General features: G+C 35.0%; 3 protein-coding genes and 1 long non-coding RNA gene across 14 annotated transcripts; 2 read left to right on the top strand and 2 right to left on the bottom strand.

Annotated features, from left to right (window-relative positions):
• Positions 1-7,264: 7,264 nt before the first annotated feature.
• On the bottom strand, positions 7,265-14,795 carry LOC143222242 (general transcription factor II-I repeat domain-containing protein 2-like). Its single transcript, XM_076448473.1, has 4 exons — positions 14,625-14,795; positions 13,984-14,120; positions 13,650-13,790; positions 7,265-9,211 (listed from the first exon to the last, which is right to left on the bottom strand). The coding sequence occupies exon 4, from the start codon at positions 8,859-8,861 to the stop codon at positions 8,241-8,243; it is 621 nt and encodes a 206-aa protein (XP_076304588.1). The 5' UTR covers positions 8,862-9,211; positions 13,650-13,790; positions 13,984-14,120; positions 14,625-14,795; the 3' UTR covers positions 7,265-8,240.
• LOC143222243 (uncharacterized) lies at positions 12,863-57,344 on the top strand. Of its 6 annotated transcripts, XM_076448478.1 has the most exons (3): positions 31,001-31,495; positions 33,019-33,642; positions 55,018-57,344. In XM_076448478.1, exon 2 carries the CDS (start codon positions 33,025-33,027, stop codon positions 33,637-33,639), a length of 615 nt encoding a protein of 204 aa, XP_076304593.1. In that variant the 5' UTR covers positions 31,001-31,495; positions 33,019-33,024; the 3' UTR covers positions 33,640-33,642; positions 55,018-57,344. The 6 variants fall into 6 exon arrangements, 5 of the variants coding, with proteins under 5 accessions (XP_076304591.1, XP_076304593.1, XP_076304590.1 ...); XR_013012121.1 differs by lacking the exons at positions 31,001-31,495; positions 33,019-33,642; positions 55,018-57,344 and adding exons at positions 12,863-13,377; positions 14,608-15,643; XM_076448476.1 differs by lacking the exons at positions 31,001-31,495; positions 55,018-57,344 and adding an exon at positions 12,863-13,377 and having other exon boundaries at positions 33,019-37,274.
• LOC143222245 (uncharacterized) lies at positions 55,546-57,809 on the bottom strand. Its single transcript, XR_013012122.1, has 2 exons — positions 57,443-57,809; positions 55,546-56,089 (listed from the first exon to the last, which is right to left on the bottom strand). It is a non-coding gene; the product is annotated as an uncharacterized LOC143222245 (long non-coding RNA).
• A 4,736-nt stretch (positions 57,810-62,545) lies between these two features.
• Gmppa (GDP-mannose pyrophosphorylase A) lies at positions 62,546-112,127 on the top strand. 6 transcript variants are annotated; one of them, XM_076448467.1, is made up of 11 exons: positions 62,546-62,795; positions 84,342-84,543; positions 85,460-85,652; positions 86,547-86,606; positions 93,511-93,644; positions 104,619-104,774; positions 106,225-106,369; positions 110,110-110,202; positions 110,580-110,751; positions 111,335-111,445; positions 111,800-111,938. In XM_076448467.1, the coding sequence occupies exons 1-10, from the start codon at positions 62,756-62,758 to the stop codon at positions 111,433-111,435; spliced, it is 1,296 nt and encodes a 431-aa protein (XP_076304582.1). In that variant the 5' UTR covers positions 62,546-62,755; the 3' UTR covers positions 111,436-111,445; positions 111,800-111,938. The 6 variants fall into 6 exon arrangements, with proteins under 6 accessions (XP_076304582.1, XP_076304579.1, XP_076304577.1 ...); XM_076448464.1 differs by lacking the exon at positions 111,335-111,445 and having other exon boundaries at positions 104,640-104,774; positions 111,800-112,127; XM_076448462.1 differs by lacking the exon at positions 111,335-111,445 and having other exon boundaries at positions 111,800-112,127.
• The last annotated feature ends 9,769 nt before the right edge of the window (positions 112,128-121,896 follow it).

Here is a 121,896-nt window from a genome sequence, read left to right as displayed (position 1 = left end):
CTATAAACATATTTTTCCCATTAACGATAAATTAACATTACCATTATCAACTGCCTCTTTAACATTTTTATTGTTTATTTTCAATATCTGTTAACTTTAAAATCATTTTCAAATGGAACTATAATAGTTCGCACACTTTCAAAACTTTTAGATAAACATCCATTAAACCTTTTCTTTTATCAACTAACAAAAAACAAAATATACGTTGTTTTATTAGAGTCTTTCCGAGTTGCCAGGAGAACTTAGTCGCAAATTCGCTACATTACTGTCATAAACATGTAATTGTTATAACTTACTAAATATCCAGTTTCCGTATTGATATCCTTTAACCACACTGCTAACAAATCTGTGTAATATCTCGAGTAATTTAATTCTCAATATTTTAACGAAACACTAATTCTCAGCGGGATCCTTTTTATCATTTACAATTCTAACTTACGTTCTTAATATATCAAGATCATCGAAAATCATACTGTTTTCGTTTTGATTATTTTGCTTATCTGGAAACTGGGGAAAAACGTAAATGTTTGTAATTTCATCATACATGGTATTTGCGATAAACGTACAGCTTTATCCATTTTAAGCATTAATTTTAATAACTGTTTCACCACTCCAACTGATTTCAACATCATCTTGGAGGTTTACTGTAAAACTACTCTATTCAGCTTGTGGTTCGGGGTATAATTTAATGAGAGGTAACCACAAGAAAATATCCCTCATGACAACTTTATAATTTACGTTAGTTTGTTTATGTTTTACTCATAGTAAAGCCACATCGGGATATCTGCTGTATCCACCGAAGGAAATCGAGCCCCTATCGGTACTCTTATCGCTGTACCAGCCGGGGATATTTGCATTAGCTACATCAATATAAAGCGTGTTATTTTATTTCTCTTGATAGCAAATATCACATCAATGTTTGAAGCAATTTTTCTGAAATAATTAAAGAATCCTAAGTATCGTTAAGTTGGTATCCATATTTTATTACTATGTTTAGTTAGAATCTGCCTTTTGATAAAGCCTTTGTTGTAAGAAGTATTATGTTTAAATGTTGATACTGATTTATTAGCTTTACCCTTACCATTCACACCTCTCAGTACCATTAATCTATCACCAGCAGATGTTAAAATATTTATACATAGATTTTCTGAAGTACCGCTCCAGCAGAAAATATTAGATGCTTCATTCGTGCTATAATCGTTTGTGAAATTTATTAGTTCTTGTCCACGATGATATAATCAAATTAGATTTTTTACAATTCTTAACAGGGATCTTTCACATGATTCTGTACACTGTCATTATTTTTTATTTATTGTACAGTTTTGCTAAAAATGATGGTATATCAAAGTTGATGTCTTAAATACTCAGTACGTAATTACACCATTTACATAGTGCATAATCCTTGTTTTTATTTTGTTAATATTGGTAGACATGTGTGCTTATTCCTTTGAACTTAATAAATAGCGTATTTTAAAGATTTTAAATCATATAATCAAACATGTTTACGTATGTTTATAGCTAAAACGTATTTTGAATACATTTTAATTTCTATTTAAAAAACAGTGGGCCAAATTATTGAGTTTATTCTGTCATCAATACTTAAAAAATAGCATCACATAAATTTAAATATGTAGTTTATATAATGTTATATTCATAAACATACACGACAAAGGCAACAACCAAATGAATACAATTCTCAATCTCTCAAAAGTATTTAGATGTGTTACAAACCATAATATACTTTTACTTTAAATAAGCTACAAAGAAATATAATGCTAGAAAATACATGTGCAGGTTATTATCTTGCTGATAAAAAAACTAAAATTATGAATATATATATATATATATATATTGCAACTAAATCCCGAAATAAATATCAAATTGTGGGACCACTTCTTATTTTTTAAATGCTAGTCAATAAATGTATGCAGATTTATATTATATACTTAAATGATCAACCATAATAAGTTATATTTAAATATTTACAGTTACAAACATTCACAGCCACTATGAAAAGGAAGTGAAATTAAATACAATTATAGAGATTTTGGCAAGAATTCTTCCTCTCAAACTTCATCTTCTGTGAATGCACAGGGGGTATTAACTCTGTTTTGAAGCGCCATCTGCAAGAATGAAGAAAAATTGTGTTTCTCTGATTTCAGTTATGATCAGTTTTACATTATGTGTATGCCAATAACGTAAATAATTTAATTTTGTGTTGATAATGATAATACCTATTCGTATTCTACAGTTTGGGCTTCTCCAGATGAGAGCAAAGAATAGGGCCATGCTGAGCAACAAGCTTCATCAGCGCCAAGAGGTCAGCAGGGTTGTCCTTTGCTGGGAGCTACTCGTTGTTTCTAAGTGCTATTTATATATACACTGTCGACCACCACGATAAAATATGACGACTTGTCTTTACATTGACTGATCTCTTATTGTTTAGCATCACAGCAATATCATGCCTTGGATTTTATATTAAACGAAGACAATCTTCTCCAAGATATTATATTCCTTGATGTCATGTTAGTCACAATTATCTGTTATTTTTGCTACTCAGTGAAAAGCCTGTTAATGAAGATTCCATACGTTTTTCATTCTTTGGTACTTAAAAAAGAGAACATAGAAAATGCAGAACACACATCGACTTTGGAGTTGTAAACTATCCAGTGTAAAGATGTTAACATTCACATCTAAAAACCCCTAGCATCTCCTCAGAGTTATTGCTGATTCTAAGAATACTTCATAATGGTGTTTCAGTAAAAAGTATTTCTTCCCATCGCGCATGACCAATACAGCATTCGATATTTCCTCAGGTTCTGATATGAAATAAAGAAAATGCTAATTACACTGTGGCATAACAGAGTGCGTGTAGTGGGAACTATTTATAACATTAAAGTGTACCCTTATATAATTGTACATATCAGTGAAAGTGCCACTCTAGCTTTTTGAAACCTGTATCTACCAGGGGCGTAGCCAGAAATGGCCACTTTTTTTTTTGGGGGGTAGTTTGAGTGTTTGATGCAAGCGCCGCAAGCGCAAAGTCATGTTAGGGAGTCCGGGGGCATTTTTTGATAAAAAGCCTGAATTATGCATTCTGAGACCATCTTTTTGGCAAATTTCAGAATTGCACACTGAGGTGTTTGTCTTATTTTTTAATCATAAATAAATATATAGGCCTATATATATAATATATAACTTAAAGTTATCAGGCCCAGCAAAGTAGACCGGCAGTCCTGTCATCAAAATATAAAATATAGAGTTACTCAGGAGAGTGCAAAATATATGTATAGTATCTATAATATGTATTCAAATATCATGGACAGTGTATGTTCAGATTCCCTGGATTTCAAGAATTAACTTCACAAATAAACGGTGGGTGGGCACCGTGGCAGGCCGGCAGTACCATAGCACTAACCTAGTACCGTTGGCGCCATCTATAATGAATTATTCACTATAGATGGCGCCAACGATACTGTGAATGTGACGTTGACAAACAGAAGTTGCGATAAACAATTATTCACTATGTAAAGCCTGAAAAAGCAAAAGACACTGCATGGGTTCTTTAAACCTATTCATGAGGCTGAACCTGATCAATCTGCTGCAGCCAATCAGGTTGAATCAGAATTGTCAACTGAATTGTCAGAGTCATCACCGTGGCCTTCTACCAGTGCTGCCACTACCACCTCAGGTCCAGTCTGGGACATTGAAAATTACATTTCTGATTATGTCAGCATTGGTAAACAGGTAAGTCGACTCCTCATTATATTAATTTTGTATTAAAAATCACAGAGTTTTAGACTGAATATTCATTGCTGCTAGTGATTGCAGGCCTACAGCCACAGGATATTAGGCCTGCTCTTTGATGTTATTGTACTCTCATAACAAACTTGTGCAAAATATGTGCAAAATAACTTAATTAGAACTATGTCTTTCTGTCTCTTTTAGATAAACGCTGAAACCAAAAAATGCCTCCTTGAGAATGCCTGGAAGCCAGGGAGTGATTATGTTTTCCCCCAGTGTGGACCAAAAAGCTGCATTTTCAGCATCGTTGGCTTTCACAATGGAGATGGCAAAACCTATAGTTAACATGCAAAGGGTGCTTTCTGCAAATACTGTTGTCTTTTTGCTCCTGATGGTGCTGGTCTTGGAAGCCAAAAATTGGGACAACTAGCGAAACTTCCATACACAAACTGGAAGAAGGCTGTTGAAGACTTCAAGGCACATGAATTGAAACAGTACCACCAAGACAGCAAAGAAAAAGCTAACAATTTTCTACAGGTCGTAAAAACAAGTTCATCTGTGCACTTGCAGCTTGATGTAACTTACAAGCAAGAAATTGAACAGAACCGGCAATATTTAATGCCTATTATTGACACTGTATTGCTGTGTGGGAGACAGGGTTTAACTTTGAGGGGAAAATATGATTCTAGTCCAATGTTTGTTGGTGAAACTGATAAAAACCCTATCAATAATGATGGGAATTTTCGGGCAATTTTGTGCTACAGGGCAAAGGGTGATGTCAAGCTTTCAGCAAGCCTTAAGAGTACCAAGAGGAATGCTACGTATCTGAGTCCTCAAATTCAAAATGAAATCATCAATGCCTGTAATACTCATGTTCATGATGCTTTGGTCACCAGTGTTAATGCTGTAAAGTGTTTCTCAATATTAGCTGAGGAAACAACAGATATTTCAGGCATTGAACAGTTTTCGCTGTGTGTTAAATATTTGCGACAACTCTGTTGCAATGAGAGAAGAATTTTTTGCAATTTATACCTGTTTATGATGAGGCAGGCCGAAACTTGGCTGATGTTATTATAACCAATCTGACAAAATATGGTATTGATATGGCTTACCTGCGAGGACAAGGGTACGACGGTGCTGCCTCTATGAATGGGAAATTCAATGGTGTCCAGAGACACATAACTGATAAATTCCCACTTGCACCCTATGTACACTGCAGTGCCCATTCCCTAAAATTGGCAATTTATGATGCTTGTAAAGAAGTTCCTATGCGAAATTGCATGGGGGTAATTTCTAGCATTGAAAGCTTTCTCAATGCACTCAAACGAAAGCACGTTTTGGCTCTTTCGATGGAGAATAAAGCACCTGAATCGAAAAGAAAAAAAGTTTGAAAGGTCTCTGCCCCACCCGGTGGGTTGAGAGGCATGACCCAGTCATTGTCTTTCTAGAATTAATCCATGCAGTTGCAGATGCCCTTGAGACCATATCAGGTTGGCAAGACAGTGATTCTGCTACGCAAGCCAATCAATTGTTGTGTTCTATAACATAGCCAGAATTCATAATCACTCTACTTACCATTGCTAAATTGTTTTCCTTACTGCAGCAACAGAACATTGATTTAGGTGCTGCGATGCATCACGCAGAAATAGCGGAAGATTTAATCCGTTCACTCAGAAATAATAGTGAATGAATTTAACATTTTCTGTGAGACTCAAACTCTGTGTAGTGAGCTTCAAATTGACATCATAATGCCAAGGCAGGCTAAAAGACAGATGTACCGTGCTAACTCACAAACCATTAGCCCTGAGGAGTACTTTCGTATTGTTGTATTTGTACCATTTGTTGATCACTTTCTTTCACTTTCTGTCCAGTCACAAAACTCTCCTTACAAACTTCATGTGTCTACAACCATCAGGATCTACCACAGAACTGTCAGAACCTACAGCACAACAATGTGACCAAATTAAAGAGTTGGTCAATACATACAAGGCTGACATTGACAGAACTTCACTAGCTGCAGTAGGTGAACTTAAGGTTTGGTACAAATCACTTGCGAACAACAAACCAAAAAATATCATAGATACATATGCAATGCAGAAATGTTCCCAGTAATTTCTAGACTGTTGAAAGTATTTGCCACGCTGCCTGTGTCAACGAGTTCAGTGGAGTGTTCGTTTTCAATTCTCAGAAGACTCAAAACGTATTTGAGAAATACCACCTGGCCTCATTACACATTCACCGTGATATTAGTTGAACCAAACTGTGTTGTAGATATCCTGGCAAGAACGAACAGGCGTCTGAGCCTTTCATAGATATTCAATTGTATTTCTCTAGTTCTGACAAAACTTGCTGTATTAAAATACTGCTCAATCAGAAATTTGCCTTTGACCATTTGTTGTGTGTGAAATTATCTGCCGTGTAATCACGGATCTTTATGAAACTTCACAGGTGGCAACTGAACTTGTCTAAAAGGTTTGGGTCCATGGTAACCCCCCCTTGGCTACGCCCCTGGTATCTACTATCTATAATTTATACATTTAATAACGTTTAAAATATTTGGCAATTGCCCATTTAATTCTATGTTTGAATATTACACTTAAGAATACAGGTTTCACAAACTTTTGTTAGTTTTCGGGCATGCTAGCCAAGAAATAAGTGACACATGACCAACATTAGGCAATAGTATCAACATGCAAAATATAACTGCTGTACTTCCTCACAGTAAATAGCAAACGTTGTCACATTGATATTTTAATGAAAATGAAAGTACGAGGTTTAATACAAAAATTCCAGGAAGACCTGACACCTTGTCACAGACATAAATTATATTAATCTTCACAGTCACTATTGACCACCTGTTGTAAAAAAAAAGGTAGATATACTAAAACAAAAGGTACTAATCAGAATACATTTAAGACTGCTGATTATCTGACTTATTCCATGCAGAATGTTAATACTTATTGTAATGTAGGATTAATTATTATTATCATTATTGTTTAATGCACCAGTATCACGTGCACAGATGCATTAATATGCAAAAGAGAAGCCTGACTTCCTCTCATTCAAAGGCCAAGGTTAACATTAAAAGGGTTTGATTTGGCTTTTTAAAGTTTACACCATATAGTATATAGCACAGGATGATTATTTTCTTCTCAGCCTATTAGTATTTACAGTTAGTGTAACAGTGAGTAAAACCTCACAAAGTGATAAAAACGTAACCTTTACGCCGAAGTCTATTATTCATTATAAAATAATGGTCGCCAAGTATGACCTAGTAGAAGCACTTATTTTGATACTGACTTGATTAATATATCCTATAGCAGGGGTCACTAAACTTTTTTCACAGGGAGCCAGATTACTTGGGGAATGAGAAGCGCGGGCCGCATGATCATTATGTTCAATACTCATAAGCTAGAATGAAAGCTCTCTGTAAAAGACTTAACACTAAGTTCATGATGCCACACTAGCCATGTGGGAGTAGCATGCAATACACACGTATAATAAAAAACAAACAGAAATACAACCAACATTTTTATTTACCAAAAGGTTATCAAAGAAGGTGACATTAGCAAAAACAATTGTCACATCGCACATAGTGAGTACATATCAGAATTTCACTAAGCCGCAAAAAGTTTGTGAGATTTATGAAATTGGCGTTTGGTTTTCAAAATATCTTCAATATTCGGTTTTGAATTGCTGCATCCAATCATTAGAATTGCTTTTAAGTGTTCATCAGTCAACCTTGATCGATGTACCGACTTCACATACTTCAATTTTGAAAATGCTTGTTCACAGACATAAGTTGCTCCGAACACTGATGCCATACCAGATGCGAACTGCTTCAGCTTTGGAAAATCTTCTTCAGGTATGCAGCTGTAAAATTCAATAAGTTGCCCCTCTCTGTGTTTTGCTTTCAACAAGTCATTTCCTTGCAAATCGATGACCTCCAGCTGATGTTCCATTGGCATGTCATCAATGATACAATCAAAAGGATTCTGAAAAAGGAGAATGTCACTTTCGATTCTGTCGAGATCCGAAAATCTCTCTAAAAATGCTTATTTAAATCACCAATAATCTTTTTCTGAAACTCCAGGTTGACATCTTCTGTGATTCTAGCATGAAACTCATTGAAACACTGAAAATGAGAGAGGTTTCCTCCTTCCAAATGTACTTCAAACAATGACAGCTTTCTCCGAAATCCTTTAATGATTCTGTAGAGATCACAGACAAGATTATTCTTCCCCTGAAGTTTCAAGTTCAATTCATTCATGTGGGATGTGATGTCAACCAAAAATGACAACTTTGACAACCAGGTTGGATCCGACAGAAGTGAATCGGCTCTATATTTCTCGATAAGAAATATATCTATTTCTCTTCTCAGCTTATAAAAACGAGACAAGACGTTACCGTAGCTGAGTCACCTTACCGCCGTGTGATAAAGCAAGTCACAGAAATCCGAACCAATTTCTTCAAGAAACGCCTTGAACTGGCGATGATTAAGTGCATGACCCCGAATGAAGTTCACAGCAGAAATGACTGGTTTCAGTACGCAAGAAATATCTAAGTCTTTTCCACAGAGTGCTTGCTGATGTATGATGTAGAGTATGAACAGAGCGCTTGGGAGTTGCAGATCTTCCAACTATTTCCTGATCAGCCCCACCAGACCCTTCTTTACTCCAGCCATATTTTTTTCCTCCATCAACTGTTACACCTCTAAGCTGATTCCACTGATGGTTATAGTCTCGCAAAGTTTTATGCACTTCCATGAAAATGTCTTCTCCAGTTGTTCTTCCGTGCATGCTGCAAACTGATGCCAACTCTTCCGTGATCTGAAAGTCCAAATTAACTCCACGAATGAACACGAGAAGTTGTGACGTACTCGAGAGATCAGTAGACTCATCCAGTACCAGAGAATACCATATGAAGTTCCTAGCTTTTTGGCGTATCTGTAATGCGATGTTCTCTCCAAGTTCTTCTGCTCTCTGTACAAATGAAGTTGCTGAAAAGCTGATACTTTCAAAGAAATTGGCTTTTTCAGGACACAGCTCATTTGCTGCTTCCATCATACACTCTTTGATGAAGTTGCCGTCAGTAAAAGGTTTTCCTCGCTCTGCCATCCTATGCACTATTTTTAACTATATATGAGTGACATTCATTTTCAGAACACTTTCTCGTGAAGAGAGTCTTTTGAGATTCGAAAACACGTTTCATGGATTCAAATTTCTCAGAACGGAACTTTCCTGAAAATTTCAAATATGTTGACAGATGTTTTGTTTCATAGTGAGGCCGAAGATTGTACTCTTTCGAAACGGCAACACTTTCGGTGCATATCACACAAGTAGCTTTCTGGTTTTTTGTTTCCACAAAGAAGTACTTTTCTCCCCATTCTTCATTGAAAACATGACACTCAGAGTCCACTTTTCTTCTTTTAAAAGCAGCCTTAACGATGGGTGATAAAATACAGGATCTGGAAATGAAAAACACAGAACGCCGTAAGAAATGTATTGTACTGGTCCAAGAACGCACAAACAAAATATATTGAAACGCACGTTTGCCACGAAACTTACCTAAGAACGAGTTTTGAAAAGCGCATAACCCGACTACTAAGAGAAATTACCTTGCTGAAGCGGTAACCCTAGGCCGCTGAATTTACAAGACGAGTCAATAGGACGAGGGTTAAGTCTGTACTTGTTTTCGAAATCCTAATGCTTTCATACGTCCCTTGATGTGAATAAACGGGCAGCAAGAACGAAAAAATTTTCCTATTGGTTAAAAATGCGCGTGACAGCCTTGTGTCTTTTTATCATAACGTCTTGTGTTTGCTAGCTGAAAGCGACCATCGGTGTGATTTGTTTTGTTATGACAGTCGGACATTTGATGAAATGTCACTTTTTATTTCCAAGCGAATAGCTGCTGGCGGGGCGGACAAAATGACCTCGAGGGCCGTAGTTTGGTGACCCCTGTCCTACAGCGAAGCACTTTTCATCAGCAAAGTCACTACCCTGCTGATAATTTTTTTCACTAATAGGCTTACTGACAGTATCGTTAAGCCTAAACATACAAGTATTCACACCAACTGCAGGAGTTGCCTATTTAGATTTCTTGAAACAATCTTTAATGTTCTAACTCATTGCTGCCGCGTGACATTTTGTTCTTACCTTTCTCCCGAACATTTCCAAGCATTTTTCGTAATTACGAGTGACATATTTATCACACAAAGGTCACATTTTATTAATATGCACGTAGATATGTAGGCCTAGACTAGATGACGTGTTCATCGTGTCTGTCATACACGTGCATTCAAGAGCACCTGAATGTCATGACACAATTATTGGGCTCTACTTAAACTGTTCTTATTCACGCAAATATGAAACTACCTTGAATTATTCATATATGTTTTGTATTGTCAATTTTATTTTACTGATGGTCATATGCACAGCATAGCTGAAACCAATAGCTGATCATTGATATCCAGTTTAGGCTTACGTCCTTACATTCGCCTTGTTTCTTTCTTTTTTTCACCTGGGACATTTTTCAGTGATAAGCGCGTGGGGTGGTTCTTCCAAGCCTCCTATCCCCTGCCAGGCTATGAGCCTGCAAACCAGCAGGTGTTGAAAATACGTATCTTATTTGGTTATAAAAAAATCTATAACCTGAAATTAACGTTCATAGATTCATTTAAGTTCACTAGTTTGGATAAACTTTCAAGTAATCTTTAAAATAGAGGAGTTCAAAAGCAGAATGCAATAATTTCCCTAAGATAAACTCAGTCTTGTAATAATAAAAGGAAAATATATCTCTATGAGTATATAGACTCGTGTGATAAAGAAGTGAAACACAATTACTATTTAAAGAAATATTCTACCGTCCATTGAATGAATGTGATGTATTGGATAATGACTACAAAGATGCTTAAAACGTTTGGAAACAGTTTAAGATTCAAAACATGAAAGAATACTCTGATATTTATGTAAAGACTAACGTTCTCATATCAGCTGATATTTTCGATACCTTTAGAGATGGTTATGTGAAAACATACAAATTAGACTCTGTTTAGTATTGCACAGTACCTGGCCCATCAAGGATACAATGTTAAAAACGATTGATGTCGAATTATAATTAATTATTAAATATGATATGATCATAATGTTTGGGAAAGGAATTCGTAGAAGTATATTTTAGTGTTGTAATAGATATAAAAAACAAATAATAAATACATAAAATATTATAAAGAACATTTTTGTTATTTATATGGATACTAACAACATACATGGATGGACAGTGAGCCAATATTTGCCTTACGAAAGATTTAAATGGGGTGATAAAAATACTGATATAGTGATATCATCTGATGATTTTGAAAATAGATTAAATTTTGAAAGTATATTTGGTTTCTTTATTTAGAATGAAACTCAAAGCTATACAAGGTCTTATCTGTGCTCTTCCCACCACGGGTATCGAAGCCCGGTTTCTAGTGACGGAAATCTGCAGACATACTACTGTGTCACAAGGAAGTAGTGATAGATTTGGAGAGAGTAGAGTTTACAGAAACGTTATCCGCTGTTTATATAAACAGATTGCTGTTTATTAGCTAAGCATAAAGCTACATAATGGGATATCTGTGCTCTTCTCACCACGGGTATCGAAACCCAGTTTCTAACACTGCAAGTCCAGCAGACATGCCGCCGTCCCACTCAGGGGCTATATGAATATAATAAAAAATCATGCACAATAAGTCAAAGTACTTTGGTATGAGCATTTTTAGATGTTTTGAAAACATTAATGTGTGACTTTTATTATGGATTCATAAAACCAAATATATTGTATACTGACCTAAATATACAAATGAGAACTAAAGCCACTAATTATTTTGAAAAAGGATTTTACAAACTGTTAAATAATTCTATATTTGGAAAATATGAAAAATTCTGGAAACGAGTTGATATAAAATTGTTTTTTTTATGCAAACAAAGTTGAAAATTTAATAGCTTAACCAGACTTCTGAGAGAAAGCAATGTTTACAGAAACATTATTCGCTGTTCATTTGAATAAAATATAAAATAACATTCAATAAACTAACTTATGTTGATATAAGCATTGTAGATTTTTTTTAAAGCTCCGAGGTATGATTTGTACTATGGATTTATAAAACCAAATTATGGTCATGATATAAAATTATTATATCAAGATACTAATTATTATATTAACTAGACGAAAACGGGCAACCTGCTATAAGGATATTAAAAAACAAAAAGACAATTCTTATGGTGTTCTATTAGTAAACAAAAAAAAAAAGGTTTGGGGTAAAATGAAGGACAATGGAAAAAATAGTAACTGGATTTTTGTGGCCTAGGTCTAAGATGTAAACTTTAAAATTACAAAATGGTAACATTTGAAAGTCTAAAAGTGTAAGTATGTTAATGAAAATAGATTTACATTCTATGAACGTAAATGGTATTTATTTGATGAGAAAGAAATATAAAGTATATATGAAATATATATTAGATTCAAGTTAAAAATAAAATTATAAACTCAAATGATGACAAATGATATATATCACCAGATCATTTGATATTTTAACGTGGAATTACTCTTCTCTTATCATAAATTACCGTAGTCGTTCATAATAGAAGTCACCCATTTGTCTCCCGCTGGGACATCGGTAAGTCTCAGGATTTACAACGCTAAAATCAGGAGTTCAATTACCCTCGGTGGACACTGCGGATAGCCAGATATGGCTTTGCTATAAGAAAAACACACACACACTCGCCCATTTGCTGTTTTTTATTATTATTATTTAATACTGTTTCGCCAACCTACAACAAAAATGACTGTGAGTGTTATATTCAAACATGGGCAGTATTACCACACGCATCAATGCGCATTGTGTAAAGGAGTTAAACTTTATTTGACAGGTAGTCAAATAATAGTTGCTGTGTAACCATTAACACCCAATCATTGTGATGGAGTCTGTAACTTACATGGAGCCTCATAATCTAATACATGCATATGTATATAGCTACTTGCAAGCCGTAAATGTAATTTAATATAAGCATAACACATGTACCATAACAATTAGTAATTTAGTGTTGCAACCATATTGATGTCGAGCGTCATATCTTTAGCTATAGTGGCGTTGCATGTGACGTCATTGATCACGTGATTTCAATGCTGACGCCATATTGGTAAGCAACATCACCAGGCAGCGCAGTCTACCGTACGTATGAATGTATACATTGTGAGCTGTGACCGCGTGGTGTAAATGTTGTCATTAGTCATATCAGATCGATCTTTAATATGAATGGACCTATATGTTTATCTGATTATGCAAAAGGCTTGAGTCATAATCATCGGGATCGTTATATTGATAAAATCAGTGCCATCAAAGTCAACCCATATCTGATATCGCCTGAAAATTTCACCAGTTTTATTGATGTCCATCCAAAACCAGACATTCAGTACAATGACATTTATCATTACCTCATTGACACCACATCATCATACACTGGAGAGAAACTAAAGTCCTACAAGAGCCTGGAAGCCTACAAGTTTTTTACAGCTGAGTGGGTGCATGAAGTGTTGCAAGCACGGATAGTCACAGATGCATAACCTATCTTTGTTATCAAAGCCAAGGTAAATATTTTTTACTTACCTGAGCACCAACTTACCCACAAGAGTTTGTTGGAGCTTTTACATGAGATAACTGTCAATAAAACAGAGTTAACATGTATTAAATATTTATATATTCAGTTTAAATACAATTTAATGCCTCCTCACAAATATCCCCACTACTACTCATACACAATAATTTTTATTATTTAATAAATTTAATTATTTACGGAGAGCAATATTTTTAGTTCTCAATTGCTGACACTATGTCTGTAAAGCTTCAATATCAGTCATACTAAGATCAGTCTGTATGGAAATCTCTCTGGCTATGTCTGGAATTTGAGGTCCACCTTCCTGTTCATCAGCAGCTTCCACACAGTACTCAGCAGAAGCAGACATGGACAGCAGAGACTGGTCAGTTTCACTCTGGGACACCACTGAAACAAAAGTAAAACTACTTGTGATTGATTTATATATATTCATGTTTATTAAATGATTATCAGAAACCTAAGCATAAAGTTACAAAGGACATACTTATATGAAAGAATACTCAAAAATCAAACACATCCTAGGTTACTGAAATAAACATTTTCTATGGTTTTAACGGAAGTTTAACAATTAAAAACCCACCAAATCTTCTTCACTTTTGGAGGCTGATATTCTGTTGAATGTTTCCAGAGCAACTTTTGACTTTTTCTTCTGTGAAGAAGACATATATTGGAACTATGAAGGAACGTAGTCTGGGGAAAGGGGGTCATCACTCTTACCTGTAATACAAAAAAACATATTACATAATTTTGTGACAATTAGCTGTTTTCATATATATAAGTTGACAAATACACAAGTACCAGTATATAATAATATATGTAAATAACTTGCAGTCTGAATTTTTTTTATTTCAATAGAAGTGAATCATTAACTGTTATTGATTAAACAAGACTATAATCCAAGAGGCAAGAGTAACCGAGTTGTTTATGAATCGTTCTTTTAAATGAAAAGTAAATTTTATACAACACACAGTCGTAATGCATGTTAAGCTAAAAAATAATACAGGGATAGAATTTTATAATCTTTTTTTGTGACCTGTCATGAATTATTTTGTTTATGCAGCCCCCCTTTTTTTCCCTCTTTATAAAAGGAAATATAATATATTTGTACAGCCTCAACACAACTATAGAACGATTGTATTTCGTTTCTGGTTTCAGAGCCCTCCTATATTTGTAATCTAAACTATATATTTATTATCTCCTGCAGAAATAGTGGTTACTTACTCAGAATGAAATGATCGCCACAGACACGACTCGCGCTGGTGGGCTGCCAACCTTCTCGCTTTACTGCAGCGATCCATCGAGATGTACGCTCAGGATCCGTCAGAAAACGGTGAAAGCTCTTTCCTGGATCTCGGTCTTGTCTGTTTTGACAATCAACAGCTACACATGTAGTCACCATGGTCAAAATAATTCAGAACTGTTATGAGAAACGAACTGCTGACCAGCTAACTGAGGCACACTGATACGGCGTCCAGCCTACCATCATGGCGGCATAAGTATATATCACGTGATTGCGTGGCGTGCTGCAACTCGTCTATAGGGTCCCTGCTCTTTCAAGACATGACGCTGCTGAGAGATCACAGGATTTATCTGTTTGTTTTACCACTGCGTGATTGATTTCGGCATTGTTGCACAAATGTCTAGGCTGTCTCCCATAACAGAAAACGTGATAAATTGTGGCAACGGCATCAGGAGCAATAGTCATTCAATTTTCATGAAGAAAATTCGGAGGTTTTAACTGTTTCGAGAGAGAGCGCTATATACCATCTACATGTTACACTAAACTAAAAGGCTTCAAATAGAACAAATTTACGTCTGCGATGGACATAAAACAACTGAAGAAATAAAGTAATTAAAATTGTTAATTTAAAAAATAGGAGCGGGTATCTTCAAAAATAAATACAGAAACAAGGTATGTAAATTAAAATGAAAATGCAATAACAAAACAGCAAACAAACTTAAGGTTTGAGAAATAGTGTTGACATTTTCATCATGTAGTTATAATGCTTCAGTGGAGGGATAATTTTGTTTCTTTAGTCGATAATTATTACATTTTTACTAATTTTTCAATATTTTTGAAGATTTTGAGTGGGGTTAATTTTTAAAGAGATAAATCTGATTGAGCCGTTTACATATTTTTAAAAATATTTTTCATTTGTGTACTCTTGTGCATCCAGCGGGAGTACAATCCCTATGTTATTTCAATAAAGTTTCTTGAAATTTAACTTTGTTTTTCAAAAGGTGTTAAAGTTTGCAGGTTTTTGTTGTTGTTGTTTTTGTTTTTTCGTTAACAATTGCATGAATTTAATTTATAGGATTAACCTTTACGTTCTCATACATATCTTCTTTTAAAACTTCTTCAACATGGCCAAGCGCGTAAGGCGTGCGACTCGTAATCCGAGGGTCGCGGGTTCGCGCCCGCGTCGCGCTAAACATGCTCGCCCTCCCAGCCGTGGGTGTGTATAATGTTACGGTCAATCCCACTATTCGTTGGTAAAGAGTAGCCCAAGAGTTGGCGGTGGGTGGTGATGACTAGCTGCCTTCCCTCTAGTCTTACACTGCTAAATTAGGGACGGCTAGCACAGATAGCCCTCGAGTAGCTTTGTGCGAAATTCCAAAACAAACAAACAAACAAAAAACTTCTTCAAAATTAGAATCGTAATATTTTTATTAATAATAACAGGTTGTGCCATTTTATTAGTCTTGCAAACAACTATATCTTGTTCTTTTATAATCTACAAAACTTCAAAATCCTTTTTGTTATTGCTTATGGTTTTAAAATTATTTAATGTGTGTGTGTTTTTCTTTTAGCAAAGCCACAAAGGCTATCTGCTCAGCCCACCGAAATTATTTAATAGAGTACAGCGTTAAATTTTGAAAAATGTGCTTTTTCAACATTTAACTTTTTAAAGTAAGTTTCTATTTCAGTTATGATATCTTTATACCTATTTTTTGGGTCACATAGGAAATTTAAACCTATGATTAAAATATCTGTTTGTCATTTAGTATATTTTTTTCTCAATAAAATTGAGATGCAGAGGAAAGTTTAGCATAAGAAATTAATATTAAAGTAGGTATAAGAATAGGCTTAATTTTCACTATATTAATAGATGATTTTAGGGCACTGGTAGAAATAGAAGATTTTGATTTGATGGGTATAACTGAAACATAGTTAAATGTAGATGATTTTGGCGACAGAAATTATTTTAAAATACATGGCTATAGATTATTTAAGAGGGATAGAGTAGTAAATAAAGGAGAGAAGAAGCTTTATATGTAAAGTGTTGAAGTTGAGAATATTAAGAATAATATCAAGGAATTGCTTCCATTTGGGCTTCTGTTAGTGGATTTCAAGGTAAAAGGCTCTTAGAAGGAATTTGTTACAGACTACCAGATGAAACTGATGAAGTTAATGAGAAACTTTAAGGTGATTAAGATATTAAATGTTAACTAAGTCATAATGCTGGGTGATTTTAATTTTAGACATACTGGACGGGAAATGCCAGAGTCAAATCATGAAAGAAAAATGTTTCTGGAAACTGTTCAAGATGGATTTATTCACTAATTATTCTAGGAACCTACCAGAAATAATGCTATTTTAGATAAATTTTTAACTTTTAATGTATTAATAATTGAGAGGGTGGAAATTGGGGAACACCTAGGTACGAGTGATCATTGCTGTATTAGATTTGATGTTTTGCTGCATATGCAATGTTAATTTAGGTGTACATCTCACAGTTCATGTTGAAACTGAGTGTTTGAGACTAAGTCTTAGATTTAGTTGTGGAATTAAGTACTGAAATGTTGTTTGTGCACTTAGGCCTACTACTTGTGTCAGAGTGAATGTGATATGTAAAAATATTGTAAAACAAATAAGCCAATTTGTTATTGTTGTGTAACATATTTACTGTTTTACATTTATTTTAGTCCCTACGTTTGTTTCGGTGTAGTTTTCTTTTTTTGCATGTGTCGTATATTCTTGATTGTGTGTTGTGTAAGTCCCGCCTTGGAAGATTCTTGAGTGTAAGAATCAACAATGTAACAAGTATATATGTAATGTGTGATTGACAGTATTGTTGCCAAGCAAATTTTGATGAACGAACAAGAGTCTCGCGTAATTCGTATAAAACGCAGTTAGCGAGAGAGAAGAAGAATATTATTCGTCAGCTACAGTTATAGTGTCATAGGCCTCGGAAGTTATAATTGTGATTAACGCCTATTAAACGAAAAACTACAAAATTTGACCAGTAACGTTTACTGATTTCGAATATTACAAACCGTTCAACTTCATTAAATTACTTCTGGCGTTGTTAAAAAAAAAAAAACGCAAACTGACGTGGCAGAGGTTTAGTTTAGAGCAGGGGTTCCCAACCTGACCCCCAGGGGTCGCGAAGCCCTGGCAGGGGAGTCGCGTAGTCTTGTTAGAAGTAGCTTGGGATAACATTAATTTTATTTCATCAATACATTTTCATGCTCTTACATTTTTTTGTTTCGGTGCAAAGCAAAACGTGTGCTACGTTAGTTCAATGTCATTAGGTGATATTATGGGTGTATGCATGCGTGCCTGTGAGTGAATGTGCCTGTGTGAATGTGTATGTGTCTGCAACTGTATGTATGTGTGTACTAGTGAGTAGCAAGTATGTGAGTGCACGCGCATGTACGTATGCTTGTGTGTCTGTTTAGCTGTGATTAAGTGTGTGTATGCTCGCTGTCAACACGTGAGTCACATGTCCGTTGCTCATTACTCTACCTGCACCCCCCAAAAGTAGTCAGTGTAAGATCTACAGTTGCCAAAGCGTTCATTATTCAACATTTTTATTTTATTTTAACAAGGAGATAAGTTAGCAGTAGAGGTGAGTTGTGTCCATGGCTAAACGGCGCAGATACTCAGAATGCTACCTCAACATTGGCTTCACCACTGTGCTCGCCAACGACGGCATCGAGAAACCACAGTGTGTTTTGTGCCATGCTGTCCTGAGTGCAGAGTCAATGAAACCATCAAAACTCAAGCGTCATCTCGAGACGAAACATCCAGAACACGCAAAGAAGGGTTTGGATTTCTTCAAACGGCATGAACAATGTCTTAAAAGCCAAAGAATCGATAGAAGTGGGTCGTTTCAGCAGCAGAGTCTAGCCGTAGTGGAAGCTTCATATGAGATTGCATTCGAAATTGCTAAACAAAAAAAGCCTCAAACGATTGGAGAAACACTTCTTAAACCCTGCATGATGAAAGCAGTAAACCATATTCTTGGAGAAGCCAGTGCAAATAAGATGCAACAAGAATCCCTGTCAAATAATACTATACAGAGGCGCATTTCTAAAATGTCTATGGATGTGAAGGAACAGGTTTTGACTGAAACCAAGGGTTTCCCTTTGTTCTCCTTTCAGCTCGACGAGTCAACAGATGTAAGTCCATGTTCTCAGTTGCTTGTCTTCGTGAGATACATTAATTCAGGTGACATCAAAGACGAATTCTTATTCTGCAGTGCTCTTGAAACCACAACAAAAGCTGATGATGTCATGGAAAAAGTTTCAACTTTTTCTCAAGACGAAGATCTTCAATGGGAAAACGTGTGTGGGGTTTGTACGGATGGAACACCGGCTATGCTGGGATCAAAATCAGGATTCCAGTCGAGAGTGAAGAAGCTAGCACCTCAAGCAAAGGGCATCCACTGCATGATTCACCGATATGCTCTCGCCAGTAAGACTCTCCCTGCCTCTCTGCAGGAAGTGCTTGAATCTGTAATCAAAATTGTAAATTATGTGAAGACTCAAGCACTCAACACTCGCCTATTCAAAGAACTATGCAAAGACATGAATGCTGACCACGAAGTCCTTCTCTTCTACACAGCAGTACGTTGGTTGTCGAAAGGAAACGTTATTAATCGTGTCTTTGAAATGAAAGATGGAATAAAGCTATTCCTGGAGACTCAAGAAAGAAAAGATCTTGTAGCTCACTTCGAAGATGAAGCATGGAATAAAAGGGTTGCGTACCTAGCCGACATTTTTGACCAGCTGAACAAGCTCAATTTGAAGCTTCAAGGAAGGGAAACACATGTTCTCCTTTTTCAAGATAGTCTTCGGGCCTTTGTTTCCAAACTGCAGAACTGGCGTCGGAAAACCAATCTTGGAAACATCGCTATGTTTGAAAAACTTTGTGGAGTGACGGATGAGTCTCTTATCCAACTGGATCAGTTCCTCAAGGATGAGATTACCGAATATCTTCAGTCTCTAGAAAAGGAAGTCGAGCGTTACTTCCCCTGAGCTGTCACAGGAACAGGAGGCCCTGGTAAGGAACCCATTTTGTACTGAACTTGATGTATCCAGCATCCCAGATGATATCCAAGATGAATTTCTGGATCTAAGGAACGACTCTTCAGCTCGTGATCTCTTCAAGGTGAAATCCGTGACTCAGTTCTGGTGCGCTATGTATCAGTCATACTCCAAAGTCAGCATGATAGCTTTACGTGTCCTTTATATGCAAAAACGGCTCGTTTGGGTTGAGAGAATATTTTACATAGAAGAGCGAACAACGTTTCGACCTTCTTCGGTCATCGTCAGGTTCACAAAGAAAGAGGTAACTGACCGGAAGCTGACCACATGTTTGAAAGGGGTTGTGTAACTGTGTGTCGAAATGTAGAGAGCGGTATTAGATGTTTGAATATATAATTTTATTTATTTATTATATTAATATAGGTATAAAGGCGTTCCTTTATATTGGTTTATCTTGGGTTTAAGTTGTTGTATAAGTAAGGCTTCATTGATTTTGCGTTTGTTTATGTTTGTTTCTTTATTTAGTATTTGAGTGTTTTCTATGGTTATGTTGTGTTTATTTGACTTGCAGTGTTCGAAAACGTGTGAAGGTGACTTTTTATGTTCTTTGAATCTGGTTTCCATTTTTCTACTTGTTTCTCCAATATAGAAGTCGTGGCAGTTATCACATTGTATTTTATAAATAATGTTGGTGTGGTGTTTGTCAGTGTAGTTTTTACATAGTATAGATCTCAGTTTTGTGCCGGGTTTTTGAATAAATTTGGTATTAACTGGAATGTCATATTTTGTTACTAATTTTTTGCCAAATGTTGGTTATTTGTTTGCTGATGTCAGGAATATATGGTATACAGCAGTATATGGTTTCGTGGTTTTTTTATTCGTGAGCTGTATTTACTTTAGTTGGTTGATTTTGCTTTCTGTCTAGGTGTGTGCGTATAATGTTTTCTACGGTTTGTGGAGGAAACTTATTGATGTTGATGAAGTATTGTTTTATTTTGTCTAGTTCATCGTTAATTTTATCTGGTGAGCATACTTTTATGGCTGTGTTTATTTGGTTTCTTAGTATGTTGAGTTTTTGTTTTGTTTCATGTGCTGAGTCCCAAGGAATGTATAGTCCAGTATGGGTGATTTTTCGGTGGATTTCTGTTTTGAATTGTGTGTCAGTTCTTGTAATTTTGAGGTTAAGAAATGATATTTGATTGCTTTCTTCCTGTTCACATGTGAAGTTAATGTTGGGATGTATAGAGTTAATGTGATTGAAAAAATTAAGTATGTGTTCTGTAGATTTGAATCCCGCAACCGTGTCATCTACATATCTGTACCAGTATAGTGGTGGATGTAATGCTGTGTTAATTGCTTGTGTTTCAACTTGTGTCATAAAAATATTGACTAGAACTGGTGATACTGGGTTGCCCATGCTTAGGCCATTTGTTTGTATATAGTTTTGGTTGTTGAACATGAAGTTTGTCTTTATCGTGGTGAATTCTATGAGGGTTGCTAACTGGTTACTGGGAATTTCTATAGTTGGGTTAGGGTCTCGGATATAGAGTTCTAAGGCTATCTTGCAGGCTTCAGTGGTTGGAACTTCTGTAAAGAGGGATATAACATCGAAACTGGCCATTAAGGCTTTATGATTAAGTTGATTTAGATTAGACTTGAAATTAAAAGAGTCTTTGATGAATGAGCTGGCTGATGTTACATATTTGGAGAATGCCCATGCTATGTATTTACCAAGATTGTAATTAAACGATTCATATGTGGACATTATTGGTCGTAATGGACAATCTGGTTTATGAGGTTTGGGGATGCCGTATATTTGCGGTGTGCGTGAGTCGGTTTTACGTAGGTAGGAATAAAGTGTTTGTGAAATTGTGTTGGCTTATTTCATTTGTAGTAGTAATTTGTTCAGTTGTGTCTCGTGTGTCTTTGTTGGATTTGTGTTTATTTGTTTAAATTTGTTCGTGTCTGATAGGATGTTATTCATTTTTTGGATGTATTCATTCGTGTTCATTATGACTATAGCGTTACCTTTATCTGCTTTTAGAATTTTATGTTTTTGTCTTCTTTTAGGTTTTAATGGAATTAATGTCTCTTTTGTAAGGTTGTTTTTAGTTTTCTGTTTTGTGAAATTATGTTGATGGTTTTGTGAGAAAATTCTTTGAAAAAATCGTTTAAGATGTTGTTTTTAGGTGTTTCTGGAAAATATAAATTCTTAATTTTTCCTGGGAAGTTTGGCTATTGGATGTCAATAAAATTATCTAAGTTGTTCAACAACCAAAACTATATACAAACAAATGGCCTAAGCATGGGCAACCCAGTATCACCAGTTCTAGTCAATATTTTTATGACACAAGTTGAAACACAAGCAATTAACACAGCATTACATCCACCACTATACTGGTACAGATATGTAGATGACACGGTTGCGGGATTCAAATCTACAGAACACATACTTAATTTTTTCAATCACATTAACTCTATACATCCCAACATTAACTTCACATGTGAACAGGAAGAAAGCAATCAAATATCATTTCTTAACCTCAAAATTACAAGAACTGACACACAATTCAAAACAGAAATCCACCGAAAAATCACCCATACTGGACTATACATTCCTTGGGACTCAGCACATGAAACAAAACAAAAACTCAACATACTAAGAAACCAAATAAACACAGCCATAAAAGTATGCTCACCAGATAAAATTAACGATGAACTAGACAAAATAAAACAATACTTCATCAACATCAATAAGTTTCCTCCACAAACCGTAGAAAACATTATACGCACACACCTAGACAGAAAGCAAAATCAACCAACTAAAGTAAATACAGCTCACGAATAAAAAAACCACGAAACCATATACTGCTGTATACCATATATTCCTGACATCAGCAAACAAATAACCAACATTTGGCAAAAATTAGTAACAAAATATGACATTCCAGTTAATACCAAATTTATTCAAAAACCCGGCACAAAACTGAGATCTATACTATGTAAAAACTACACTGACAAACACCACACCAACATTATTTATAAAATACAATGTGATAACTGCCACGACTTCTATATTGGAGAAACAAGTAGAAAAATGGAAACCAGATTCAAAGAACATAAAAAGTCACCTTCACACGTTTTCGAACACTGCAAGTCAAATAAACACAACATAACCATAGAAAACACTCAAATACTAAATAAAGAAACAAACATAAACAAACGCAAAATCAATGAAGCCTTACTTATACAACAACTTAAACCCAAGATAAACCAATATAAAGGAACGCCTTTATACCTATATTAATATAATAAATAAATAAAATTATATATTCAAACATCTAATACCGCCCTCTACATTTCGACACACAGTTACACAACCCCTTTCAAACATGTGGTCAGCTTCCGGTCAGTTACCTCTTTCTTTGTGAACCTGACGATGACCGAAGAAGGTCGAAACGTTGTTCGCTCTTCTATGTAAAATATTTTCTCAACCCAAACGAGCCGTTTTGCATATAAATTTCTCAACAAGTGGGTTTCTCGGCATCACTGATCTACGTGTCCTTGTTTCATTTGCTTCTACCTACTTGTGTGAGGCAGGATTTTTCACTCTTGTCAATATAAAAACAAAGAATAGGAACAGATTGGATGTTGCAGATGACATGAGACTGGCTCTAACAAACGCTCGGCCACGAATTTCAAAGCTTGCTGCTGAAATGCAACATCAGGCATTTCACTAGCTGGGTTGGATAGCTGTTCAAACCTATGTTAATATTATTTTAAGAAATATATGTTCCTTTTGTGAATTCAGGTTGGACCAATGTGATTTAATTTGCTAATAAATAATTACAGAATTTTTAAATATTTTTTCTAGATGTTTCTTTCCCTTTCCTTCACAGAAAATAAAAGAAAAATTAAGCTGCTGATAGTAAGCCCTAAGTAGGGGGTCACATGGGTTTCAAACTTTTAGGTAATGGGTCGCGAGTGCCAAAAGGTTGGGAACCCCTGGTTTAGAGAGAGTCAACTCGTAAGAATTCTCTCTCCAACTGGGGTGTTCAGGAACGTTGTGGTTCCTCTTCGTCCCCTTTCGTGGAAGGTTATTGATTTTAACTTTATATATATATATATATATATATATAGTTTTTGAACTCTTTTTTTGGGTGAAGGTGGTCATACTTAATATTATCCATGACCGAGGCAAAGGCAGCACCGGAGAAAACAGTCAGGTCCCGTCCCGAAAGGCAGATGTCAAAGTAAATATCAACACAAACGACCCGATTCAGGGCTTGGAAATGAGTTGCCTGGGCTGGGATCTAAAGATCCAATGCCTAAGTTTTTGCTGTGGGGGGAACTGGAGCGCCCCGAGAAAAACCCACTTTCACAGGACAGGCGCCGAAAGTTTTACCTGTCCTGTGCGCGAGACCTAAAAAAGAAAATACATAGTATTAACATGAGTTTTGTCCTTTAAGTGCTTTGTTGTGTGATTCTTGAAATATGTTATAAGGTGAAATATATTTGGTTGGTGCACTAGTTAATTTGTAGAGTGATGCCGTTAGTTTGTTTCTTTTTTCTGCTTTTAAATAGTATTTGTGTGATATTTCCGTTAGTCTATTTCTTAGTGTTGGTAAGTTGCTGATTTGACGTATATAATTTACTGGGGTGAATGATGGTAGACTGAATGCAGATCTTAGTATTTTATTTTGTTGAACCTGGATTTTCTGGAGTGTGTTATTTGACATATTATATGTCATCCATACTCTATTAGTGGACGGATGTAAGCCTTGTATATTTGGATAATGGTGTTTGGTGAGCATTTCGAGTGTTTACTGGTTAGAGTCATTAAGTGTGAAGTCCGTTTTCTAATTGATGAGTGTATATTGTTAACATGTTTCGGAAAAAAGTTAGCATGTAAAGGTCCAAGGCCAAACAAGGACCAAGCTAGCTAGTTTAAGCGAGACCTGTGACAATATCAACAATTAATTTGGTCGTCGTGAACCAGGATCGTCCATAAACTATTCAGTTTTAGACCAGATATAAGTTTATATCCCTAATTTAGCAGTGTAAGACTAGAGGGAAGGCAGCTAGTCATCACCACCCACCGCCAACTCTTGGGCTACTCTTTTACCAACGAATAGTGGGATTGACCGTTACATTATACACCCCCACGGCTGGGAGGGCGAGCATGTTTAGCGCGACGCGGGCGCGAACCCGCGACCCTCTGATTACGAGTCACACGCCTTACGCGCTAGGCCATGCCGGGCCGCAGATATAAGACTCAGTATTGTTTGTAAGTTTATAAAACTATTGTATATAAGACATAATTTGTAATAGCTATTAGTAATAAGATTGTATTTTTTGTTGGTATGTTAAAATACATGGACTCAGCAGATAGCCTGATGTGACTTTGCTATAAAAAAAGACACACGCATATTAAAATATATTTGCGTTGAAAAAGCAAATTGTGTCTATCAATCTTGCTACCAAATATTATACAGTTAACGCTTTTTAACATTTAATTAACTTCTAAATTCAAATGTCCCGGATATTTGAAACTGTAATACGTAAAGTAGTAACATAATAAATCGGAAACTCGTCCGAAATGAATTATAATACGTAACAGTTGGATGGACTAGACTATGCAATATTTTCACAAATAACTTAAAAGACTTTGTCCAGTGAAACATTAGTGTCAGAGAAGGGATTAGTTTGGTGAAAATCTAATAGAAATTTTACTAAACTTTAATTTGAAAATGAGACAACCCAATCACAAAGCGAGATTCAAACACAATTAGAAATGATAAAGCAGCCAACGAATGCTATGGAGACTATAAGCCAAGGGACCTCAGGCCATATGAAAGGCAGTAAAAAAATCTTTTTTTTACCTTACACTTATACAATCACTGATTGGTCAAACGTCTACAAAGATTAAGTATCAACTAATCAGCATCGATAGAACTGGAGTTTTTCGCTTAGGGACTAAACCAACATCACATACTTTAAAACTCCCATTGGAATTTGTGTTACGTCTGACAAGTTTGTCATACTTCATTCCTTTATGATATATACACATTTTGAATCTATCTTTACATTTTAAAATCAAATTAGAGCACAAAGAAAACAATACAGCTGGTTCATGTTGTTGAACAAAGTATTTAATTTTAAAAATATGATTATAGCAATTAATATCAGATATATACATGTATCTCTGCAATGGTTGCTATGGTCTGTTTGTTTCGCTATGAGATACCATGTTCATTATAGCAACTGTGAAAAATTGCGTGTACAAATTATGTACACTGGGATAAACGATACAAATTATACATAATGGCAATGCATAATGTCAGTTAAGTGACAATTTACAACTACCTTTTATTTTATATTAAAAAGCCATAGTCTGACAAAAACTGCAGAAACAGATAAATGCTACTTAACTTATCATTATTTAGTTCAAACACTCACTCTGTATTTAAAACTAACAACCATGCACAAATATGAGTATTTTCTATTATTCTTAGACTTATGACAATGATACTTATCATTAATATGGTTAAGCTTTTAATAAATGTGAATTATATATTGAGATATATATTGTATCAAAATAATGCTTAATCCGTGTTGACGAGAAAACCCACATATAGACAAAAATATATATTAAAAAAATGGCTGGTATGAATAGAGAAAGCTCTATGTGAAGGAGCGAACAACGTTTCGACCTTTCTCGACCACCGTCAGGTTTACAAAAAAGAGCTAACTGACCGCATGTTTGAAGGCGGTTGCGTAATTGAGCGTAAGAATGTAGAGGGCGTGCTTAGATTTTAGATTATATTTATTAATATAGGAATAAAGGTGTTTCTTTGTACTGGTTTATTTTGGACATGAGTTGTTGTATAAGTAAGGCTTCTTTAATTTTGCGTTTGTTTATGTTTCTTTCTTTGTTTAGTATTTGGGTGTTTTCTATGGTTATGTTGTGTTTATTTAATTTGTAGTGTTCGAAAACGTATGAAGGTGAAATTTTGTGATCTTTGAAGCTGGTTACCATTTTTTTACTCGTTTCTCCAATATAGAAGTTGTGGCAGTTATCACATTGTGTTTTATAAATAATGTTGGTGTGGTGTTTGTCAGTGTAGTTTTTACATAGCATAGACCTTAGTTTTGTGCCTGGTTTTTGAATAAATTTGGTATTAACTGGAATGTCATATTTTGTTACTAGTTTTTGCCAAATGTTGGTTGTTTTTCTGCTGATGTTGGGAACATATGGTATGCAGCAGTATATGATTTCGTGATTTTTTATTTCATGAGATATGTTTACTTTTGTTAGTTGATTTTGCTGAAAGTCAAAGTATGTGTATAAATTAACTGGAATATATTCATTAAAATGGTGGAAACCATTAAAAATCTCTAACATGCTTGTTATGCAAAATAAAAGCTGTATTGAGAAAATGTTTTTTAAAAAGTACAAAATACAGCTAATAGTGGGAGTGAAATCAGTATTTTCATAGTTTTTTTGATATTATATCATCTTAGACCATCTTTTATTAAAACAGAAAAGAAGGATCATAATTTGATCTTCCACTTCTAATGGCAGAGAATTCAGTAAATAACGTTGAAGTATCTCCTACATCTGGGTGTGTACGTATAATGTTTTCTACGGTTTGTGGAGGAAACTTATTGATGTTGATGAAGTATTGTTTAAATTGTTTAATTCGTCATTTATTTTATCTGGTGAGCATAGTTTCATGGCTGTGTTTATTTGGTTTCTCAGTATGTTGGGTTTTTGTTTTGTTTCATGTGCTGAGTCTCAAGGATGGTATACTCCAGTATGGGTGATTTTTCGGTGGATTTATGTTTTAAATTGTGTATCGGTTCTTGTAATTTTGAGGCTAAGAAATGATATTTAATTGCTTTCTTCCTGTTCACATGTGAAGTTAATGTTGGAATGTATAGAGTTAATGTGATTGAAAAAAAAGTAAGTGTGTGTTCTGTAGATATGAATCCCGTAATCGTGTCGTCCACCTTTCTGTACCAGTATAGTGGTGAATGTAATGCTGTGTTAATTGCTTGTGTTTCAACTTGTGTCATAAAAATATTGGCTAGAACTGGTGATACTGTATTGTCCATGCTTAGGCCATTTGTTTGTATGTAGTTGTGGTTGGCGACCCTCAGATTACGAGTCTAGCGTCTTAACCACCTGGCCATACTGGGCCATACTCATGGTAGCAATGAACCAAATAATTTTTATTCAATTAAATAATGCACCAAAGACTATGAAAAAAGTAGGCAATTTCCCTAACTCTCAAATTTTTTTGTCTTTCTAACTGTGTGACAAGAACCATTAAAATTCATCGAAGTTAATCATTAACTTTCTTATGGGAACGAAGGTTGTATTCCAGCTGAACATAAAACTATAAATTGCGTTATTTGATAGATGAAAACTTCGACTTTCTATTGGTTATACATAATATATAGTTAAACTTATAACAAACCTTAAAAAAAGAGGATGTGACAAATGAATATGGTAGAAAGAATTGGAGGGGTGACATTGTTGGTTGACCAGCACCTGCCGACCCTGTCTTTGCAGCTTAATACACCCTTGGAGGACGTTGCCTTCCATATTCCTTGGGTTCTACCGTCGTTATTTGTTCTCTTTACTTATCTACTGGAAAGGCTTATGACCAATCAGACCTTGATGCTCTCATTAAATAGTTGTCACCTCTATTTTTAATCCTGGAAGACTTCGATGGACACAATCCCCTCTGGGTTAAGTACTGATATTGATGGGAAGGGTTATATCATTGAGTATATGCTTTTAAATCATAACTGTTCTTTCTTCAACACTGGTTTTTATCATTTATATGTACCTAGTTCCTTTTTTACTACCATTCATCTATCTGTCTCCTCCCCTTCACTTTTCTTTAATTTTTCTTGAAGGATTGGCAGTGACCAAATATTGCAACTACAGTTGTTCAACCCAGTTTGTTAATGAAAGTCGGAAAATTTTCTGCAGAGAAGAAGAAAGAAGAGGAATTGACGAAAACAACAAATGGACTTAATGTTTTGAGTAAAAGGAAGGGTGGAAGTTATCGTTATTATAGGAAACTTCTCTAATGCCTCATGATATGTAGGTAATCGACATTGAAAAAGAGTATGTAATAAGAATTTTTTCATGTGAAGACATGAGTATGAAGCTAAGCTAGGTTCAAATAGCTTCACAGAAAATCTCCATATACTACATGACAACTACTACACCAGAGTTTATACTACCGATAACAACAAGGATGGTGGTCATTGTAACACCAAGAACAGAAATACTCAAACTAGTAGCTCTCAGCAAGAAATCTACATCTGATAACTGGGTTATAGCAAAACACACTACTCCAGCATAACCTGAGGGTTTGACAGTTAGAAAATGTTTCATGAGCTTGAATAATAAAGACGTCATACATGACTTTACCTCATAAAGACTTAAATCACCTGGTGATAAAACGAAGAGTTGATATCGTGCCAATGTTGACAAGACTGTATTTCATAAAAGTAACAGTTCTCATTCCAAGGAAGCACAAACCTCAAAGTTAAGATGATATTGGGAAGAAACATACGTTGCACTAAAAAGAACCAATTATGTGATCTACAGAATCCAGATAGACAGATGATCCAAGCCAAGAGTCATTCAGTGAGGCTGTCTTTGGAATTATATTGGTGATAGAACAGCCAATCGGATAACTACTAAGAAGAAGGTGTCAGCAGAGAGTCAAACCATCAATGAATAGAGCCACCAGTAGATTCACTCGATCATTTAGTTGAGGAAATTTCCCTCAGTGATGGAACAGAAAGTGACAACAAGGGACAGTATGCCCTTCTGTTTGTATAACACAAGCTATGGAAAGGAAAAACCCTGAAACAAAACTCTGTGAATGGAAAGTTTAGTGTAGTGTGTTATTTATGTATTAGGAATGCTCAAGATACTCCATAATCTAAGGGCAGGGATACATGTGGTTAAGATCTAGCAAATTCAACCAAGATCTAGAAGGATATTTTAGTTATAAATATGAGTCAATTTACGTTTATTCAGTGCCAGTCAAAGTAAAGAATTTTTGAGAAGTTATTAGATGTATATTGAAAATTATTCAGTGATGTCGAGAAAACCCACTTGTAGAGAAATATATATGCAAAAACGGCTCGCTTGGGTTGAGAAAATATTTTACATAGAAGAGCGGACAACGTTTCGACCTTCTTCGGTCATCGTCGAAACGTTGTTCGCTCTTCCATGTAAAATATTACATCGCTACATCACTTCTGATTTTCAGTTAATTGATGAGTTACATTTTTTTAGGTAACATAAACAGTTGATTTGAGTGCACGTTCGCAGTTTTTCTTCAAACATTGTATTTGAGGCCAGGGTTACATTTAGTCGTGTAGTTAACTATTGAAACAGTGGTTATACACTTAAGCCTACTGTTTGTGTCAAAGTGAAAGTAGCCTGTTTAAACTTTATTAATTTTTTTAAAAATTTCGCGCATAGCTACACGAAGGCTATCTGCGCTAGCTTGTTTGTTTGGTTTGGTTTTTTGAATTTCACACAAAACTACTCGAGGGCTATCTATGCTAGCCGTCCCTAATTTAGCAGTGTAAGACTAGAGGGAAGGAAGCTAGTCATCACCACCCACTGCCAACTCTTGGGCTACTCTTTTACCAACGAATAATGGAATTGACTGTTACATTATAACGCCCTCACGGCTGAAAGAGCGAGCATGTTTGGTGTGACGGAAATTCGAACCCGCGATCCTCGGATTACGAGTCAAACACCTTAACCCATCTGGCCATGCCGAGCTAAAAAAAAATATTATTAAATGGACTGGAAATTGCAATATTTTCACTAAGTAATCCACCCAAAAAACAACAACAAAAAACTAAGCCAATAATAGAACTCGAAAAAAAAAATCTTCCTACATAACCATATAACGTGAAGTCATTAGTTATGAGAGGTAAAGGTTCATTCCTGCATCTTCTACGACCATTAGTTCTAAATCTGAAGAGACCTGAATCAACAGCTTAAGATTTTATTATTCAGAACATGAGCTTAATATTCTTTAACATTTTCATCATTTCTCAACAATTAACAACTTTTTTAACAGAATGGAAATAAAATTACAAAAAACCTTTTAATGTCTGTGTGTATTTTCTTATAGCAAAACCACATCGGACTATCTGCTGTGTTTATCAAAGGAAATTGAACCTCAATCATAAGATCAAAATCAATTAGTTTCAAGATATCGAAACTTCGTTCTTATTATAAAGATTTTAAAAGCAAAATTTTATAGCATACATTATATAAATCTTGCACACTTTTTCATTGTGATTAAGTTTGTTTGTTTTGAATTTCGTGCAAAGCTATTCAAGTGATACCTGCGCTAGCCGTCCCTAATTTAGCAGTGTAAGACTAGTAATCACCACCCATCGCCAACTCTTTTACCAACGAATAATGGGATTGACCGTCACATTATAATGCACCCACGACTGAAAGGGCGAGCAATTAAGACATTTTATGGATCTTCTCGAGCTTCACAAAATTTTTACTATTTTTTGTTTATTTTTATGCATTTAAGCATTTATTCCACTAATTGTATTCTTGAAGATGTTATTATCCTAATGTAGTTCTAAAATCCAAATGTGTATATTTTAAATTTTATTTCATTTCGTTAAATATGTTAGGGGATCTCATTACTTAGCACATTTTAACAGTAGTTATTATTATTCTCGAAGCCAACAAAAAACGAGTTAGGGAATGGAAGTTTAAATTTTAAAAGGGTTTGGGCCTAAACGTAAGTGATGTAAATACATTTCAAGTAGTACTAATATACTGAATTACAAGAAAACGATTATGGCTTTTGGTAATGGTGTGGTGCTCTTGTGGATCTCGTTAATGAATTAGGATGACCAGTGCTAGTAGTGGTAGTGGAAATAGTACTATAGTATAGTAATAGTTTCAGTATCATGTACTATAATGTAAAATTGTAATTGTGCTTTGTAGGGATGACTGGAATTATTCATCAGAATTGAATTTCTTATTTTTCTTTTTCGTTGTATGATAACTCAAAACCCAAACAATAGTATCAACCAGTTTCAGAAAGGTGACAATTTTGAAACAAAGCGTCCACATTTATAATTGTTGTTAAAAAAAACAAAAAATCAAACATAATCTTAGTGTAAATGATGTTATCATTCCACTTTGAAGTTAGCTTTCTTCCAGGAATTTGGTATTCCTAAAGTATAGGGTAAAGCAGGAATTACCAGTAAATATTAAATATTACTCTTAGAACCTCATTTTATTTAGAACTTTGTTATAAGTACAACCTTCCTATGTCTGTTGAAATGCTGGATTGATAAAACCAAGCAAACAAGTAAAGACAAACTTTTAAAAGAGGAAGTAAATGAAAGTATGGCTAATAACAATCCTTCACAAATAATGCATAGAGAGATTTGGATCCATACTGTCTTGTTTGCATTATTTTTGAAGGACTGATATTAGCCATTCTTGCATTTAGTGATTTACTTCCTTTTATGAAAAGTTTTTTCTTTACTTGTTACTATTAGTATTATGACTGTTGCAAATTTAGTTCCTACCTAGGGCATATAATTACAATTAGTAAAGCACCAACTAAAATTTTTTTGTTCTCAAGTTCAAGATGTGTAATAATAGAAGTATTTCACTTGTTCATTTCATCACATCTAAAAGTGACACTTGAAAAGCTTTAAAAATATGAAATTGAACTTAAGTCTCACTCCCTTTTCAAAAACAATGCTCTTTTAAAACAGGAAATAAACTTTTTAAATATTCCATTACCAGAAATACTTGATTGTACATTTCTTAAAATAAAACTCATTTGTATGTTCTGACTTATTCTATAAGATTATGGATCAATTTCAATAAAAGAAGGATTCTTAAAATAGCTAACTTTTCCCAGCATTTTAGAATTGTCATTATATTTATTTAAAAAAACGTTTAAAAAGCTATTCAACTGGTTAACGAAAATAATGAATCACCAGAAATATTCCCAGTATCATGTTTCAACTGGTAAACAAAAATAATGAATTACTAGGAATATTCCCAGTATTATTATGTTTTGTACATGTGTAAAGTTAGACTGATAAGATTTCTCTTTCAGGTGTTGATTATTTAGCTTGTAGAAGTAGATTTTTAATTTTTTTCTTTAGAATTCTCTGTGTTTGTATTTCGTGTAATTATTTATATAAAGCTTTATTCAGCTGCTGAAATAATAATTTTTTTATTGATATATTTTTAGACACACTAAATAAATCTAATTAAATGTCTTGTGTTCTTCAGGATACAATGCACTCTAACCAACAGAGGCCTTATATCTCTCGAGGATTTGGGTTTTATAGGACTGGCATTAAACTTGGTCGCTTTAGAATTTCAGGATCTTCTTTGTATGTTATTGTTTTCTTGGGAATGCTCATCTTTTTGATAGGAATTGTGATGACTGCTATTGCTTATTCTTCTCCTTACCACAGAGGAATAAGTCACTACTTGGGACCAATACTTTTAGTAGGTGGTGGGCTACTTTTAGGGTTTGGTGTTTTACTGTGTACTTTAACAACTCGTGCTGCTCAAGACATATCAGTTGGTAGTGAACATGCAAGTGCTTCCCATCCCATGATGCGGTCACCTGAACACATTCAAGTTGGTGGTGTAACCATCTTACCACAGTCTTGTTATCCAGCAAGAGATACTTATTCCAATATGGAAAGCCCCTACCAACCAACAACAGAACCTTTCCCTCCATCTGTAGTTTATCAAGTGGAAGGACATGACTGGCAGACCAAAGGACTTCCTTCTAAAGATGAAAGTACATATCCACTTACAGCTCAAAATTCCACTTTATTTACAGATAATAACACTCAGTATACTAGAGATCCTCTGCCACCATACACTAAAAAATCCTGAAAGGTAACTTGTAAATGTACATAATTTTATATCTTTGAAGTGGAGAACTAATGTTTGGGTAAGATTGTGAAGCTGTGTCTAATAAAACCTTAATGTTATAGGTACTTATGTTGAATGTTATTTGCGAAAAGAATGCATACACCATCACTGGTATTTTAGTGTTTGTTTTAGCTTAAAAGTAGTGTTCTGAAGATGGACTGTGATTGTGATTTTTTTTTTTTTATTGATTACTCTGTACTAGTTATGAGTACTTTGTTTTTTCAGATGGTTTACATCGAATGATGTTTGGAAATGTGGGATGTTTTTGTGTATGTGATGTCAGAAAAATTGATTTTCATTTATTTGGGCATTGGCATTTATTTACTGCTGAATGTTACATTTATTCAAATATATTTGAAAGCATTATGGTGATTTTAAAGTATATGTCTTATTCTGCATTTGGTTTTTACGTTTTAGTTCCAGTTGTTATTATACCTTTAAGTGTTTTTTTGTTTGCTTTAAACTAATGGTTAAAATGAAGTGATAAAAGTAATTACCTGTTAAAGGAAGCAAAAAGAAATGCTTTCAAATGATCTTGTGACGTACTTGAGAGATCAGTAGACTTATCCAGTACCAGAAACTGGTTCAGATCATAATATAAAATAGTATACACGTAGGTACTTCCGTAAACAGCAGGGATGTTGTAAGTAGCATCAGCAAATGAAGATGGCTGCCATTTAAGGGTTAATGTAGGTGTGTGTAAGTTTTAAAATCTGGATAAATAATATTAAGTTACAAATTAATAGTATGAATATAAAATAAAAGAATGTGTTTCTGATCACTTATTCTGAAAAAAAATTCCTTTATGTGATAACTTTAGGAATGTAACTAAATTTTAAAGAAAATAATGCTAATATTCTTATTCTGAATGATGCCTGAAGTTTCTTTTATCTTAATGATATTAATGATATTCATGTAAGTTTGCAGTTGATAAAGAAATTGATATTCTAAAGGGATTTGTACTGCTAAAGTGAAGTAGAGTTTTCTGACACCTTATTACTAGTATGAATTAGTAGTTGTCTTTGTAAAGCATTTATTTTTTTATTATGTTCTTACATTGCTCAATATTTGAACTTGCACGTTTATTTTCCATTCATATTCATCTTCTTTGTGTTAAATTCTCTTCAGATTACGAAACACTGAGGTTCTTGCTCGTAATATACATCACTCTGTGAAGTATTTTGGATTTACATGTTAGTAATGCTTTTTACAATTATGTATTGCTAATTTGTGCATCAAAATAACCATTTTTCTAGTAATCACAATTAGAACTTTTAATCTTCCTCTGATTTTGAGTTTCAGTATCTAAATCTAGTGTGTACAGTATGTTAAAGTTGTGCTATTTAATGCTTCACTCTGCTTATAGTTTTCACAATTGGATAGTTCCTAACTCCTTTGAACATAAACCAAGTAAAACATTAAGTAATTTATAAAATAAAATTGCTGTTTTACCAGAGAATCTACTTATAAATAAATTCTCCAGAATAGATTCATTTAATGTTAGTTTTTCTCTTAATTTACAAATTAAAGGTTTTATATGCACAAAAACATTTTTAGTGAAATATGTATCAGTGAATATTTTGTAGAAATACCTTAAGTTTCCAAACACAATATTTTATTAATTTAAAAAAAAATCAGTGGAAAAATTTTGTCTGTTTATGATTTTTCTGATATAACTTTTATTTAAGAATGGAAATCTTATCTGTGATGTTTTAACTTACAAAGTTATATTTTGTTATATTAGTTTCATATCTAACGTTACAAAAAAAAATTTATGCCAGGAAAATGCTCAATGTGGAAAAAATATAATCAGTAACATTCTTGATGGATTTTTTTTTGTGATAAATCTTCTGTGTTCAATTTACCATGTTCATTATTAATTTATATATAACAATGAAGATGTGTAATAGAACTATTTACAGAGGGATTACCTATTTTTCGTATTTGACCATTGTCCTCTGATATTGTTAGAAGATGGATGAAGTTTTTCTGAAACATTCTAATACGTATATGCTACGCTTTGTAAAAGTAGACTACATTTTGAGGTATTCTTGGTTTGAATTCTGCTGTGAGCTAAAATGAAGAAGGTTTTATACAAAGTTTTGACACATTGAGATATTTGTGTTAAACTTGGGTGGAAAAATAATGCAAGTGTAGTAATTTTTTGTTTTTCTTAGTCAGGAACAGAATTTTTTTAGTTTGTGATACTATTTGTATTTCATTTTATGCAAGTTACAGTTTATAATACATTGTAGTGTTTGTTAATAGGTAGTACAAATTGTGGTATTTAAATATTGGAATGTGTTAACATTTATTGAATTTCTTTAATTGTGACATCAGAGAGTGTAACTTACAATTCTTTGTGAAAATACTATACTATTCTCTGCTCTTGAGATTAATTATTACATATAAATTTTCAGAAAATATATTTTAATTGTGGAAATGATTATGACACTGAGTTTTTGTAAGGTTAACTTGGAATTTCTGTGATTAGCTCTTAACAAGTAATTTCACATCACTCTGTTATGTAAGCTATAAGTTTATAAATTGTTAGCAAGCCTATTAAAAATAATCACCTTTTTAAAAAGTTTTAGTTTATTTTTTTGTTTAAAAATTAAGATGTTTGAAATGCAAAAATGTGCATTGTATAATTTTTGGGATCTACTTCTAGGGTTGGTCAGGTGTTGGTACTTTCCCCCCAATAAATGTGTTGCCTGTGATTTAGGGGGAAAAATTCGTTTTAAAATTGATAAAATGTTATGAGTCTTTTTTATCTCCTTTAAGAATCTGCAAGAATTGTGATGGTGATTATACTGTTGTTAGTATAAGAAGGCAGCTGTAAGTTATCCAGAATTGGACACAATTTTTTTTGGTACAAGTTTAGATGTAAATATTGTGCCTTTATTCGAAACATAATGCTCGTTGATACTGGCCCAAAAGGCTTTACATATTTTTATTAAGTTCATATTATTTTTAATTGAAAACTTCTTTTTTGTAACAGGCTTAATGTGAAGGTAGTTTAACAGTAGATGCATTCAATGTTTAAATAATATACTTTTTGTATATTAATGAACTAATTGTTTGCATATGAATTGGCTTTTTATTTTTTTGCTTAATGCAGTGTTACATGAACCATATTTTATGTTACAGAAATAGGGAACTTGGTAGTTTGAGCTGGTAAGTTCTAAGACTAAAATAAGTTATGCAGAATATAGTATTAGTATTTAAATTATTGACTATATATATATATATTACCTGTATTAATCATTCCACAAATCTTAGCACTAGCATCAGTGTTATGGACATGTCAGCATTATGATTAATATTTTATTTCGAGTTACAATTTTTTTTATATTAAAAACATTTTTAAATTCAGTATAACTATAATTTTTAAAAATGTCACTTTTATATACAAGAAATAATTAAATCTAGAATGACAGTTGTATAAAATAATGAAAAAGTATATCTGTAATATTGAACGTTAAATATTGATGAACTTTCCAAATGCTATGTTTAAGTAACAAGTGTATGTATTGTATGTATGTATGTATTGCAGACCTGCCAGTAAATGTTTGTAATATGTTCTGTACACAACATACTCATGAGTGTTCTTGAAAGTATATTACAGGCTAAAACATAGTGACATACATGTACTTTCAATGTTTCTGACTCACAATTGTTGTTCTATAGAGGTAACAGATATACAGGATCCAGGACAATGTCTCACCAGAGCAAAAAAATTACAGAAATACATTAGATGTTTCCTTGGGGGTTGACCATGACTCTCCTGCACAATTAGGGTTGATATCACTGTCTCATCCTTTCTCAAACTCTCTACAGCCTACCAATATTATGAATGCTTGTAGCCTACCAATGCTCTGAAACCATATTTCCAAGCTTTTCAGTTGTTTGTTTGGTCCACCCAGTGTGACTGCATGAACATTCCATAGGAGGCAATTGATGTATTATGGCAGGTACTTTGTTGCAAAAAATTGGCATTGCTTTGATAAAGCATAAGGTGCACACTTTGTGAAAACTTGTAATTATAAGATTTGAATGTAGTAATCAAGTGAAGTTGACCACGAAAAGTTTGCTAATTTTAATATATATTCAAAAAGTTTTTTGAGCAGTGTTTCAACTGTGGGCAATTATCCTAAATTTTTCTTTGCATGAACTGAATTATTTTTTGTGTGTGTTCAGGCGAAATTATTTTTCTAAGTATAAGTATGTCTTTTGTATTTTCCATTCTTTTTTTGAAAAATTTTAGTCTCTTGTATTCAACTGAAAAATGTGTCTGACAATTATTTTATTGAAATAGAACCATTTCTTTCTAATGAGATGCCAGTTTTATGCAACAAAAAAGTGCTGATTTTTTTTTCTTTCAACAATGTGTAATTCCTCATCTTGAAAAATACAAGCTACAATTACCAAATTACCTGCCTGAGTTCCCACTTGGAAACATATAAACTGGGCCCAGTATGGTCCAGTGGTTAAGGTACTTGACTCATAATCCAAGGGTCATGGGTTTGAATCCCTGTCACACCAAATGTGCTCATCCTTTCAGCTGTGGGGGCATTATAATGTGACATCTAGCTGCCTTCCCTCTAGTCTTACACTGTTAAATTAGGGATGGCTAGCACAGATAGCCATCATGTAGCTTTGTGCAAAATTCAAACCAAACCAAAAATTGAAAACAAACTTTAAAAATGTATTTAAAAAATAATAACAAATAAAAAAAATGCACTGTATGAAAAATATTTGGGTGAAACATTGTCCTTTTATTCCAAAACCTTATAGTTTGTGTCCCAGATACTCTTACATATGTATACATATATATGTATGTATAAAGGAAGAGTTTTGTTTCAAGCATAATAATATATAAAAAAAAGTTTAAAAGGACCACCAGGTTTGAAATACTGTATTTTTTAGTATGTTTACTTGGTTGGAAGTCTTTCTCAGCTTACACTACTCTTCAGAAAACTTTTTCTAAAACAATAAATAATACGTTTTAATAAAACCAAGATGCTTACAGAATAATTATATCCTAGTAGAAATATTCTAACAAAAATATAAATTAATTTTATCTTATTTAAAATACATAAACTGATGTGTTTTTCAGAACTGCTTATACAAACTATCTGGATAATTTGGGAAATTTATAAACAACTTGCATAAAATTTAAGTTACTTTAAAATTTATTATGAAATACTTTTGGTATGATACTTTTTCTGTTTATCACAAGACATGGAAAAGAGAAGAAAGTTTTTGTAATATACCATGGGTACTTAATGTGCAACTGTAAAAATGTTCAGAGTATCTTAATGGACTCTCACTTGTGTTTTTAACTTCAAATACATTTTGATTCATTCTGTGTCTTAAATTTTCAGTTTGGTTAATGTAACGTTTATATTGTGTTATAGATTTTAATATATAGATACAGTTATTTAACTTGCAAGAAAAAGATATTTTGATTTTAAACATAATGGTTTTATGTTTCTAATAATACTGGTATTAATAACATAACCTAGATTACATAGTTAACATCTTAGGTTCTTACACTGACTAATACCAGATAGCCATCACATAGCTTTGCACAAAATTCAAAACAAATCAAACCAATACCTTTTGTCTGTTAACAAATGGTTTAAAGTTTTTGGCTGTCTATAAGCTACAATAACATTGGCATTACTTATAGCTATGCATGTACACGAACTGATAAAACATTTATACTTCTTGATATTAACTTTTAATCCTGGGAAATATCTAGTAACAAATGGTAAGATTTCTGTCTTGTAGCCTTTGGTCCAGAAAATTTGGTGTTAAGTGTACAGTTGTCAGTTAAGCCCTCTGGATAATTTCTATTTGACAAAAATATTTTTAGTTCATTCAGTCTAATATTTCTGTCTACTTTGTTATTAACAACTTCCTATTTACTAACATAACAGATAATTCTTTATATCTGTCTAGGGTAAATATTTCTTTAATCTAAATAAACATAGCAATTTGTCTGTTTATTAAAAATATCAGTTTTTAAGAAGCTGTTGTTAGATATATTAATGACTACATCCCATGTGGATTTATAAAATTTTCATTGGATAATTTAATGTTTGGATTCATAGTATTTAAAACTTGGCAAAAATTAAAATTAAATAATGAAACACAAAAGAGCTAACAGTTGACTTCATTCTTTAATCAATAATAGTATTCATCTTCTAAGAAATCCTGAGGGATTTTCTGGAGGCATCCTGTCCTTTGTTACTTTCACAGTGACTTGTTGTTTTCAGCTCTGGCTATACAAATGTGGTTTATTTATTGATGGGATATTTTAGGTTATCTTGAACCCATTCACTTGCTTCTTATCCCCAAGATTTGTGTGTAGTTCCATTTTTAAGATGTTTTGTCTTTAATATGGTCTTGGAGTCTCAGGTGGTATCTGTCCAGCAACATTTTACTCTTTTTACATATGATAGCCCATTTATCTTAGTAGGAGCCAAGTGTGGCACCAACTCCAGTTTTCTGTTCATCCTCTTCCCAGCCCTTACCTGCCTCTCCTTCTCATAGTGCCATGTTTTATTGTTATTCTTGACAACAATCACGATACACTTCCAAAAGTTCTGGTGACTACCTGGCAGATTCGAGTCCAGTGGGAATTTGACTTCTGGCCTTTGTTCGTTGATGGAGTCCTTTTACCACCTATGTTTGGGTTCTTAAGGTTTTGTCAGAGGGACTTAATTCTGTTTCTCACCCCACCTACCTTGTCCCAGGTATCCATTTCTTTACTTTATTTCTTTGTCTTCTTGTTTTCAGGTGGTTTTGCAATTTATGGGGTTTTACTCACACCAATGCATTTGATACCATCCTCAATCATCAGTTATTCCTCCTTTGGTTCCTTGTACCACATCTTCAGGCTTCAGCTAGGATTGATCATACAAATTCCTATATGTTTATCTTCCTACCCATTTGCTTCATCAGTAGTCTTCCTTATCCAAACCACTCCATTCTAGACCCTTCTGACTGCTTTCTACTGGCTGGCTCAACCATGGTTTCCTTGTTTACTCCAAAGTTATTCCCATTTGTACCACATCCTTTATTATCCAACCTCTTTCATCAACCACAGTTACTGGTTCAACATCCTGCTCTTCATGTCCTTTGTCTTCACACCTGGCTGTTGTCCAGTTCTTGATAAGGAGATCTGGTTTCTCCCATTGTGTAGCTTTTCAGTTGGCTCAATCCATCCATCATCCATCAGCAAAAATAAAAGGTCTTTCACATGTGGGCCCAGACTTTGGAATTTCCTGCTGCTCATCCAAACTGTTGCTGGTGTCTCAAAGTTTCTCACATGGCTTTTCTACTGGGGGTCTTCAGTCTTCTCAATTTCAGGTAAGCAGACAGCTTTATCCCATATCTTTTATTTTTCCTGCTACTATAGAGTTTTTCTTTCACCAACATTTACCATGTTAATCTGTTCCTTCTGGATTTGTCAACCTCTTTGATGACTTGCTTTTCCAAATTAGTATATTAATATGGTCCTCCATTCCCTTACCTTACCTCCATTGGAACATATTTCCTCATATTCTTTGTTTCACCTGTCCTTTAAGGCATATTTTCTCCTTTTTTTGGCCAATTGGTGTCAAGGGTCTGACCTGTTTGGCAATGATGTTACACACACTTTACCACCATATCTATCTTCTCCATTATCTGAATTGTCTTTTCTTTCCCAGAACCTTAGTTGTGTTGGAAGGTAACTTCTTTTTGTTTCCTTCCATTCCCTCAGTTTCTCATCTCTACCTTGTCCCAATCTGGATAGACTGTCATGTCCTGTACATGCTCTTCATTGTTATATTGTCTGCACACCTTCCTTCCATGGTTCCTGTTTCCATCATTTTGTTCTGTGGCATCCCTCTTCATCTATAAATCTCCCCCTGAAGCAGAAGGGGATAGCTTCTCATACCTGCCATGCTTTGATTGAATAAATTGGTATGTTCTGCTCTTCAAAATAGGGTTTCATGATTGCCCATTGCACTGTCTTTGGTGTCCAATGCATTTTCAGCCTCCCTTTTTTCTAGTGTAGTACAGAAGTCCTTACCAGTTCTGATCAATTTGGATGGTTGACCACAGAAACACCCTGCTGGATAAGTTCCACATAAGATAGCTATAAGCATTCAGGTTGGTGCTTGTGTAGGTGATTTAATATCCTCTGATCTGCAATTAAACCATACAACAGAGTGAGACATCAAAATACATTTCAACCCTTTGATTGGTCATCTTACTTTTATATGGATGTCAGTACCCCAAAGGCTGGTGTAGGATTTAGAATAAACTAATCAACATAAGTCCTGACACAGGTTTCAAGTTGTATGCTTTCTTCAATTTCTGCTTCTATGTTATGGATCAAAGTAGGGATTGTTCTGGTTCTACTTTTGGCTCTTACTTGTTTTCTTATTGTGTAATGTTATTGCCCTTTGGATGGTTCTGATGCATTTCATGGTTGCAGGCATATCACAAATGTCAACATCCTGAATCAATAGCTATTCCTGTGTCATACCCAGGAATTGGAATGGTTCTCATTTCCCTGGTTCTTGGGTTTGAGGTAAAGTTTTCCTGAGTACAGTCTGTATTGCCCTAGTCACTACACCATAGGTTTCATCTTTGTTTACCGAATGTTTCTTATGAGGTTGAGTTGTAATAATTTTCTCTGGTAAAGATCACTTTCCTACTGCATTTTCTCTTACTTGGTTTTCCTCACTCATTTTCCATCCTAATTTCTTACACCTTACACAAAAAGGTGAAGAGTATACCTGGATTAGAAGTGGTAATTTCACTCTTTGGGTCTGATTCTGTCATTTGTGGATACTTTTGGGAGTTATGTCTGTTCATCCCAGTCTTTTCTGCTAATGAATGTGGGATTCTAGATAATCTTTTGAGAAGAGGTATAAAAAGTTATTTTCCAATACTGAAAATACATTTCTAATAGGTTCTTCCCTCCACTCACACTTTCAATTCATTTCTGCTGTTTCCATCATCTGTCAGATTTCCTTGGTTGTGGTTTTGTTAGTTAGTAGATAGGGACAGTGGAAATCTCATTAATCCATTCATGAGCATCACTAATTAGATGACAAGGCATTTGGCTACTATAAGAGTCATAGTTCAGTAGAGGCACATTAAAAAAGTCATGTATCATGTGAATGTTCTACGCTCCTGTGGGTAGAGAAGTTATACACGAGAGAGATGTTCAACAGCAGGAGGCTTGTAGTATACATAATAAAAAGTTTGCAATTCTTGGACAGCAGCTAATTTTGTAAGTGGAAGGAAAGTACCTATTGGAAATACCTTTTTAGCAGAAGAAAATTATAACTTTCAACAATTCATCCATAAAAGAACTAAAATTATGTGAAACTTCATCAGTAGGTCTAATAAGGCAACAAAGAGGTTCAGCAAAGTTGTACATAATCATTATTCAAAACAGAAGAAGCTTTAATAATTTCTCAGTATTTATATAGTTTTGGTAAAACAAAATACTTGTCATTGGGGTAAAATTAATTAACCTATTTTTACTCTATTGACCCTTATATTTTAGAGTAAAAATTAATATTGTCATAATATTTTCCTTCAAGCTCATGTTTGTTGTATTATCTCTTAAATGTACCATAGCCATTGCATCATAAAAATTTATTTGGCATGAACACTATAGTATTTCACTTGTCAGTTTTTTGTGTGTTTTTTTTAAAGTATTATATGTTTTGAATACATAAAGTACTATTGTTGTTATTATTCCAGTGTTTATTTATAAGATTAAATTGTTTATGGATTTCAAATAACATAAAATTCATTTATGTTCTTGTTCAAATATTTTACTGGGATTTATTTATTTTATAAGCATTTTGATTTTGTTAAAACTTGTTATGCATTGTATTTAATTAGGCTGGTGGAAAAGCACTGTGAGCTGCTAAAGCATTTTCCAACCAATTGAAGACACTAAAAAATACAGTATTTCAAACAGTGGTCCTTTTAATATGTGTGTGTGTGTGCACATTCTGAGTAGTTCTTCCTTATATATATATATACATAAAACCTTGTGAACACATGCATTTGTATTAAATTTATTTCTTAGCTTTCAAATATTGATAGTGATATAACTTTTAAAATATATGAAAGAAATTTTAGTTCAATATATTCAAGGCAAATATATTACGAATTTATCAGGTTGCATAATAGAATTGCAAGCTCTGTAGTGTAACAAATAAATAATTTTATTTGATAGAAATTGCTGTTATTCAACATGGATTTTTTTTATTACTGTGTGCAGTGTGTTATATAAATACAATGCTCCTAGAAGTTGTTTATATGAGAAACTATTAACACTGTACTCTTCAGAGGTGTTTGCAAACAAAGTTAGTTTTTATTTTTAACTGTGATGTAATAACTCACAGAATAGCTTTTTTGTTTTCTCAAGTACAAATTTTTAGCTCATAGCTCCATCATCTCTCTATTGATTTGAGATTTAATTGCAGTTTTAGACTCAGAAAGTCGAACCCTTTTTGATTAATGTATCTGACCATGCCCAAGATCTCCTACATTAATTTACACTAATTGTACCTAAAATAATTTCAGTTTGAGTGTAGGCAGGAAGAGATCCTGAGGTGTAATAAATTGAAATTGGGTATGCATGAGCCCCATGCTCAGTACTGCTGGTGCACAAAAATATATTTAATAAAAATACAAAGATTTCATGGGTTAATTTACTATAGTTCTCCCTAAAAGAATTTCAGGTGTCATGGTATTGAGCATATTCCCTCTTCTTTAATAGACACTGGTTAGGACCAGACAGATATTTTTGTCCATTTACATTTAGGGGATAGTTGTATTCCTTCTCTTCTTGTTACTTGGGGTGCAGATAACCTAGTTGCTCTGTGCTATGAAACTCCAAACCAACCAACCAACCTGTTATTGGTTTATGTTTATTAGAACACTACCTTTGAAACTGGTATAATTTGCATAGCATATAGTGCTGATGTTTGTTAAGCAAGAAAAGAAATTAAATAGTTACCTGATTTTACAGACTCATTTAAAAGTTTTTAATTCTTGATCTTTATTATAATTATAGCATGGCATATAGCCAAGAAATGATATACTACCATTGGTAATTCTTAATGAACAGTGTTGATATTTGGAAGTTGTGGTTAGTTCACTAAAGTGAAATTAAATAGGCAGTACATAGTGGTCTTATCTTAACTTTTAACATTGCTTACTTGGTATCATAGTTTTGTACTAAGGAAAGGTTTTGTTAATTGTTAAGTGTGAATTAGGTGGCAAGATGACTTATTTTTTGCTCATTTTTACATTTAATTATCTGAGAATCATTAAAATCAACTTGTATGTTCATAATAACAGTAGTTTGGACTAAAACACTGAAAACGAGGTAATTCCCCTCTTTTTGCACAGTATACTTCTAGTGAGTGACAAATCATTTCAGTTCACTCATAAAAGAGCTCAGTGAAATTATATGATGAAGATAGAAATGTTTTCATATAGATTGGTTTTTCTCAGTTTTGAATGTTATTCTGATGCAACCATCTTATAATTAAAATAAAAATTGATTGCTCCTTCACTTGATAATTTTATCTTAAACATAAGATTTTTAATGCATGTAACTTTATGTAGACTTCCTCGGTGTGGATTCCTGTACGTGGTGAGGGGACCTCCCAGGGAAGGTTCTGTTCTATCTGGTTACCTTCTCTGGGATCTAAACATCCATCCACGTGTTTGCCGTGCGTGGCGACCCGTGAAGGGGAGGAGAGGATCCTGCTGGTTGAGGGGTCCAACCCTAACACACCACTTTGGCCTCGAATTCCTGTAGACGGGCGGCCCTCTGGGTGGCCCTCCTTGGGTCAATCGGCTGGTCCACTTGGGCTAGAGTCAACCAAGTACCAGTGTTGGAAGTTCTCAACGGGTGTTGTGGACATTGTGCCTGATGCTGGTGTTTGGGTACAGTGCTCACGAAACCCTGGCGTTGCTGCATTGTCCTTGCATGACTTTGTAGTGCGTCCCCTTGTAGGGCTCCATGGTGGGTGGGGTCAGTGGGTACCGAAATCTTTTCTTTTTCCTATGGATCCTCCAAAAAATTTAAATAAAATTGTAAAAAAACAGTCAATGGGTAAGCGACCACGTCTTGAATACTCAGAACAGCAATCTTCAACATCAGTAACACACGCACCTCATTTTCTTATATTACATTCTCTTTTGGAAAAACCTTTAGGCCAAATGCCCCCTTTTTTTATTCAAAAGGGACTAGAGGGACTTGCTGGCTCTCCAAAGTCAGTAAAAAAACTTTGATCTGGTGACATATTGGTTGAAACATCCACATCCCAACACAGTGAACTCCTCTTGAATTCAAAGGCAATTGGGGATATACCTATTGAGGTTACACCCCATGCTACCTTGAATTCTTCACGAGGAGTTATTGTTGAAAGGGATTTGAAGAACGTTCTCGAGTCAGAGATTCTCGCTGGTCTCTCCACTCAAGGAGTTTCTGCAGTGAGGTGCATCTCCACTCGCAAAGATGGAGTTACACTGCCAACAAATACTCTCGTTTTAACATTTACTTCACCACATGCACCTGCCACCATCAAGGCAGGTTATCTCATTTTCAGGGTTCGGCCATACATACCAAACCCTCTTCGATGTTACCAATGTCAGAGATTCGGCCACTCAAAGACATCTTGTCGTGGTTCCCTGACATGTGCTCGTTGAGGAGGCAAGGACCACGATGCCTATGACTGTGACATGAACCCACATTGCATAAACTGCAATGGTTCTCACCCCTCTTACATTCATTTTTGCCCAAAATGGTTGGAGATAAAAGAGGTGCAGCGTTTGAAAACGACACATAACATTAGTTATCCTGAGGCTCGGTAATTGCTGTCCACAACTCCATCTTGGACATATGCTGCTGCACTTCATTCCACAACTACAGTGGGAGTGCAGACAGGTCTCTCTGTGCCTCCAAGAGAATCGTTTTCAAAACAAATGAAAAGCCTTTTGACCTCCATAGTTAAAAAGGTTGAATCGACTTCCACACCCATCTCTGTTCCTCCCATACCTTCCAACAAACCTCAAGATCCACGTCCTTCAGTTTCAAATACAGGCATTTCTTCTGATACATCTTTTTCTCCCACCACAAGAGACAAAACAATTATTCGTTCGCGTCCTCAGTCACTGGATTCCCCTTCCAATAACAAAAACCTGCCCATCCGACCCAGAGCAGGATCCATGGAGGTTGATAGACCTCCTCTGACTAAAGACAGTAAAGAAAAAAGACGTGGTCGTAAACCGAAGGGTTCCCAAGCCACTTCACCTACCCGTTCTTAAAAATAGCCACCTTGATACAATGGAACTGTCGAGGTTTATGTTCTAATCTGGATGATATCAAAACGCTGATTGCTTCCTACCATCCTGTTTGTCTTTCTTTACAAGAAACATTTCTCAAAACAGCTGATACTGTCTCCATTCGGCAGTTTTCTCTGTACAGAAATGACAGGTTGTGTGATGGTCGAGTACATGGAGGGGGTGGCACTGTTGGTTGATCAACACGTGCCCACCCTGTCTTTGTCACTCAACACACCCTTGGAGGCTGTAGCCATCCGTGTTTCCTTGGGTCATACCATCACTGTTTGTTCTCTGTACCTGTCCCCTGGAGAGACATATGATCAATCAGATCTTGATGCTCTCGTTGAACAGTTGCCATCTCCATTTCTAATCCTAGGGGATTTTAATGGACATCATCCCCTCTGGGGAAGTGCTATTATTGATGGGAGGGGCCGATCTGTAGAGCAGATGCTCTTTGATCACAATCTTTCTCTTTTCAATACTGGTTCTTCCACTTACTTTCATGCACCTAGTCAGTCCTTTACCGCTATTGATCTCTCAGTTTGCTCCCCTTCATTATTCTCCCATTTTTCATGGAGGGTTGACAGTAATCCACTAGGCAGTGATCATTTTCCGATCCTTTTGAGAGAGACTGGCCATGGTCGATGCCACCCTACCCGCGTGCCCCGGGTGGAAGCTGGATCAGGCAGACTAGTCCACTTTCACTGCTCTCGCAGAACTTGATCCTGCCATCGTAAATCAGCCATCAATAGACAACTGTGTAGCAGCGGTAACTGACTGTATTACACATGCAGCTGCTCAGTGTATTCCTAAAACCTCAACACGTTTTCCACGATATCCTCGTCCGTGGTGGAATCCTGCTTGCCACTTAGCACGGAAGGCTCAAAAGCGGGCCTGGGATACTTTTCGTAGATATCCCACACTTTCAAACCGGGTTGCTTTCCAATGGGCCCGTGCACATGCTAGGTGGGTAAGACATCAAAGCCAGAAGGAATCTTGGATTAAGTTCACAACCAGTATATCTTCTACCACCAGTTCCAAGATCATATGGGACAGGATTCGAAAGGTTAATGGGCACTACAATTCTGTCCCCCTCTCGATCTTACTCTCTGATGGTCAGAACATTGCTAACACTCTAGGGGAAAGCTTTTCCCGGGTATCTAGCACTTCTCCTTGTTCCTCCACCTTCCTGGCCATCAAGACTCGGGCAGAGCGATCACCTCTTTCCTTTCAAACTGACTGTTTCTTTGACTATAATTGTCCTTTTACCCTGGTGGAACTAAAAATGGCCCTTCATCGGTCTGCTAGTACGTCTGTTGGACCTGATGATATTCATTATGACATGCTGCACCATCTATCTCCTGCTTCTTTTGATGTCCTTCTGATTGTTTTCAACCGGATCTGGCAGGAGAATGTTTTTCCTGATGCCTGGCACCAGGCTATTATTTTACCTTTCTCTAAGCCAGGGAAAGATCCCAAGATTCCTTCAAACTACCGTCCAATTGCTTTGACGAGCTGTCTATGTAAGACATTAGAAAGGATGGTTAATGCTCGTCTTGTTTGGTTCCTTGAATCAAACAACCTTCTCTCGCCCACCCAGTGTGTGTTCCGTCGACAGCACTCCACCACAGACCACCTAATTCGTCTTGAAACATCTATCAGAGAAGCCTTTCTCAACCGCCAACATCTTGTATCAATATTCTTTGACATAGAGAAGGCTTATGACACAACATGGAGGTATGGCGTTTTGCGAGACCTCCACACATATGGGTTATGTGGCCATCTACCCATGTTTATTAAAAATTTTTTAATGGACAAGTGATTCGAAGTTCGTGTGGGTTCGACACTTTCCCGTTCTTTTGTACAGGAACTTGGAGTCCCTCAAGGCTATGTATTGAGTGTTACATTCTTCAGTATAAAGATAAATGCCATCACTGAACAACTCCTTCTCACTGTTGCGAATGGGCTGTATGTCGACGACTTTGACATCTCATGTCAGTCGTCAAACATGAGATATATTGAGCGGTAACTACAAACTGCCCTCAATTGTGTACGGAAGTGGACTCTGGAGAACGGCTTTAATTTCTTTCTCTCCAAAACTGTATGCATGCACTTTTGCCGTCGACGGGGTATTCACCCTGATCCTGAACTTCATATTGGTGAAGTTTTGCTGCCAGTGGTCACGGAGACCAAGTTCTTGGGGCTTATCTTTGATCGTAAACTGACCTTTATACCACACTTAAAGCAGCTTCGGGTCAAATGCACAAGAGCACTGAACATCCTTCGTGTTCTCTCTTCTACCAGTTGAGGGGCAGATCGCTGTTCAATGTTAAAGGTATATCGTGCTCTTATTAGATCGAAACTCGATTATGGATCAATGGTCTATGGCTCTGCCAGACCCTCGGCCTTAAAGATGCTGGACCCCATTCATCACCAAGGACTTCGACTCTGCACTGGGGCTTTCCGTACCTGTCCAGTTCAAAGTATATACATTGAATCTCGTGAACCTTCTCTACATTTTCGCCGTTTGCAACTATCTTTACAATATACTTTGAAACTTCATTCCTTACCAAAGCATCCCACCTGGAAATGTGTTTTCCTTCCTCGGTGGGCAGTACTTTTTCAGAACAGACGATCTGTCATTGCTCCGTTTGGCCTTCATCATCCGGGCGCAATTGGATGAATTGGGTCTGTCCTTGGATAACATTGCAGATTCCACAGGTCGGCCCATCCCACCATGGCTTATTACAGCCCCCAAATGTGACCTTTCTTTCAGTCACCTAAAAAAGGCAGACACTCCCAATTGGAAGTACCATCTTTTATTCAATGAATATCTTTCAAACAATCATTCAGTTCCCATTTATACAGATGGTTCCAAATCAGGTAACTCAGTGGGCTCTGCTGTGGTTTGCTATGGGTCAGTAGTTGCACACAGAATCCCTTCTACAGCTTCTGTGTTCACTGCTGAACTGTATGCCATATCTCTTGCCCTGGATCATATTGCAGCTGAGCAGTACTCCAACTGCACTATTTATACTGATTCGCTTAGTTCTATACTTGCCTTGGAATCGCTACACGTTAGCTCACATCATATTCTCGCTGATATTCGAAACCGTCTGGCCCATTTCTCATTAGCAGCTACTTCAATCCAGTTTTTCTGGATACCAGGCCATGTTGGTATTCGTGGGAACGAGCTTGCAGTCATGGCAGCTAAATATGTCTGCTTCAGCCTTATCACTCCTGTGCCTATTCCGTACATGGACTATTGTGTTATCTTCAAGGCTCGGCTCCGTGCCAGCTGACAGTCCACTTGGAGTGAGCAATGTGACAACAAACTTTTTCAAATCAAACCCAAAATTGGACTTTGGCTGTCTAGCTTCCGTAAAGTTCGGAAGGAGGAAGTTGTTCTTGCTAGGCTACGCATTGGTCACAGTTTTTTAACTCATCATTTTCTTTTATCTGGAACTGATGCACCAATGTGTAGTTTGTGTAACACTCAAATCACTATCAGCCACGTTTTACTTTCTTGCCATCGTTACAATTCTTAACGACGGCAATATTTTAAACATATTTTTTTCCAGGGTCAGTCTGTAACATTGGACAGAGTTATTGGTGATGGTGACTCTGTCCACCTTTATGTTTTTAATTTTTTAATGGCCATTAATCTTTTTAATCTCATTTAAGTGTTGCATATTTATTCATTACACCTTTTTAATTGTGGTTCCTATTTTACAGTTTTAATCTCTTTCATTCAATTTGACATTGGACAATGGCCAGAACATTAAATAACTTGACACCAGGACTGGAAAGGCCAACTTCAGGTGACTAACGCTACTGTTTGAACTATCCGTTTGAACTACTCGTTAGTCATCCTGGTGAGTTGTTATTATACTTTTGCTGCATATCATTTCACACTTTTACAACTTTACATTTTAGTACTGGCCATATTGACTCATAACCCGGAACCAGGACTGGAAAGACCAACTTCAGGTGACTGACGGTGGTTTTTATACTTACCTGTTAGTCTTCTTGGCGGGTTATGATCATTACCATTCTGCTACAGGTAGTCCTTTACAACTTTGTTGACTGGATGTCACCATTGGTTTTTACACCATTTTCTGGTTTAATTGCTGTTTTGTTTTTACCTTCATTTACTTTTACAAATTTTACTCCATTTACTTGACTTTATCTTTTTACTGGACATTTGGCTACTCATTGTTACAATTTTGCTATGTATCTTTTAAAACTTCTATTCTTTTACATTTTGATACTGGTTGCTATGACACATAACCCGGAACCAGGAATGGAAAGACCAACTTCAGGTGACTGACGGTGGTTCTTGAACTTACCTGTTAGTCTTCCTGGCGGGTTATGATCATCACCTTTTTGCTAGAGTAAATACCTTTCAACTTCTTATACTCTGTCTTCTATCTTAACATTGTAGACTAGGTGTCAACATTGGTTTTATACTTTTTTGTTTTACCTTCATTTCCATTTATGTCTATTACTACATTTATTTATTTATTTTACATTTTTACTGAATGTCTGGCACAGATAGCTTTGCTGCTTTGTGCCATAAAACACTAAATCAATCAATCAATCAATTATGTAGACATTTTAAAAGAAAAACTTGTGATAATCACATAGTAATAATGTATTCTACTTGTAGTAATTACATAGATAAATGGTATACCATTTTAGTTTTCATTAGATCAGAGAAGTGAAGTTACACATCACATTAATGTTTTGTCCATTTTAAAAAGTTGCCATAAAAAGTTAAGGTGAATATAAAAAGCAAAACATAAGCAGATTAGTGATTGAGAGTAATTATACAAATAATAAGGTAATAAAAATTAAATGTCAAAAATAAACTTGGAATAAAACAGAAAAGTCATAATAAATAATAGAAAAGTAATTTATCACTGAACTTGCAATCTAAAAAAGAATTAGTGAAGAAACTCAATTTCATATTGTTATGATTATACAAGCTGGTTCAAAATTATCTTTTCTATATTAAAATTTAATAATGAACTAAGGAAATAAAATTATGTAGTTTTCAACATCTAGCTCAACTCAAGTTGTCATTTTCATTTTTTTCACTCTTGTAGTCTTACTCCATAAAATGACAACTGTGCAAGAAAAGACTATGCATTATGTGGCTTGCAGAGACCAACTCGGTGACTTTGGTGTCGTGTAATTATAGCTAAAGACTAGGATAATGGATGCCATTATCACTAACTGTAATGCAGTGAACATTAATTGAAATCAAATATACATGCTGAGAGCCAATAATGGTGCAAAAGTAGCAGTCTACTGACATCTTAGTAAAAACTGAGATGGGCTACAAGTTGTTTAAAAATGTTTAGTTATATTTCTGTACTTAGTTAATTATTAAATTTTAAAATTGGAAAGATAGTCCTTTATTTCAATAAATACAAGGAGAGCTTTAAATTGCTCTCCATAGAAGAAGAGAAAATATCGTAGTAGTTGTTGGTGACATCATCAAAGTCAAACCACACAAAAAATACAACTTTTTATCCACTACTGCCAAAAGTTATTGCTTTGCACAAAAGCAATTGAACTAGAAAATTACATATATGTATGATAATGGTTGATTTCATGTAGGGGATACAGTTCATGACAAAATATGTTGTATGTTACATCTGCTCTTGCAGGGTGCATGTTTATGTAAGATTGATACTAATTAGCTAATTTAGTTGAATGCATTCTGTTGACCATTGAGAGCAGTCTACAAATCTCTGATGGAAATTTGCCTTAAAGTGCATTGATTCACTCGTTCCTTGTTGAATCACATCAGTTTGAAACTAATTTTTGCTACAAGATCCAAAGGAATAAAATCTTCATATATGCTGTGTTAATTAAAGTATTTACAATATGTAAATATATTTTTATATAAAGTAGTAAACACAGTACCATGCCACTGCAGTCTAAATCGTGTACCTCACTGAGCAACCTCTAAACATGGTCCAAAACTGAGGAAAATTAACATTAAATGTGTTTTGTTTTGTGTGTATGTGTATGTGTTTATTGGAATAAAATTAGCAAGTGACAGCTTTAGAATTTTAAACTAGAATTTTTTCAGTCAAATAAGAATCATCTTAAAGCTTATGTAGTGGTAAAGTAACAAGTATGGTACAAACACGATACAACTGTTATGTGTTATAGTTGGTTATTTATCAATACAGTATTACAGTATATTACTAGGAATACCATATATTAACAGAAGTGGGCAATTAAAACACCTGTGTTAATTAGGTTAAGTTACACTATAGTCACATTTAATGTAAAATTGTAAGATCATTACTTGATAAGTGTGCATTTGAAAGTTTGTAAAGCAATATTCTTTATACTTCAGTTATTTTAAGAACATCTGTATACTTCATTCAATTTGAAACTACTGATATTTAAATAAAATTAACTTAGTCTTTTTGCAAATCGTTATTTAGCAAGGTGATATATTCCTATGTTTACACAAAAACACTTCATCAAATAATAAAAATGGTTATCTACTGGTGTAGAATCAACATCTAAACCAAAGAAAACTTCACTGAAAGCTACTACTTCCAAAACAACAATCTGTATTCCAATGTTAATTGTGCTTGCTTGAAAATGTTGTACCATTTTTATACATCAGGTCTCTCAAAATAACCTTCTGTTGCCTAATATATTTGTTCATGCCTTTACCAAATCATTTCTGTTAACTCTGTCATAAAATTAACAAGTTTCTGGAATTTTTATCAGTCAAGGCCTCTAAACAATGTATAAAATGCATTGTTTTTGTGTGATTTTTTACTACTAAATTAGCCATGATCCTACAGTTGCATTTTCATAATCTTGGTCATCTTCTATAGGCTCACATACTTCATAATCATACTTTCAGATCATGCACGTCTGCAGAATCATTAGAAAATGTTGTGATATTTTGCAACATGTAAACCTGATGTTTCATCATGGAAAGTGCAGCTTCCTGCTTCCTGCAAAAATTTTCATATGCAACTATGAACGGCATTACCACAAGATAACTTGAAAGTAGGAAGAGGGAGATATAAGTGATCCTGTTTAATTTATGTGTCAAAAGATATTTCAAGGAAGGTGAAGTTGGTGACAAAAGAGTTTCATATAATTGTTACATAGATAGAAATCCTAAACAGTAATATCTGTCAACTGAAAAATTTTTTTGTTTCTATCATAACCGGTTTCCAGAATGATTCATAAAAAATCCACATTGAATTCTGGATACCATTGACAACAAATGCCACAGTTGTATTATTAACATCTTACAGATGTTGTAGGCATATTGTGACCCAAGTTTGTTTCTTTTTTGTGTTTCATACCATTTGCAAACAATATAAACACTAATAATCACTGGCAAGAGGAGTTGTATCACCTTCTGCATCTGCATCATCTCTAACTGTTTAGCTAATAAACTTCTTTTCATCTTAATGTTTTCTCATACCTCTTTCATTTAGCATTAAAGCATAATTAATTTGATGGTTTATTTTATTTTTTGCAATTTGTTGAAATGTATTAAATGGTTTTTATGGAAAGTCAAGTGCCTCAATAATGCCCTAATACCACTTTCAAATAAAAGATGAATGTGGTAGAACAAAAGTGTAAAATATGCTTGTCAAGTCAGTTCTTTCTTCTGTTAGTAAATAATGCTATCTTTAAAATTTTTAAAGGTGTGTAAGAAAAGGTGCTGTTTAATATATGAAAAAAATTTGGTTGATGTTAAATCTTTTTCAGAGCTTACACAATCACCATTAATAAAATGAGTTTGTTTTAATTGCCTATTCTTTTATTGTTAAAACTTCAATTTTTTCCTATCTTCATTGACATAACTTTATTGTCCATTTTATTTTTATGATTGCAGTACTATCGACACATAGCTATGATCTAGAAGTGCATAATCTTCAGCATTTCTCTATACAGATGCTGTATTTAAGGTAACTGAATCTGGAGCAACATTGTGAGGTGTGCTTCAACTGATGTTCTTTCTTACTGATGTCCTCCTTTTGTCAAACCGCAAATATATCACAACATACAACTGAATCAATAATTTATGCTTGAATATTTTAATTATTATATTTTTTATTACCAAGTAACTTCTACAGAAATATTTTTATGCCACTCAAGAAGAATGTTATAATCTGTGTAAATACAGATATATCAATGAGCACTGTTGCTTTGTATTATGCACTACCTAGTAAATGTCACATATATTTAACCTGATTTCTCAGATATGTTAAATGTTCTTACTTAGATATAGAACATATTACTATGATTACTTAATTTCAAATTGTTGTGCATTACAATTTATCCCAGATGAGTTTCTAATTTAGTATGTTGTGTACATTATGTTTTATGATTTCAAATAACTGTTAATTTGAATTTAGAAGTTAATTAAATGTTGATATGTATTAAATTTATGACACTTGCCAACAAGATTGATATACACAGTTTTCTTTCTCAACACAAATATATTTTAATATACAAACAACAATACAATTTCTACTATTGGCTAATACAAATAATAATTTATATATAAGAGATTTACAAACAATACTGAGTCTTCTATCTGGTAGGGAACTGAATCTTTTGTTGACATTTGTGGAGAGCACTTTAATTCTATACTGATGTACAGATACACTTCTCTTAGCGTCTTGAAGCACACTTAGGTTTTCAACTACGACAATATATGCCCTTGTAAAAATATAATGTCTGAAGTCAGTTCTGTTAACAGTTCTTAATGTTCAAAATCTATAAAGTTCTTGGTCAAATATCTGTAGTTTTACAATTAATAAGCATTTATCACAATATAGCTTCCGAGGCTTATTGGATACTAAATGTAGTGACTAGATTTTCTGTTACTGTCTCTTTGTACGTTTTGGATAGCAAGCTTTTATATTCTTCTGGTGAGATTCTCTTAACGTTCAACAATATTTGAAGATATGCTAGTATTTTTGTAAAACATATATTGGTGATTCTTACTCTTGAGAATCCTCTACAAATTTAGAGAAAAAGCAGGACTTACACAATGCACATTTAACAATATACATTACATTCATCAAACTGAAACAAACATAAATATTAAAATAAGTGTATAACAGTAAATCTGTTACAAAATATAATTTTCTATTGACTAGTTTTTTGACAATACTGTAGGCCTATGTGTGATATAATTTTATTTCATTTACTTGTTTAGTTTTATTAACTTTATATAGCAAAATATTTTAATAATTAAAACTGTAACAACAAATTCAAACAAAACTAGACAGCTGAACTTTGATAGAAGTTTTTTAGAGTAAACAGTAAGAAATCTCAGAAGAATAAGTATATAATATACTTTAATTCCTACTAAGCATGGTAGTTCTTGGTATGTAGGATGGGCTGAAAACAAAACAGTTACTGCATTCAATTTGTTATTTACTGGTGCTTACAAGTAACTGCTAAGGTTGAGTTATAGTCTTAACTGAGCACCTAATTACCATTATCAGGCATTTTACAGCTTATAAGACTCCCAGTATCTTTCAACAGTATTGCTAAAGTGGTGAACTAGAAATTAGGTAAAGAGTCAAAGTATTAAACTTTTGTTTTTTTTCTTCCATGCTAGCCAATCTGTATAAAGTTTTTTAAATGTTTTTAATATGATAGAAAATTCTCTTTCAGAGCACTTAGAAACAGCCTAAAAAGCACAGTAGTACTTAGTGTAAGGTAAAAAAAAATATTATTCTAGTGTAAACAATGTCATGATTACTTCTTGAAATTATCTTTCTTATAGAAATAAGGTGTTTCTTAAAAATGCATAAGTACAAGGTGAAACAGGAATTAGTAGTCTATAAAAGATGAAAATTAGATGACTGTAACATATAGAATACTCAATTGCACATCATATAATTACTGTGCTTATTATGTATGAAGTTAAGGAGTAAAAATCAATACACATTATCAAAGTTTATTACACACATTCAAAGAAAAGACTAACTTTCAGTCAGGTGAAAAAATCTTAGGAAACAAATAAAAACCATTTTGTAAATGTAAAATGATGTAGGGATAGCAGTGCCAAAAAAAATGCAAACATGATTATAGGGATGATACAGCTATACATTTTTAAGTTCTTCAAAGTTAAATCCCAAGAACTTGAGATGATGACCAGTGATGATTAATTGTAGTCAGTTATGTGAAATAATTATATAAACTGAAATTATGTTAATAATATATATTACTACTGAATTATAAAAAATAAAACAAATGTTCACTTATCAAACAACATCAGTGAAATTATTTGTTGTTGGTTTCTTTTTTTAAATAGGGTAAACAAGCAATAAAAACTTTTGCAAAAGTTAAAGATAACCACCTCCAATAGTATTGGTGATCATTTAACTTTCAAATTAAATATGCTTTACATATCAGGACCAGCATCTCCAATACACTAGTTAATGTCGTAAGACCTCCATTGTGATTGCAAGAAATACATGAAAATAAATTCAAAGTGAGCACTGCCTACTGGAATATTTTATATACACATTTAATTATATAGAAAAATTGGATTTGTTAAGTAAATCTAAGCACAGTGTTTTAACAAAATCTTATGCACACTTTTCAAAAGACAAGACATAATTATTTAATGTTCTGATAAAGTTGGTGCGCTAGCAGTATGGGACAAAAATCTGTACTTTTCTAAAGGTGAAAAACAACTTACTTACATTAACTGGCAATCTAAAAACCTCATTTAACTTATCGAATTAAATTTGTCTTTCCTTGTTTACGTTTTTAAGTCCATGGTCTTGTCTCTTCATAAATACATAAAAGACACTCCAAACTTTCAAGTCTCTAGTATTGAACAGTATATAATTACAAAGGGCATACAAGCATCACACATTAATATTCCATAATGATAGTATGAAAGCCCTCATCATTAACTGGACCCATCCCACACGTACATTCTTACGTGTTGCTGAACTTGGATTAACACTGAGTGGATTCTCTTTTAAGAACAGATTTTACCAACAAACAAAAGGTGTTTCTATAGTTAGTTGGTGACATGGAGAACCAACTTTCTCCACTTATCAAGGAATACTTCCTACATTTAGAGACGTAATATTGATGACATTGTTGATGCAACCAACACATCCTTGTGTTACTTAAATAATTATTTATATTTTATTTCATCCAGTGCTTGCCTTCACAGGAACAAGTTCATCCAAGAGGTTACACTTTTTAGACATTCAATTTCCATTGAAAACCGCAATTTATCAACATTTGCTTATTTGTTTTTGAATTACGTGCAAAGCTACTCGAGGGTTATCTGCGCTAGCCGTCCCTAATTTAGCAGTGTAAGAATAGAGAGAAGGCAGCTAGTCATCACCACCTACTGCCAACTCTTAGGCTACTCTTTTACCGACGAATAGTGGGATTGCCCATAATAGTATAACGACCCCACGGTTGAAAAGGCGAGCATGTTTGGTGCGACGGGGCTGCGAACCCGTAACCCTCAGATTGCGAGTCGCGAGCCTTAACCCACCTGGCCATGCCGGGCCATTTATCAACATTAGTACATTACAAACTCGCCGATTTCCATTCTTACCTCAGCAACGATTCTTCAAATCCACGTCATGTCTCAGTCTTTTCCATATTCCCGGTTCCTGAGATTGCACAGACTTTGTAGTGAACGGATCGATTACAAGTCGAAATTTAACGATATAAATTATTTCTTTATCACTCACTCCTACCCCAAGACTTGAACTGAAAAAGCCGCCCAATGAACTTATTCTCTAACCCAAGAATACATCCTAAAACTTAAACCTAAGTCTTCAAACTCTCGATTACTGCTTATTTTTACTTATCATCCTAATACCTCTAAGGTTTCGCAGGTCATCAAACAGAACCTTATTTTCCTCAATGACGACCCCATAACTTTCAGTTATAGACACGATTAATATATATACAAACATGTTAGTCCAGAAATTTAGAAAATCATTAAATCATTTAGAAATCTACCCCTATTGTGAATCCAAATAAAGCCTGTTTTCACAGAAAGAAATGCATCAGCTGCCAATATGTTAATATCAGAACGCTCATATCTAGCCCCAGTGGAAAATTCCAAATACAATAGTCGTTCACTTTCATTTCAACAAGCTTGATATACTGTGTGTGCTGTAAAAGGTGTAACACGCTATTGGTCAAAGGGATTGCTGCTTAGGGAATCTTCACGTGAACATTTATTTCATATAAGAAATAACGATGCTACAAAACTCCCAGGTAGACGTTTTAGTAACCCACATTTTCTTTATCCACTGTAACTCAAAGTGAACATTTGGAAAAACATTTGATTTGGACACTGTCGAGCCCTTTGAAATGAATGAAGAGTTATCTTTTCTTTAACTCTTATTCCTTCCACTTCCCAGCCCTACATTTTCTTACACCAACAGTTTGCGCAATTTTTTGTTCAATGCATGCACTTTTTCTGCTTTCCATCCCGTTCGGTTTAGTCACCCACTTTTATTACCTTTTCATTCATTTCTTTTTTATTTCAGTTGTTGTTAACCCTTTTTAACTTCAAATACTATTTATTGTTGTATCTCTTTGAACAATATCGCCCTATGCACGTGTTCACTTTCTCATTAAATTCATTTCCTTACATTGTTGCCTGTATCAATGTCCTACTTTAACTGTTCATTCTCAATGGAAACCTGATGACGGGCTGTTGCCCGAAATGTTGGTTTGGTGCTTTATCTGTCAAATTATTTTAATCTTGTTACTCTTTCAGTTTTTTACCAACGAATAGTGGGATTGACTGTCCCATTACAACGCCTCCACGACTTGAAAAGCGAGCATGTTTGGTGAGTATAAGTATTGGGATCATCTTGTATAACACATCATGAGCAGTTACTTTTTGTTTGAATTCTGGTTAGCTGAGTTGCATTAAGATTTACTTTATAATATATCCTGCCGATCCTCCCATTATAAAGTAGATCTTTGTAACATGATTGAGAAATTCAGTTCAACCTGATAATTCCACACACTACGTCCGGCATGGTCAGGTGGTTAAGGCACTTGACTCCTAATCTGGGTGTCTTGGGTTCGAATTCCCGTCACACCAAACATAACATACTCGCCCTTTCAGCCGTGAGGGCGTTATAATGTTACGGTCAATCCCATTATTCGTTAGTAAAAGAGTAACCCAAGAGTTGGTGATGGGTGGTGATGACTAGCTGCCTTCTATCTAGTCTTACACTGCTAAATTAGGGATGACTAGCGCAGATAGCCTTCGTGTAGCTTTGCGAGATGCTCAAAACAAACCAAACCACAAATATTGGTGAACTTGGGAAAGATGTTCAACTGCTAGTAGTGGTCAAATGGTTCTGTTCACTTTTAAAACAAACAATAAAGCACAACATTTGTGGTATTCAGATCCAATGATATCTCGCGGAATAGCCAAAACTTTTTATAAAAATGTGGGTTTTGATTGTTAAATGAAGGATAAATCGAACATAGACAGTAAATGAAAACAAATTAGTGATCAACTGAACATAAAATATTTACAGACATGTACCTGAAATATTATCAAATTCCTGGCAAGATTTTAATGTGTGACGTTATGTTAGGGTTGGTGATAAGAAAGTTAAAAACTAAAGAATTAAGAGCCAAACCTGTAGAAATATCTCACCCAGGCCAAAATTTTAAGAGATATTACATTTTACTTTTATCAATAGTTGCAACTATTTATCAATATGCAACTACGAGACGCCATAAGTCAATTTTCCGGTATGTGTATGACCTGTTTAGATAAGGTACCTTTATGCAAGATTATACGTAAATACTTACTTGCTTGCTTGAGGCTTAAGAATGTAGGCAGTAGTAAGCAGTCATTACATGCGAACTGTTTTTCCTCTCAAGTATCAGATTGGCCCATTTATTAATGGGAGGATTGAACAGAAAATCTATAAAATAATCTGAATTTGAAAACTTGACTGAGTTTTAAGCTGTGTGGAAAGTAAATAGACTTGACACGTTGATGGAATGTGAAAACAATCTTCATTTTATACACAACATTGGCAAGTTGGAGAGAACATCCTTATAGACTGAAGACGCTTGTGTGGAAATGACTGGATCTTTCAGCAGGACAACGCTGCAATCCACAATGCCCGTAGGACAAAGAACTTTTTTCATGGCAAATAACGTGATTCTTTTGGACCATCCAGCATGTTCGCCCGAACTGAACTCCATTGAAAATGTTTAGGGGTGTATGACAAGGGATTGTTTGTTTGTTTGTTTTTTGGAATTTCGCACAAAGCTACTCGAGGGATATCTGTGCTAGCCGTCCCTAATTTAGCAGTGTAAGACTAGAGGGAAGGCAGCTAGTCATCACCACCCACCGCCAACTCTTGGGCTACTCTTTTACCAACGAAGAGTGGGACTGACCGTCACATTATACGCCCCCACGGCTGGAAGGGCGAGCATGTTTAGCGCGACGCGGGCTCGAACCCGCGACCCTCGGATTACGAGTCGCACGCCTTACGCGCTTGGCCATGCCAGGCCTATGGCAAGGGAAGTCTATAGAAATGGACATCAATTCCAAACAGTGCATGATCTTTGTAAAGCCATTTTCACCACTTGGAATAACATTCCATCCAGCCTTCTTCAAACGCATATATTGACCATGTTAATGCGAATGTTTGCAGTTATTCGCAATGACTACTGAGACATCTTGTTGGGCATTTCCTACCCTGTTTAGGACTTCTTTTTGTTATGGTCTTAAACTTTTGACCAGCTAGTATTTAGGCTAATTTCATAGCATTCACATTTTTCCTATTAAATGCTAAAAAAGTTTTTTTATTTTTATTTTCCCTTTTCTTATTTTCATCCTTCGAAGCTCTTCTCAAATAAGTGATTGAGTCTAACAACGCAAAATGCATATTTTTTCTTTCTGTTCATTGGCCTTAATATTTTGGCTAATAGTGTACTTGACTAAAGTCTGTATACTGACTTGGAAAGCTTGATATTTGTTTCAGCCATACCACATTTAAGTGCTGTCTGTCAAAATATCCACCTCCACGTGTACGTTTTGTCGCACCAAACATGCTCACCCTTTCAGCCATGGGGCTTTATAATGTTACGATCAATCCCACTATTCGTTGGTAAAAAAGTAGCCCAAGAGTTGGCGGTGGATGGTGATGACTAGATGCCTACCCTCTAGTCTTATACTGCTAAATTAGGGACGGCTAGCTCATATAGCACTTGAGTAGCTTTGCGCGAAATTCAAACAAACAAAAGTGATAAAGAAAATTCTGTGTTGAAGTATAACGTTTAACTACATGTATTGAAATGAGTTACATGCATCGTTTACTGTTTAATGTGGAAGATATTTATATTTTGATTATTTGGATTTTGTTTTGTGAAAAACGCAATACAAATTAGCGTTAATTTATTATTATTCAAATAATCAGAAGTTACGATAACATGTGAGGGCGTTTACGACATCTGACATTAGTACACGTAGAAGTTTTGAGAATGGGATGAAAGTTAATGGTGTTATTATGGCTGTTGTCTGTATCTTTACATATGCTTAAACGAAATCAGTTTTTTATTTGTTAGAAGGCTTTCGTTTATTTACTTCTAATTTTTGAAAGTCACGATAACTAAAACTTTTATATTAATATTAAGCAGGATGCTCAAAGCTGTGATTTTGATTGGAGGTCCACAAAAGGGTAACTGTTTAAAGTTAATTTATTTGTCCACGCCACTAACAACACTGAACATCAATTACTTGGAATATTAATTAGTTTCTTATTTTTTAATCAGGTATGAAATATAAAAAAGTCCTAGTTATAGTAACAATAATGATACTGAGAACGATATTCCGTAACAATCGTAATAAAGGCTTAGTAAATCAACTTGTGCTTAGAATGCATAAGTTTAAGGTCTGCATCTTTGTGTTTTCTTCAGACCTAGCTACTCTTGGAGTGATATGCCTTCATGATGTACCTTGATTATGGTCAAAATATGACTCGTAAGAAAATTTTTAGTTTTGTAATGATTTTGATGTGAATAGAAAGACATTAAATATCTGGAGTATTCTAGCTTGTATGTAAAGACTCCCCATAATTAAAAATTGTAATTCTGCATGTGTATTATGAATTTCTTTATACTTTCATAGCATAATCAGTGTAAATTTTTCAGTGTGTGTTCTTCCAAAAATAACTATTAGTTTGAAATTGGGAAAAAATAGTTAGCAACTGGATGTAGTGTGCATTTTAAGCTGTGTTGGTGACACTATATATTAGAACAGAGCAGTTAGTGGTATGTGTTAATCAGTTAACTAACAGCCCTATTAATGATTACATTTGATTAATCAGTTGGTACAGTATTGATCAAAACATATGTACAAACAAACAACAAGAAAAAATTTGTGGCAGCTATATACTTGCTTTACATCATTAGTAGTTGAGAAGTAGTTACAGCGGCAGGTGATCCAAGAAATTGTCATAACAAAACAACGGTGAGTGATTTTGGTGGTGTTGGTTAATCCAACCCAAGATCCTCAAATTATGAGTTCCATCCCAAAAGCACCAAAACTTTACACGAACTTCAGGGAAACAAAAACTTGTAACACTGAAACTGAACAAAGCACAGATAACTCATTATGTAGTTTTTATTTACTAATAAACACAAAATTTTAACTATGTGGATCATTGGAATAATTAACTGTAGTAAAAATTAGAAACCATGATTTTGATTAGTTGATTATTTTTGTGGCAGTGAGTGTACTCAGAATTTTGATTTTTTTTTTTATTGTGGAAAGAATAGGAAATAGTCATAACCAGAAACACTTTTGTGAATTAATGAGTTTAATCTTAATTTTAATTAATTAATTATTAAATGTGACATAACATAACTTATTAGCCCTACTATTCATAATATGTTCTATGACAGTCAGAATTCAGCCAAACATGATTTTAATGATTAAACAATAAAAAAAAATTATTGAAGTTACTTTAACTGTTGGACAGAATCTTTCATAAAGCTCATTTTTTGGTGGCTTTCAGTCAATTTTGCACTAAAATTATGACTATATGTATTTTTTAGAATGACTGATTCAAAATGGCATTACAAATATATTTTAGTCATTAGTTTACACTTTGGTCTTATTCACATTACAGTGTAACATAAATATATTTATAACTTGAGTGATAGGTGTCTTCTGAATGTTCCAAAACAGGACTTGTTTGGAGATGAAGAGAGGTACAAGTTTTGGATTTTTTCGGGTGTTCAAAATTATTAGGAGCTAGGATGGTCATACTGTGAGTGCTTTATGTAAGCAAAGAAGTAAAAAAGTTGAAACATGAACCTGAATTTCAGGAAGTAGTCTGTGAAACTTCCTGACATTCAGGTTTTATTATAGCCAGAGAAATTGTAAATAGTACCCAAAATTCCAAATTTCTCTCATAGCCAGACATTACAAATATTTCTGTACTGAACAGAAATATTAAATTTCTTCTTAAGCAGCATACATGTGCATCATATTATTTTTACTGACAGTCTCAGGTTATCACAGTATGTCAGTGCATGTAAATTAAAGATGGTAATAAATACCACCTATCATACAATAACTATGCCAGAATAATGATAACTTAAGATTCAGTAGATAATATTTTTACTTCTGTGAAAAACTGTACCATAGAATTATGTTGTGTTGGAAGAATTTTGGCCAGGGGTTTTAAACAAACAAGACTAACATGTTGGTCAAGTGCTCTAGAACTATTTTATGGCATGGTAGTAGGTAAATAATAATCACAAGCTTTGTTTTAGATGTGTAATCTGTTTAGGTTACTCATGATTCTGCACTGTTGCATAAGTAGTACCTCACTGGTTGTTTTCCAAGTCTTCAAATTTTGGTTGAGAAGTATATGTATATCTCTCAGTGGGCCTAGTGCTCCACTGCCAGTGTACTACATTATCCACACAATTGTGCAGAATACTTTTGGTTTGCAATAGACAGTGTACAAATTCATGCAGCAGCAAACTCGAATAAATGGGTGACATAGCTGTACATTAATAGAGATGCTATGACAAAACAGTAATGTAAGGAAAGTTCAAGCCTGGTGACTGAGTGTTCATGCAATGTACCTGAAATTTGCAAATAACTTGGTTACAGTTGTGAGATGTGTAGGGCAAGAGTTTTTAATGTTTTGTAACATGTTAAATATATGACAATAATGTTTTATGTTATAGTTAAATATAGGGCAGATATAAAGTTTTGTGTTAAGGTTAAGTACAGAGCAAGAATTTAATTAGTGCCAATCCTAAACATAGTTAAACTCTGGTAGATCTTCCTTACATATAGGATAACTTTTAAAAGCAATAGGAATCTGCCCTGTAGAAACAAAAGCTCCTATTCTCACATTTGGTATGGCTTTTCTTACTAAAATTGAAAGTAAAAATAAAATGACATATGATAATTTTTTTATATTATTGCTGTTTAAAGTTATAAAACTAAGCCATGTCTTTGCACATGGTAATGTAACACAGTAGTCTCTGGTGGAAATAACCCCTCTCAATAATGACTTTAATTTGATATTTTTTCTGTGCATTGGAAAATTTTACTGTTATGTCTGTTATGACTTTTCTTTATATCAATAATGTAATTTACAGATACATTAACCCTTTTGCAATGGGTTGTGGGTTAAAGGCTATGTCATCGCATTTGTTGACTTGCATTCAAATGTTTATTGAACTATTATTTTATGAATTTATGCCAGTGAGTTTGGAGACCAATTGTAGATTATAATTCACACTTTAATGTTATATGAGTTAATTTCGTACCTAAGAAATAACTAAAATATAGATTTTAGTGAGTCACATGATGTATTGAATGTAGCATTGTTTAAAATTAGATATTTTTGATGTTAAAGTACTAAGTCTACAATTTTGTATGAATTAGAAACTCAAATTACTAATATTGATAAACCAGAATATAAAATAAAAACCTCGTATCTTTTTCTTTTGCTACATTATGGCTTATATATTAAATCAATGAGATATATAAAAGATCTATGTTTATAAACATAAGGTTTGTAATTTTTTCATAGAACTGAGTAAGGTAAAATACATTCAGTAGTGGTTAACACATTCCTTCACAGTTATCCTGCAGGTTTAGTCGAAATGTATGGATAATTTCTTTTCTAAAGTGATTCTTTTACATATAAAATATGAACAAAAAATAACGACCAAGTATTCTACTTCCTGTGGTTATATTTATAATATTATTCAGAACATTTAATAATGTAGTTTAAGTAATAATTTGAAAAATAGTAGGATTTACTTTTTTAATATATGTAGTTCAAAATGTATCTTTGTCTTGCTATGTGCATATTGAGCACAATACCAAGTTGTGTAATATTTGATACCTATTATGAAATGATAAACTGTTATTTAAATGAAATGAAAGTTTACTTGTATACAAAAAATATACAGGGAAGGAAATTAAAAAATCTGGATATGAATTTGATATTTCAGGGCCTGAATTTATCTTGAATTTTGTGGGAGCTAGCTAGGTTAGAACAGTTAGAAATCTGTTAATCTTATGGGACTTCTACCAGCCTGTCACAAAAAGTTAATGTTTCTGCGACTGGTTTCTTGAAGAAGGTTAGCTAATTGCTAAACCATTCTGCTGTTGATTGATGCAACTAGTAAAACAAAATATACAACATTTACCACTTTCATTTTTCAATATATTCTTTTTTTTTTTTTTTTATAAAATTGAAGATATGAATTTAACCACTTACACTTCAGTGACAACCCACTGAAGAAATGGCTACATTTTCAAATGTTATCTAAATGTTCTTTTTCACTGTCTTAAAATATGTAGTCCATATGAAGCTATATATAGCATTCAAAATGCATTTCATAAATCCCAGTCTAATAATACAACAGAATTACTGTCTTACACTTTACTTAAAAATTGAGAAGAGATTGGGTTTATCCACTAAACCAGAATTGATGTTGTCAAGTTGGTTGGTCCACTTGGGCTAGGGTCAAGCAAGTGATTGCTTGAGATGTTGTGAGATGTTGGGTGTTCTCAACAGGTGGTTGGTCATTGTATCTGATGCTGGTGTTTGGGTATAGTGCTCACAAAACCCCGGCATTGCTACAGTGTCCTTGTTTGACATTGCAGTGCATCCCCTTGTGGGGTTAGTGGGCACTGAAACATTCTTTTTTTTAATATGGATCCCCCAAATAAAAACTTACATAAAATTGTGAAAAATAGTCCATAGGTAGACGACCACATCTTGAAGATTCTGAGCAGCAATCTTTAACATCTGTAACACCTGTTACACCTCATTTTCTTATCCTATATTCTCTTTCAGACAAAGCTTTAGGGAAAATGTTTCCCTTTTTCATTCAGAAGGGACTAGAGGAACTTGCTAGCTCTCCAAAGTCAGTGAAGAAACTTTGATCAGGTGATATATTGGTGGTAGCATCCATATCTCAACACAGTGAACTCCTCTTGCATTCAAAGGCGATTGGGGATATACATATTGAGGTTACACCTCATGCTGCTTTGAATTCATCACAAGGAATTATTGTTGAGAGGGATTTGAAGAACATCCCAGAGTCAGAGATTCTTGCTGGTTTCTCCACCCAAGGATTTTCTGCAGTGAGGCGTATCTTCACTTGCAAAGATGGAATTATGATGCTGATAAATGTCCTCATTCTGACATTTACATCACTGGGTCCAACTGCCACCATCAAGGCAGGTTATCTTAATTGCAAGGTATGGCCAAACATTCCAAACCCTCTTGGATGTTTCCAGTGTCAGTGGTTCAATCACTCAATGACAAGGTGTTTTGGTTCCTTGATGTGTGCTCATTATGGTGGCAAGGACCACAATGTCTGTGAGTGTGAAATGGATCCTCATTGTATCAATTGCAATGGATCTCATCCATACTACTTTTGTTCTTGCCCTAAATGGTTGGAAGAAAAAGAGGTGCAGCATTTGAAAATGATTCACAACATTATTTACTCTAAGGCTTTATAGTTGTTGTCCACCACTTTATCTTGGACATATGCTGCATCATTTCTTTTCACTACTACAGTGGGAGTGCAAACGGATCTCTCTGTGCCTCCAAAAGAATCATTCTCAAATCCGATGAAAAGTCTTTGGACCCCCTTGGTTAAAAAAGTTGATGAATCAACTTCAAAACCCATTACTGACCCAAACATACATTTTAGCAAGTCCCTAGATCCACTTTCTTTAGTTCTGGGTTCGAGCATTTTCTCAGGTACATCTTCTTTTCCCAACCCAAGATGCAAAATGATCATTTGTTGCATTTCAGTGGGTCCTTGCACGTCCTCAGCAAGTCAAACATCAAAGCCAGAAGGAATCTTGGATTAAGTTCACATTCAGCATATCTTCTACCACCAGTTCCAAAGCTGTATAGGACAAGATTGGAAAGGTCAGCAGGCAATATAATTCTGTTCCCCTCTCAATCTTGTTCTCTGATGGCCAGGAAGTAGCTGATACCCAGTGCATCACTGATACTCTAGGTGAAAGCTTTTGCCAGGTGTCTAGCACTTCTGCTTCTTTCACCACTGTCTTAGCCATCAAGACTTTGGCAGAGAGATCACCTCTTTCCTTTTGAGCTGATTGTCTCTATGACTATAATCTTACCTTTACACTGGTGGAACTCAAACTGGCCCTTCATTGGTCTGGCAGTACATCAGTTGGACCAGATGATGTACACTATGACATGTTGTGCCATCTATCTCCTGCTTCTCTTGCTAATATTCTGATTGTTTTTAACTGGATCTGGCAGGAGAATGTTTTTTTCTGATGCCTGGCATCAGGCTATTGCCCTACCTTTCTCTATGCCTGGGAAGGATCCCAGGATTCCTTCAAACTACCATCCAGTTGCTTAGATGAGCTGTCTCTAAGACCTTAGAGTGGATGATTAATGCTCTTCTTGTTTGGTTCCTCGAATTAAACAACCTTCTCTTGCTCACCAATTGTGGGTTCTTACAATAGCTTACCACCATGGACCACCTAATTCAACTTGAAACATCAATCAGAGAAGCCTTTCTCAAACGACAACATCTTTTATCAATATTCTTTGATGTTGAAAAGGCTTTTGATACAACATTGGAGGTATGGCATTTTGCGAGACCTCCATATCTATAGGTTATGTGGCCAATTGCCAATTTTTATTAAAAAATTTTTAGTGGACAGGAGATTTCAAGTTCATGTGGGTCAACACCTTCCCATTCTTTTCTCCAGCAGCTTGGAGTCCCTCAGGGCTATCTTTTGAACAACTCCCTCTCATTGCAAATGGGCTCCATGTTGACAACTTCCACATCTCGTGATGATCTTTGAATGTGAGGTATATTGAGTGGCAGCTACAGACTGCCCTCAGTCGTTTACTGAAGTGGACTACGGCGAATGGCTTTAACTTCTCTCTCTCTCTAAAACCATTTGCATGCATTTTGCTGCTAATGGGGTATTCATCCTGATGCTGAACTTTGTATGGTCCCTGAAACAAAGTTGTTGGGGTGTATCTTTCACCATAAGCTGACCTTTATACCACACATCAAGCACTTTCTGCACTTTCCCAGTTCAGAGCTTATACATAGTCTCATGAACCTTCTTAGTACCTCTGCCATTTGCAGTTGTCTTTACTATGTGCTTTGCAACTTCATTCCATACTAAAGCATCCCACCTGGGATTGCATTTTCCTTCTTTGATGGGCCAGACTTTTTCAGAACAAACTGTCTGCCATTGTTCCTTTTGGCCTTCGTATCCAGGTGCAGTTGGATGAATTGGGTCTGTCCTTGGATAACATTGCTGTATCCACTGGTCAGCCCATCCCACCATGGCTTCTTACAGTCCCCAAATGTGACCTTTCTTTAAGTCATCTGAGAAAAGCAGATTATCCCACTTGGAAGTACCGTCTTTTATTTGCTGAACATCTTTCCAACCATCTTTCCATTCCTATTTATACAGATGATTCAAAATCAGGTGACTCTGTGGGCTCTGCCATGGTTTGTTGTGGTTCAATGGTTGCATGCAGAATCCCCTCTGCAGCTTCTGTGTTCACTGGTGAACTGTATGCCATTTCTGTTGCCCTGGATCACATTGAAGCTAAGCAATACTGAAACTGCACTATTTATATAGACTCGCTTAGTTCTCTCCTGGCCCTGGAATTGCTTCACGTTAGTTCACACCCTGTTCTCGCTGATATTCAAAACTGACTGGCTCATTTCTCTTTGATATCTACTTCTATCCAGTTTTTTCGGATACCAGGCCATCACATTTGTTGGAATGAGCTCGCCGACACCACAGCTAAATCTATCTTCTCTGTGGCACTATCACCACTGTGCCTGTTCCATACATGGCCTGTGGTCCTGTTTTCAAGGCTCAGCTCCATGCCAGATGTCAGTCAACTTGAAGTGAGCAACAGGAAATCAAGCTTTTCCAAAAAAAACCCTCTAGTGGACTTTGGCCATCTTGCTTCCGTAAGGATCGGAAAGAGTAAGTTGTTCTTGCTGTTGTTATGACTCTCAACGATGGTACCATTTTAAACATGTTCTGTCGCAAGGTTTGTTCATAACTTTAGATAGTGTTATTGGTGATGATAACACCGTCCACCTTGGTAATGTTTTTAGTTTTTTAAAGGCCATTAATCTTTTTAATGCCATTTTAGGTTTTTAATTGATACATTAGACCTTTTTTAATGTGATTCCCTTTTAAGAATCAAAGTCCATCTGGTTTGATTTGACCCCTCGGTGTGGATTCCTGTACGTGGTGAGGGGACCTCCCAGGGAAGGTTCTGTTCTGTCTGGATCTAAACATCCACCCACGTGTTTGCCGTGCGTGGCGACCCATGAAGGGGAGGAGAGGATCCTGGTGGTTGAGGGGTCCAACCCTAACACACCACTTTGGCCTTGAATTCCTGTAGACGGGTGGCCTTTGGGTAGCCCCCCTTGGGTCAATCAGCTGGTCCACTTGGGCTAGAGTCAACCAAGTACCAGTGTTGGAAGTTCTCAATGGGTGTTGTGGACATTGTGCCTGATGCTGGTGTTTGGGTATAGTGCTCATGAAACCCTGGCGTTGCTGCATTGTCCTTGCGTGACATTGTAGTGCATCCCCTCGTTGGGCTCCATGGTGGGTGGGGTCAGTGGGTACTGAAATTTTTTTTTTTTCCTATGGATCCTCCTCCAAAGAATTTAAATAAAATAGTGAATAAACAGTCAATAGGTAAGCGACCACGTCTTGAAGACTCTGAGCAGCAATCTTCAACATCTGTAACACACGTACCTCATTTTCTTATATTACATTCTCTTTCAGAAAAATCTTTAGGGCAAATGTCCCCCTTTTTTATTCAGAAGGGACTTGCTAGCTCTCCAAAGTCAGTAAAGAAGCTTCGATCTTGAGACATATTAGTTGAAACATCCACAACCCACCACAGTGAACTCCTCTTGAATTCAACAGCAATTGGGGATATACCTATTGAGGTTACCCCTCATGCTACCTTGAATTCATCACGAGGAGTTATTGTTGAGAGGGATTTGAAGAACGTCCCCGAGTCAGAGATTCTCGCTGGTCTCTCCACTCAAGGAGTTTCTGCAGTGAGGCGCATCTCCACTCGCAAAGATGGAGTTACACTGCCAACAGATACCCTCGTTTTGACATTTACATCATCACGTGCACCTGCCACCATCAAGGCAGGTTATCTAATTTGCAGGGTATGGCCATACATTCCGGACCCTCTCCAATATTTTCAATGTCAGAGATTTGGCCACTCAAAGACATCATGTCGTGGTTCCCTGACATGTGCTCGTTGTGGTGGCAAGGACCACGATGCCTATGAGTGTGACATGGACCCACATTGCATCAACTGCAATGGTTCTCACCCTTCCTACTTTTGTTCTTGCCCAAAATGGTTGGAGGAAAAAGAGGTGCAGAGTTTGAAAATGACTCATAACAGTACTTATCCTGAGGCTCGGAAATTGCTGCCCGCCACTCCATCTCGGACATATGCCACTGCACTTCATTCCACAACTACAGTGGGAGTGCAGACAGATCTCTCTGTGCCTTCAAGAGAATCGTTTTAAAAACAAATGAAAAGCCTTTTGACCTCCATGGTTAAAGAGGTTGATGAATCGACTTCCACACCCATCTCTGTTCCTCCCATACATTCCAACAAACCTCAAGATCCACATCCTTCAATTTCAAATACAGGCATTTCTTCTGATACATCTTTTTCTCCCACCCCGAGAGGCAAAACAATCATTTGTTCGCGTCTTCAGTCACTGGAATCCCCTTCCAATAACAAAGACCTGCCCAATTGACCTGCTTGCCACTTAGCACGGAAGGCTGAAAAATGGACCTGGGATACTTTTCGTAGATATCCCACACTTTCAAGCCACGTTGCATTCCAACGGGCCCGTGTACTTGCTAGGTGGGTAAGATGTCAAAGCCAGAAGGAATCTTGGATAAAGTTCACAACTAGCATATCTTCTACCACCAAGGTCATGTGAGACAGGATTTAAAGGTCAGTGGGCACTACAATTCTGTCCCCATCTCGATCTTACTCTCTGATGGTCAGGAGGTGACTGATGTCCTGAGCATCGCTGATACTCTAGGTGAAAGCTTTTGCTGGGTATCTAGCACTTCTGCTTGTTCCTTCACCTTCTTGGCCATCAAGACTCAGGCAGAGCATTAACCTCTTTCCTTTCGAACTGACTGTCTCTTTGACTATAATTGTCCCTTTACACTGGTGGAATTGAAAATGGCCCTTCATTGGTCTGGCAGTACATCTGTTGGACCAGATGATGTACACTATGACATGCTGCACCATCTATCTCCTGGTTCTCTTGATGTCCTTCTAATTGTCTTTAACTAGATCTAACAGGAGAATGTTTTTCCTAATGCCTGGCACCAGGCTATTATTTTACCTTTCTCTAAGCCATGGAAAGATCTCAAGATTCCTTCAAACTAGCATCCAGTTGCTTTGACAAGCTGTCTCTGTAAAACCTTAGAAAGGATGTTTAATGCTCATCTTGTTTGGTTCCTCGAATCAAACAAGTACCTCTCGCCCACCCAGTGTTGGTTCCGACGACAGCACTCCACCACAGACTACCTAATTCGACTTGCAACATCAATCAGAGAAGCCTTTCTAAAACGCTAACATCTTGTATCAATATTCTTTGACATTGAGAAGGCTTATGACACAACATGGAGGTATGGCATTTTGTGAGACCTCAATACATATGGGTTACGTGGCCATTTACCCATGTTTGTTGAAAATTTTTTAATGGACAAGAGATTCCAAGTTCGTGTGGGTTCGACACTTTCCCGTTCTTTTGTACAGGAACTTGGAGTCCCTCAAGGCTGTGTATTGAGTGTTACACTCTTCAGTATAAAGATAAATGCCATCACTGAACAACTCCCTCTCACTGTTGCGAATGGGCTGTATGTCGATGACTTTCACATCTCATGTCAGTCGTCAAACATGAGATATATTGAGCGGCAACTATAAACTGCCCTTAATCATGTACTGAAGTGGACTAAGGCGAATGGCTTTAATTTCTCTCTCTCTAAAACCGTTTGCATGCACTTTTGCCGCCAACGAGGTATTCACCCTGATCCTGAACTTCATATTGATGAAGTTTCACTGCCAGTGGTCCCTGAGACCAAGTTTTTGGGGCTTATTTTTGACCGTAAGCTGACCTTTATACCACACTTAAAGCAGCTTCGGGTCAAATGCACAAGAGCACTGAACATCCTTCATGTCCTCTCTACTACCAGTTGGGGAGCAGATCGATGTTCTATGTTAAAGGTATGTCGTGCTCTTATTTGATCAAAACTCGACTATGGATCAGTGGTCTATGACTCTGCCAGACCCTCGGCCTTAAAGATGCTGGAACCCATTCATCACCAAGGACTTCGACTCTGCACTGGGGCTTCCTGTACCTCTCCAGTTCAAAGTTTGTACGTTGAATCTCATGAACCTTCTCTACACCTTTGCCGTTTGCAACTATCTTTACTATATTCTTCGAAACTTCGTTCCTTACCAAAGAATCCCACCTGGGGATGTATTTTCCTTCCTTAGTGGGCCGTACTTTTTCAGAACAGACGATTTGCCATTGCTCCATTTGGCCTTCGCATCCAGGCGCAATTGGATGAATTGGGTCTGTCCTTGGATGACATTGCAGATTCCACAGGTCAGACCATCCGACCATGGCTTATTACAGCCCCCAAATGTGACCTTTTTTTCAGTCATCTAAAAAGGCAGATACTCCAGATTGGAAGTACCGTCATTTATTTAATGAACATCTTTCAAACGATCATTCCGTTCCCATTTATACAGATGGTTCCAAATCAGGTAATTCAGTGGGCTCTGCTATGGTTTGCTGCGGTTCGGTGGTTGCACACAGAATCTCTTCTACAAGCTTCTGTGTTCACTGCTGAACTGTATGCCATATATCTTGCTCTGGATCATATTGAAGCTGAGCAGTACTCCAACTGCACTGTTTACATTGACTCGCTTAGTTCTATACTGGCCCTGGAATTGCTACACGCTGGCTCACACCCTGTTCACGCTGATATTCAAAACCGACTGGCCCATTTCTCATTAACTGCCACTTCTATCCAGTTTTTCTGGATACCAGGCCATGTTGGTATTCGCGGGAACGAGCTTGCAGACACGGCAGCTAAATCTATCTGCTCTGGCACTATCACCACTGTGCCTATTCCATACATGGACTATGGTCTTGTAATCAAGGCTCAGCTCCGTGCCAGCTGGCAGTCCACTTGGAGTGAGCAATGCAACAACAAGCTTTTTGAAATAAAACCCTATATTGGGCTTTGGCCATCTTGCTTCCATAAGGTTTGGAAGGAGGAAGTTGTTCTAACTAGACTACGCATTGGTCACAGTTTTTTAACTCATTGTTTTCTTTTATCTGGAACTGATGCACCAGTGTGTAGTTTGTGTAACACTCAAATCACTATAAGCCACGTTTTACTTTCTTGCCATCATTACGATTCTCAACGATGGCACTATTTTAATGATGTTTTTTCTCAGGGTTTATCTGTAACATTGGACAGTGTTATTGGTGATGGTGACACTGTCCACCTTGATAAAGTTTTTAGTTTTTTAATGGCCATTAATCTTTTTAATCTCATTTAAGTGTTGCATATTTATTCATTACACCTTTTTAATTGTGGTTCCCTTTTTACAGTTTCATTCTCTCTAGTTCAATTTGACATTGGAAAATGGCCAGAACATTAAATAACTTGACACCAGGACTGGAAAGGCCAACTTCAGGTGACTGACGCTGCTGTTTGAACTATCTGTTCGAACTACTCGTTAGTCATCCTGGCGAGTTGTTATTACACTTTTGTTGCATGTCATTTAACACTTTTATTACTTTACCTTTTAGTACTGGCCATAATGACACATAACCCGGAACCAGGACTGGAAAGACCAACATCAGGTGACTGACGGTGGTTCTTATACTTACCTGCTACTCTTCCTGGCGGGTTATGATCATTACCATTCTGCTACAGGAAGCCCTTTACAACTTTGTAGACTGGATGTCAACATTGGTTTTACACCATTTTCTGTTTTAATTGCTGTTTTGTTTTTACCTTCATTTACTTTTACAAATTTTACTCCGTTTACTTTACTTTTACCTTTTTACTGGACATTTGGCTAATCATTATTACAATTTTGCTATGTGTCTTTTAAAACTTCTATTATTTACATTTTGATAATGGCTGTTATGACACATAACCTGGAACCAGGACTGGAAAGGCCAACTTCAGGTGACTGACGGTGGTTCTTGAATTTACCTGTTAGTCTTCCTGTCAGGTTATGATCATTACCATTTTGCTATAGTAAGTACTTTACAACTTCTTTTACTCTGCTTTCTCTCTTAACATTGTAGACTAGGTGTCAACATTGGTTTTATACTTTTTCTGTTTTTCAATGATGTTTTGTTTTACCTTCATTTTCTTTTATGTATTTTACTACATTTACTTTATTTTTACATTTTTAACGGACGTTTGGCGCAGATAGCCCAGCTGTTTTGTGCCATAAAACACTAAATCAGTCAATCAAATTTGATTTGAAATTAGAAAATGGTTGTAACGTTAGATAACTCAAAACTAGGACTGGAAAGGCCAACTTCAGGTGACTAATGCTGCAATTTGAACTAGCTGTTAGTCATCCTGGTAAGTTGTTATTAAAATTTTGCTACAAGTCTTTTGAAACTTTTATTACTTTACTTTTTGGAAATGGCCATAGCATCAGATAACTTGGAACCAGAACTGGAAAGGTCAACTTCAGGTGACTGACTGTGGTTTTTGTACTTATCTGTTAATCTTCCTGGCGAGTTATTATAATTACAATTATGCTACAGAAAGTCCTTTATGACTTCTCTTACTGTAGTTTTTCTCTTAAAGTTTTAGACTAGATGTAAACATTGGTTTTATGCTCTTTATTGTTTTTTAAAGTTTTTGTTTTACCTTAATGTCCTTTTATGAATTTTACTAAATTTACTTTAATTTTAACTTCTTACCGAATGTTTGGTGCAGATAGCCTAGCTGATTTGTGCCATAAAACACTAAATCAACCAACCAACCAACATTTTTTACTGCCCTTAGTTTGTTGCCCATATGGGGGTTTGTTATTTATTTCTTGCAGAAACTCCAGACACATTCCAGATATTTTTGGCTGGTGTTAGATATAGGTTTGTCTTCTGTATAGAGGATTTTTTGTAGATCTGACAGTACTTATGCTCTGAACTTTACTTACTGTTTTATCAGGATTATTTCAGAAGAACCACTTTTCTGCATTAGCAGAGTAGAATGAGATTATTAAGATGAGATTTATTAAGAAGAAAATTTCTTTGCAGTAAGAAGTGCATGACTCAGCCTCTGTGAACTAGGTCAAAACATGAAATACTTTATGTGGAGTAAGCAAAATTAATCAGTTATTATAATGCTTCAGTTCAGATATGGACATATAATAGATCAGGACATATGTTTAGGGTATTATGCTTGATCAAACTTAGTATTTTGATCTAATGAAGTTTTCCAGAGTCATAAACCAAAAGGTTCTCCACGTAGTTCTCCATCTAAGTAAAAATAGCCACAATGGTACAATGGAATTGTCAAGTTTTTTTGTTTGCATATAGATGACATTAAGGATTTGATTGATTCTTATCATTTTGGGAGTCTCTCCTTAAAGGAAATGTTTCTGAAACCTACCATTTCAGTCACCTTTCAGCAGTTTTCTTTATACAGAAATGACAAGTTGTGTGATGGACAGGTGGCACTGCTGGTTGTTCAGTATGTGTAATTACTGTATATTCTCTATACCTGTCTCATGGAGAGACCTATGATCAGTCAGATCTTCATGCTCTCATTGAACAGTTGCTGTCTCCCTTTTTAATCCTGAGGGGTTTTAAAGGATGTAATATCCTTTGGAGTGGTACTGATATTGATGGGATGTGTCATTTTGTAGAGCATATGCTCTTAGATCACAACCTTTCTCTCTTCAATACTGGTTCTAATAGCTATTTTCATGCATCTAGTTAGTCATTTACTGCCATTTGTCTTGTATTTCTTGGGGGTCTGATAGTGATCCACAAGGCAGTGATAATTTTTCTTTTGTTTTTAGGGAGACTGGCTGTGGTTGATGCCACTTAACCTGCATGCCTTAGAAGAAGCTAGAGCAGGGCCAAATGGCTCTCTTTTACTGCTCTCTCAGGACTTGATCCTATCATTGTCTGTAAACCACCAATAGATAACTGTGTGGCATCAGTGATTGGCTGTATCATCCAGGCAGCTGATCAGTATATTCCTAAAACTCAATATGTTTTTCACAGCATCTTTGTCTGTCGTGGAAAGGCTGAAAAATGAACGTGGGATACCTTACGTAGGTATCCCACAATTTCAAATTGTATTGCTTTTCAGCAATCTGTTGCACAGCAGGTAAGACATCAAAGCCAGAAGGAATTTTGAATTAAGTTCACAAGTAGCATCTTTTTTACTCCCAGTTCCAAAGTCATATGGAACAGCATTTGAAAGAGCAATGGGTTATATACTTCTGCCCCCCTTTTGATCTTGCTTTCTGATGGCCAGGATGTTGCTGGTGCCTTGAACTTCGTTGATACTCTTGGCAAAAGCTTTTCTCATGCATCTAGCACTTCTGCTTCATCCCTCACCTTTTTAGCCATCAAGACTCTGGCAGAGTGATTGCCTCTTTCCTTTCTGGCTGAGCATTCCTATAACTATAATTGCCCATTTACACTGGTGAAACTTAAGGTTGTTTTTCATTGGTCTGGCAGTACATCAGTTGAACCTGATGATATTCACTACAAGAAGCTGTGCCATCTCCCTCTTGCCTCTCTTGATATTCTTCTGATTGTTTTTAACAGGATCTGGCAGTAGAATGCTTTTCCATTTGCTTAGTGTCCTCCCTTTTTCTACGTCTGGGAAGGATCCCAAGATTCCTTCAAACTACCATTCAATTTCTTTGATAAGCTGTCTCTGCAAGATCTTGGAGAGGATGTTTAATGCTTGTCTTGTATGGCTCCTCAAATCAAACAACCTCCTCTTGCCCACCCAATGTGGGTTCTGATGACAGCACTCCACTGTGGACCACCTGATTTGACTTGAAATATCAATCAGGAAAACCTTTCTCAAATGACAACATTTTGTTGCTGTATTTTTTTACCTTGAGAAGGCTTAAGATACCATATTGAGAAATAGTATTCTGCAAGACCTCCACTCGTGGATTGTGTGGCAATTTCCCCATTTTTATCAAAACATTTTTTGTGGACTGACCATTCCAAGTTTGGGTTCAACACTTTCCCATAGGAACTTGGAGTCCTTCAGGGCTGTGTCTTGAGTGTTACACTTTTTATTATAAAGATTAATGCCATCACTGGACAACTCCCTTCTACACTTGCAAATGGGCTTTATGTTGATGACTTCCACACCTTGTGTCAGTCATCAAGTGTGAGGTTTATTCAGTGGTAGCTACAGATTGCCGTTATTTGTTTATTGAAGTGGACCACAGTAAATGGTTTTAACTTCTTTCTAAAACTGTTTGCATGCACTTTAGCTGCCAATGGGATATTTACCTTAATTCCAAGCTCTGTCTCGAAGAAGTTGTCCAGATCTGTCGTGCCCTCAATCAATTGAAATTGTACTATAGGTCTCTGGTCTGTGGCTCTGCCAAGGCTTTTGCCCTGCTCACCATCTGGGTCTTCAGCTCTGCATGGGGGCTTTCTGCACTTCCTAGTCCAGTGTTTGAACACTGAGTCTCATGAACCTTCTCTACACCTTTGACATTTGCTACTGTGTACTTCAATACTTCAATCCTTACCACATCATTTCACCTGCAGTTATGTTTACCTTCCTCATTGGGCCATTCCTTTTCAGAATAGATGGTTTGCCATTGTTCATTTTGACCTTTGTAATCAGGCATTACTGGCTGAATTGGGTCTGTCCTTCGATAACGTTGATGTCTCCACTGGTCAGCTTATCCTACCATGGCATATTACCATCCAGAAATGTGACCTTTCTTTGAGTCATCTGAAGAAGGCAGATATTTCCTATGGGAAGTACCTCCTTCTATTTACCATACATTTTTTGAACCATCATTCCATTCCCATTTATATGGGTGATTGAAAATCAGGTGGCCCTGTGGAGTCTGCTATGGTTTGTTGTGGCTCAGTGGTTGCACACACAGTTTTTTACAGTTTCTGTGTTCACTGCTGAATTGTATGCCCTGGATCTTGTAGAAGCTATGCAGTTCACCAGTTGTACAATTTATACCAATCTGCTTAGCTCCCTACTGGCTCTGGAAGTGCATCACATTAGTTCTCATCCTATTCTTGTTGATATTAAGAACTGACTGGCCCATTTCTCCTTTATCATCAATTTATATTCAGTTCTTCTGGATACTGAGCCACGTCGGCCTTCACAGAAATAAGCTATCAATGCCTGTCAATGCATGGACTACGGTCCTGTATTTTAGGCTTGGCTTTGCACCAGTTGGCAGTTGACTTGGAGTGATCAATGTGATTAGCTTTTCTAGATCAAACCATCTGCTGCTCTTTGGCCATTTTGCTTTCTTAAGGATCAGAAGGAAGAAGTTGTCCTGGTAAGGCTATGCATTGGTCACAGTTTTTTTACTCATTTTCTTTTATCTGGGAGTGATGCACCAAGTCACAATAGCCCATGTTTTACTATTATGCCATAGTTATGACCATAAGTGACAGTACCATTTTAAACGTGTTTTTATCATGTTGGCCTTTTTAATTTGAAAATTGGACTTTGGTTTGTTTTAACATGATTCATTTTTTATATATTATAATAAATTTACTTTCACCTTTAATTTTTTTACTGGTTGTTTGGCACAGATAGCCTATTTGCTTTATGCAGTTAAGTGCCAACCGGCCAATTAATCCATCCAAACAAAGTCACTTGCATCACTCAGCAAAGAGAATGTTATTAAAAGTAATTCTAACATAATGAAATTAACAGAGGTTCTTGTTTTAATATGGATTAGGCACTTTGTAATGATCATAGAATTTTTTTGTTATTCACCAACATGTGTGTTGGCACCAGTCAAAAATGATTGATCAAGAAAAACATGCTATTTATCACCAAAGTCTGCAAACAACACGAGATTAATAGGTTTGCTAAGTGGCATGGTTTATTAAGGTATATATTGCAATAAACTGTCTAGACGCCACTAACTTGAAAGTTAACATTATCATTTTTTTTTGTCTCTAATAAAGGGCAAGAATACAAAAATAATGATTTATGACTGACTTTAATATCTACTAATGATGACAAAATTTTGAAACTGTTGGTAATGCAAGCTTCATTAACATCATCCAGGGCTGAACTAAATTTATCCTCAAGGCAAGTGGTAAGAACTGATATAAAGTCAATCTTGGATAGAGAGGATATACTACTAAGTCATCTCAGTGAAAGGCAATCTGCATATTACTACATGATAATCAAAGCTAACTAAACTTGGAGTGCAGTGAATCCTTGTTAATGTAGACATTGATAGTACTTATTATTCAAAATCCTGATGATTTTTAATATAGATAATTCTTCACATTGGGAAATGTAATTAATAAACTTTATATTTCATTATGAGTTCAAACAGTTATTTCTTACAAAAGAAATGCTTTTTCTGTGGAGTCATGTATATATTCTTGAATCATATACAAACTCCACAAGTTGAATAGGGGTCAGTCAGAACAGGAGATGGGATAATAATTACTGAAAGATCAGCAAACTTCTATATAAGCTAATGGTTACCAGTTGACTGTTTTTCTGAGAAAGACTTTCACAGCTTTGATGTGCATATAATCTATAAAAGATACAAGTTTATCAGAGTGGTTTGTCCCTCAGTCATGTCAAATCACAGTGCTCCAAAATGAAGACACATAGAAAGATCAGCATCATTAAAATATATTTATTTATAAAATAAAATAAATCCAAGATCAAATCTTGATACCAGCAGCAGGCATTTCAAAATGGTTACATACTCTAGGAGTTTCAGGTCTATAAATAAAAGCAAGACATTTAAACATGCAAACATTGAGCAGGCTGTATATGTATGTTAATGATGGAATTCTTATTGAGATACCTAATTCTTTACTTGAGGATGTTTGTAATGGTTCAAAAGGCATTTTGTAATAAAGAAACAGTTGGAAAGAGAAGCAGAAAGTGCATGATCAAATGCGATTGCTGCAGGAAGTAATGAAGTTATATCAGCTCATCAGTGATTCATCACCAGTTCTGCAGAACAAACTGGTAACAAGTTATCAGGTGGAGATCACTTTTCTATCATGTCTTTTCAAGAGTGTGGTGTCAGTGATTTTGACATTGAATATTATCTCCCAGTTGACCAATCTGAATAAAGCCCAATCTGATCTTAAAGATGTCACTGATATCTACATGATTTTAACAGAACAGTGACTTATGTGAAGATGTTCACACAATGTCCTTTTTGCTTCTTTTTTTTTAGAAGTGTTTTTTTAACCAGTTCTGTATACAGAATAAAGTCATGTGCAAATATGAAATGCCACTTTGATTAAACAATATATGTATAATTATAGGTGACATAGAATATTAAGTTTATAAGTTAGTTGTACAAAAGGTTTGTTGTTTACCAGTTGCATGTCACCCTTAATAATTTGAACCATTATATTTATCATTGGATAACTCATCCTATTAATAGTGTCTATTGTAGTCAAAATAACTGGTTTATATATGTAAAAATGACTGGTACGAGTAGAGAAAGCACTATGTAGAGGAGCGAACAATATCTCTACGTTCACTTCTCTACATAGTGTTTTCTCTACCCATACCAGTCATTTTTACAGATACAAGTTTCTCTACAAGTGGGATTTTTTGTCACCACAGATTAAAATGATTGGTTTGACTATCCTGGTGTCTTGATAATCTGGGCTAAATTATTCATTATAAATGCATTCAGATTAATGAGGTTTCACTGTAATTTCAAAATCATACTGAATCGAATATCTTGAACTTGACAAAAAGATTCAAAATATGGTGTTTTTCTGTTCATAAATTGTGTTCTGTATTATACTTTACAGATTTTCAGTTATCGTTGGATAACTCATCCTATTATTAGTGTCTATTGTAGTCAAAATGACTGGTTTACAAGTAATACTTTATAATATAAAAAAATTTTGTTACTAATGTTTCTTAACTAATACTTTTCTCAAAAATTATGTTGAAGCTCTCAAAGTCTGATTTTAAATGATGGAGAAGAGTTTATTTTTAAATATAAAAGCAGACATTTATGTCTTTAAATAATACTTAAGTTTTAAAAAATTCCCTTTAACGAAGTTTTATCAAATAGATAAGCTGAAAACATTAATTATGTTTAAGAAGAGACAAACAGCTAAATGGAGAATTTTAATAATTTTTTTAAAGAGTAATGTCTAAGCTTTGAGTAGTTGCTTGAGTTAATTTGGTATGAAATTTCAGTGCCAAAATGTATAGGAAAAACAAGATATAAATATATCCGTGCTGTGATGCATGTGGGAATATCTGGTCTAATGAAATTTACTGTAGCCAACCTCACTACTCAATGTAATGTTTGTGTTAGCTCAAAAGTTTCCTAGTTTTAGGCTAGTGGGTTAATTAATTTAAAGCCCAGTATTTAGTATATAGAAATAAACAGAAGTGTAGTATACAAGATTATGTATATATTAGGTTAACTACAAAATACCATTTTATTGTGAAAATACATTGCATTCTTTAAGTATTTCTACTATTAACATTTATTTTCCTAAACTGTTATTTTAATTATTGTTATGTTTGAAGTTTTTCTTTATTGATTAGAAAGCATCAAACCAATTTTTCCTGTCTTAATCATTAAGCAAGGAACTGATGAAGTTTCTGAATGATAGTGTTTGATTTAATTACTAGAATATCCTCTACCTCAGTGATTATTTGGTTTAACTTTTTGTAAAAAGTAGCAGTTTTAATAATACAATCACTATCTTGTGTAACAGTTAGTAAAAAACCATTTCAAATGGAATAAACTATCAAAAGTTGGATATTAGAGAAACTAATATCAACATGGTGTGTTTTCTATTCAGTAATATATTGCTTTATGAATGTCAGAAAAATAGCACGAGACTGAAGAGAACACATGAACATGTTGAAACTGGTTTCTCCAATATCTAGAATTTTGAGAGTTTGTTCTGTTTACTTTTGTTTTTCATTATACTCTTTCTTCTAACTTGAAGATTTAGAGTAAGTTAATGTGAAGCTTCAAAAGCTTCATAATTTTATTTTTAAATCCAGTAGCCTTTGACAAAAGATGTTTCCACAGCTTTTTTATTTTATGGTTGTGTGAAAAATTAATCATTTTATAGTAACAAAAGTGTTTGCTTTTATATTTCTAAATGACAGTGTAACAGGATTGTTTGGTATTAATGTAATCTGGAGAATGTTTAGAGGACATGCAGGGGAAATTATTAGGAGAAACTAAATAGTTTTTTGTTTGTTTGTTTGTTACAATACTTTAGCTATGTAAACCAATTAAGGTTACTTTTATGAACAGTATCTGCTCCAATGAAGTTAGCCAGTGTTAATTATTGAAGTAAACATCATTATGGTTAAAAATATTTGTTCTCTGATTTTATTTGTCAGTAATACATATTTATTTATTTTCTATTACAAGGTACACGGTTTAGACCTCTTTCCTTTGATCTTCCAAAACACCTGTTTCCTGTTGCGGGAGTTCCCATGATTCAACATTTATTGGAAGCATGTGTCAAAGTCCCAGATATGAAAGAAATTCTGATTATTGGGTTTCATCAAGCTGATGAAGCCATCAATCAATTTATGTCTTCAATAATGAAAGATTATAACATAAATATAAGGTAATAAGTGTGATTTATCAAACAAAATAAAACAAGGTATGCATGTGATGTTTAAGAAAAGTAATGAAAATAATATTGCACGTGTATATTAGATATTGAAATTTGTTTAATTTTCTATGGCGATGCAACTAAACATTACGTGTTTCAAAAACAATTTTTATTAACTAACTCTCTTCATGTAGTTAAGCAATTTTTCTTCAAAAACAAATGCTTAGTTTTTAAAAAGCAAAAGACACAAAATAAAGAAAAAATATAAACTACAGAACTATATATAAATAGAACTAAATTTATAAATTACAAATGATAGGTTTCAAACCTGTTATTGTAGAGTAGAAGTGAAAACCTATATATGTAATTGTGCTGCATTAGTAGGATATTTCACATTTTTTACATATGACAGTTTTGGGTTTCACTATAATCTTCAGTACATTGTATACCCAGTAATTCTGAGTTAAATTTCTGATGTGTTGTTATACTGTACTGTAAATGTTTTTGTTCAATTGTATGTTTTTGTTTGTTTGTTTGGAAATTTCGCACAAAGCTACTCGAAAGCTATCTGTGCTAGCCGTCCCTAATTTAGCAGTGTAAGACTAGAGGGAAGGCAGCTAGTCATCACCACCCACCGCCAACTCTTGGGCTACTCTTTACCAACGAATAGAGGGATTGACCATCACATTATACACCCCACGGCTGGGAGGGCGAGCATGTTTAGCTCGACGCGGGCGCGAACCCCCGACCCTTGGATTACGAGTCGCACGCCTTACACGCTAGGCCATGCCGGGCCTCAATTGTATGAAAAGTAAATAATTTTGGATTGAATAATATTTGTTTATTTAATTCTTATAGCAAAAAGAACCTTTATTATAGCCATTATTTTATGTTGTACTTATGTGATTGTTCTTATGTATACATTTAGGTATCTCCAAGAATATACAGCACTTGGTACAGCAGGAGGTATTTATCACTTCCGAGACCAGATTAGAAGTGGTGACCCTGAAGCATTTTTTGTGATAAATGGAGATGTTTGTGGAGATTTTCCTTTATCACACATGGTTGACTTTCATTCTACACTTCCAAAGATAAATCTGATTACTGTCATGGGGACAGAGGTAAAAGCAAAATCAGCTAAGCTTAAGTTTCTTTAAAAGAAGATATTAAATCATTTAATTTATTTAACACAAATATATTTAAAAATTTGATATTAAGATCTTGTTGTATATCCCTGCTTTAAAAGAAATGTACTTAGTGTTTAAATAGCTTTATAATTTTTAAAACTAAATGCAAGTTAATATATGCTGCAAAACAAAAATAACATCATATACTACCTTTTCATATCAAGTTAAAACTTCAGAACTGATTCATAATTTACAGTATTAACCCTTTTGTGGTCTGTCAAGAGACAAAGGCTATGCCATTATGTTTGACTTGCATTTAAAATTTTATTGAAATAATATTTTATACATTTATCTCAAATTGGTATTGAATTGTGGATTATAATTCAAACTTTTATATGTGATTTAATTTCTTAATTTAAAAGTAAATATTAAAAACATACCTAAATATCAATTTTTGTGAGTCGTGTTATGTTGAATGCAGTACTAGTTAAAATTAGATGTTTGTGATGTTAAAATACTAAGTCTGTAGTTTAGTACAAATTAGGAACTCAAATTCCCAATATTGACAAGCTAGAGTAGAATCTTCCCCTTGTGATTTTCTCAGCCATTTATAATTATTTTGAACCAAGATTTCAGTGAGGTGGGTTGTGTCTTTAGTCTGTGCCAAGTTTCATATTTTTTTTTAGACATAAACATCACTTAGTTATTAAGGTTTATAAGTGTACCTTTGTGAAGGTGTACCTACTGCATCAAAAGTTGAAGTGTGTATTATACACTTAACATTTGTGTGTATTATATTGTAGGTAAATTTAGATACAATTTTATTACCAAAAGTACTTTTTTTCCATTGTTAAGATTTATAGTGTTTTGTTTGTTTTTTTGGCTTAGGCAACAAGACAGCAGTCTATGTGCTATGGCTGTATAGTGGAAAATAAGGACACTCATGAGGTGTGTTATTTATGATTATTAACATTTGAAGTTTTTTTTTTAAATATAAAGAAATAAAATAGAATGCGTGATTTAATATTCAGTCTGTCGATACATAGTTCTCTAAGGGATAACTGTACAATTCAAAGTTGTGATGGAAAAGGGTTGCAAGAATGGCAATGGAATATTTGAATTACCTTCTCTACACCAGTCACAAATGCAACAACTGATATTTAAAAAACAATTTTAAGTAGAATGGATATAACATCATTCATCTCTTGTATGAGTAGCATATGTTTGTGATGTCGAATATCTGTTTAAATTTAGTGCCATTTCTTTTTTTTTCACCTGATAGAAACTGGTAGATAACATGAATATTAATTACTTCATATTAATCATCTTTTAAAGTGTGAGTGTCATGACTTTTTGCAGAGTTACGTTCAAAATTTATAAACTGTTTTATTACTGATGTGTATTAATAGACTTGGCATAAATGTTATAACTTATTTTAATATTACATGAGTTTTAACTTAACTTTTATAATAAAATATAGTATATGAATAAACTTGACATATAATCATAGTTAACTCAAATTTTAAAATGTTTTAAGTACTTAATTTTATAAGAAAATATTTTAAAGATCCTCAGTCTTTCCCAATATAAGAATTGTGACATTTGTTCTCAAGGTGTTCCCTCTTTTCTAATTTATGCTTCTTACAAAAATTATTCTGTATATTTCTAGGTTATCAATTTTTCACAAATTTAGCATGCTTATTTTAGATTGTTACATGAACCTTTTGTAAGTTTTGCAATTGTATGTATCAATGATTACTTACATAATAAGTCATTATGAGAAATGACTTAAATTTTACAAAGTAAAAAGCTAGTTTTCATTGATCAGAAAGAAATGTTTACTGTTAAGATAATGATAGATTTATGGATATTTATGCTGGTGCAGTTGAAACTAGTCAAGCAACTTTCGTGGTCTGGGCACATTTTGAATCTGCTGCAATTAGTTTGCAAATTCACTAGAATGGTGCTGTTAGCAGCACTAAGGCTCCAGATTTGTTTACATCTGAAGTTTAGTGTTTTGGTTACACATTTCTGTTTTAGCTTATATTTTGCCTGTATTTTAAACCCTCATTATGTCTTCCAAGAAACCAAGAAATGTGGAAGGTGATGCTTGTGCTGTTTTAAGCTTTATTCTACCTTTTATGACATAGCAATAAGTACGTAGGGCAATCTGGCTTACGTGCTTATGTAAGGGGTTCTTAGGGGGCAAAGTATGTGGTCAGAAATTTTCTATAATCTGGTGCTCGTCAAATCCAAGTGGTGCTGGACTAAAGAGTTTCAACTGTATTGACATTTGCAAAGAGTTTGTGAGTTGAGAGAAACCAGTAACTGAAACTGAAGTTTACATAGCTGTCACGCTGCTTCAGGAGAGTCACACTCAGACTGAGGTTGCACAGGTTATGGGACTGTTATAATCTGTTATCAGATGTTAAAGCACAGGAAAATACACCAAGAGTCTAGGTCATGGCTGTAAAAGGGCTCAGGTGCAGTAGTTGACTTATATCTGTAGAAATAGCTCTTAGAAATTGCATTAGCAACACTAAAAACTTCAGGAATGAGTTTCAGCAAGACACTGGAGTCTATGTATATGTTCATTGGTCAGGAACAGGCTTGATGAGGCTAGGCTTAGGTCTAGGATACAAGTTAAAGCCCCAAGAAACTTAACAGCCTGGCTGTGTTTTGCCCAAGAAGATATCACCAATGGACTCCTGAACTATTCATAGATGAGAGCAAGTTATGTTTCCAACTGATCAATGTGTGAGGGTCTGTAGATGAAAAATAAAGTGATATTTGGCTTATAATGTTGTCTACCATAATGTCTTTGGGATGGCTCAGTGATGTTGTGGGGTGGAATCTGCTTGCAGATGCATACAGATTTCTGTGTGGTAGATGGAGGACAGCAGGGCATTTATTACTTGCCCACTTTTTTGTTAGTGCTGTTGGCAATGAGTTTATGTATCAGCAGGATAACACGCATTCTCACATCACCAGGGTTGCATAGCAATTGTTTTAGAATGAAGGAATAGAGGTACTGGACTGGAAACTCAAGACATTAATCTAATTGAGCAGTTAGAGACTGGAGCTGTGCTGTTCCAACAAGTCATCTGAAATGTAAGTCTATAAAATGTGATGACATATACTCTGATCCTGACTTATATGGAAAAGTTTAATTTTTGTGTAAAAAAGGACTTGTGATGCTTAGAAAAAGCTTACCATCTTTCACAAAGATATATTAAGTGCCTTGATAGTTGTATGTAGACCATTGTGATGCTTCCAAGTTCATGTATTATAATACTCGAGCCCATGTGTATGGGCCTAAGTTAACAGAATTGTTTATTAGTAGTTGTAATAATATAACTAATTTATCGAAGTATTAATGTCCAAGAAGATAACTCCCTTCATGACACAGATTAGCTGTTTTCCTTGTGCTTCTGCCTAAGAGATTTGCATGCTGCTATCCTTGAAGCAACCACCACCTAATTTTGCATGATATAATGTAAACTGTACTGGTTTATGATGATGAGATCATGCAATAAATGTCCTTCACCCAGTAGAAGGGTAACATCTTCCATGCACAGTAACTCTCTATGCACTTATCCTCTTGATAACACATTTTACCCAGTGGCATTGTATCAAACCAACATGTTTAAATTTCTTCTCTAAGTTCAGTGTGTTGAGATTTGCAGTGGGCAATATAATTCTGTCCCCCTCTCGATCTTACTCTCTGATTGCCAGGAAATAGCTGATACCCGGAGCATCGTCGATACTCTAGGTGAAAGCTTTTGCCGGGTATAGATACATCTGCTTCTTCCTCCACTATCTCAGCCATCAAGACTCGGTCAGAGTGATCACCTATTACCTTTCAAGCTGATTGTCTCTATGACTATAATCATCCCTTTACACTGGTGGAACTCAAACTAGCTCTTCATTGGTCTGGCAGTACGTTGGCTAGACATGATGATGTACACTTTGACATGCTGCGCCATCTATCTCCTGCTTCTCTTGCTATTCTTTTGATTGTTTTTAAATGGATCTGGCAGGAGAATGTTTTTCCTGATGCCCTACCTTTCTCTAAGCCTGTGAAGGATCCCAAGATTCCTTCAAACTACCATCCAATTGCTTTGACGAGCTGTCACTGTAAGACCTTAGAGAGGATGGTTAATGCTCTTCTTTTTCGGTTCCTCGAATCAAACAACCTCCTCTCACCTACCCAGTGTGAGTTCCGACAACAGCAATCCACCATGGACCACCTTATTCGACTTAACATCGATCAGAGAAGCCTTTCTCAAACGACATCATCTCGTATCAATATTCTTTGACATTGAGAAGGCTTATGATACAACATGGAGGTATGGCATTTTGTGAGACCTCCATATCTATGTGGTACATGGCCATTTGCCCATTTTTATTAAAAATGTTTTCACGGACAGGAGATTCCAAGTTCGTGTGGGTTTGACACTTTCCCGTTCTTTTCTACAGGAGCTTGGAGTCCCTCAGGGCTGTGTTTTGAGTGTCACACTTTTCAGTATAAAAATTAATGCCATTACTGAACAACTCCCTCTCATTGTTGCAAATGGACTCCATGTCGACAACTTTCACATCTCGTGTCAGTCGTCGAACACGAGGTATATTGAGTGGCAGCTACAGGCTGCCCTTAGTCATTTACTGAAGTGGACTACAGCGAATGCCTTTAACTTCTCTTCTCTCTCTTTCTAAAACCATTTGCATGCATTTTGCTGCCAACTGGGTATTTATCCTGATCCTGAACTCTGTATCAGTGAAGTTGTGCTGCCTGTGGTTCCCGAGATCAAGTTCTTGGGGCTTATCTTTTATAACACACATTAAGCATCTATGGGTGAAATATACAAGAGCACTGAACATCCTCTGTGTCCTCTCTACCACCACTTGAGGAGCGGATCGATGCTCTATGCTAAAGATATATGGTGCTCTTATTTGATCGAAACTCGACTATGGATCACTGGTCTTATGGCTCTGCCAGACCCTCAGCGTTAACGATGCTGGATCCCATTCATCGTCAAGGACTTCAGCTCTGCACTGGGGCTTTCTACACTTCTCCAGTTAAGAGCTTAAACATAGTCTCATGAACCTTCTTTGCACCTATGCCATTTGCAACTGTCTTTACTATGTGCTTCAAATTTTCATTCATTACCAAAGCATTCCACTTGGGGTTGTGTTTTCCTTCCTTGGTGGGCCATATTTTTTCAGAACAAACGATCAGCTATTGCTCCTTTTGGCCTTCGTATCCAGGTGCAGTTGGAAGAATTGGGTCTATTCTTGGATAACATTGCAGTATCCACTGGTCAGCTAATCCCACCATGGCTTCTTACAGCCCTTTCTTTAAGTCATCTGAGAAAAGCAGATTCTTCCAATTGGAAGTACCATCTTTTATTTCCTGAACATCTTTCCAACCATCTTTCCGTTCCTATTTATATGGACGGTTCAAAATCAGGTGACTCTGTGGGCTCTGCCATAGTTTGTTGTGGTTCGGTGGTTGTGTGCAGAATCCCCTCTACAGTTTCTGTGTTCACTGATGAACTGTATGCCATTTCTCTTGCTGTGGATCACATAGAAGCTAAGCAGTACTCCAACTGCATTATTTATAGAGACTCGCTTAGTTCTCTCCTGGCCCTGGAATTGCTTCACGTTAGTTCATACCCTGTTTTTGCTGATATTCAAAACCGACTAGCCCATTTCTCTTTAACATCTACTTCTATCCAGTTTTTCTGGATACTGGGCCACGTTGGTATTCGTGGGAACGAGCTTGCAGATGCAGCAGATAAATCTATCTGCTCTGGCACTATCACTACTGTGCCTATTCCATACATGGACTATGTTCCTGTATTCAAGGCTCGGCTCCGTGCCAGCTGGCAGTCGACTTGGAGTGAGCAATGCGAAAACAAGCTTTTCCAAATAAAACCCTATATTGAACTTTGGCCATCTTGCTTCTATAATGATTGGAAGGAGGAAGTTGTTCTGACTAAACCACACATTGGTCACAGTTTTTAAACTCATCATTTTATTTTATCTGGACCTGATGCACGAGTGTGTAGTCTGTGTAACACTCAGATCACAATAAGCCACATTTTACTTTCTTGTCATTGTTTCGATTCACAATGATGGCACCATTTTAAACGTGTTTTTTCCCAAGCTTTGTTCATAACGTTAGACAGTGTTATTTCTTTACTCCATGATGCACAATTCTTGGGATTTACAATGTCTTTCCTTTTTGCTTATAAGCATTTATTCTGTTTCTCTAACAGCTCTTCTCTCACACCTGAATGCCTCATCTTTCTTGCATTTGTGGCTCTTTTTATTCAAACTTGTGAACTTCCTTTTCTCAATTGCTTTGCATATCCAAGGGTTTCTTTCTTGAGTTCCCTCATCCTTGTTTGTGAACATCTGAAGTAATTGTCATGGTGTCCATACAGCTTCTTGTATTCTCTTAGTGTCCCTTAAATCCTTCCCTTTACTGATGCTTCTCTCTGTGATTGAAGCACATCATGACAAGGGTAGAACTTCTCATATTTGGATATGGGATAAGCATTTACCCCACACTAACATGATTGAACTTCTTGCTTTTTCTCAGATGAGTTCCCTTTTTCACCCCTAATGGTTGATCACTTTGTCAATTCCATGGATGCTTTCTATATCAACTGGCTGAGAGGCACCTGTTCCATGACCCCTTATTTTCAGGTATTAGACATACACTTCTGCACCAATTCATATTGACTTTGACTTATTTTCTGTCCTTTGCTAGGATCACAGATCTGGTAAGTGGGCCATCTCTCTCAGCTAGTCCACATTCTACTAATGGAGTGGTTTCTGCACACCCAGGTCTCTTTTTTTTTTTAGCACTCTTTTCTACTTCAGACTTACTTTCTTTTGATCCTATCTTCTATATGTCTATTCTTCTGTTCATCTCCCTTGAGTCCATGCTTTTATACACATCACTCTTTGTCAGATCCTATTATTAGTACCTATTTGGCCAGCTTAACCTTGGTTTCCTTTGCCCAATTCTTCATCTTCCTTACTTCATTCTTACACATCCTTTTTCTTTATAAGATATCTTCTCTCTGTCACCACTCCTAGGATTTGTTCAGTCTGTCACCCATTATGCTGTACTCTCCAATTGCGTGGCATTCTTATCACACTTTTATTGCTCCTCTATAGTATTTGTCTACCTATGAAAATGGCAAGTATTTTGTCATTGGTTCATCCTGGCCATCCTATTGTGAACCACCATTCTGACTCTCCTTCTCCTTGTATATCACCTTGTTGTGTTCAATTGTGGATTTTCTGTCTATGTTTTCTTGGTTATTGGGCATCCTTATTCATGGCATTTTGCCTTTTGGTGGAGGGCTTTTATCACATAAAATAATCATGCAATAGCACATCTGAAATTAAGTGGGAGTTGTCTCAAGGCTAGTAGCATGCAAATTTCAAAAAGATGTATGAGAAAAATAGCTAATCTAAGTGAAGAGGTGAGTATTTATTAGAAATATGTTTACAGGTAAGGAAGGTGTTAACCGTTAATTGGGATATTTTTCAACACTACAAGCTGAATATAGTGAAGTGTTTACTTGTATAATAATAATCTGTTTATTATATACATGTTTGTAAATTGAGGCTTAATCTGCACAATCAATAAGTAAAAGTAGATATTTGTTTCATTTTACAGTTTACTTGTATTTCTAGGTGTTTAATTAGCTTTTGTTATACATGTTTATAGGTTGTGTATCATTTGTTATACTTTTGACAAAATATCACTATAAGCTGTGTGTTTTGGTACATTGATATGTTACTTTTATCAGTTAAAATAATATTTCGTTAGATCATGCACTATGTGGAGAAACCATCAACTTTTGTGAGCACCATTATAAATTGTGGAGTCTACTTATTTTCCTTGGAAGTCTTCCAACTTCTTGCAGCTATTTTTAAACAAAAACATCAAGAATTTTATTGTGGGTAAGCAAAATAGCTAGTTGTGTGTGAACTATTTGTGTTCATTGTAAACAGTTGTTAATTTGCATTTCATTACAATCATTCGTAGTATGTTCTGTGTTATTTATCGTAGTACTTAATTTAATGTACTAATAAGTAACTAGTAGGATGAAATTAAACTAGACGAAACATAGAACCAGTCTGTGTGAAACAATTTAACATGTAAACACATTGCCTGGAACATTATTTTGAAGCTGAGCTTCATATTCTTTGTGTTTAATAAAGTATCAATTGCATAACCTTATATATTAACAGTAATTTTTCAAATATATGTATATTTGTACATTTTCTTAGAAAGTTAAAAGCAAGTGTTAGAGAACCAACTATCATGTGGGTGCACGTGTTTCAACTTCCTAAGTTTATAAAAAAGATATATTCTGGGTACATCTTGGTGGAAACATCTACCAAAAAATACAGTGAACTTCTCCTGAAATCTGTGGTCATTAGGGATTTACTCATTGAGATTACTCCCCACACTACTCTGAATTCCTTCCAAGGAGTGATGGTTGAAAGGGATTTGAAGAACATCCCCAAATCAAAGATCCTTACTGGTTTCTCCAGTCAAGGCATTTCTGCTGTTTACTATATCTCCACTTCTAAGGATGAAATTATGCTACCTACCAATGTCTTAATTTTGTCAAGGCAGGTTATCTGAACTGTAACGTACAACTGTACATACCTAACCCTATCCAATATTTCCAGTGACAGCAGTTTGGATCATTGTAGTGGCAAAGACCAAGACACTTATGAGTGCAAAGTGGAACCACTTTGTGTTAGCAGTTGTGGTTCCCACCCCTATTGATTTTGTTTTTGTTTTTAGATGGAAGAGAAAGAGTTGCACTGTTTGAAAATGGTTAACATTTCTTATCCCAAGGTTTAGAAGTTATTTTCCTCAACTCTAGCTCGGGCATATGTTGCTGCACTAGATTCGACTGATACAATGAGAGTGCAGGTAGGTCTTTCCATGCCCCAAATAGAGTTGTTTTTCAACTATTTGAAGAGTCTTTTGCCCTCTATGGATAAGCAAACTGACAAGTCAACATCTACTCCTGTCTCTGTCTTCATCATTCCTTCAGCCCCAGTATGCTGGAATCTTCATTTACAAATGGAACCTTTCCACTTGACCCATGGTAGAATTTATGGAGGTGAAGAAACCTCTTTCTAATAAAGAAAAATGGCATGGTCATAAACACTATGGTTCACCACCCAGATTTCCTCCACCTAAGTAACTATGGCTACTTTGTTTCAATGGAACTGTTGAGGTTTCCATTCCAATTTGGATGACTTTAAGGTCTTGATTGATTTATATTATCCTGTGTGTCTTTCCTTACAGGAAACATTTTTCAAACCTGCTGATAGAGTCACCTTTCAGCAGTTTTTGCTATACCAAAATGACAGGTGTTGTGATGGATGAATGCATGGATGGGTGGCACTACTGGTGCACCAGCACATGCTCATCCTGTCTTTGCAGCATGATACACCTTATGTGCTTCCTTGAGTCATACTGTCACTGTTTGTTCTCTCTAGCTGTCTCCTGGAGAGACTTATTATCAACCAGACCTTGATGCTCTCTTTGAACAGTTGCTGTCCTCCCGTTTAGCCATGGGAGACTTTAATGGATGCAATTCCCTTTGAGCTGCTGCTGATATTGACAGGAGGGGTTGTTCCATAGAGCTTATTCTCTCGAATTACAGCCTTTCTCTCATTGATATTGATTCCTATACTTATTTTTATACACCTAGTCACACTTTTACTACCATTGATCTCTTTATCTGCTACCCTTCACTTTTCTCTTGATTTTCTTGAAGGGTTGACAATGACCCACAGGGTAATAATAATTTTCCTATCATTTTGAGGGACACTGGCTGTGGTTGATGCCACCCAACCTGTGTGCTTCAGCAGAAGTTGGAATAAGTCAACTGGCCCCTCTAAACTGATGCCATAGATAGACAACTCTATGGTAGCAGTGACTGACTGTATCATCTAGGCAGCTGCTTAGACCATAACACTTTTTCCATGGTATCCTTGTCTATAGTGAAGACCTCCCTACCAGTAGGCACAGAAGGCTCAGAAACAGGCCTGAGCTACCTTTCAGTGGTATCCCACTCTTTCGAACTGCATTGCTTTTCAGTAGACCTTTGTTTGTGCTTAGCAGATTAGACATCAAAGCCAAAACGAATCTTAGAAAAGTTCATGACTAGCATCTCTCCTACTGCTAGTACCAAAATTATGTGGGAGAAGATTCAGAAGGTCAGTGGGAAGTATACTTCATATTCCCATTTTCATCTTTCTCTCCAGCAGCCAACAAGTTGCTGATGTTCAGATCATTGCTGATACACTTGGTGAGAGCTTTTCTCGTGCACCTAGCACTTTTGTTTCTTCTCTTGCCTTCTTGGCCATTATGTCTGTGGCAGAGTGATTGCCATTTTCTTTTTGGGCCAATCACCTATATGACTATAATCTCCCCTTTACATTGGCAGAAATCAAGCTTGCTATTCATTGGTCTGGTCTTTGAGATGCTGCACTATCTATCTCCTGCCTCTCTTACTATCCTTCTGGTAGTTTTTAACTGAATCTAGCAAGATGTTTTTTCTGATACCTCACACCAGGCTATTGTTTTCCATTTCTCTAAGCCTGGTAAGGATCCCAAGATTCCTATTAAATGTCATCTAACTGATTTGACTAGCTGTCTTTGTAAGGTTTTAGAGTGCATTGTTAATGATAGTTTTGTTTGGTTCCTCAAATCAATCAACTTCCTTTTATCACCCAATGTGGGTTCCATTGACAGCATTTGACTAAGGACCACCTTATTAAACTTGAAATTATGGAAGCCTTCCTCAAGAGGAAGCATCTTGTTTCCATGTTCTTTGACCTTGAGAAGGCTTATGGCATTACGTGGAGGTATGGCATTTTGCATGACCTCCACTTATGAATTATGTGGAGCTTTTTACTGGACAGATGATTCCAAGTCTGTGTGAGTTCAACACTTTTTTGTTCATTCTTACAGGAACTTGGAGGACCTCACAGCTGTGTGTTGACTGTCATACTTTTAATTATCAAAATTAATGCTGTCACTACACAATCTTCTCCTATTATTGCATATGGGCTCTATGTGGACAACTTTCACATCTCATGCCAGTCAACGAACATCAGACTGCTCCTAATCACTTGTTGAAATGGACCACAGCAAAAGGTTTTACATCTCCTTTCCTCAAAACCATTTGTGTGCACTTTTACCACCAACTGGTTATACACCCTGATCACAAACTTTGTCTCGGTGATATTGTTCTTCCCATGGTCACTGAGGCAAAATTCTTTGGGCTTATTTTTTACTGTAAGCTTTCTTTCCTCACATCAAGCATCTACATGTCTAATATATGAGGGCACTGAATATCCTCCATGTACTCTATTGCACCTTTTGGGGAGCAAATCAGTATTCAATGCTCAGGATCTATTGTGCCATCATTTGTTCCAAACTGAATTTCAGGTCTCTGATCTGTGGTTTTGCTAGGATCTTGGCCTTGAGGATGCTGGACCCAATTCACAATCTGGGGCTTTGGTTCTGCACTTCTTCAGTCCAGAGTCCCATGAACCTCCTTTTCACCTCTGCTGTTTGCAACTTTCTTCGCAGCATGCCATTAAACTTTCATCATTACCATAGCATCCCACCTGGATTTTTATCTTCCTTTTTCAGTGAGCTATGTCATTCTTCCCTTTTGGTTTTCATATCCAGGCACAACAGGCTGAGTTGAGTGTGCCATCAGATGATGTTTCTGTTTCTTCTGATAAGCCTGTCCCTGCCTGTGATCTTTCTTTAAATTATCTGTTGAGGGGGAGGGGAACTACCAATTGGGAATTCCCTCTTCTCTTTGCCAAACATCTTTTGAACCATTCTTCTATTCCCATTTATACAGAAGGTTCAAAATCAGGTGAGTCTGTGGGATCTGCCATGGTTTGTTGTGACTTGGCAGTTGCTCACAGAATGCTCTTTACAGTTTCTGTGTTCACTGCTGAAATGTATTCCATTTCTTTTACTCTGGGTCACATAGAAGCTCTGGAGTACACACATTGTATTATTTACACCAACTATCTTAGCTGGAATTGCTTACCATTAGTTCACTCCCTGTTCTTATCAGTAGTCTAAAGTGACTGGTCCATTTTTCTTTATCTTCTATCCATACACAGTTTTCTGCATACCTAGCCACATCAGTATCTGTGGGAATGAACTTGCTGTTGCTGCAGCTTAGTCCATCTGCTCTGGTGCCATCACAGCTGTGTCTATCCTTGAAGGCTCGGCTTGACTCCAGCTGGTAGTCAGCTTGTAGTGAGTAACATCATAACAAGCTTTTCCCGATCAAAATTTCCATTGTTCTTTGGCCATCTTGTTTCCATAAGGATCAGAAGGAGGAGATTGTCTTGACTAGGCTATGCATTGGTCACAGTCTTCTATCTTCTTTTATTTCTATTTTACCTTTTACAGTAATTTTCCTTGTACCTTTTTAACTGGCTGTTTTGTGTGATAGCCTAGTTTCTTTGTGCCAATAAACATCAATCAACTTTATTCACATGGAATAGATTTTATAAGCAAATTTACTGAGTAGAGATTAAATCATTATCAACTTGTTCATCTATTGCACATGTGATAACCACCCATTAGCTAAGTGGAGATTTTAGTAAAATGTATGCAATCATCAAGAACATTTAAGCACAGTTTATAGAATTTATACCAGCATCCTCAGTTACTGTGTGTCATTTACTAATATTTTTAAGTGTATATATTGATATGAATTACAGGACTTATAATTTTGTAATTTATATATACTTTTCATACATTTATAACTATTGATATGTGTACAGACTGAGAGTACTTAGTGATCTAAACAATTTATCCAAAACACACTTTAATATCTTCATTTTTTTGTTACCAATTTGAACTCACTGAAATATAATAATAATATGACAGAAAACAACAACAATAATCATGTTTTTGTTTTAAATTTCCATAAATGATTATTCTAAAAGAGAAAAATGTAGATTTTGTTTTTCAAATGGCATTTGTGCATTGGGCAACAACTCATATATAGATTATCTTTTCCAACTTGTGATTTTACAGTAGTACTAAAGGTTTTAATTAATTGTTCTGGTATTTTTTCTTGACAATTATTATTTTGTATTTAAATATTGCATTGAAAAAAACAATCATATTAAACTTATTACATCTAGGGGGGATTATTCATTATACCAACTTTAACATATTCTCTAAAACCAGTGTAATTTAGGTCCAGTAAAAAAACTGTCTTTAAATCATCTGTTAAAGGGGAATACTCCCAATTGAAAGTACCCTTTTTTCCTCTGCCAAACATCTTTTGGACCATTCTTCTATTCCCATTTATACAGAAGGTTTGAAACCAGGTGAGTCTGTGGGATCTGCCATGGTTTATTGTGACTTGGTGGTTGCTTATAGAATGCTCTCTGCAATTTTTGTGTTCACTGCTGAGTTATATGTCATTTCTCTTGCCCTGGATCACATAGAAGCTGAGTACACATCATTGTCACTGCAGTTGAGTTCATCTGCTCTGGTGCCATCACAGCCCTGCCTATTCTGTATATGGCCTGCAGTCCTGTATAGAAGGCTCAGCTTGACTCTAGTTGGTACTTGACTTGTAGCAAGGAACATTGTAACAAGTTTTTCAATTTGAACTCACTGAATTAACTTTCCAGCACACGTGGCCACATCTTTATACCAACATCACAGTTCTTGTTTGTTTACTACATTATTCCTATAATGTTCATCAGCAATACTTTAAGTATGTGTGCTTGTATCTAAGAAATTATTTAGTTCAAGTCTGTGATGTTGTCCATTATAATTTAAGCTTTTTTGAAAGGGCGATTGGTGAAAAAAAAACCTTCGTATAAAAGTGTTTTGATTCACATGCTGAGACCTGAAATGAATGTAGTTAGTTCTTGTTTCTTAACTTCATGATTCCTATGATGTTCATTAGCAATACTTTAAATGTGTGTGTATGTTGCTGCAGTGTCCTTGTTTGACATTGTAGTGCATCCCCTTGTAGGGCTCCATGGTGGGTGGGGTCAGCAGAGATGCCAACCATTACGATTTGAGAGTAATCATTATGATTTTGGTGTATACATTACGTCTATACACTCATAGAGACAAATATTACAACTTGTTGCAACTCCCAAATTATTATATATTATATAGGCCTATACAATAAAGTGATAAATTGTTCCCCCCAGGGCTTGAAAGGGTGAAAAGAAAATTTCTAGTGAGATACAAATAAATTTTGATAATAAATAAGACATCGTCCAAATGGCTACTTGCGATGATCATGTTTGTGCTTGAAATAATAAAAAATATTTGTTTCTCTGATGTCTACCAATAGTTTGAGTGCAGTGCTTCTCCATACTGGGTACGTGGGGGAATGTATAGTTATGTCATCAGTGCTTGTCAGCCAATCAGCGCTCGCGTAGATGGGTATTTCTCGTTTTCTAAGCGGCATAGAAACACCAATGCAATTGTTCACAAGATGGAAAAGAAGAGGCCTTGTTCACCAGATTGTCTTGTTTCTGGCAAATCTAAAAGGACTAAAACTGTGAATCAAAAATTTAGGAAAGAGTATATAGTGCAAAATATCCGGTCATTACGTCAAAAGTCAGTGACAGTCATGCGTTTTGTACAGTTTGTCATATCGATTTTTCTGTGGCGCATGGCGGGGATAAACAATTGTTCTAGACATACAAAATCAGCATCACATCAACAAAAGGCTGAGGCAAAGACAACAACGATGCAGATAACGACATTTATGAGTAAGAATTCAGAATATGAAACCATAAATGCAGAAGTGATGTTCATGCAATTTGTCATTGCTAATAATTTATCTCTAGCTGTAGCCGATCATGCAGGACATCTATTCAGAAAAATGTTCCCAAACTCTGATATAGCAAAAAATATGGCTGTGCTAAAGAACCAAAACTACAGCCATTGTACAGATGTTGGGTTGTGAAGATAACAAAATGATTTCAAGCATACTTACTAACAGTGTTTAGAGTTTAGCCACAGATGGATCCACAGACATGGATTACTCAAAACTGTATCCAGTAGTTGTATGATATCTTGACCCTTTGCTTGGAAAAATTGTTTGTTCTCTTTTGACAATGGTGGAATGGAAAGAAGCTTCAATGGGAGAAAATATTTTCAAGCTTTTGGACCACAAACTGACAAAGAGGAAAATTCTGTGGGAAAACTGTCTTAGATTTTCTTCAGACAATGCCTCAGTTATGTGTGGTATAGGTAAAGGTGTGATGGAACACATCTCAAGACAACAGCCTAGTGTTTACTTCTTGGGCTGTGCCTGTAACCTCATGAATATTGCTACCAAGAAAGCTTCCAGAGAACTGCCCTGCCCAGTTTCTGATATATTGATAGATATCTACTATTTTCTGGACAAAAGTGCTAGCAGAAAACATTTCAAAGAGTTTCAAAGATTGTATGACAAAGAAACAAGAAAAATTCTACAACTTGTTAACACAAGATGGCTATCACTAGGGGTGTGCCACAACAGAATATTGGACATGTGGAAGCCATTGAAGAAGTATTTTCACTGTGAAAAGGAAAAACTAGATTCAAAAGGATCTAAACGTGCAGTTCAGTCAGGCAGCAAGACTTTAACAGTCAGGATATCCTCTCAGCCACACAGGGACACAAGACAACAGTCTCCAAAAGCAGACAAAGAAACATTTGATGTAATTCAATATATGTTTAGGCAGTCTGACCTTGAACTAAAGAAGAGACAATCAATTCTGACATTTATGTCACCATGTCCACCTGCCACCATCAAGGCAGGTTGTCTTAATTGCAGAGTATGGCCATACACTCCAAGACCCTCTCCAATGTTTCCAGTGACAACGGTTCAGTCACTCAAATATGTCATGTTGTCGTTCCTTGACGTGTGCTCATTGCAGTGGTAAGGACCATGACAGTGTGAAATGGACCCTCATTGCATCAATTGCTATGGCTCTCACTCATCCTACTTTCATTCTTGCCCTAAATGGTTGGACCAAAAAGAGGTGCAGCATTTGAAAATGATTCTATCAGTACCTATCCTGAGGCTTGAATATTGCAGTCCACCACCATATCGGATGTATGCTGCTGCACTTCATTCCCCAGCTACTGTGCCTCCTAAAGAATTGTTCTCCAAACAAATGAAAAGTCTTCTGACCTCTATGGTTAAAAAAGTTGATGAATCAACTTCAACACCTATCTCTGTCCCTTATATACATTCCACCAAACCCCAAGATCCACATCCTTTGGTTCCAGGTAAAGGCAATTCCTCAGATCCATCTTCCTCTCTCACCCCAAGATGCAAAACAGTCATTCGTACATGTCCTCAGTCTCTGGAATCCCCTTCAAATTAGGAAAGTAAGGAAAAAAGACGTGGTTGTAGACAGAAGGGTTCTCCACCCAATTTGCCTACAAGTAAATAAAAATGCCTAATTTCATACAATGGAACTGTCAAGGTTCACATTCTAGTCTGGGTGACATCAAAACACTGATTGGTTCCCACCATCTTGTTTGTCTTTCCTCACAGGAAACATTTCTGAAACCTGATGATACAATCACCTTATGGCAGTTTTCTTTATACAGAAATGACAGGCTGTGTGATGGACGAGTGCATGGAGGGGTGGCACTGTTGGTTGATCAGCATGTGCCCACCCTCAATATTTGTCACTCGACACATACTTGGAGGCCGTAGCCATCCGTGTTTCCTTGGGTCATACTATCACTGTTTACTCTCTCTACTTGTTGCCTGGGGAGACATGATCAACAGACTTTGGTGCTCTCATTGAACAGTTGCCATCTCCCTTTTTCATCCTGGGAGACTTTAATGGACATCATCCTTTCTGGAGAGGTGCTGATATTGATAGGAGGGTCACTCTGTAGAGTGTATGCTCTCTGGTCACAACCTTTCTCTTTTCAATACTGGTTCTTCATCTTATTTCCATGCACCTAGTCAGTCCTTTACTGCTATTGATCTCTCAATTTGCTCCCCTTCATTTTCCCATTTTTCATGGAGGGTTGACAATAATCTACGAGGCAGTTATCATATTTCTATAATCTTGAGAGAGACTGGCCGTGGTCGATGCCACCTGACCCACGTGCCCCAGTCGAAGCTGGATCAGGCAAAACTTGATCCTGCCATTGTCTGTAAGCCATCAGTAGACAACTGTGTGGCAGCAATAACTGACTGTATTATACAAGCAGCTGCTCAATGTATTCCTAAAACCTCAACATGTTTTCCACTATATCCTTGTCCATGGTGAAATCCTGCCTGCCACATTGCATGGAAGGCTCCAAAATGAGCCTGGGATACTTTCTGTAGATATTCCACACTCTCGAACCGCATCACTTTCCAGTGGGTGAGTGCACATGCTCGAAGCCAGAAGGAATCTTGGATTACGTTTACAACCAGCGTATCCTCTACCACCAGTTCCAAAGCTGTATAGGACAAGATTTGAAAGGTCAGTGGTCAGTATAATTCCATTCCCCTCTCAATTTTACTCTCTTATGGCCAGGAAGTAGCTAATACCCAGAGCGTCACCGATACTCTAGATGAAAGCTTTTGCTGGATATCTAGCACTTCTGCTTCTTCTTTCACCTTCTGAGCCATCAAGACTCGAGCAAAGCAATCACCTCTTTCCTTTCAAGCTGATTGTCTGTGTGATTCTAATCGTCCCTTTACACTGGTGAAACTCAAACTGGCCCTTCATCGGTTGGACCTGATGATATACACTATTAGATGCTGTGACATCTATCTCCTTCTCTTGCTATCTTTCTGGTTGTTTTAATTGGATCTGGCAGGAGAATGTTTTTCCTGATGTCTAGTGCCAGGCTATTGTCCTGCCTTTCTCCATGTCTGGGAAGGATCCCAAGATTCCTTCAAACTACTTTCCAATTGCTTTGTCGAGCTGTCTCTGTAAGACCTTAGAGAGGATAGTTAAAGCTTTTCTTGTTTGGTTCCTTGAATCAAACTACCTCCTCTTGCCCACCCAGTGTGGGTTCCAATGACAGCACTCCACCATGAACCACCTTATTTGACTTGAAACGACCATATCTTGTATCAATATTCTTTGACATTGAGAAGGCTTATGATACAACATGGAGGTATGGAATTTTGGCGAGACCTCCATATCTTTGTAGTACGTGGCCATTTCACATTTTTATTAAAAATGTTTTCATGGACAGGAGATTCCAAGTTCATGTGGGTTCGACACTTTCCCGTTCTTTTCCACAGGAACTTGGTGTCCCTCAGGGCTGTGTTCTGAGTGTCACACTTTTCAATATAAAGATTAATGCCATCACTGAACAACTCCCTCTCACTGTTGCAAACGAGTTCTATGTCAGTCGTTGAACATGAGGTATATTGAGCAGCAGCTACAGACTGCCCTCAATTGTTTACTGAAGTGGACCACAGCAAATGGCTTTACCTTCTCTCTTTCTAAAACCGTTTGCATGCACTTTTGCTGCCAACGGGGTATTCGCCCTGAGCCAGATCTCCGTATTGGTGAAGTTGTGCTGCTTGGGGCTTATCTTTTACCGTAAGCTAACCTTTATACCACACATCAAGCAGCTACAGGTCAAATGTACAAGAGCATTGAACATCTTCCTTGTCCTCTCTTAATTTCCTTTTATGAATTTTACTATATTTACTCTTACCATTTTACCAAACATTTAGTGCAGATAGCCTAGCTGCTTTATGCCATTAAACACTAAATCAACCAACCAACAGAAACTTAACAAGGGCTATCTGTATTTCCAGGAAGATTCATTAACTGCACAACAATAACAAGGGTTATTATAATTTCGAGGTAGAATTATTCACTACATGTTAATGAGAATTATATATTAAACTGAAATATTAGTTGTCATCATTTTTTTTCCAGGGAGGATTATTTCTTGGACAATAGTAACAAGGACTGTATACATTTAGAACAAGAGATTTTAGCACCACTTGCAGGAACAGGACAGATGTTTGTTTTTCAGACCTCAAGATGGTGGAGTCAAGTAAAAACTGCTGGGTATGTTCAGTTACAGTTGTACATTGTTACTTTTTAGATTATTTCCATATTACTGCCCAAATCCTTTCTAAAATAATACTACTGCCTAAATTTGTTACTTCTTGAAATTAATATCATATAGGTTATTAAAACTTAACCAATAAGACTGTTTTAAACCACTTCCATGTAGCTATTCTCTTTTTTTCAGGTTATAACATTAAACTTAGGCTACAGTTGAACCACTGTGTTAAGAATTAAAATAAAAAGAAAGCTATTTTTAAATACACTTTGGTAATTTTTATTTAAAAGTATATTTAAATATATATTTTAAACAATCTGCATTTTAAATTTTGTAAATAGCATTAAAAATCAATAATTTATAAAGTTGGCAATGTTTTCACCATCTTTAAGAACTCTAATCATACTTTCCAATTTCTTCAGTGTGTAAACAGTAGACATTACATAAAGTTTACTGTAAAACATCAGCAGGAACATTTTTGGAGTGCGCCCATGAATGTGTGTCTACATACTCACACCATGTTAGCCAGAGAACAGATAGCCCATTGTGTAGCTTTGTGCTTAACTCCAAACAAACAAACCTTTTTTGATGCTGTGAGCAGTGAAAATAATGGAAGATTCCAATGTAAAATTTATCATAAGAAAATGATCACAGATTTATACTTGTATTTTCAAAGTTTCTAAAGAAAATGCAATTAACACCTATTATTTCACTGTGTATAAAATATCTATCATGTAACAAAGTTACACATAAAAGATTTACTAGTATCAAGGATTTTATGCAAAAATGTTTCTGCATGAATGACAAAGTATCTCATACTTATTTGAAAAAAAGCAATTTTTGTGCTGTTATTAAGAATCAGTTGAAATGAATTATCCCATAGGGTATACTTACAGTTAGTTAAAGTGTGTATTTAAACCTAATTGTCACTTATTCTTCCTTTAAATTTAAAGACCAGATACCAGTTTTACATTCATTATTAGTAGTATATAAATTTACCTGATCTTGCTGTCAGTATATTGTGTTGGTTCTAGAAAAAGTAAACTATTAACATGTATAAAAAATATTCCATCTTAAAATAACCCGCTAAGTATATTAGTATATGCCTTATGAAGATTTGATGTTGTTGTCCCTTATAATTTAGGCTTTTTGAAAGGGCCAATGGTGAAAAAAAACCTTCATATAAAATCTTTTGATTCACATGCTGAGGCCTGAAGTGAATGTAGTTACTTCGTGTTTGTTTACTACATTATTCCTATGATGTTCATCAGCAATCCTTTAAATATGTGTTTGTATCTCAGAAACGTAATATATAAAAAAATAATTTCTTAAATAGTGATATATCAACTATGTTAGCAGTTGGATTGTGTCTGCTGCTCTGTTTTTAAAACTTGTGTATTTCATTTTCATTACATTTTATTCAACCGAGCTAAAACCAGTCACATTTCCTAGTTCGGCAATATATGCTAATCGTCACTACTTAGAATTATACCATCAAACGCATCCAGATTGGCTAGCAGAAAATGACAAAGATAAGCCAGTGATTATTGGAGATGTTTTCATCCATCCAACTGCTTTAGTGCATCCCACAGCAACAGTAAGTATGTAACTTAAGGAGTTGTAATCGTAAGTCTTACGAGTTTCTCTGAGACTGTGTATGTGGTAGTTTGAAGGTTAAATGCACTTTAACCCCATTGTCATGGGCATCCTTTTACTGCACAACACAAGGTTGTAGTGACTTACCGTATAAATGTTATTAATCTATTTTTTGTATTATAGCAATTAGTATAGCATAAAATCTTAACTGATAACCCATATTTTAAGAGTGTACAAGTTTTAAGTTTTTAATTTTCTAAGATAATATTTTAAACATTCTGAATTTTGTGTTGCGTGACTTGTATGACACATTTTTCAAGGTATCTTCTCGTCTTTATGTTATACACCACCCTCGAAGAAGCTACATATATAATGTAAATTACTCACTATAAAACCATTGTTGCTAATTTCATAGCCTTTAACTTTGTTAGGTTACAGAGTTATCAAATAGAAAATCAATCCCTGTTGCCACACCTTATTTTTCAGAATTTGTTAATAATTCTCTTATGTTTAATTCTATATTATCTTTAACCTGTAGAAAGCTGAGGTTTTCATCTCAATTGATGTTATATAATGTTGTTTTCTAGATGAAGAATTGTCAGTTTCACTGTTGATACAAGCTTCATTCCCATACGAAAGATAACCACTAGCTTGAATGAATTTATAATGGTCCTTTTCTCATAGTTAAAAAGTCAGAAAAATTTTGTAAGTTAAAGAAAATTGTCTGCTATTTGCATGTTATTAGTCTATATATGTTCTTTGATGCATTGTTAAGTGACTAAAAATTTGTGCATTATTTGAAAAAGTAGGTTTAAATGTCATCAACAACTGACAGCAGGAAAAACCAATTTGACTATGTACTCTATTTCTTGTTTTTCCTGTTTATTCCTAATTATTGTTATAACAGTAACTAAAATGTAAAAAGGTTAGTTAAAATTAGATTGAGTAAAATAAAAAAATAAAAATGTTTCTTGAGACACGTGCGATAATCTTGTTGGTAATGTAATTCCATAGTGTAACTTTAGTTGCACATTTCCTTGAAATGGTGTGGATAGTAGTTAGTTACAATTCAAAGTGCAGTTATAGGGCATTAAAACTATAAAGTTTAATTATAAATAGATGTATGCTCTTATGAGATTAAAGCTGCTTAGGATAATTGATTGTATGTTCATGTCATAATTGGAAGTCATTCTCTAAAGGAAAAAGGTTAATTTAGATTAATATCTTTTTTGGTTTGATACAGTCAACTTGACTGACCTCGTATGGAGAGGGGGTAGAGATAAACATTTGAAATGCATTTAAGAGGTATTAAGGATTACACAAAGCAAATTTGAGAGGGAGAAAAGTATTTTCATCTTAATCTGAAAATCACTTTGCATTCTGACTATTCAAAACAAATAATACATTCATGGGAACATCCTTATTTTTGGTTATTAAAAAATAGTTCATTAAAAAAATTTGTATGTGAAAGACTTATATTGTTAGCTGAAATATTGTCATATTTTGTGAAGATAAACATACTATATTAAAAGATATTAAATTTACAAGTGCTTTAAAATGAGTTCAGAAAATTTGTGGTAGGTCATACCAATTAAGCCTGTGTTGCGAGTTAAAATAACGTAGTTATAGGTCCCATGCTACCAGTAAATATTCACATTCAGTCTGATGGGAAGGATTATGAACTAATAGCTGAAACAAGATATGGTATGGTAAGGTCAGTCTTAGACCTTAGATACTGACAAATTTTCCATTAACCCTTTACTACTATATATGAATGGTTTTTTTTTTTCAAGAGCAAAGGCATAAGAAACCTTTGGGGAATTTTCTAGGATTTTGGTCTGATGGAAATTCAGTAAATATAGTTTATTCTGTTGTTTTGTTGTTGTTGTTTTTCATTATTGTACCTCTCAGTTATCTTTAATAACTATAGCCTTTATTTTGTCAAGATTAGCTTACCTTGTGGTTTCTGATACCGTTGTTCCCTTAAATTTTTTGCTACACAAGTTTTTCACTCCCATAAAGGGTTGGTGCCTAACTTTTCATGTGTAAGTCTGCTAAATATGCAAGTTCCTCAGCTCATATCTTCAGAATTGCTCTAATGCATTAGGATATGCAGATTGTTTGTTTTTATAGAACTCAATTACCTCTTTATGTGTATAAACTCATTTACCTGTTTAATTATTTTCTTGTAAATTAAAGGGTTATAAAAAAAAATATTTGTAATAGTACCCCCAACTTGAATTAGCTCTTATATATCTAATCTCATTTTGTATCAACACGAGAGTAATATAATGTATTTGCTACTTTGTGATTGATGCCACCTTCAGTAATGAGAGTGATACAGCACTAAATCTTGGTTTGTTAATATTCTTTGTCATATTAAAGTCTCGGAATGAAAAACGTTTCATGTTCTTAGTATTTGATAAGATAGGTTGAGGAGTGTTTGTTTGTCTTTGAAATTACTTTCTGTAACTTTATCTTACCCAGAATTAAAGGTTCTAAGAAAGCTTATTGATAAGCTGAGTATAACAGATCTATCATCCAAGTGTTTTGTAGATGTTTCAGACTTATTCTTAAGTTTACAGTAAGTCTACACATACCACATGAATAACCTTGGGATATATAAATTTATGTATTAAGACCTGTTTATATTTTCACACAGTGATGCTCTTGTACAACACGTTTAAAGAGTTTTGAAACTAAATATTCTATTGTAATGTTGATGACCTTTCTAGTAACAGTTTTACTTATAATATGTGTGTCATTTTAAACCTTAACAGAACTACAAACCACAATGATGCAAAGTAAAAAATAGTTATTGCTATTAAAGGACTGACAAAATATTTGTGCCACCTTAAAGTTCTATAGATACAGAAATGATACTTGAGTGTGTAAACATTTCCTTAAATAATAACAGGTGATGGTAAATTTAAAACTTGTAAGTAATTAATGTTCTCTATACAGGTTGTTATGGATAGTAGCTGAAATTGAATAGATGGTATTAGCAGTGTGAAATGTTTGTGTAGCTATTATTTGACTGAAAATTAATGTAAAATTTGTAATTAGCTTATGTCTTTTAAAGTTACAAATATAAAAAGTTTGAAAAAGAAAAAGCATACAAGAAGCCAACAGTAATATACTTAGAACTTTATGGCATGTTATGCCATTATTCTCTATTGTGTTGTAGTATTTTAATATATGTGTAGCACCAGACATGTTTATTTTTTTATGACATTAGACTTTTTTAAAATATAGTATTTAAATGTGAAATAGAGCATGTTTTATTCTTGTTGATGCTGCCATTTGATATAATGTGATACATCTTTTTTAGAATTCAGATGAAAGATTCAAAACTGCTCTCTGAACATTCATTTTTACTAAACATGATATATATTTTTACTTCAACGATAAACAAAACAATGATATAAACTCACTTGACTTTAATGGCACTTAAAAATATTAATGTGCACTACGATATGGTGCTTTGTTGGATATAATGAAACACTTTATTTCAGTCAGTTATGACACTAAATGGTGTACTTTATGTTTAATATAACAGTGTATTTGATTATGGGAAATGTAAAAATGTTCATATCAATATTCTCCTTGTATTTATTTTTTATGATATCCTATGGTTGGGTTATTTAAGGTGTTCTGTGATAAGATACTTTGTACATTGTAAGATTCTACACATAAATATTTTTGTTAATCAGCTTTGTGCTTCTTTATTCTTTCTAATAGCTGGGCCCAAATGTTAGTGTAGGTAAAGGTGTTTCAATTGGTGAAGGTGTGAGAATTCGAGAATCAATAATTTTGGGGAATGCTACTATTCAGGTAGGCCATAAAAGCTAAGAAGATGTATTCAAGTTATATGCCTGGTGAAACACTATCTTTTGAAAGGAAATTATATACAAATGTCATTAGAAAATTTCATAAAGTTTATCTTGTTCACCAAACTACATTCTAAAAGTTTAAAGTCAAATTATTGATTACATTGAGAAGGAACAATTATGATTTATTCATAATTTCTTCATGTAACAAATGTCAGTACATTGCTGCTAAATCTTTATAATTTGCTTGTGAAGTAATTCTACAACATTTTGACAAATATAAAACTTTCATTTTTTCATTGTAATTTCTACTAAACATTAAATTTATTGTATAAATTCTTCAGAATTTCATGAGCAAAAATGTTTTCCTCTCCATTTTAGGATCATACATTAGTTTTACACAGCATAGTGGGCTGGAATAGTGTTGTAGGCTGCTGGTCTCGAGTGGAGGGTACACCTTGTGATCCCAATCCAAACAAACCCTTTGCTAAAATGGAAAATGTTCCACTTTTCAACAGTAATGGACGTTTAAACCCTTCCATTACAATTTTAGGTTAGTTTATTTTGTTATAAGTAAATGCTATACCTTTATAATAGTTCCAAGACCAGAAAATATATTTAATTTAGTTTTGAGCAAGTAATTTTAAATTATCTACTTATTTTCTTTCCTTTTATGTGTCCCTATCTTGTGAATGCAAATTATCAGATGACTATCAAGTAGCATAGTGTAATGCACAACCACTTGTGAAGTGCTAAATAAAAAGACACTTTATGTAGGATTTTATTTTTACAAGATTAACTTATCTCTGCTGTGTACTGACAGAGAAAACTAAGTTCTAGATAACATAATTTATGTATTTAAATTACAAGTTGTATTTATTAGCATACTAGCTGTTGGTAGCAGGTTTTTTTGTATGTACATGTGAAAGTCCAAAGTATATTAAATGTAATAATTAAGCAAGGATTGCTTTACATTGTCCAGTGGAATTGTAAATAAAATTTTACGAGACAACTTCTGATGAAGTTTGTTAAATTAGGACCCAATTAAAAAATATTTTTCAACACTTATCCTTAATATGCTGATTTTCTTGTATTATTAACAATATTAGCTTATTTGTTTATTATTGTTTCATTAGGTTGCAATGTACAAGTTCCATCAGAAGTGATTGTCCTTAATTCTATTGTACTACCTCACAAAGATCTGGCTGCAAGCTACAAGAATCAGATAATTTTGTGACAATTAAATAGTAACTCATTCTTTCTATACTATGGTGTTTGTATGTTACTATACCAGTACATAAGAAAACTGGAACAAAATTAGATTTTCGCATTATAATATATCTATTCAAGTGAAATATTATTTGCCATCCTTATGTACTAATGAAAAGATACAATATTAATGACATGTAAATAAAAGATTATGATGTAACAGCTTTTTATTTTTATTTTATGCTAAAGATAGCATTAAATAATAACTAAATTCACAGTATCAGGTTATGCAGAAAATAATGGAAGATTTTAAATTGTAACTTTAATAAGAAATAAAAACTTTCAAGAGCAATTTTATAGAATCCACTTGTTGAGCTTTTTCACTTTTCCAGTTTGCTCGAGATGGTCTGAAATTGTGGAAATGCCATTTCTCAAACAGTTTGGTGCAGGTTTCTTTTCAATAATGCTCTCAGTTGGTCGTTTCCAACAGCAAAAGGATGTCCTCTGCCCTCCTTATTTTCAAGACTCAAAACTTTTGAAAACAATGATGTACTATATGTTTGGAGGTTGTTCCTTCACCACATGCTTGGCTGATATTGGAAACTGTTTGCAATGCTGCATGACCAGGTTTTAATTCATGCAAGAAAGTGATGCACAACTTTTTCATCATTATTTGTAAAGGTCTGAAATATGGGAAATAAAGATTTAGAAACAGTAAAAGCACTGAGTACAAGAAAGCTTTAGTTTTTCAGTAGTATTTATGAAGTCATAAAAATACTGGTTTCTTATCCCTAAAAATGACTACAATTTTAATATAAAAATTTGCTGTTATTTTTCGAACAACCTAATAGCATTTTCTAGCGTATATTAACATAGCTTACATTTGACTGTTATTTAGATGTTATAATTTCTTTTACTTGCTTGATTAAGAACATGAGCACAATTTTATAATCAATTCAAAGCATATAGACTAAGAAAGAAAATATGGGTGGTATATTTTATGAATTATGAACAAAAATCTTTTTTGCTTAAAATGGCAACTTGTTCTGTTCCATTTGTTACTACAGCTGAAAATGACTTTACTAAACAAAATCAGTAAAAGAATCATCTCTGTTTAGGATTACAGTTCAATTTTATGTGCCACTCAGTGTCATGTCATCAGAGAAACTCCATTAACAGAAAAAACAAACAAACATGTGTGTCTATGTTTGTGTGTATGCAACTTTATCCCTGGCATTTATAAAGAGGGATTTTTATTTTATTTTATATTAGTTTTCTCAATGTTTAGTAATATATGAACTGTTCCTAAAAGGTTTCAAAGAAGGAAAGGATTGCATGTCAGATCAAATGTAACTTTTAAACTTCAAAATAACATACTTGGGGAAACTAAATTATTTTACTTGGGTCTATTAGAAAATAAAAGTTTCCAATATTTTGGTTGGAAATAATCTGGATTTCAAAATAAAATATCATCATCAGATATTCTACACATTAACCTTAAAATTTCAATTTACCAACTGATGCAAAGTGTAAATAAGCAATTCAAAAAAAGATACATATACAATTTTGATGTTGAAATAAAACATTTTACAAATACAAAAAACAACTTAAAAATATCAAACAAAAGACGTGACAGCATGAGGAAAACAAAAATCTTTTTTGCTTAAAACGACAACTTGTTCTGTTCTCTTTGTTACTACAGCTGAAAATGACTTTACTAAAAAAATCAGTAAAAGAATCAACTCTGTTTAGGACTACAGTTTAATTTTATGTGCCACTCAGTGTCATGTCATCAGACAAACTCCATTAACAGAAAAGATGAACAAGTGGAAGATGTAGGAAGGAGGAACTATTCAGTGAAGCGATATTATATAAGGTGAGATAACTGACCAGAAGCTATATTACACTGGGAAAATAAAAAAATAATGAAACATTTTTGATTTAAAAAGAATTTATAGAATCTGTAAAAAAAGTTTCTTTAGTCATGTATTACACCAGCAACTGAGGGAGCAAAGGAGGAAAAAAATGAGGTACAGAGTCGAGCGGAATGCCAACACTAGAAACAGTGCAAAAGGTGATATGAAAATCTATTTTGAAAAATCAGACCATGCTGCATTTATTCAACTGAACAAATGACAGGGATGGTCAATAATCCCCTTTTGCTTTACTCTTGAAGTTCATGGTCTGGAATGGGCACATTAAATGAAGCAAATGAATATCACAAGGAAAAACCTACAAGCAGTGTTGTGGAATACCCTATTCAGAGTCTCACCAAAGTCTGAAGAATGGCCACAGGTGGAAAATGATAATCCAACAATAAAGAAACAGCAGTCCAATGCAGATAATAAGGATGAATGTATGTGGTGGGGTACACAAGCTTGATTGAAGAATTTCTTCCAAGTGACAACAGAGATGAGATGCAAACAAAGAAGCAAACAATAACCAGACAGGAAGGTGGAGAATATGAAGAATTGGATGAAATGCTGGTGACCAAGGTTAATATAGCAGGGATGGAGTAAGAGGAACAGGTAATAATAGGGCAGCAACAGAAATGACAGAAATGAAACTCATAAGCATGCATATGTTAAAAGACTTGATTACTCACAAAAAGACATAGGGTGCCAAAGCAAGCCTGAAGGATAGGGAAGAAAACTGATAAACTACCCTGTGATGAACAAATCAAAGACAGTGCCTCAAAAGATGAGATACTGGAATACGCAGTGATCCATAATCCACAATAAAAAAGCCCATGGCAAATCAGAGCAAAACTGAAAAGTGATTGAGGCTGGACAAATCAATACATGCCACCAGTCCTCAGTTTTCTTGAGTATCACAAACAGCTTGTTATAAAAACCTTGAGAGAGATGAGTTATAGGTTCAATAGCCTTCTAGGATAGAAGGTTTAGTACTGCTTCTGACAGATACTGACTGGTGGTAGAATCCTGAAGCAATGGAAAAATATGGGTACCAGAAACTACAGAGGAGGGCAAAAGAAATAGATGGCAAGGACCTTGGACAATACCTGAATAACCTACTGATCTGTGTTAAAAACATGCCATAGGGAAACAAAATTAAATAGTCACTGACTGGTAATGTTAGAAGCATGTCCATCAGCATCAAATACTGTGATTAGAGGAGGAACTCCTACAGACAAGAACTGGTAAAGCCTTGGAGGAAGCAAAATGAGAAGCAGAAATAGCAGCTTGTCTAGGCTCAGAATAAGACAAATGATGTTTCACCAATTTCATATGAGATAAAGCATTCCACCCTAGAAGATCCCAACAGCAGAGAAACCATGTGTAAGAAAAGAGCCAAAAAAGATGAACATTCCAATGTGGGAGTAATTAAGGTGAGATTATACCTCAAAAAACCCTCAGGATTGTGGTGGATAGTAGAAAAGAATCACAAGAGAGTTGATAGAGTGAGGTGAAGATAGGAAAACCAAGGGCAGGATAAACAAACAGGATAACCAGAGTTTGTCCCTATACAAGCAAAAGTGATTCCAATTGTTGTGAATTAAGAAATTGAAATTCAGCATGATGGTATGTTAAGGCTAACTAATCTTAAGCCCATGGAGGTTCAATATGGGAAAAGGGTATCCTGTAATAAAGAAAGAAAGGAATTGTAAAAAAAATCAGAGAAATGGATAAAAGAGAACACACCTGAGAAATCACGTCTGGAAAAGTTGTATTATGCTCTGATGATGAAGCAGTATGGACATGGGAAGACACAAACATCAACTGGAGGAAAAAGGCCATCAAATTACTCATCAGCTTGAATAGGTTTGACATGTTCAGGAGGAATATGGGCAACATCAGAAGACACAGTTTGACTTGTATAATAATGAATCCCATGGTGGATGAAGCGAATAAATTCCACAGTCCAGTTACCCCCATCTGCAGCCTGTGTATATGTGTTGGTAGAAGGTATTACATCCAAAGTAGTAACTCAGAATTTGAAATGCAGTGTTAATAAATGAACAATTAGACATTTAGCTATTTATGTGAGAGGAGATAATATACTGTATTAAAAATTCATGTACACTCTAGATGTTGCTCACCATCTAATGAAATTGAAAGACTGAAACCCTGGCATCACTGTAAGAATGATTTCCATACAAATACATCCTTTTAAAAGGTTATAATGTCATAACGATTAAATGCAGGGTTAAAAACACCTTGTATATTTCTCTGCTATCTTCACAGAAAAGTTGGTTGGTTGGTTTAGTGTTTTATGGCACAAAGCAGCTTGGCTATCTGTGCCAAACATCTGGTAAAAAGGTAAAAATAAATTAAATGTAGTAAAATACATAAAAGGAAATGAAGGTAAAACAAAACAGCATTGAAAAACAGAAAAAGCATAAAACTAATGTTGACACCTAGTCTGCAATGTTAAGAGAGAAAGCAGAGTAAGAGAAGTTGTAAAGGACTTCCTCTAGCATAATGGTAATGATAATAACCTGCTGGGAAGACTAACAGGTAAGTACAAGAACCACCGTCAGTCACCTGAAGTTGGCCTTTCTAGTCCTGGTTCCGGGTTATGTGTCATAACAGCCATTATCAAAAGGTAAAGTTGTAAAAGACATGTAGCAAAATCATAATGATAATTAGCCAAATGTCCGGTAAAAAGGTAAAAGTAAAGTAAATGTAGTAAAATTCATAAAAGGAAATGAAGGTAAAAACAAAACAGCAATTTAAAACATAAATGGCATAAAACCTATATTGATATCCAGTCTACAAAGTTGTAAAGGACTTCCTGTAGCATAATGGTAATGATCATAACCTGCCAGGAAGACTAACAGTTAAGTACAAGAACCACTGTCAGTCACCTGAAGTTGGTCTTTCCAGTCATGGTTCCGGGTTATGTGTCATTATGGCCAGTACCAAAAAGTAAAGTGTTAAAACACATGCAGCAAAATTGTAATAACAACTCGCCAGGACGACTAAATGGTAGTTCAAACAGCAGCGTTAATCACCTAAAGTTGGGATTTTCAGTCTTGGTGTTGAGTTATTTAATGTTATGGCCATTTTCCAATTTCAAATTGAACGAGAGGGATTGAGATTCTTAAAAGGGAACCACAATTAAAAAGGTGTAATGAATAAATATCAAACACTTAAATGACATTAAAAATCTAAAAACTATACTAAGGTGGACAGTCTCACCATCACCAATAACACTGACAAACCTTGGGACAGAACATGTTTAAAATAGTGCTGTTGTTCAGATCCCTAGAAGATCCCAACAACAGAGAAACCATGTGTAAGAAAAGAGCCAAAAAAGATGAACATTCCAATGTGGAAGTAATTAGGGTGAGATCATACCTCAAAAAAACCCTCAGGATTGTGGTGGATAGTAGAAAAGAACCATAAGAGAGTTGATAGAGTGAGGTGAAGATAGGAAAACCAAGGGCAGGATAAACAGAGTTTGTCCCTATACAAGCAAAAGTGATTCCAATTGTTGTGAATTAAGAAATTGAAATTCAGCATGATGGTATGTTAAGGCTAACTAATCTTAAGCCCATGGAGGTTCAATATGGGAAAAGGGTATCCTGTAATAAAGAAAGAACGGAATTATAAAAAAATCAGAGAAATGGATAAAAGAGAACACACCTGAGAAATCACGTCTGGAAAAGTATTATGCTCAGATGATGAAGCAGTAGGGACATGGGAAGACACAAAAATCAACTGGAGGAAAAAGGTCATCAATTTCCTCATCAGGTTGAATAGGTTTGACATGTTTAGCAAAACTAAAAAATGACTGAGGCTGGACAAATCAATATATGCCACTTTGATTGTGCCATAAACTGATTAGTTCATTGTACATACATACATTGTACATACATTTGCTTTTTTACCAGTTGCATGCTCACCCTTACTAGTTTGAACCCTTACATTTATCATTTGGTAATTCATACTATTAATAGTGTATATTGTAGTCAAAGTGATTAATTTGATTACCAAAATATCTTAATAAATTAGATGAATCATTTTGTTACAAATGTGTTCAGATCAATGAGGTTTTACTGAATGTCATGTCCTACTTTCAGAATCATAACACAGTCCATGGTTTCATGCCAAAAACCATATTCAATACATCTAGCTGCAGTAATCACAGTACAGTTGATGACTCTAATTTCAGCAATCATATCAAACTATACAATACTGTTCCAATAACCATGTATGCTGTGTCTTGCATTTACTAGTTACAGTGGTATCTGCAACCTAACTCTTTATAATCATATTCTCCTAGTTATCATAAAATAAAAAACAAACTCGGTAATTACAATAATACCTTCCATGGCACATTTCTCAATAATCATAACATTTTCTATATCCAATTTCCAGTTATCATAATACATTCCTATCCCAACTTTTAGTAAAATCATAAAATACTTCATAATCCAATTTTCAGCCATTAGCATTTCTGACTTCAGTCACAAGTGAAAAGGGAATGCAAAACTCAACAGATGAGTAAAATGTTTTGAACTAAAACACACTTCTATTCATTAATTACCTGAAAAGTAATTGAAAAAACCTTGAAGTACCTTGAAAATTAATACCTCCAATAATACATCAATTGCTATTCAATCAACATAAACGATATCAATTTTTAATTTAATATTTCCAAACCAATAAAATTAAACATGTAGTTCACACTTTCAATTTTATGTGGATTCTACTGGTAAATGCAAACTAATAGGTTATAATTAAAATGCAAATTAATAAAGTAGACAAATCTTAGATATTCCTATTCAGTTTAAAACTATCAAGTATACAATACCCAGGGAGGTGAGAATACCAGTATGCAATGCATACATATTCTTACATTAATTATATCTTGTGCTTCAACACTTCTTTCTGGAAACAAGAGGCCAAGAGGAATGAGGTGTGCACTCATGATTTTCACATTCCTGTACCATCACTATTTTACTGTCTGTTTAAAAGTTTAATATATTAAATATGAATATATTATCATGCACAATATTTAGATAATGTCCTATAACCAAAACTGTCAAACATGGTTCTGATGTCTTTCTAAAGTTGGTGAGCTTGAGTTGTTTTGATGCCCATTTTGTCTTCTTCCAGTCACTGGTGTTAGATAACGACTAGATCCTTCAATGACTGGAAGTTCTTCAACTGAAGGTTTCTTGCTTTGCATTGTCATATCAGCAAGTTCTTCTGAATAATAGTGTGGGGTGTTGAGGTAGTCTCGAAGTCTTCTTGGTAAAGGCAATTTATCTATCAAGTCTCTGCGTACCCTCTTCAGGATAACAAACCTGAAAAGGGTTTTGTTTGATATAACAAATAGTAATATGGCAGAAATTGACAATATTATTTTATATCCCTTTGATAAAGTTCTTATTAAAATTTATAAAAATAGGTGATAGTACCAACTAACTGTGGCACAACTATTCACTAAGAATTTATTAAATGTGTACTCAGTGATCACACTGTGCATGTATAACTTTAAATTTTTAAAATTTTACCCTAAAAAGTTATGGGGAAGGATGCTATGATGTATTGCACTGACATAACATTTGGAAAGAACAAATTTGAATAAATCACAACAAAATGTTGGGATTATTATTTGACATCACAATGATCTATGCAACTATTATAAGGAATGTATTTCCTGTAACCATAATGTCATGCTAGATGTACTTTTAAAGACATACAATGTAATAAATGGAACACTTAAAACCACAATGACAGACTGTAATTCCATGTCTATACAGGTAATGTAGAAAATGGACTTGTTCAAACTTGGGTTGCATTTGTATTTTACTCAACTACAAAAGTAACAATAAAAAAAAGATTATTAATTAAAAAATACAATAACAGCAGTTTTTATGGTAGGAAAGTTCTGATTTTAATAATTACAACATTTTTATGTATCATAATGAGCCATAAACAATCAGATAAAGCTACATTAAAAAAGACAGTTGAATTCCAGAGAAAATTTACAAACTTATAATAGTGAGAACAAGTTTATAGGTGGATTTAAATCAGCTTTTTTTTTTAGTAAAATAAAATGGACAACATATTAATATAAAGAGGAGGTTCCTGGATATTCATTAACATTGGTTTTGCTGACCTTATGAGTGGTGTTTCAGCTATTTTTCTTTTGTTGATGTCTGGTTTCCTTCAGATGATGTCAACACTGTTTTCAGTGATAATATGTTTTGTTTCTTTGTAATGTTCAAAACTATGTTATTGTTCTTTAAGATATTCCTTAAGTATAAGATTAATTTTTCTCCTATATAAAAGGGTTTACATGAATTACATTGATTTTCCTAATTTGTTGTTAAGTGCAAAGCAACACTGTCGACTATCTGTGATATGCCCATCACAGGTATCAAAAGATGGTTTTTAATATTATAATCCTTCACACTTACCATTGAGCCACTCACAGTCTTAATTTTGTAGATGACTCCACTGTTTTTATTTTCAGTAGGACTATTATTAGTAATAAAGTTTCTGCTTTTAATATCTACTTTTTTATGATTATGGTGTTTATGCTGTGTTTTATGTAAGGGTTTCCACATATATTTTAACATGTCAATTTTTTAACAACTTTTCCCAGATTTTTTTTTTTAAATCAAGACTCCAGAAATTATTTTTTTAGTTGACTGTTTAAATTTTTATGGACTATATATCAATTGCTATTTGGATACTATACTTCAAGTTTACTAGTTTCGGTTGTATGGAGCATACTCATTTCCAGTTAATTTATTTTTGTAAAGTTGTTGCTTTCCTATGAATTTTAGTGTCAAATTCCAGTTTGTTTTTTTTTTATTATGGTGATGTTTAGAAAGTCCATGGAGAATTTTACTTGTTTTTAATTGTAAAATGAATGGTGGAATCGTTTCATTGATGTGACATGAAAATTTTCTTTTATTTCATCAGAGTTGAAGCTGCAGAAAACCTAATCAACATATCTCTGCTATTATGATGTTTTGAAATGGCTGTGTTTAAGGTCTGTTTTTCCAGATGAATCAAAAATATGTTTCTTAGTACACATGATAGTGTTCCACTCACAGAGATACCATAAATTTGACAATAGATGATGGAGATGAATTTAAAACAGAAATGCTTTTCATGGGAATGTAGAAATTTTGTGCTTTGGATCTTTGCTAAATAGTTCAATAGCAAGTATGTAAGCTCCTTTTCTTCTCTTGGAATTTGAGTGTACAGATGTTGCACACCAAAACATGTCATTTTGTTTTGAATCTGATAAAATGCAATGTTTTTATGGTGCTATCTGAATTGTGTGAATAAATAATCTAAATCAAATATTTGTCAAGGTTATAATTAAAGGAGGAATAGGTTGATTTTATGAAATGCATTTTTATTGGTGTTTTATGAATTTTAGGCTGACCAAGAGATGAGGAATGAACCTTAAATTGCATGCCCTAAAAAATGCCTGAACTTTTCCATAATGCCATCTAAAATACTTATAACTGACAATGGATTTTGAAAAACTAAGCAGAAGCTAATTTTCAAGGTCAACCAAAAAAATCCCAATGATCAACAAACTAAATTGTATAAACAAACAAATTCAGACATATAAAACAACAGCTACTCTTCTTTTGAGGTTCCGCAGGTTAATGAAAATGTACCTCCTCCAAACCAAAAACTGACTTCATCAAAGAATGTATTCTCTACCAATTCACAAATATTCTTAAGTTAAAATTTACAGAAAAACAGACTTTAAATGCTGCCATCTATAGCTCTTTATAACGGCTATGGTATTTCAACATTTCTTTTGGGTTCAAATTTGATGAAAAAGAACAATTCTCAAACCATATTAATACTAGTTTTACAACTGAAAATTAAAAAAATGTCTCAATAAACTTTCTAAATGTTCAATCATAAAACAACAATCAGGATTTGAGACTAACATTCACAGAAAAGCAACAAACTCAGAACACCACCTCAACTGGAAATCCAACCCCCCTCTTACACAATAGGAACCTTGAAATGTATTATGCAAAGAGAACAGTAAAAAAGATCTCTTTAAAAACAACTATATAACGAAAATAATTGATACATCCAAAAATATCATTCAAACAAAAAACATGTAAATTCTTTGTCACCTCTATAATTCGTTATGTCTAAAACATCAGCAAAATTCTGACTGAATTATGGAAGATGCTCATGAAGAAACATAACATCAAAACAAATATGATAATCATATAAAAGACAGATATCAAAAATCAAAATCCTTATTACTTTTTACATTGAAAATAAAAATAATTGAGTTGCTTTTAAAATCAAATGCAATTCATGTAAACACTTTTATATATTCAAGAAACTTGGAGAGAAATGAACCTAAGATTTAAGGAACATCATTTAAGTATGATTCTATGTTTTTCAATACATCAAAAAAGTAAAACATATTATTACTGAAAACAATGTCAAAATCCTTCAACCAGACGTTAATAGAAGAAAAGTACCCCAAGTATTATTGATGAAGTCATTGAAACCAA

The sequence above is a fragment of the Tachypleus tridentatus genome, chromosome 8, assembly GCF_004210375.1.
Source record: "Tachypleus tridentatus isolate NWPU-2018 chromosome 8, ASM421037v1, whole genome shotgun sequence".
Classification (NCBI taxonomy): Eukaryota; Metazoa; Arthropoda; class Merostomata; order Xiphosura; family Limulidae; genus Tachypleus; species Tachypleus tridentatus.
This window is presented reverse-complemented; position numbering and strand designations above follow the sequence as displayed.

Coding starts and splice junctions, on each gene's coding strand:
- Gmppa (XM_076448462.1), top strand. CDS start 62,756: ATGCTCAAAGCTGTGATTTTGATTGGAGGTCCACAAAAGG. Junction 85,653..86,546: donor TTACTGTCATGGGGACAGAG/GTAAAAGCAAAA, acceptor TTTTTGGCTTAG/GCAACAAGACAGCAGTCTAT. Junction 93,645..104,618: donor CATCAAGAATTTTATTGTGG/GTAAGCAAAATA, acceptor CTGAAATATTAG/TTGTCATCATTTTTTTTCCA.
- LOC143222242 (XM_076448473.1), bottom strand. CDS start 8,861: ATGGCAGAGCGAGGAAAACCTTTTACTGACGGCAACTTCATCAAAGAG.
- LOC143222243 (XM_076448478.1), top strand. CDS start 33,025: ATGCACTCTAACCAACAGAGGCCTTATATCTCTCGAGGATTTGGGTTT.